Below are 144,179 nucleotides of genomic sequence, written 5' to 3' on the forward strand. Positions count from 1 at the left end.
GCCTGCAACTTAGGTTCTTGTGACAGCAGAAAAGACAAAAGCAAGAAGCTGAGGCAATTCATGTTCTCATTAACTTCTGCCTGAATAACAATAAAAAAGTTGCTGTGTTTATTCTCTCTATGCAAAGGTTATACCTACTCACTGTAAATAGAAAAAAAATATAGAAAAGCACACAAACAATCACCATAATCCCAATATACAGACATAATTAATGCAAATATTTTGGTGTGTTCCTTCCAGGTTTCCCTCAACTTACTCCCCTTTTTGGTCTGGTTTTTCGTATGCTTTCTGCCAAGTTTAAAAAAAAAATTTTTTTTTGAAAGCTTTAGATTACATAAATGTTACGTCAAAAATATGGGGGGAAAATAAATAAAAGAAAAAAATATATAAGGGATTCTTATATACCCCACCCCCTTCTCTTTAACGTCTTTCATTAGTGTGGCACATTTGTTACAATTGATGAATACATATTAAAACATTGCTACTAACCATGGAGTATAGCTTACACTTTGCACCACACAATTTTATAAGTTTTGGCAAAATGTATATAGCCAGTATCAGTTATTGCAATGTCATTCAGGAAAATTCCAATGTCCCCAAAATGCCCCATATTACACCTATTCTTCCTTCTCCATCCCCTCAGAGCCTCTGGTGACCACCATCTTTATATCAATGATACAAGTTCTTCAATTGCTAGAATAATCTTAAGCCTACTTTAGTCCATAGGTGCATTCCCCCTTATGTTTGCTCATTCCTCAATCTTGAGGATTTGGGGATGGTGATGCCCACTCTGTTTCTGATTGAGAGAGGGCTTAGATCCCGTGGGGCAGATGTATGGAACTGGTTTGCTTGCAGTTGTAGATACTCTGTTTTTAGGGATCAGCATTGTCCATCATCATCCTTTTGTTAGTTGTCGTGGGTGAGTCCAAAGAACTGGAGAGTAAGTGTTGCAAATCGACTGAGATTCGGGGCTCAACCGGTATATGAATAGACCAAAGATTTAAGTCTCTGGAACGTATATTTAATGAGTATAGTGCTAATTATAGGTTCAAATAAAAGGGACAGAAAAGTCATGTGTAGGGAAATTTTAAATGAGTCTAACTCTGTTACATTGGAAAGCAAATATTCCAAAGTAAAGCCCCCTAACAGGGTCCAAATTCCTGAGATTGTTTCCTCTGCCTACAGTGTCTATATGTCTCTAGAGCCCTCAGGAGCCCACTGTTTGAGACACTGCTTACTGTGCCAGTCAATGAGATAGGCATAAGCATAACCTCTGGAATGACCTCCCAACTCACTTTGAGGTCTCTTAGGCATAAAAACTTGTTTGTATTTAATATTTCCTTCTTTTGGTCAAGTTCTTTTTTCAAATGGTTGGCTAGTTGGTGTTTGGTAATAATCCCTTAGTACCAGGGAGGCTCATGCCCAGGAGTCATATCCCATGCTTGGGGGAGGGAGGGACAGGTAGTACATTTGTATGCTGAGTTTGCCTTAGAGAGAGGCCACATTTGAGCAAAAGGAGGCTTTCAAGAGATAACTCTTAGGCAATATATAATCCTAGGTTAAGTTTCAATTTTACAAGAAAACGTACATAAGTATAGCCATCAATATCAAGGGCTTGGCATAATTGTCTGTCCTCCTTCACCAAGCATGGCCGGTGTACTCAGGGGATTCTTGCTGTTCTATTAGAGAATGTAGCAGGACTCCCCAGTCCTGCTGGGTTATTAGGTTATTGTGTGGGTCTCCACCCACCAATACAATGCCCATGACCACTTGAATAAATTCATATGCCTTAGAAGCATGCCCCAGGTGTGCCCCTCCCCACACATCCCCCTATAACTGACACCCAATGCCAGTGATCCTCCCCTGCCACAGTTGTGACCCTTCTGTGGTCCAAAACCTCCCCAAAAACAAAGTAAAAAAATAAACAATAAAAATAATTTAAAAATAACAAATAAAATGCAAAAATAAAAAATACTAAAGTAAAATAAAATTTTTTCAATGTGTCTTTCATCAATGAATTCTGTCATTTTTTATAAACAGTGACAATTTCTCCCATCTGTTCCCTCAATGTTTTATTTTCTTCACTTTATCTTCAAAGAAACTTTAGGCTACAGAAAAGTCACATAGAAAATATAGGAGATTCCTATATACCCAACCCCTCCCTCTCTCCCGCTTTCCCCTATTAATAATATTTTACATGTAGATGGTGTTTTTGTTACAACTGATGTACAAATAATGATGCATTTCTACTAACCATGGTCAATGGTTTATATTACGGTTTACATTTTGCACTGTACACTTTTATAGGTTTTGACAAAATTTAAAATGGTTCTGTATCTGTCATTCTAAGATCATGCAGAAAATACAATGTCCTAAAAATGCCCTATGTTTCTTCTTTTCTCTTCTTCCTTCCCCCTCCCCTCGGATCCCATGGTAACCAAAGTTTCAATTTTTGAATAATAGAGTTCATAGTTACATGCAATAATATTGAGGGCTTCACATATTGGTCTGTTTTCTTTTATTAGGTACTGCTTATGTCCTCGAGAGATTCTTGCCCCTCTAATTGAGAATGTAGCAGGACTCCCCAGGATGGGAGTTTATTTTCTTGCCAAGTTTTCTTTTTTTCTCAGATTTAGAGGAAGTCCAGAGCTTCTTTTCCTGGAAGAATGGAGCTCAGTGACTGGCAAAACCAGTGAGAGAGACACTTGGCCACATTAAGCAGAAGCCAGAGACTCGTTAGTGTCTATTTTCCACCTTGTAGAATGCTCCAGAGGAAGAACCTGAAACCATCATCTCCTGGAACGGGGCTCCCCAGAGCTTCCTAGTTCAGGATGTGCATAATGAAGGCAGAGAGCCTGTAGGAGGGGAGGGAAGCCCCACGCTGGGCCTATGGTCCCAGGGGCAGCCTCATCTTTCTGTGGTTCCTTGGAGAGTGAGGCATTCTGGGTAGAGAGGGATGATTTATTTTCTCCTCTCCTTGGGCTCAGGGTGAATGCTGAGGAAGAAAGGAGGCTGCTTTGCACAAAGCAGATTGCAGAGCTCACACACAAGAAGTACAGAGAGCACCCTGCACACAGTTCACACACAGCCCTGACCTGGAGGGAATGGAGAAGACCGAGTGATCATCTTATCCGTCCCCTCAGTCTCCCAAGGCAGAAACTGAGTCACAGAGAGAAGAGAGGGCCTGATGAAGGTGCACAGTTAGTCCATGTTTGAGCAGAGGAGAAATCCACTAATTTCTAATCCAATGCTCTTTCCCCTGCATAGTGGTGCTCCATCAGTCTGTATGAAGTCCAGGCAAATATCCTCTCACAGTCACATGTTTTCCCATCTGGAAAACTGGGCTGACATTTCCTGCCTCTCCCTATCTCAAAGGGATGGTCTCAACAAAAGGATATAAGATTGGGGAGTCAGAAGACTTTGTTTTGAGTCCTAACCCTGTTAGATCTCAGACCAGGCACTTTACTTATTTACACTTCAGTTTACTCTCTGTAGCTCAAGAAAATAGTAATTATTATGACAACAGTAGTAGTAACTAGCATGATCAAACCCTCATTATGGGCCAGACAATAAACTAAGCACTTGGGTTATTTCATTTAATCCTCTCAACAGCCTCAGGAGGGAGGCACTATCATTATCTCCATTTTAAAGATGAAGAAACTGGGGCTCAGAGTTTCATTAACTTGCCCAAGTTGGCATCACAGTTAGGCGAGAGCATCTACCTGATAGGATTTATGTTAGAATTGTGTGAGCTGTTTATGTATTTTTCAACTACAACACTATACACACACATATGCCAACATATGCACTTGTCCTTAATTTTCAATGTAAAAAATAGAAATTGAGTGTTTTAGAGAAGATCTTGAATTGCAACTTACTATCACCAGGCGTTATTTGAATCTCTGCTGCTTGTTGAGGACTGTGTTAAGCACTAGAGAGGAGAGCATGATGGGATCCCTGCCCTCATGGAGGTCACAGGTTAGCAGGTAACACAGCCACCCAGGTAAACATGATGGCCAGGGTATTTCTTAAACTTGTACCAAAGTGGGAAGTGGGCCTAGAGGAGCAGGAGATGGCTTTGTCTGGAACAGTGGTACCCAGTCCTGGCCTTGCTTTAGAATCAGCATTGGACACCCCAGAGATTCTGATTTTCCAGGGGAAGTTTTACCCCTCCCCTGTACTCCCCAGGGAACTCTAATGAGGCATCAGGGTTAAGAACTGCTGATCTAGACAGCTGATGACACCAAGCTAGGGGCTGCTGGAGTTTGAGGACTGTTCCTTCTATTAATAACTGCTGCTGACAGCTTTGCCAGGTGGAATTGTCCCTCGTCAGACGCAGAGGGCTGGAGGTTGCCTCCAGGAGGGGCCCCCGGGTGAGCTGCACACCCAGGGAAACTTGACAGCCAGCCTGCCCGCCCTGGCCCTCCACATTCACTGCCTGGCATAAGGCACCTCTGGCTGGCTTGGCATCAGCCTCTGCTTGGCTACCTGCTCCTGAACAGGACCTGGGTCAAGGGGGAGAGTGAGTGCTCGTGGAGATGTGACTTTGAAGACAGTTTTCTCTCCTTGTCCATTAAACTGTGGATGGTGTGGGAGGCGTGCTCTCCAGGCAGGCTACATCATATGGGCCCCCTGCAAGTCACATAGCCAGGCCTCAAAGACTCCCAGGCAACAGGACAGAGGGACCCCCTTTGATGCCAGCATGTGGGGTCAAGGTTCACGCCCACCTTGGCAGTCTGCCCTGCCAGGCCAGCTGTCTTGTGCATTCAGGCTGAGAAATGAAGCTACGCATCGGCCAGGTGGAAGGATGTGTCACTGGGCTCGTAGCCAAGAAGACTTGCTGCTGCTGACCTCCAGAACGAGGAGGCCCTGGGAAGTACTGGGTGGAGGCAGGCCCACGCCATGCAAGGGGCTGCTCCTGGAGCAGCGGGGGAGCCCGACCGCTTGCCCCCTAAGCCAAGCAAAAAAGGGGCGATTTGAATATGCCTGCTTATCACCCCAAATTTACCAATCAGACTTGGCTCTCCACTTTCACAGCTGAGGTGTGAGTAGGACAGTGAAGTGAATCCAGAAATGTCCCACTGGGGCAGTTTGCGCTATCCAAAGACATATCATGAGTAGGGCGGAAAGCATTGCACACTCCTACAGGCACATCTTATACATGAACTGTGGAATTTTAGAACTAAAAGGAATTAAAAGAGCATCTCCAACAAGCTACGCACTTTACGGAAGAGGAACCTGGGGCACAGAAAGGAAGAAAGACTTGATGAAGAGGCAGAGCTGAGACAAGAACAAGGGCTCCTGGTTCCCAGATCCATGCCCATTTCATGGCTGGGGTGGAGCGGGCAGGTGGAATGAGCAGGGCCTCGTCTAGGTCTCTGCTCGAGGACTGTGAGCCTCCCCAGCCAGGCCCAACCCTCAGAAGCCTTGCAGGTAGGGGATCTACAGAGCTCAGGCCTCCGCACTACTTACTTCTGGTGAAATGGCTCATGAACGGATGAGTTAGCCCACTGAGATAAAGTGCATCCCTATAAAACTTTTTTTCAACTTTTTTTCAACTCTATCTAGTTTGTTCTTTCTTCCTCCCTTCCTCTCCCCCCCCCCCCCCCCCCCCCGCTGTTTCTGCTGTCTGTGTTCATTCACTGTGTGATCTTCTGTATCTATTTCTCTTTTTGTCTTCTCTTCTCATCTTTCTCCTCTAGGATTCACCAGGATTTGATCCTGGGGACCTCTGATATGGAGAGAGGTTCCCTGTCAATTACACCACCTCAGTTCCTGGTCTCTGCTGCATTTCACCTTGACTCTCCCCTTTGTCTCTCTTTTGTTGTGTCATCATCTTGCTATGTGACTCACTTGCACAGGCACTGGTTCACCGTGTGGGCACTGGCTCACCAGGCAGACAATTGCATGGGCACTTGGCTTGCCGCATGGGCACTCAGCTCACCATGCAGGCACTGGCTCACCATGCAGGCACACTTTCTCTGCTTTTTCACCAGGAGTCCCCAGGGATTGAACCTGGGTCTTCCCATATAGTATGCGGAAGCCCTATCACTTGAGCCACATCTGCTTCCCCCTATATAACTTTTAATACATGGCCTTTAAAATGCATCTAGTAAAAAAATGCCTATTCTTTTATGTACCTGTCCTTGGTTTAATGCAATAACTGAAACCAAAGAGAGGAAATGCCCTGGTACTGCCACCTTCTCTTTGGATCTGACAACTTTCCATCCCCATTCTGCCTTCTTTGCTTCTGGCAACACATCTAGGATGCTGCCACTCCCAATTTGCTCAGTTCACAGCAGTGTTGCCACCTGCCTCATGTGGGAATCTTTTTTTAAAAAAAGATTTATTTATTTTTCCCCTCCCCCTTCCCCACCACCTCTGCTACATTGTCTGTTCTCTGTGTCCATTTGCTGTGTGTTCTGTGTCTGCTTGTATTCTCATTAGGCGGCTCCAGGAACTAATCCTAGGAACTTCTGGAGTGGGAGAGAGGCGATCATTCTCTTGTGCCACCTCAGCTCCCTGATCTGCTGCATCTCTTGTTATCTCTCTTTTGTATCTCTTTTTTGTTGCATCTTCTTGCTGTGCCAGCTCTCTGCATGGGCCAGCACTCCTACGTGGGGCAGCACTCCTGCGTGGGGCAACACCCTGCTCAGGCCAGCACTACGCTTGGGCCAGCTCACCACATGGGCCATGTTGCCTTCTCCAGGAGGCCCTGGGCATTGAACCTGGAACTCCTGTATGGTAGACGGGAGCCCAATTGCTTGAACCACATCTGCTTCCCTGGGAATCTTTGTAACCATAAAATGTCAGAACTGGAAGGGATTTCAGAGATCAACTTGTCCAGTGATTTTCAAGATTCTCATTTCCTTAGTAAAACCCATTTATAAAATGAAATTTTAGGTGGAAGTCATATGCCTGGGGTGAAGCAGGGACTGCAAGGACAGAGGCCCACGTATTCTAGGCCTGCTCTCCACTCCCCATCCTGCCCTCACCTCCTGGCCCTGAGATAACTGGTCCATTTTATGGATGAGCAAAGTGAGTTACAGAAAATGAAGTCACAGAGTCAGTGTCTGGACTTTGGAGCCCAGATTCTAGGATTTGATAGCAAGTTGCTTACAAAAATTCTGGCATACTTTTTATTTTTCATTTGGTAAAATTTTGGTATTTTGGCATTAAATGAATGAATTAAATGAGATTTATGGATTTAGTCTTTTAATTATTTTGCTAACAATTTGTCAAACACATGAACTTACCAGTGCCTTAAAAAAATTCATGATCGGAATCAAGACAATGAAAATTAGCTTCTGGCACTAACAAAAATCAGAGTGCCTATAGTTATGATTAGATTCCATTGCAAGTAACAGACACCCCAAATATCTGTGGCTTGAACAATATGGAAATGTGTTTCCCTCTCAGTCTAGAGGTAGACAATCCAGGGCTAGGGTGGTGGCTCCGTTCCATAGAATTCTTTGCCATTCTAGGATATGGCTCCAAACCTCTTGCTCAAGATGATGGCTGTAACTTTAGCCATTGTATTTATCAGACAGCAGGATGGAAGAAAGGAAAAACAAGTAAAGGGGCAGAGGACCCAGACCAGCTAGATTTTAAAAAGATCTTATTTATTTATTCCCACCCCCATTGTTTGCTCTCACTGTCTGCTCTCTGTGTCCATTCATTGTGTGCTCATCTTCTTTTTAGGAGGCACCAGGAACTGAACCTGGGGTCTCCCGTGTGGGAGGGAGGCACCCAATTGCTTGAGCCACCTCTGATCCCCACTCGCTATGTCTCTATTGTGTTTGCTCATTGTGTTTCTTTGTTGTATCACCTTGTTGCATCGTCTTGTGTTAGCTTGCTGTGTCAGCTCGCTGTCTTGCTTGTCTTCTTTAGGAAGCATAAGGAACTGAACCTGGGATCTTCCATGTGGTAGGCTAGTGACCAACTGCTTGAGCCATATCCTCTTTCCACCAGTTAGATTTTAATGGAATTTCCCAGACATTGCCAAAAGAAACTTCTATTTATATCCCATTGGCTTGAATTAGTCATATGTTGTCCCTAACTATTAGGGAGGCTGGGAAACAGTTTATTTTAGGCAGTCATTCACTCAGCTAAAAATCAGCTGTTCTATTATAAAAGAAGAAGAGAAGAATGAAATTGGGGACACCCTGTCACAGAGTGAGTCTCTTTTGTCTGTTTCCCTGTTCTTTGATTTTCACAAGCAGAGTTCAAAGGAGTCTAAAGTTATTTGGTATGTAGGGGTTATGGAGGTGAGGAAAAGCAAGGTAAACCTAAGAGAGAGAGGGGCTGATAAAGACCAATGTAGGCAGACTGTAGTCAAAGTGCTAGTGGTACGATAACCTGTAAGTCAGTGTCAAAAATGACCACTAATTTTTGGTCTCAAGGGTTCAAATATCTCATCTTCTAGGGAGGGTTGTCTAGGCAAATTGTTTATTAATTGAACAATAATAAAGTTACCTAGTACAATAGCATATTATCACTGACCTTAGATCTTGTTTTTGGGGTAGAGGGATTTATGGAAGAAAATATTAAGGAAAAAAAACCAGGAAAATTTATGGGAACATCTAATACTGAATAGCCAAAGCATGCCAAAGATGAAGCATACATTATACCAAAGCATGGCAAACCTAACATGGAAAAAGAAAAAAGCTAATGTGAGTCTAGAGTATATAAAACACCATTATTTTGCTTCGGCATTAATGTGGGCAGCTGCGGACAGTTAGGGTTGCCTTAAATAACAAGTAACCATTATCAAATTATATTAATAATGACAGGATTTCTTTTTAAATTTAAGATCAGGTTATAAAGGACTTGCATCTTATCTCTATGCACAATAAAGTGTGGATAGCTTGCTAGCTGCAAGAGTACTTCCCTGCATCTGAGATATGAATGCATTTAATAGACTGAATCTGTGCAGCTTTCTTTTGGGAAATTTCAATTTCACTGCAAACAATTTACATAGAGAGTCTCAGCTTGAAGTCATAGTTCATATCTTGGTTGCTTTGGAGATAGCTTCTCTGTTGGAAAGGCAATTACGATCTGCAGGAGAACCCTGTCTACCATTAGTCTCCAGTTTTAAACGTTGACAGGTGGAGAGGGAGGGGGGGGGGTGGGGGTGATTAATACATTGCTTTGTCTTTCTAGTTCACAGAAGAAAAATGATTTAAGTGTCGCAATTTCCTGATCTCCAAAGATATCTTTTTCCCTGAACATTTCAAGCTTTTGACCAATATGGGAGCATTACTGTTTTTGTAATGAGTGAGAGTTTTGTACATGAAAGTACATGAAATGACCAAAAGTCAGTCCCTTGAAGTTTTACCAAGGCTTGGAAAGTACATCTAGTGAGACTATAAACTTCCTTATTAGCGCTTGAATGTGGGTAGCTTTTTGAAATCTCTACAGTGAGTTTTGCTCTAATCTTTGCTCTTAGAGAAAATGGAGCTGGACTCTGGTTGTTGATCCCCTGTGGCACCACAAAACAGCCCTGTGATAGTGTCCTAGAGATGGCCTTCTCCCTTAAGTGTTAATATGGGGAAATCGTTGTGGTCCACAAATTAGATCACGGCTCAGCCAAACAAATGTGTATTTTATGAGTGACTTATTCTCTGTGAGGCCCTTACATAGCCCAGAGGCTTGTGCATTCAAATCAGGACTGAGCTGAGACCTGCCAGCATTTTCATCTAATTGACTTGGGCCTGGGGACTCCTGATTCCTTCTCCTTTAATCATCACCTTCTATTCGAGGCTAAAAGGCTGTAATTATTTGAAGTAGCTGAAATTTGAGTGACCCAGATAATTATCTCAGCAAGAAGAACTTAAAGTTTTTTGACACAAATGCCAGTTTCATTAAAGGTTTGGTGCGTAAGGCAAGGCTGTGAGACAGCTGGTTGATGGAGGTGAATTGACAATGGACCGCAGCAAGGACATGGGGATCACCAGGGACTTTGAAGTAATTACCATCATTTCCATAATACAGTTAGCAGAGGATTATGGGAGGCCAAGAAAACCTTTATAATTATCATACTTTGTTTTGCCCAAATCAAAGCTAAGCTGCTTACAATCAGAAGCCTTCCTACCTCATCATTCCTCAATGTGAACCCCATAATGCCATAGCTCCAACTCCCTTCAGGATTCAGGTAGTCAAAGAACTTTTGACCAATCAAAGTAAATCAAAACCGTACTTTTTTCCCTAGATTTTGGGTAGCCGAAGGACAGCACTCTGACAATAGTAAAATGTGCACAGGTATCAATTCATATATTTCACCTTATGCATCTATTTCTTTTGCTTTGTATGTTTAATGAATGACTAAAGAGAGCACAACACCCACCCACTATAAATTAAAAATAAAATTGAGCAATCATTTTCTAACTTTTAAATACATACAATTAAACCGTCAATAGTATATCTTAGAGTTTATTACTGATCATTAAATAATAAGAATCCCACATGGAGATTTATTATAGTCTATTTTGGGAATTAAATATGGTTTTCTACCATTTGTCAAATACCACCTCAAACTATTGGTTAACATATTATAGGCATTTGACATGTTTTCTCAACTAGATTGTAAACTGCTAGAGGATTGGTCAAGTCTTATGTGATTTTGCCTCCTGTAGGCCTGGGACAGTGTATTGCACATTAAAAACCAAAGTAATGTTTTGACCTCCATATATAGAAGTACATGGATGGGTAACTAAATATGAGTGAAGCTAGGGCTTGGTCTTCTCTTTGGGGGAAGGAATGGAGACAGAGATGATAATTTTCTGAACTGGGAGGAAAGTAATCCCTGACCACCCAGTTTGTCAATATGTGTCTGTATAGCACACCTCTCTGGGTAGAAAAGTATAGATAACAATGATAATAGCTCCTGTTTATTGAGTACTTAACGTGGGACAGGAACTATGCTGAGCAGATGGGAAAGCAGAGGCCTGGAGGGTTTAAGTGTCTTGCCCAGGGTCATAGAGCTAGAAAATGGCAGTGCTGGGAAACATTATTCTATTAGTGCCAAAGTGCATGTTCCAACTACTATGTTCTGTTGCATCTGATAAATGGCACTTTGGGTAGGACACAGAGCAATTTAGCTCTGTGGGTAGCATGGTAAACTGCTGCCTTTCAAGCTTCTTTTGTCCAAGAGAGGGGTTAAGGAGGGAAAAAATGCTCACAGTAAGGTACAGCTTAAAATGCTTTCCTTTTCATGTAGGCCAATTTTAACAGCAATGAGCAATAAATCAATGTCTTTCCCTAGCGCAGTTTAGCCTCTTGGGTTGGGGAGAAGAGGTAATGATCACTCTCGGTCAGCAGCAGTGTCTGGAGACCAGCAGCAGGGTTGGTCTTTTGGGTGGGTGGCCAGAAAAGCATGATGCAATGGAGCAGAACAGTAAGCCACTTGCACATGTGCAAGCTTGGTCTGTCAGCTGTCCTCCTGGCCTCCAGCCAGGGCAGAATTTTCTTCCCCAAGTCAGGTTATGCCCTTGTGGTTTAAGGGCCACAAGGTCCCAAACCAATTCTGTAATAATTATCTTTCTTGAAGATTTCTACCCAGTGTCCTCTTTGGCTTATTGCAAGGGAAAATCAGAAACACATTTATTAGTTGAGGACATATCAGCCACCAGCCATCTTAACTAGTGAAAAATAACTTAACAATTTGATATTTCTATATATTACACCCAGACATGCACAGACATTCTGCTAAGCATGGGGTTGTAAGGAAGTGACAGTCAGTTCATGGTGATTTATCAAAGGAAAGACCAAGGCCATGGTTTTATCTCAAAATTCTCAGGATAATACAGAACCAAGGTTTATTGTATGTTTTTCTGATAGTGGTTCTTATTCTTTTACTTGTAGTACTTATACCTTTGAATATTTGATTGATTTTTCCACAGCTTTTTACTTAAATGGTAACAGAATGTCACTTATGGACCAAAAATTTTATACCTCATCCCAGATTTCCAACTCATCCTTTTCTCCTGACAGACACTGCCAACTGATACCTGCCCAACTAGGTACTGTTACCATTGAGTCAAAGAGCAGGCATCACAAAGACTTACTTACCCCTTTTCTGAGTGTCATCATCTATGGACACCCTACAAAGGCCTGGGTTTGTCAACGTTACCTGACAGGAATGAAGTATTAAAAAGTGCATGTGTAAGGAAGCAGTTGTGGCTCAATCGATTGAGCTCCCATCTACTATATGGGAGGCCCTCAGTTCACATCCCAGGGCCTCCTTGTAAAGGCAAGCTGGCTCATGCACTGTGGAGAGCTGACACAGCAAGATGATGCAACAAAGGGAGACAAGCAGACACAGAAAGAACACACAGCGAATGGACACAGAGCAGACAGCAAGCAAGCCACAAGGGGAGGGGGATTTAAAAAAAAGTACATGTGTTCCTCTGTGTATATAGAGGAAGACCAGAGTCAGTATGAAGCCAGGTAATCTACAGGAGGGAATCTGAGTCTAACAAGAAAGTGACAGCTGACAGAGAAAGGAAACATGGAAAGACTACCACTGCAGTGGTTCTCAAAGTGTCCTGCAAGTTAGAATCATCTAAGTAGCTTTCCAATGTGTAGGCCACAACTCATACCAATTAAATCAGAATCTCTGAGGGTAGAACTCAGGGAATGGTATTTTTTCATACTCCCCAGGTTTTTGACAATGATGCCTAACAAAAGAAGAGACTTGCCCTATTCCAGGTAAAAACACTATATTTTTATCTATTGCTGTGTAATACTACTACTATAAACCTAGTGGCTTAAACAGTACACAAATATTATCTCACAGTTTCTGTGGGTCAGAAATGCAGGTATGGCTTAGTCAGGTGCTCTGCTTCAAGATTTCTCATGAGGCTGTGATCAAGGTGTCATCCAGAGTTGGGGTCTCATCTAAAAGCACTAACAGGGAAGAATCTACTTCCAAGGCCCCATGTTTATAGGCAGGATTCAGTTCCTTGCAGTCTGTTGGACCAAGGACCTCATTTCTTTGTTGGCTGTTGGCTGGAGGCTGCCCTCAGTTTCTAGCTGGATGTTGGACAGAGGTTACCTTCAGTTCTTTGCCATGTGGTGCTCCTTTCCAACATGGCCACTTGTTCATCAAAATGTGCAACCTTGGAAAGCAATAGAGAAAGTCAGATATCAAGATGGAAGTCACAATATTATATAGCATAATGACAAATGTGCCAAATTCTATTGGTTAGAAGCAAGCCATAGATCCTTCCCACCCTCAAGGAGAAGGGATTATACAGAGGTATGAATTTACCAGGAAGCAGGGATAATTGTGGGCTATTATTAGAATCTGTCCACCACAAATATTATCTAACATAAAATCTCAACTGTTCTATATACAATGTCTGGTCATCAACAAAAATTTCAAGGCACACACAAAGGAAGAAAAAAATACATTGCCAATAGACAAAGTAAAAAGCATAACCAGACTCAGAGGTGACCCAGATATTGGAACTAATAGACAGGAGTCATAAAATCACTAAGCTTAATATGTTACAGGATCAAATGAAAATATTGCATAACATGCATGAACTGATGGGAAATGTCAGCAAAGAGATGGAAGCTCTAAGGAAGAGTCAAATGAAAGTACTAGGAAAAAAACCCTACAATATCTGAAATGAAGAATTCCTTTGACAGTCTCATTAGTAGAATCAACACAGTTGAGGAAAGACTCAGTGAACTTGAAAATAAGGCAATAGAAATTATTCATAATGAGACAGAAAAAAAAAGGAGTGAAAAAATAAAAAGAACACAACATTCAAGATCTGTGGAACAACATTAAACAGAAGTTCAGAGAATCTTGAGCAGAACACATATACACACCACATTATAATAAAATTGCTAAAAAACAAACATATTGAGAAAATATTTAAGGCAGCCAGGGAAGAAAGGCACTTTACATACAGAAACAATATTAAGAAATACATCCAAAACTATGCAAGTCAGAAGATAATGCAGTGATAAAGTACTTAAAAGCTGTTAGCCTAGAATTCTATACCCAAAGAAAATACTTCTAATTAGTGAAGATGAAGTAAAAACTTTTTCAGAAAAACAAAAGCTAAAATATTCCATTGCCAGGAGAATTATAATATATGGTATGGTGAGGAAATGCGGCCCAATAACTTACATGGAAATGTAGCCTGCCAACAATCATGTAAGTGAACATGGAAGTGGATACTTTGGCTCCAGTCAAATCTTGAGGTGACAGCTTCCCTGGCTGACAGCATGACTACAGCCTCAAGAGAAACCTTAAGCCTGAGCCACCTAGTAAAGCTGTTCCCAGATTACTGACTCACAGAAACTGGGAGATAATAAATGTTTGTTGTTTTAAGTGGCTAAATTTGGTGTAATTTTTAATGTAGCAATATATAACTAATAGAGATGTTCTCATTAGGGTATTCTCCCAAACACTGAAGGAACAAATAATATGTATCATAAACAAACTGTTCCAGAAAATAGGATAGGAAGGAACAGTTCCTAACTCATTACTAAGGTCAATATTACCTCGATACCAAAACTACACAAAGACATCACAGTAAAAGAAATCCCTCATGAACATAGGCATAAAACTCTTGAATAAAATATTAGCAAATTTCAAACAACAATATATAAAAAGGATAATATACTTTGATCAAATGGTGTTGATCCTGGAAATGGTAGTTTTCAAAATTTTTAAAATGAATGCAATTTGCCTTATTGACAAAAAAAATATGATTATCTTAATTCATGCAGAACTTGGGTTAGGTGAATATTTCTTGTAGGACACAAAAAGCACAAACCATAAAAGAAAAAAAATTGATAAAATGGACTTCATCACATTAAAACTTCTGATCTTCAGAAAATAGCACTAAAAAAATAAAAAGAAAAGCTAGTGATTGTGGACAAAATACAAATATAAAAAATGACTGGCATCCAAAATATAAGAGCTATCAATACTCAATAATAAAAAAAAACTCTCAGTTTTCTGAAACAATCAAAAAGTTTGAATAGACTCTTTATCAAAGAAAATATATGGATGGGAATGAAGTACATGAAAAGATGCTCAGATTTATTAGTCATTATGGAAATGCAAGTTAAAACCACAAGGAGATACTACTATATATCTACTATAATGGCTAAAATTTTTTTCAAAATCTGAAGGTACCAAGTGTTGTGAAGATGTGGAGAAACAGGAACTCTGATATTTTGCTGGTAGAAATGCAACTTTAACTGGTATATCAACTTTGGAAAACAGTTTGACAGTTTTTTATAAATTTAAACTTAAGCTTAATGTACAACTCAACAGTCCCATGTGTACCTATTTATTCAAAAATAATTGAGACAATTTTCCATTCAAAATCCTGTACATGAATATTTACAGCAGCTTTATTTGTAATTGTCTCAAGTGAAAAACAACGCAAATGTCCATAAACTGGTGGCTGGATTTTAAAAATATATATAGTACAACCTTAAAATGGAATGCCACTCAGTTATTAAAAGGAATGAAATATTAATTTAGGCAAAAATATAGGCAAAAGAGATCAGCAGGAAATGGGAAGAGGGGAAGAGGAAGGGATTGATTATAAAGGGGCATGAGAGAACTTTTGGGGGTGATGGAACTATATATTGTGATTGTGGGTGTAGTTGTACAAAGGCCTGTACATCCACAAAGGATGAATTTTAATGTATGCAAATTATACCTTAATTCAACTGACTTGAAAAAAATCAGGCACAAGACATGGAATCCCAGTCATGATACACTATTTCTACTCAACATTGTACCAGAGGTCCTGGTTAGTACAATAAGATAAAAAGAAGAAATAAAAGGTATCAAGACTATTATTGTTGGCAGATGGTATAATTTTCCACATAGAAAATAAACTAAAAATATTCAAAGAAAAATTACTATAATTAATGAGAAAGTTTAGCAGGCTTGCTAGTTATAAAATCTGTATTCAAAAGTCAATTCCATTTCTATTCACTACAATTTTCATTTTAATAAAGTTACCATTTATAATGTCCCCAAACCAGCTACCTACAAATAAATCTAATGAAAGATCTTCATGAGGAGAATTTAACACAGGGGAAAAAAAATGACAGTGCAGCTCAGTACCTGATGTATTGCCCTGTTAAACTACCTGTTAAATTATTAGCAGGAAAATGACTATACCCACTTTTAGAGGTACACTGGGACAGAATGAAAGGTTAAACTAGGGCACACAAGCTCACCTAGGATAATATGAGGAGTGTATAAATCAATGGAAAGGAAAATAATTTTGGACACATCCAGTACCTGGATAGTTGGAGAACTGCAATCTCACCTTCCACCTGGGTGTATACACGCACTGGTGAGTAGTAGATTTGAAAATAAAGGAAGGCCAACCATGAAATAGCACAACCTGCTTGGGTAGGTATATTACTTAATGCTAAAACGTTGGGCTCTTATTTCTTTTAGACATTCTTGCTCCATGATTTAGCTGCATTTCTGTCTCACTCAGTTAAAAATCTCACTTATGTCCAAAAAACCTCATATGGATGTTTAAACTTGCTTCACTGATCCAGGAAATGGTGCCTGGTAAGAACTAAATATAAACCAGAAAGGCTCATGCTGGGTTTCAATGGCAGATTCCAAGGATTTAGAGACATTTCTAAACTTGGCCAAAGACTTTCCTGCTTTTCTATTTCAAGTCCATTCTCTTGAGGATTTTCAAAATCTGAAGATCATTCCTTCCTTTCCCTAGTGTTGAAAATAGAAGAATCCTGGCTTGCCTTTGGAGCAGATTGCAACTTACATTTTGTTTTTTCCATTATGCTGTGATGATTGTATAATGAGGTGGCTAAGGGCATGGGCTAGTCAAACAGCCTGAGTTCAAATTCTAGCTCTGTCACTGACTGTCTGAGACCTTGGGTAGATGAAATAACCTCTCTCAGTGTCAGTTCCTAATCTGCAAAAATCAGAGTCAATGTGAGGATTAAATAAGATAAAAAAAGATACTTTGTGTAAAGTCCTTGACATGGGGTCTGGAACACATTAAGTGTTAGTAAGTGGTAGCTATTATTGTAACCCTAACCATCTCCTTACTTTCTGAAATGGTCCTGTTAATGAAGCATTAGCATCACAGATAAGCGGGCAATAAATAGATGCACTTCTGTATCAGAGACTGCTAGTTATTAACTGAAATCTGTTTCTTCATATTCCTGGACACACAGCTAAGCTCGCATTCCCAGCCTTCCATGTACTTGGGTGATACCAGGTGACTAAATTCTAGCCAATGGAATGTGCACAAGAATGATACATACCCACCCACAGAAATCTCCCATAAACACTCCTCCATGCTCTTTGCCCTGGGATGGCGATGAGTATGGTGACTTAAGGAATCATATGGTGAAAAGGACAGTCTCTGTCAGCCTGGGCCCTTCAATGGCAGTTGGAGTTGGGGGCAGGCCATCCTCCACTGACCAAGAACACTCACTTTGCACTGAGACAAATCAGCTTCTAATGTGTTTGAGCAATTACGTATTTTGTTTGCTACAGCAGCTACTTCCAGATGTCTAGTATCATCATGCTCACTTCAGTCCTCAACTAATACTCCTTTCTTGCTTCCCATTTGCTGTTTAAAATTCCTGACTTAAGTAAAGGAGTTAAAATAGAAACATTCTTGAGGGGCCAATTAGCCAAAATGGACATCTGGGGATTCACTGATTTTATGAAGTGCTTCTACTTTCTATTTTCTAAGACCCAGGAATCTTGGGAATTAAGTCTTGCTAAAGACAGAATTTTGAGATTGTGTGTAGGAGGGCTCATATTACCCGGATTTTACTATTCTTGACATCAGAACCCTAACTGTAGCAAGTAGAGTTCACCTAGTTGTGTATCTAATTGATCATACCCCAAAGCCTTCAATAGTTCAGGATTTCGTGAAAATGAGAAGGGCTTGGTTGAGAATGAAGTCATTGATGGGAACTAGATACAATTTGATACACACAGTTAATTACAAGTACTGTAAACAATATATGGTAGGTCCTGAGATCATTCTCCAGTTCCTGCTCACTACAGAACAGCTGATTACCCTTAACTAGTGAGGTTAAGGAAAGAGTTTCTGCTCTGGGTAATCTGTATCTTCTGTGGATTCCATGTTGCTATTGTCCTCAGGTCATTTGGGCCAGGATCTTTCTTTCTCTTTTCCTGTACTTGCTTAATATACTGAATCTTACTACTGTCTCCAGACAGCCCTGCTTTTCTCTAATATGTCTGGCAAAATATAGGCTGCTTCCTTTGCACTTGTTAATGAAAACGGCTGTCTGTTGATGAAAACGGCTCACTTACTGGGGCCCTCTGGTTGCCTTCTCTCTGTGGAAGAGATAAAATGGAAGTTTTAAACCTCCACTTTGAAAGAAAATATAAGTTCTTGCTCGGAATCTGAAAAGTAGTCCTACCCTTGGACAGCACCTGACACTTCTAATACACGTCACCTCATTTACCATCCCTCCTGCAGCAGAGACTGAAAACCTTCCACTCCACATCTTGGTTTTCCACAGAAAGGGCTTGGACTGTATGCTACCTTCTGGGGTATTATTCTAAAGGTTTACCATTTAAGGAGTCATTACCTAAGTATAGCCGTAACCACAAACCAACCCCCCTTACTGAGTTTCTTAAGGGCATATAAGCCTCACCATGAGAGGTCTGAGAAAAGTTCTGGCAATATGAAAACAAGTGTCAGGAAGTGTGCAAAGGAGTCAACAGAGCTTGGGGGCAGTGAATTCAAACTAGATTCTATGTAGCTCTATACACAGACTTATAAAGCCCTTGATTGTCAATTGATTGTCAATGGGTTAGCACTGTTAGTTAAAAAAGAGTAGGAGGACCATAATCAAGGATACAGTCTCCCAAGATTCACCATTACCATCCACAATGTAGGTAGATGAAATAAATATATTGAAAAAGAAGGAACTCTTAGGAAAAAGAATTCTAAAGTCCCAAAACCTTCATATTCCAAGAGTTTTTCTCATTTAGAGAATTCCAGGATACATTGCAAGCAGGAGAGGTTTCTCATTTCTAGGTCCATATTAAGAAAATTCACCCTGAAACTATGGGATAGCAACAATCAGTCTGAACAAGTAATAAATAATTCAAATCAAGCTTTATATTAGACCTCCACTTAAGATGGAATCAGTCCTCATCATGGAGTTTTGGGGTGTTTTCACTATTGTATTGTATTGTATTGCACTAAATTCAATATGAAGTTTTCCTTAGGAACTCTCAGTGGAATGAAAAAAATGATTAGTATCTGGACATATACTTTCCTTAGGGAAGAAGAGAAGGGAATGCGGTTTGAATAACTGATGTGCAATAGGTGCTTTACAGATATGTTATTTATTAATTTGATTTTCTCAAAAAACAAGGTTAGTATTATTAGCCCCATTTTGCATGTGTAGTTAAGCAACTTGAACAAGGTCACAGGTAGTAAGTGGAAGACCCAGGCCTAATGCAAGTTTTCCAGGCTCCAAAGCTCATGTGCTTTCCTCTATTAAATGCCCTGATATCTATTACAAGGTGCTGACTGATTCCTTTGAAATTAGGAGTGATTTAAATTCATGATGATGCAGTAGTATGAGAAATGGGTAAGATTTGATTTTCCAATCCATCTCCGCTGCCAAAGCTTACTATGCTCTCCTTTCTCTAATAAAGTGATTGTCAAACTTTGCTATGCATAAGATATACCTGGTGAATGTTCTTGGCTTCTACTCTAGAGAGTCAGGAGAATCTGGGGTGCAGCCAAGAACCTGCCTTTTTCACAAACATTCCAGATGATCAGGGAAATTGTGTTTGTAAGTGCCTTATTTTTCTTATTACTCTCTTTTTCATTTTTTGTTTTTGTTTTATACCACACATCCTCTTGGGGTTGGGATTTCTTTTATAAGCCATGGCCTTAGTTGGCCAGTGCTGCTATAACAGTGGACTGCAGACTAGCTGGCTTAAGCAAAATGAATTGATTGTCTGAAGGTTGTGAAGGCTAGAAGGCTGAAATCAAGGTGTTGGCAGAGCCATGCCATTGTTCCATGCCTCTCCCCTGGCTTCTGGTGGGTGGCTGGCAATCCTTGACATCACTCGCTCATGGCAGTGTAACAGTCTCTCCCTCTGTCCTGTGACTACCTCCTCTCTCTGGTCCTGTCTCTCTCTGTCCAAATTTCCTCTCCTTATAAGGATACCAGTCATATTGGATTAGGGCCCACCCTGATCCAATTTGGCCTCATCTTAGCTAATCACATCTTCAAAGATCCTATTTACAAATAAGTTCATGTTCACGGGACCAGGGCTTAGGACTTGAACACATCTTTCAGAGAAGACACAATTCAATCCTTACCACCAAGCCTTTTGGTTCTCTGCACCTTTGGAATGGCACTGCTAGTATATGGTCTGGGCTTATGAAGGTTCAGGACTAAAGCCAGAAAAACAGAGGTAAGACCTTGTAGCCAGAGATTTTGAGAAGTAAGATCCCTCAATTAGTAGGGATAGAAGGGGCTCCTGTATAAATACTGATGGTACATTATTCTGTTGAAAAAAATGGGCCTATAGTCAAAGACAAATACAAAAGGGTGACACCCACCTGAGGGAAGCATGCCAGAAAGGCTGAGGCTGGTGGAAAATGCTAAGAGCGAAAACAACAGCTTTTAAGAAGTTACATGGGATCAGAAACTATGAAGAAATAAAGGCCAGGAGCAGATGATGTAATGTTAGCAGATGACAGGGCAAGCAGCACTGCTCATTTCCTGTTTTTCTTCCCTACTCCATCAAGGAGAAGGATATCCAAACTGAAAATTTGCAGAATAGACATGGCTTAAAGAGACATGTCATCCAGAGAGGGGAGAGGGGATGGGAAGGAAGACATAATTGCACAAGGTGACTGTAACTTTCAAGACCAGATGAATTACACCACAGAGCTCCAAAAACTTGTAATGGGCTTATAACTCTGTTATTGGTTATCTGTAAAGCCTTAGAGAAAGAGGTGCCAAATGACTGGAAGCAAACAAATCTCCTGGCTTTACCTAAAGTTTGTTTCTAGAAACCACAGATATTAATCCCCTACAAATTTGTAGAAGAGATGATAAATCAATTGGGCAGAACTTAGAAAAGAGAGGAATTATCAGCAGGAGCCAGCATAGGCCCTGCAGAAACATGTCATGCCAAAGTCTCTGTTTTTCTTTTTTTAATATAGTTGCCCAGTAGATAGATTGGGGGGTATGCAGTAGACATAGAGTTCAGACATGTCAGTTCCTGTGTCCTGATCATCTTCCTAGAAAGCTATTTTAAGAAAGAGGACCTTGTTCTTTGAAAGAGACCTATTCAGAAACCCAACTGCCTAATTAGCCTTTGAACTCAACCAGGTAGTTTCTCTAGCTTCCAGTCCTTTTTTTCTATCCACTCAGACTCACATCATCTCTTGTGTATACCATAGAGCTAGTTGCCATGGCAAGAAGACTCCATTTGGCTTCAGGTCCTTGAACTGAGGCTTTTGCTCTGACTCCTTGATTTGCACAGGGATTTCAGCTCCATCTCTGCCTAACTTCAAGTTCCACATTCTGACCCCACCTTTTCTAACAGCACTCCCATTGGCCTTCCAGTCTGCATTCCGATGGTTAGCCCCCTTTCTCTGCTCAGTTCTCACTTCAGTAACTCTGCTGAAGATCACTCCATGCTCCACCAAATAATTATCTCAGCAAAATTCCTCCGGTTAACTTTGTGGTAAATACTTAAAGCATGGGTATACCATGCTTTAAATATGCTTAGATACATTCATAACTGCTTAGGCACCCATACCCAAGACTATGGTTTTATTAATATGATCAGACCACTCAAGTAGCCAGTTAAAAAACTGGCCCCGTCTTAGTCAATATTTTTATTAACAACCTGGTTGGAGACATAAGAAGTCCTTCTACATATGTAGATCATGCAGAGCTTGGAGAGAACAAATATGTTGGAAGGCAAAAGACAAACTGAAAGTCCAGATTATAGCTAAGAATGTAACACTGAGTAGAAACAAGTATGAAGTCCAACCTTTGGATTAAAAAAAAATCTGAGCTTCACATACTTGGTCCTGGTGACCATTGACCACATTTAGAGCAGTTTATGTGAAAATGACCTTAAATTTTTGTTAGCTACAAGTGCAACGTGGATCCTAAATGTGTCATGGCCACAAGAAATCTAATGTCATTGTCAGCTGTGTTGATAAAAGTATAGACCCAATATTCAGAGAATTAATGATCCCGTTGAATAAGGGCATGGGAAGAAATCCCAAATGATGACACTAACTATAAATGAAGTAATTGTGAAAAGACAGTTATACCACAGAATGAGCTGAGGCTTTCAAAAATATACTGGGTCTGGGGTTTTTATTATAGAGGCTTGTCAAATGCAATAGAGGAATGGTAAAAAAAAAAAAAGAAAAAGAAAAAGAAAAAAAAGAATAGTCTGTGCATTTAATTCTGAATATATGTCCTTTGAGAGGGACACTGGCAAAAGGAAACATATCAGAGGGGGATGACCAGGCTATGCTGGGTCTGCAAATTGTCATGGAATTGATGTGCAAAGGAAGTAGGGCATTTAACTGTGGGAGGGAAGTATTGAGAGACATGATAACTTGCATCAAACGTTTTGATGGACTCTTATACAGAGAGAATTAATTGTATTACCACAGGGGTAGACCTGGGTCATAAGGGTAGAAGCAGCCACAGATCGTGGTTCTAACCACAACAACATCTGGCCTCTGATCACGTCCCAGTGCTGTGTGTGGTCATGCATGCTCTTGCTTTTTCCTGGTAGTGAGAGGACAGACCTTGGACTGCTAGTGAGGGGGCTTCTCTCCTGTATTCCCCTGCCAATAGTCCTCTGTGATTTGGAGGGAGAATTCCTGAAGGCACAACTCTGATGTCCTGTGCTTTGCTCAGGAATGTCCCCTGAGTTGCTCAGTGTCCACAGTAGCTTCTTGTGACCACAGGCTGAGAGGGCAGGAGAGGAGTCTGCAAAGAGGTGGTCCCTACCCCTTGAAGGCAATGCCTGGAACCCTCCTTTGTTGGCTTCCAACCCTTGGCCCCAGGCAGCCTTGGTGCTAGGGCAGGGTGTTGGCTCTGCCTTAGGCTCCACACCAGGAAGCGCCTGCTGGGAGGCAGTGTGCCCAGGAATGCAAACAATTTCCTGGCAGCAACCATCTCCTCTGCTCTGCCAACATCTGATGAGAAAGGAAGGTGAAGAGGGAGAGAGAGAATAGGAGAAACAGAGTAAAAGGAGGGAGAGAGAAAGGGAAAGAGGGAAGGAAGAATTGCATGCCTCTCATACTTTGGTTTGACATTTGGCAGTTTGCTGGCATCTGAGAACTACCAATTTAATATGGAATTTTTCTGAGCAGATGATGAGAGTCTAAGGTGGAGGTTCTTAACCACGGGTACATGAGCTTGAATTGAAATTCAAAAAGTACATTATTCTTGTGGGGATGTGTTGGTGCAGGTGTGATATTTTATTAAGTAATACACAGTATAGTGTGGACTTAGTAAGGGGTCTGTGGTTTTCACCTGACTGGCAAAGGGGTCCATGGAACAAAAAAGGTTAAGAACTAAGGCAAAGGAATAGCTCAACAAGGGAAAGGTCTAAGGCAAAGGAATAGCTCAACAAGGGGAAAAAATAGGTGAGCTGTACTGCCACGATCCCTCCTTATTCCTCCCAGCTGGTGATGTTACCAGTGACAGGGCAGAAACCTCTGAAGAAGGACATACTAACCACCAGAACCTCTGTAAAGATTGGGTCACCATAATTACCTTAAGGCAGAGGTTCTTAATGGAAGGGAGGGCGGGGTTGCCCCTCCAGAGGAGGACTTTTGACAATGTCTGGAGATGCTTTTGGCTGCCACAACTGGAAGATTTTGTTACTGGCATCTAGTGGGTATATGGTAGATGCCAAGGATCCTGCTAAAATTCTTACAATGCTCAGGGCAGCCCCCAGAATAAAAAATTATCCAGCCCAAAATATCAATAGTGCTGAGATTGCAAAATCCTGCCTTAAGGGGATAAAATATGGGAAGCTTCAGTGCCCAGAGCCACCCGGTGGAGTTATCAGAACCAAAAGGACCTTAGGAATCACAGTCCTTCCCCTTTCACAGGTGAGGGGGATGAGGCTCAGAGGGTGAAGGGGCTTTTCCGGGGGCTCAGTTCATAGACTGCAGGAATAAAGTCTAGGAGTGAGACAGACCAATTTTAAAACCCCAGTTCAATTACTTAGCATTTTGCAATTTAGGCAAATTACTTCACCTCTCGGAGCCTCAATTCCCTCACCTGCTAAAGAGGTATCATACAGAAACTTCCCTGCAGCATAATTTTAAGGAATAAATGAGAATACACCGGGAATGCTTAGCATAGCACACAGCATATAATAAATGGCACCTCTAATGATGAGAGGCAGAGCTAGAGCTAGTCTTGGCTTCTATCCCCAAGCTCTGTTCTCTTTCCATTGTATTGCTTAATGAGTCCTGACCTGTTCTGAGAGGCATGTAGGTATAGTAGCTTCGAGCTCTGGCACTTGGCTCAAGTGACTCTGAATTCAGAGTGCAGCTCTGACACTTTCAAGATGACAGATTACTTAACACCCTCTAAGTCTCAGTTTCTTCATCTTTAAATTGAGGATAACGCTGATACCAATCTTATGGAGTTGTGGGATTTAAAAAGAGAACCTATATTTAAAAACTCAGCCCAGAGTCTAGATTACAGTAAGGAGTCAGTATATATCAGTGATAGCTATTATTTGTGGAATTTCCCCGAAATAGCTACAACAATGCCTCCCATACAACAGGTTCTTCTTACAATAGGGCTTTGACACTCCTGCCATCAAGAGGAGGGGTCTATGTTCTCTTTCCTTAAATCTGGATGGACATGTGACTATGGAGGAATATGTGACTATACCTTGTGACTTCTGAGGCCAGGTCATAAAAAAATGATACAGCTTCTACCTTCTTCTCTTGAGATGCTCATCGTGAAACTGTCTCCCTGCTTTGGAGACGTCCAAGCCACCTGATGGAGAGGACCTTTGAAGAGGAACTGACAGCATTAACTTTCCAGACAAATGAGCCAGCCATCTTGGAAGTGGAACGTCCAGCCCCAGTCAAAGCGCCCCAGCTGATGCTGCCTGGGATGGAGAAAAGCTGACTCCACTGAACTCTGTCCAGATTGCAGATTTATGAGCAAAATAAAATCGTAGTCATATTAAGCCACTAAGTTTTGGAACAGTTTGCTATACAGTGATAGTAATTGGAACAATATTATTATCATTAATCTCCAAAAGAACAATTTTCCTTGTGCTCATATCACCTCCTAAGTCTCATCATTAACTTCGTGCAGAAAACCAGATGTAGTAGAAAAGGTTGCCGCTTCTCGCTAAATCTCCTGTGATTCTTTCTGGGTATCTGGAGAAGATAACCAAATGATACCACTAGAGAATATGATAGATAGAGATTCAGGAAACTGAGTGTTCTTCTGTGGACCTTAATCATACCATTCTCTTTTGGGGACAGATTAATTCTAGGAACTGATTAACTTCTTGGAACTTGTGAAAAAGGCTCCCCAAGAGCACATACTCTTGTTTTATCCATTCCTTTTCCTTCTTCCTTGGTTTCTGCCATGGTGTGAAAGACATGAATGGCCTTTTTTTCCTGCTTGAGTTCGTTTACTCCTTCATGCCTCATTTATGATTACAAAGGGTATAGTTCCAGAGACAGATAAAGTGATCTGATCATGAATTGAGGAATATGTTTGCTTTTCTTAGAAAAGCAAACCAATTTATTTGAACAATTATCATGTATGTGTGTGTGAGTGTCTGAGATGGAAGAGTGTGAAGATGGGGAGGAAGTACCATTTGGATTAGAAGTGAAAGAACTTTCCTACTCTTCTTCCTGAACACAGGTTTGTTCAGAATTTCCTTTCTTTGGTCCCAGTGGAAATGACCCAGTATGCTCACTCATCCTTTAGACTACTAGACCAAAAACAAGCTTTGAGGTTGAGGTAGGTAGTAAGGGTTGGGGGCCAAGGTCCATGCTTTGTTTACCAAGACAAATTAGCCCTTTTTGTGCTTTACCAGGATTAAATAATAATGAGATACCTGGAAACTCCATCAGATGGACTGGTGGAAAATGACATCCTCTTCCTTGGTGTAGGTATCCAAACCTGGAATCCCAGATTAGGGAAGAGAGGAGAGTTACTTGCTGGATTTTGGAAAGGAGACAATGTTAGAAGCACAATTTTTTCCTGCATCAAGGAGGAGACTTTTATAGTTCTGAGGGTCCCTTGTGCTTTGCCCTCTGCTTTCTCAATCTGTGTGTCTTTCTCCTTCCTTGAAAGTCTTGCAGGATAACTCTGGGTTCCCCTCTAGTGTATGTTCAAGAGAAATGTGTGGGAAGTGGACTTGATACCTCTTCAGTATTTCTCAACGACCTTGGAATTGGAGCTCCATGCTTGGAAATGCCCTTGGAGGAAAAGCTAGGGTGTAGCTGAAGGAGACTTTTAGTCTTTCCCACAGGTGGCAGCCCTGGAAAGCAGCTATGGGTGTTCAGTGCTTTTCCAGGTATGGCTGATATGAAGACTTAATCTCTGCAAAGTGATGTTTGAGCAATTTATCATCAAGATGCGCCTCAGATCAGAACCATTTCCAGGGCTCCCCTCCTAGTTTTTCCTGAGTAAAAGAAATAGCATGCTTCCTAAAGATATTAACTTAATAGGGAATGATTTCTAGTATGTTGCTGGCTGTCACATACATAAGTTTAAAAAAACCAAGAACCTGGCCCTTAAAAGGCATCCAGCAAGGCTGTTTAATGAAAGTGGTATGATTCAGTGTTTTAAAAGGGGCTAAATTGTTTGTGAATTGAATGGGGTAGTGGGGGGGAGGATGGTGCCAAGGGAGATCACAGTCAGGGGAGGGACTATTGGTCATGCCAACGTGCGTGGGTTTGTTGGCAGAGAAGGCAGATTCCCCTGTACTCTAAATAAGTGATGACTTTTCTGGGGGAGGGGGTAGTTATGATCTCCTTTGCTGGGTTACAATGATCTCATATTTCAACTATTTATAGTGTACTGTGAAAATAGCCATTAACCTCCAATGAATCACAAGAAGTACAGAGAGTAGTGTCATTAATTGCCTCCTCTTACACTTCCTGGTGAGTCCAAGGGGCAAATTTGTGAGCCTCCAGCATCAGTAACACTGTGTTGATTCCTGGGCAGAACAGGTTGCAAAGCAAATACCTTTGAGGAAGACAACAAGACAACAAGACAAGCACAACCCTCTTCATCCCACCAACAAACCACTTGCCCCTGCAGCCCAGTCAGACTGAGCTTGAACTGTAAGAAGGTTTGCCCATGTTTGGCTAAGCCCCCTTCATGGCTGCAGAGGAGGCTAGACTTTCCCAAGGAATGAGACTAGACTCAGAGCACGACTGGAAGCTCCTTATCTGACCCTACCAGGGACCTTGGGGAAAAGCCTACCTGTTTACTCCTTGTGACTGGGTATATAACAATGGCTCAAGGGAGCAGAAAACTGGAAGGGAAGAAGAAACTGGTGCTCTCAGCTGTTGTTAAGAAAGAACAGAGAGCCCATCCTAGTGAAGACAGTGGAATGAAATGCTCCAGAGCTCATTCCCACACAGAAGATTTGAACAACAAGCAGAACTGGCTGAAACATCTTTCTCAAAGTTCCAAAAAAACAGTTAAAGGTTTATAGTAACAGGGCAAGTGCTGGATAAGAGAACGGCAACCTAGAAATGGTAGGATCTTCAGTGCTTGCTGGTCCCTTCCTCATCTCTTCACCAGCTTGGTATACAGAGCCGATATACATTCCAAGTGCAGGCCCCTAGTCCCAGTACTTCAGGAAGCAGAGTAAACTTTGTGCACATACTAGGGTGTATGTATGCCTGTGCCAAGCTGTCTGAGGGATAACCTGAAGGACTGAAGCAGGACATTTGTTACTGTCTTACCATCCCAGGGTATGCCCTGTGCTGACAGGTGGCTCACAGAGATCTCCTGTAGGAGACAGGACACTTTAGGATAATGGTAAAAATCAAAGTTGCCTGGGACAAAGGAGTGTTAGTTGTGGGATATGTAATGTAGCACCTGCAACTGTGAGGAAACGCTATTTCCTAGGGGATTGAGGACATTGATATCAGTATAAGCAAGTGAATTCCTAGGGCCACATGCACATGCCCAGGAGAAAACTCATGCACAGAAACAGACAGGATGTTCCTACCTTTTTGCCTTGGGCTGCTCTCTGAACTCATTTTATGGCTAAGCTCTAGGGAAGAGCACTTCCACAGGCCAATATACAAAAACTGGTAAAGGTGTTTTCCCTTCTTTCCTTCCTTTCCCTTCCTCCCCCCTCCCTCCCTCCCTCTCTCTCCCCTTCCTTCCTTCCTTCCTTCCTTCCTTCCTTCCTTCCTTCCTTCCTTCCTTCCTTCCTTCCTTCCTTCCTTCCTTCCTTCCTTCTTCCTTCCTTCCTTCCTTCCTTCCTTCCTTCCTTCCTTCTTCCCTTCCTTCCTTCTTTCCTTCCTCTCTTTTTCTCTTTCTTTTGTTAGATCCTGGCATTCAAGGAAATCTTTGTCATAACACTAGCTGGATACAAGCTTAGGAAACAGACACTATGGTGTTTTCAGAGGCAATACATTAAAATATTTAGGTTGCAGCACATACAAAAAACAAGTATGAGGATGAAGCATTAGAAACTATCAATGAGGAGGGCCAGACCTAAGAAATACCAGAATAAGACTTTTTAAAAATGGCTCCAAATATGCTCAAAGAGCTAAAGGAAAACACAGACGAAGAACTAAAAGAAATCAGGAAAATGAGAGATGAAGACAGAGAAATTCATAAAGAGATAAGAATCATGAAAAAGAACCAAACAGAGCTGAAGACCACAGTAATAGAAATTAAAAATTCCCTAGAGGGCTTCAACAGCAGATTGGAGCTGGCAGAAGAAGAGTCAGTTAACTTGAAGATAAGACCATTTAAATCCTTCAGCTTGAGAAGCAGAAACAAAAAAGAAGAAAGCCTGAGAGACCTGTGGGACACCATCAAACAGATCAAAATCTGCATTGTGAGAGTTCCAGAAGGAAAAGAAAGAAAGGGACAGAAGGAATAGTTGAAGAAATAATGGCTAAAACTTCCCCGTTTTAATGAAATATATGAATATACACTTGAGACGCTCAATGTTTTATTTTAAAATAAAAAATTTAAAGGATAAGAAAGAAAGGAAAGAACAGAGGAAGCTATGAGGTCCTGAGAGGACTGGAGGAGCCTGAGGTAGGTTGCTTAGCCACAGTCCCCCTGGCCCCTCTTCATCTGCCACTCATGCTGGTGAGGGCCTTTGGTCAGCTCCTACCCCCTAATTTTTCCCTTTGAAGTTGTCCTCTACATGCCTCTTAATCAGATTCCACCTGGTTAGTAATGTTCCTTGGCATATGGGACATGGGTCAGGGGTGACCCACGGCAAATTTTGCTCTGAGCCATGAAATATCTTAGAGAGTCTGCTCTGGATTATTCTTCCTGGGAGGAGTTCCCTGGTGGTTAGGAACTCAGACTAGAGCCATACCTGGGTTCAACTTTCAGGTCCAACCCTGACTAGATGTGTGCTTGTGGGCAAGTTTCTTAACTTCTCAATGCTTTTGTTTCTTCAACTCTAAACAGGAATAATAATAGTGCCTACCTCATTTGGGGCAGTGTGAGGATTTAGTAAGTATGTATATATATGTAAGTAATTACATATATACATACACACATATGCACATATATGAATATAAAACACATGTACATAAAATCACTAAGAACAGTGTCTGCACATAGAAAGTCAATGTGCATCTCAGTTATTAATAGTCCTGGAGGACCTTTGGATACAAATACTCCCAGGTAGGACAGAGGAATGGGAAGGAGCCCAGAGCTCCAGTTTCACAATGAGGCTTGGCATCAGGAGACCTGGCTTCAGGCCTGATTCTGACAGTAGCTTGCTATGAGGTCTTGAGTAAGTAGTAATCTTCCTTCTCTGCCCTCAGACTCCTCATCTGCAAATCAGAGGATGGGACTGAAAGGACCTGAGTTTATTCACACTCTTCCTTACCTTCCAGCATCCAGAATCTGGATTGAATTATGAGGCACCTCTGTCTCCCACAATTTGGGGGTGGAATTAGAAAATATAGCAGTGGGAGGAGTGAGAGGGGTCTTTGCTTGAACCCCAGAGGGACGTTTTGAGTGAGCCATTGATGACAATCACCCCCCACCCCAACCCTCCATAGCTGAGATAAGGTTTTTCTAGTACAGACCTGGGAAGAAGTCAGCAACCCTTCTCATACCACTTGGCAACTACTGATCTGTTCTCTGTTCCATAGCTTTGTGTTTTCCATAGTATTAAATACATGGAATCATGTGTTATGTAGCATTTTGCGTTTTGCTCCTTTCATGTTAACAAAATGCATTTGAAGTTTGTTCAGTATTGTTGTGTGTATCAATAATCATTCTTTTGCTGAGTAGTATTCCGTGGTATACCACAGTTTGTTTATCCATTCTCCACCTGAGAAACATTTGGGTTGTTTCCAGTGTTTGGTGATTCTGAACAAAGCCATTATAAATACTCACATATGGATTTTTGTGTGACCATACATTTTCATTTCACTTGGATAAATACCTAGGAGTGGAATTGCTGGGTCATATAGGATGTATGTTTAACTTGAAACTTCTGAACTGTTTCCAAGGTAGTGCACCATTTTGCATTCCTGTGATCAGTGTATGAGTGTTTCAATTGCTTGACATCCTTGCTAACACTTGGTATTGTCAGTTTATTTGTTTTAAATTTTAGCCATTTTCTTAGGTGTGTTCACATTGGTTTTAACTTGCATTTCCCTGATGATTGTTCAAATATTTGTCCATTTTAATTGTTTTCTCGTTTTTGATGTTTGAGAGTTCTTTTTATGTTTCAGATATAAGTTTTTTTTTTGGTCAGATACATGTTTTGCAAATATTTTCTCCCCATCTGTTGCTTTTCTTTCCATTCTCCTAACAGTCTGAGTCTATAGCAAGTGTTAAATTTCACAAAGTTCCATTTTTTCCTTTATGAACTGTGATTTTGTTATTGTTTCTAAAAATTCTGCATAATCCAAGGTCATAAACACTTTCTTTTGTTTTCTTCTAAAATTTTTAGAATTTTATATTTAAGATTTAGGCCTATGATTCATTTTGAGTTAGTTTTTAAATTAAATGTGAGGTATAGGTCAGGAATCTTTTTTCTTTTTCACCATTTGTATGTGGATGTCCAGTTCTCCTGTACCTTTTGTTGAAAAGTCTATCCTTTTCCACTGAAATGCTTGTGCACCATTGTCATAAGTCAATTGGTTTTATTTGCAGGGGTCTGATTTTGTACTCTATTCTGTTCCATTGATAAATCTGTCTATTCTTCATCAAACCACAGTCTTGATTACTGTGATTTTATAGTAAGTTGGGAAATAAGATAATGTTCTTCCTTCAATTTTGTTCTTTTTCTAAATTGCTTTGGCTTTTTTTAGTACCTTTTCCTTCCCATAAATGTTTTAGAATCAATCAACTTGCTGATTTCTACAAAATACCCTGCTAGGATTTGATTAAGGTTGCTTTGACTCTAGAGATCAATTTGGGGAGAATTGACACGTCTTAACCAATATCAAGTCTTCCAATCCATGAATATGGCATGTCTTTTTTTTTTTTTAAGTTTTATTTTTTCTTTATTTCTGTCATTCCCCGCCCCCCCCAGTTGTCTGCTCTCTGTGTGTTCTTCTGTGGCGGCTTCTATCCTTATCAGGGGCACTGGGAATCTGTGTTTCTTTTTGTTGCATCATCTTGTTGTGTCAGCTCTCCGTGTGTGCAGCGCCATTCTTGGGCAGGCTGCACTTTCTTTCGCGCTGGGCAGCTTTCCTTATGGGGCGCACTCCTTGCATGTGGGGCTCCCCTACGCGGGGGACACCTCTGCATGGCACGGCACTCCTTGCGCGCATCAGCACTGCGCATGGGCCAGCTCCACACCAGTCAAGAAGGCCCGGGGTTTGAACCACAGACCTCCCATGTGGTAGGTGGATGCCCTATCCTTTGGGCCAAGTCCGCTTCCCCATATCTCTTAATTTATTTAGATCTTCTTAGATTTCTTTCATCCATGTTTTCTAGTTTTCAGCATATATATACTGACCTATGTTGTTATATTTATGTCTAAGCATTTCATTTTCTTGGTGCTATTATAAATAGTACTATTTTTAAATTTTTGAATGACAATTACAATTTTTAAAATATTGACCTTGTATTTTGTGACACTGGTAAGCTTGTTTATTAATTCTAGCAACTTTTTGGTTGATTCTCTGTGATTTTCTACATTGACAATAGTGTCATCTGAAAACAGAGACAGTTTTATCTCTTCCCATATTACACTGGCTAAAACTTTTAGTGTGATGTTGAATAGGAGTGATGAGAGCAGGTATCCTGACCCTTCTGCCTAATCTTAGGGGGCAGGAAAGGATGTTGGATTTTGTCAAATGCCTTTTCTGCATCTATTGAGATGAAATGTCATCTTTCTTCTTTAGCCTGTTGAAGGGTGAGTTACACTGATTGATTTTTAAGTATTGAACCAATTTTGCATTCCTGGGGTCATGATATATTATCCTTTTTATATATTGAAGGGTTCTATTTGTTAATATTTTGTTGAGGATTTTTGCTTCTATATTTATAAGGAATATTGGTCTGCAGTTTTCTTAAAATGTCTTTGTTTATTTTGGTATCATGATAATGCTGGCTTTATCAAATGAATTGAGAAGTGCTCCCTCTTATTCTAAATTCTGGAAGAAATTGTATAGCATATTATTTCTTCCTTAAATGTTTAGTAAAAACTGGTTCTTTGAGATGATCAATAAAATTGATAAACATTTTGATAGATAGAGTTTTACTGAAATCATCAGTGAAAAAATGTATATTACTATATACCCTGCAGGCATTAAAAATATGAGTTCACTATGAACAATTATATTCCCATAATTTGACTAATAAGATGAAATGGACAAATTTCTTCAAAGACACAAGCTACCAAAGCTAACTCGAAACAAAATAGATAATGTGAATAGTCTTATACTTATTAAATGAATTGAATTTGTAAAGATCTTCCAACACAGAAAAGTCCAGGTGCAGCAGGTTTCACTGATGAGCTCTACTAAATTTTGATATATTGCATTTTCATTTTTATTCAGTTCAAAATATTTTCTAATTTTTCTTTTGATTTCCTCTTTACCCAATGGATGCATCTTGTTTAATTTACCACTATTTGAGAATTTTCCAGCAATCTTTCTGTTTTGATTTCTAGCTAAATTCAGTCAAGATAAGAATATATTTTGCATGATTTTTATTCTCTTTTGGAGGTTAGGGTAACAAAGCATTCATGACCATATGTTAAAACAATTACAATAATCAGTCAATTTGGGGAGAAATACTTTCAGACTGTTTCTCCTTAAACTTTCATCTAGTAATTTCAGCATTCTTCAATGAATCCTGCTTAGCAATTTACTCTGGAGTTCCATTGGTGATTTCTATTTTGCTCAGTCCTTCTACGTTTATTAATCAGAATTCTTCTGTATGACCATTTGTCCCTTTTCTTCCATTTATTTATTTATTTAATAATTTATTTATATCAGAATGGACTCACGGATATTGTATTCTTTTGGTTATAATTCAATACTATCATTATTTATTCTGTTGCTCAAATTATTCTAGCGTTGGCTCTTGGGACTTTTTTACAGTGGCTCCTGTATCCTTTTGATAGGACTTTCTTTGTCCCCCCTCAGGACTTCCTTACTTTCTGGCACCATAAGATGCTATAGGTTCATCTTGTATTTTTTTCTGCCCAGCCTTAGAGTCAGTCATTTTAAGTAGCCTTGTCTCTTTTAATTGGACAAAGATACTTGGAAACCAAGATCTGGATACCAGATATGCTTGCATCTACTGGGGGGTTACTGCATCTAGGCCCTCTCAAAAGGCAGAGCTGGAAAATATATGTCTGCATATTAAACCATGTCTGCGCATAGCATTTGGTGCAGATCTCTCCTATGAGAGATTCCCTACATGGTGCCACCACCCACCTGGTTGTTTGTGTACACAGCTTATATTCTTTACCACACCACAAGCTCTTGGTGAGCAGAATTCCTGCCTGAGGTATTTTTTTAAAAAGATTTATTTCTTTCTTTCTCCACACCCACCCACCCCCGCCCCCACCGTTGCCTGCTCTCTGTGTCCATTCGCTGTGTGTTCTTTCTGTGTCTGCTTGTGTTCTCATTAGGCAGCCCTGGGAACCAATCCTGGAGCCTTCGGGAGTGGGAAAGAGGCAATCATTGTCTTGCGCCACCTCAGCTCCCTCCTGAGGCATTTTTATATCCACTCTGTTCCCAGCATGGAATAGGAACTCAATACACGTTCATTAGTCATATAAATGAGGTTCCGGGCATCACATCCATCTTTTAATTTTTGTTTGACAAGAGCCACAGGTGTTGAGCCGAGGGACCATGTTTAGAGTGATTTCAAAATACGCAGTTTGAGGGGCGAACCCACTCGTGTGGAACAACTTGGTCCTTCACAATGCTGGCGGCACGATGGTTCCCACAGTGTTATCAGAACAGATGCTGTTTGGAGAAGTCTGATTGGCTGCTTGGCGGGAGACAAGCTGTGCCTCTGTTTGAGGTTCCCATATTTAGCTCTCCCACAGATGCCCCAGGCTGGAGCTTCATCTGCCCTGCCCCTCCCGCAGCAGGCCTGGTCCCACAGTCTCAGGTCCTTGATGAATCAGTCACTCCCGAACATCAGAGAACAAATACTTTGTGCTCATCCCATGCTCCTAAAATCCGGGGCTGTGGTCACAGTTTCACAGCTCAGGAAGCCTGTGTGCCTGTCGCCTTGATTTCTTATTTGCAGTCCTAACTGTGCTTAGCTCCTGTTTTCTCTACGGCCGCCCAGGTGGGGATCTGGAGCATCTCCGTTTCTGGTTGTGCTGTTCTCGCTTCCTCGGCAGGGAGCAGGAGCCCCCTCCTGCTCTCTTCTGGCTTGCAGTTCAGGAGCGCAGGCTGCGAATAAGCAAATGCTCGGCCAGCGCCCTGGCATGAGGGCACAGGAGGGCTCGACCTGCTGCGGGAGGGGGTGGCTGGGGCTGCCAGGGCCGGGCTGACAGCTGCGGGGAGGGCGCCCGACCTCCACAGCGCCCCCCTCCCGCTGCTGGACTCCTCTCCTGCCTGCTCAGAGGCAAAGCAGCATGCAGTTCCCAAGCCCCTGCGCGGTCATCTGGGTTGTGTGATCTGCCTGAGCATCCGATGGGGAGCCAGGGAGGCAGAGGACTCCTTGCGGGGAGGCAGCTCAGAATCTCACCGGCCGCTGTGAACCGTGACGCGCAGTGGGCTCCCGCTGAGAGACGTCTGCGAGAAACCCACTCTCCGCCCCTTACCCAGCTTCTCCTCACTTGTAACAAGGATCTCAGAGGTGGAAGATGACTGGAGCACGGGGAGTTTTCCACAGAGGCACGGGGGCAGATTGGGACTAAGAATGGGCCTGGGGAGAAAGGAGCCAGACTTGACCGGACGGGAGGAGGCATGAGCTTCTTCCCAGGACCTGCGGATCGCAGGAGCTGAGAGCCATGCCCAGAGGGCCAGCGAAGGCCTGGTGTCTTTGTTGCTGGTATTTTCACTTTCTCATTTCCCTCTCCCTCAGAGTGCAGCACCCCACTCACACCCGGAATTTCACCGATGGAAACGAGGGAGTCCTTCTAGGCCCTCATGTGCTACCACCTGCCCCTCTAAGGCACACGGCAGAGGGGTCCCAGGGACTGTGGGACAGCTGGCCCGCCTCTCCATCCAACCCAGGGGTTGTTTCCCAGGCAGTCGCCTAGGAGCTTTGCAAAGACTGGCCTCCCCTTGCTTCCTGCACACCCCGGAGCCTCCTTGTCCCTCAGGCCCTGCCTGCCTGTTCCCCGGGAGCTGATAGGAGGATAGCCGGCGGAGTGCGCTTTAGGACCGGCTGCCGATGGGTCTGTGTTTGGCCGTCTGGTCTGCCCCAGGGGCCCGGGCAATGCTGTATACTTGAGCACTTAACTCCCTTTAAATAGCTTCAACCCGGGCTTCCTCAGTCCTAGCTTAGGAGGCGATTCCACAGTATTAATTTTCTTTGCACAATTTTCTCCTTCGGCCTGGCTCACAGGCTATTAGCCTGAGAATGCAGACGGGCAGCCTGCACCACCACCCAGACTTAACAAGCTTCTCAACGCAGGTAAGAGATGGTTTTCTAAGACAAATTAACCTACAGTTCCAAGATACGGGACACTCAAGGAACCACTGGGAAAATGTCTGATTGGCTCAGTGGCTGTCAGAGTGACCCTGGATTCAGAGGAAAGAGAAGGAAGCAATACCTCAGAGAATATCTTTCTGAGTTAATCTTCTAAAAAAGAAAAATGTATTATTTCGAATGTCAAACTTTAATGTCAAATGTTTTAAAATATTACTATTTTAAGTGGACAGACAGAAATGCTTTCAACGATGCAGGAGAGTTACAAAAATAATACAAGCCCCATACAGAGAATTCCAGCATTCTCCATGGGCATTCAAGTTGCCAATTTTAACATTTTGCCATATTTTCCTCCCTCCCTCCCTCCCTCCCTCCCTTCCTTCCTCCCTCCCTCCCTCCCTTCCTCCCTCCCTCCCTCCCTCCCTCCCTCCCTCCCTCCCTCCCTTCCTTCCTTCCTTCCTTCCTTCCTTCCTTCCTTCCTTCCTTCCTTCCTCTCTCTCTCTTCTTTCTTTCTCCCATTTTCTGAGCACTTGAGTGTAGGTTGTATACATCATGTTCCTTGAACAGTTAATATTGCCATGTACGTTTCCTAAGAACATGGATATTCATTTATGTAACCACCTTAGGAGCAGATATCAAGTTAAAGAAATTTATCATTGATATAAATCTTACAGTCTATATTCCAATTTTTTATTATGCCCTGATAAAGTCCCTTGGAGCATTTGCTCCTTCCTTACTAGATCCCATCCAAGATCATGTATTGCATTTAATTGTTAGTCTCTTCAGTTTCTCTTTCTTTTTAAAATTTTTAATTGTGGGGACTCATACGTACAATATGAACTTTCCCATCTCAATTACTCCGAAGCATACCAATCAACGGGATTCATCATATTCCTAATATTGTGCTACCCTCGCCACCTTCCATTACTAGAACTTTCCCTCCTCTCCAAACAGAAACCCTACAACCATTATGCATTAGCTCCCCATTCCCACTACCATACCCCTGACAACACTAGTTTCTGTCTTTATGAACTTGCATTTTCTCTGATATTTTCTTTGTGGTTACCATGGGGCTTAAATTTAACATCCCAAATCTATAAGAATCTCATTTGCTTTGACAGCAACAACTTCAATAGCGTATAAAATATATGTTCCTATACCTTCCAACCCCACCACACTTATGGTTCTTGTTACAAATTACATATTTCTACATTATGAGTCAAATGCGACTGATTTATCATTACATTTTAGATCCTGTAGAAGTAAAAAGTGGAGCTACAAACCAAAAATACAATAGTCTTGGCATTTATTATCTATTTGCCCGTGTTGTTACCCTTACCAGGGATCTTTATTTCTTCATGTGACTTTGATCAATTGTCTATTATCCTTTCCTATCAACCTGCAGACTCTCTTCAGCATCTCTCCTAGAGCCAGTCTAGTGGTGAGGAGGTCCCTCAGCTTTTGTTTATCCAGGAATGTCTTAACATCTCCCTCATTTTTGAAGGACAGTTTTGCCAGATATAGAATTCTTCATTGGCAATTTTTTGCTTTCAGCACTTTTAATAGATCATCCCACTGCCTTCTTGCCTCCGTGATTTCCAGTGAGAAGTTGGTACTTAATCTTATTGAGGCTGTCTTGTTTGTGATGCATTGTTTCTCTCTTGTGACTTTCAGAATTCTCTTTTTATATTTGGCATTTGACAGTTTGATTATAGTATTTCCTGGTGTGGGTCTAGTTGGGTGTATTAGTCAGCCAAAGGGGTGCTCATACAAAATACCCGAAGCCTGCTGGCTTTTATATAGGGTATTTATTTAGGGCAGGAGCTTACAGTTACCAGGCCATAAAACACTTCTCTCAACAAAGTCTATTTCCACATGTTGGAGCAAGATGGCTGCCAATGTCTGTGAGAGTTCAGACTTCCTGGGTTCCTCTGAGCTCGGCTTCTCTCTTTTCTCCACAAGGTCAGCTATAGACTATGAGCCTCTCTAGACTTTGCCTCTCTCCACAAGGTCAGCTGTAGACTATCAGGTGAACAGCTCTGTCTCTCTCCTGGGGGTTTCTGCTGTGTCTAAGGGCCATCTGTATTCCTCTGTGTTCTTCTCCTGGCTCAGGTGTTCTCTTCCTGGGGCTTGCTTCTCTTTCTTCTGTCTGCTTACTTCCTGGGGCTCCAGCTTATGACTTCAGCATCAAACTCCACCATCAAAACTCAACATCAGAAACCCTCAACTTTGTCCTTTGCCATGCCTTTTATCTGGGAGTCCCCACCCATCAAGTGGTGGGGCCTCAAGACCCTAATGTCAGTGGTCCAATCAAAGCCCTAATTATAACTTAATCATGCCCAGGTATAGACCACATTAAAAACATAATCCAATATCTATTTTTGGAATTAATAACTATATCAAACTGCTACATTGGGTTTATCCTATTTGGAGTTTGTTGAGCTTCTTGGATGTATATATTCATGCCTTTCATTAAATTTGGGAAGTTAGGTATTCTTTCTTTGAATATTCTCTCTGTCCCTTTCTCTATTTCCTTTCCTTCTGGTACTTCTACAATGTATGTTTTGATATTCTTGATGATGTCTCACAGTCTCCTCGGACTCTGTTTGCTTTTCTTCATTCTTTCTTTTTTCTGGTCCTCAGACTGAATGATTTCAATGGTCTCATCTTCAAGTTCACTGGTTGTTTCTTCTGCTAGCTCCAATCTGCTATTGAATCCCTCAAGGGAACTTTTTATTTCTGTTACTGTGCTCTTCAACTCTGTTGGTTCCTTTTCATAATTTCCTTCTCTCTATTGTTATTCTTTTGTAGTTTATCACTTTTCTGATTTCTTTTAGTTCTTTTTTTTTTGGTCTTTATTTATTTTTTTAATATTACATTAAAAAAAATTAGGTCCCCATATACCTCCCACCCCCTTCACCCCACTCCTCCCCCCATAGCAACAATCTCCTCCATCATCATGAGACATTCATTGGATTTGGTGAATACATCTCTGAGCACCACTGCACCTCATGGTCAATGGTCCACATCATAGCCCACACTGTCCCACGTTCCATCCAGTGAGCCATGGGAGGACATACAATGTCTGATAACTGTCCCTGCAGCATCACCCAGGACAACTCCAAGTCCCGAAAATGCCTCCACATCTCATCTCTTCCTCCCATTCCCCACACCCAGCAGCCACTTTCTCCACACCAATGCCACATTTTCTTCAATTACTAATCACAATAGTTCATGAATAGAACATCAATAAGCCCACTCTAATCCATACTCTATTCCTCCATCCTGTGGACCTTGGAATGGTTGTGTCCACCCCACATCTATATCAAGAGGGGGCTTAGATTCCACATGGATGCTGGATGCAATCCTCCTGCTTTCAGTTGTAGGCACTCTTGGCTCCCTGGTGTGGTGGTTGACCTTCTTCACCTCTATGTTAGCTGAGTGGGGTAAGCCTAACAAACCAGAGTGTAGGAGCTGAAGTCTATTGAGATTCAGGGCCTGGCTATCATATGGTCAGTCCAGAGATTCAGATACCCTGGGTATATATTAAACCCCAGCACCAACTACAGTTCTGGTAAAAGTAACAGGAGAGGCTTGTAAAAAAAGATCACATCTGAGTCCAGCTCCATCACACAGAAACACAAACTCCAAAGAAGGGCCAACTGACATGGCACTGAAGTCCATCTGCCATGACCATAGAACCTGTGGGTCTCTGTAGCCCTCAGAAGAACCAACACCCAGGGTTGTATTTACTTTATCTGTCTCTGGGACTCTGCTGAGGTGTGCATAAGGGCAACCCCTCTGATAACCACCTGGCTCTTTTTGGAGACTCATAGCCATATAAACTCATTTGTCCTTTCCGTTTCCCCCTTGATTCAGGTCAAAAAGCATTTTTAACTCCTGGTATTATACGTAGACTGAGATATTCTGCTGGTCTGAGTTGACCCTTTTATTCAAGGTCATTTTCTAGCTACATCATCAGCTGGTACTTGGTAGTAATCCCTCGGTGCCAGGGAGGCTCATCCCCGGGAGTCATGTCCCACGCTGGGGGGAAGGCAATGACTTTACATGCTGAGTTTGGCTTCAAGATGGGCCACATTTGAGCAACACGGAGGCTCTCAGGAGATAACTCTTAGGCACCCTGCAGCTCTAGGCCTTGTTCTTATTTCAGATATACAGGCTCACAAGCATAGTCATTAGTGTCAAGGGCTCATTGCTCAACCTTCATTCTTTTTTAGTCATTGCCGTTGAACTCGGGAGATTGTTGCTGTTCCTTTAGGGACTGTGATAGAGCTCCCCTGGCTAGGAATTCAGCACTCCCTCAGTTGTTGTTTTTAATTGTATCCATTAGGTATGTTTTTAATATGCTTTTGTTGAAACCTGAACATTTTGATATTTTAATTTGTTATCTCTAGAATTTAGATTCTGAGGCATCTGTTCTTAATCTTGTATCCAACTGGTAATATGACAGAGATTTCCTTGAATGCCAGGACCAAAAAATAAAGAAAAATAAATAAAACACCATTCCCAGTCTTTGCAGATTGACCTGTGTAAGTGCTCTTCTTCAGGGCTTATCCATACAATGAATTTAGAGAATAGCTCTAAGTCAAAATATAGGTGCCTCCTTGACCTTTTCTTCATATGCATCCTGTCTGGGACATGCAAATGTGGCCCTAGTAATTTCCCCATTTACACTGTTATGAATGTTCCCTCTTCCCTAGAAGAGTTTCTCCATGGTCCTGGGCACTGTACTAAATGTCTTACACTCAGCAATCCCTTGCCCCAGGCAGCACAATTTGACTGTTCTCCCACAACATTCTGTAGCAGTGCTCAGTGAGCTGCCTTCTACATGCAGGGCAAGTTCTGGCATAGTGAGTATCTCAGGCCACAACCAGATAGATTGGGCCAGACATACATGCTCCCTCTATTTATACAAGGGTTATCCTGCACCTTTCAAGAACCAAGACCAGGGATCTGCACTGGGAACATTGGCTGACATTTAAGTACCCTTTTTCTTGATTCAGCCCTTATCTTCTTACTGCAGTCCTTTGACTGATTTCTGAAGCTTTGAGAAAGATGTTTCTGCCAGTTCTTGCTGGTTGTTCAAAGTTTCTATGGATGGCAGAGCTCTGAGCATCTCAGTCTACCATTTCTATCAAGTCCAGACACACTTTTTATTTCTTGAATAGTAGTCATTGAACCTAACTTGATTTTTCCTTTTTTATGGTGAAGGTATAATTGTCATGGATTGCTAATACCATGGCTTTTGAGATATGTAACACTGCTCACCTTTACTCTGAAACATCCCAGACTATTATGCTTTTGGAATTTTGTGTGTCTTTTTTCTACTTTTTCCTCTTCTTCCTTTTTTACTTTTATGTTATATGTCAACTCTTAGGGACACTAGTGGAGCTATTGCTTTTGCCACTCATTCTCCTAATTTGTAGCTTCTAGTTTGCTATGGACTGGTGAAAGACTTAAAAACTCATAATGATTTTGTCTAAGGTAAAAATGATTAGATAAAAATCCTAAGGAATCAACCCACAGAAAAGTAGTCCATCAAAGTCACAGGATACGTGAATCAATTGTACTTCTATATATGAGCAATGAATAATCTGAAAATAAAGTTCCATTCACAGTAGCATCACAAAAATAAAATACTTAGGAATGAATTTAACAAAAGAAGTGCAAGACTTGCACACCAAAAATTACAAAATATTGCAGAGGAGAATTAGAGAAGATAAAAATAAATGCAGAGACAGTCCATGTTTATGGATTTTTCAATGTATTCTTAAGATGGCAAACTGATATATACATTTGATACAATTTCTTTAAAAATTTCAGCAGATTATTCTTTTGTAGGAGTTGACAGGCCAATGTTAAGATTTACATGAAAAAAAATTCAACAAGAATAGTCAAAACAATTTTGAAAAAAAATGAGAACAACACTGAAGGACTTTCACATCCCAATTTCAAAACTTACTATAAAGCTATTGTTTGTCTTACTTTGCCAAAGGGCTCCTGGTTGCAAAGCACCAGAAATGGTTTGGTTTTTATAATGGGACTTTTATTAGGTGAAAATCTTTCAGTTCTGAGGTCATGAAGTGTCCAAATCATAGCACCGTCAGAGGTACTTTCTCACCCAATTCAGCTACTGGTAATTCTGGCACCCTACCATGTGGTGAGGCAAGATGGCGACTAAACTCTGCCAAGGTCCCTACCCTCCCTTCCAGAATCTACCATCTCCCAGAGCTCAGCTGTAGATTATCAGGCATATAACTGTCTCTTTCTCATTGTCCTCTCTCAGCCTTAACTGCTCCACTTTCTCCCTGAGCCCAGGTATAGGTGATCAGTCATATGACTTCTCTTTAGCCTTGAGCTGCACTATGGGCCCAGCCTATTGAGGTCTTTGTTCTTCATCTTTAGTTTTTAATGACTCTTGAGCTCCCTCTCTCACATTGCTGGGTCAAAATGGGAGAGCTTCCTTTTCTGTGTGTCTCTTCTTTGTGTCTCTATTATATAAGGCTCAGCAAGAGGACAAAGACCCACCTGTTTCATGCTTTACTGACATAGTCCAATCAAAAGCTATCTACTTAAGTGATCTAATCAAGATTCCTTCATTGAATCAAATGCAATCAAAGGATCTCACATCCACAATCTCTTTTTTGAGATTCTCCAAATTCAAATTGTCATAGTTATCAGTGTGGTATGATACTGGCATACAGATAGGGATATAAATCAATGGAACAGAACTGGAAGTACAGAAATAAACCCTTATATTTATGGTCAACTGATTTCAACAAAGGTGCCAGGGCAATTCAATGAGGAAAAGGAGAGTTTTTTTTTTAAAGATTCATTTTTTATTTATTTCTCTCCCTTTCCTCTCCCAACCCCCTCATTGTTTGCTCTCTGTGTCCATTTGTTGTGTGTTCTTCTTTGTCTGCTTCTGTTGTTGTCAGCGGCACAGGAATACTGTGTTTCTTTTTGTTGCGTCTTCTTGTTGTGCCAGCTCTCCGTGTGTGCAGCATCATTCCTGGGCAGGTCGAACTTTCTTTTGCACTGGGCGACTCTCCTTATGGGGTGCACTCCTTGCACATGGGGCTCCCCTACACGGGGACACCCCTGCATGGCAGGGCACTCCTTGCATGCATCAGCACTGCATGTGGGCCATTTCCACATGGGTCAAGCAGGCCTGGGTTTGAACCGTGGACCTCCCATGTGGTAGATGGATGCCCTATCCACTGGACCAAGTCCGCTTCCCAGAGAGTCTTTTTAACATATGGTGGTGGGAGTATTGGATATCCACATGCAAAAATATTAACTTAGACCCTTACTTCACACCACATACAAAAATTAACTCAAAATGATCATAAACCTAAATGTAAGCACCAAAACTATAAAATTTTAGAAGAAATTACAGGAGAAAATCTTCAAGACCTTAAGGGTTAGGCACAGATTTCTTAGCTATGACACCAAAGCATGATCCACAAAAGAAGAAATTGACTAAATGGACTTCATTGAAACTTTGAAATTTTGTGCTTCAAAAGATACCTATTAAGAAAATGAAAAGACAAGCCACCAATTGGGAAAATTACCTCCAAATCTCTGCTGATAAAGGACTCGTATCCAGAATATATAGAGAATTCTTGCAACTCTATAATTAGAAGATAAAAACCAGGTAAAAAATGGGCAAAACACTTGAATGGACATTTCACCAAAGAAGATATATGAATGACCATTAAGGACATGAAAAGACGTTCAACATCATTAGTCATTAGGGAAATGCAAGTTCGTACCACAATGAGATAGCTATTTCACACTCACTGTGATGACTATATGCAATTTAAAAAAAGACAGATAAATGGTGGTGAGGACATAGACAAACAGGAACAATCATATATTTCTGTGGGCATGTAAAATGGTACAGGAACTTTGGAAAACAGTTTGGCAGTTTCTTTAAAAGTTAAACATGAATGTTATTAATAGGGGAAAATATGGGAGGGGGAGGGGAGTGGTTAATTGGGAATTCCCTGTACTCTCGATATAACTTTTCTGTAATATAAAACTTATTTGAAAATTAAGTTTGTTATAAATATAAAAAGTAAATTCTTGTGTTGAAGCTCAAAACAAAAATTAAATATGAATTTACCATACAGTCCATCAATTCTACTCTTAGGTATATACCCAAGAGAAATGAAACCATATATCCATATGAAGACTTGTGTGAATGTTCATAGCAGCATTAATTGTTCATAATAGCCAAAAAGTGGAAATAACCCATAAGACCATTAACTAATGGATTAATAAAATGTGCTGTATCATACAATAGAATATTATTCAGCAATAAAAAGGAATAAAGAACTGAACATCCTGCAACATGGATGGACTCTCAAATTCATTATGCTAAATGAAAGAAGCCAGACACAATCACAACATATTGTCTAATACCATTTTTATGAAATTTCCAGAAAAAGCAAATGTGGAGAAAGAAAGTAGATAAATGGAGCTTGGGATAGAAACAGGGATTAACAGGCACTAACATGTAAATGGGCATGAGGCATTTTGCTGGGATGATGAAAATGTCCTAAAACTGCATAATGGTGATGTCTACATTTACTAAAGATCATTTAATTGTACACTTAAAATGGGTGTGTTTTTGATATGTAAATTATACCTCAATAAAGTTAATTTTAAAAAGTCATTCTGTACTCTCCCTCAGGTTAAGTGTACCTGAGCTTTGGCCATATACTAAATTGTAAGCTTTTTTGAGTAAGTAATGTCTTAGAGGGCAAAGTCTTGCTTCATTCTTCTCAATATTCTCCTTTCTGGGGCATAGAAGGTGCTCATTTAATCTTAATGGGGAAAGGAATAAATGGACTCTGGCAGCTAGTTTGTTTGTTCTGAGGTCACCTAGTCTTTCTTTCTAGGCCCTTGGCAGCACCGTGGGTAGCAGATTTGCTGTGGAAGTGTTCCCCAGGCCATACCTATACCAGTCTTCCTGACCACTCTCCTTGAAACTCCTGGAAGACTGGTGAGTGTGCCACAAAGTTAGTCCCCTTTTCTTGCTCATCAGGAAAGCAGAAATCTTGTCCTGTAATCCTTGTAGCCCTCACAAGACCCAGCAAGACTGTCTCATGTTCTCTGTGACTCAGCTCTTTTGCTCCTATCCATGAAGTGTCAAGTTACCTGGGAGGCAGATCCTGAGAGATGGGGTTTCAGATGGTGCCTGGAGCAGAGGCTAATGGGCTGAGGACTCCACTGCCAGGCGTAAGTGAGAGCACAGAGCCAGAGTATCTGCTAAGCTGCACCTTTGAAGCTAAAGCCTGGATATTTCAACTCCTGCAAACTGAACAATTTTGCTCCTTGTGCTCTTTCTTTCTTTAATTGATTTTTCTCCATCGTGTGCTCCCTCCATTGGGTGAAGATGATAAAATTCCAGAATGTGGTGAATGCTTTCAGATGTACAGAAACAAAGTGTTGCCCTTTTCATAATGGGGAGGAGAAAAGTCTAATCAGATTGTATTAAAGTAGACATATCTCTATGTATGCTTCTTCTGTCACTTTTACTGAACCTGTGGTTGGTGCTGGGGGTTGGTGTATGCCCAGGAAACTTGAATGTCTGGACTGTTCATGTGCCACTGGGGCCCTGAGCCTCAGCAGAGCTGCAACAACTACACTCCAGTTCGTTAGATTTACCCAGGTCAGCTTACAAGGAGGTAAGGATGGTCAACCACCAAGGAATTGAGAGAATCTACAACTGCAAGCAGGAGAATCCCTTCCATAGACCATGTGGGATCTAAGCCCCCTCTCAATTTAAAGGTCGAGTGAGCATCACCATCCCAGGACCAGCAAGATGGAGGAATAAAATATGGATTAGGTCAACTTACTGGTATTCTACTATAGAATTATTGTGACTTTAGCAATGGAAGAAATTTTATCATTGATGTGGAGACAGTGGCCATGGGAGTTTTCTGAAGGCAGGGAGAGGGAAAAGATGTGATATGGGGGTATTTTGGGGACTTAGAGTTGTCCTGAATGATATTGCAGGGACAGACGCAGGACATTCTTTATCCTGCCATAACCCACTGAATGGACTGGGAGAGAGTGTAAACTACAATGTAAATTATAATCCATGCTGCGTAGCAGTGCTACAAAATGTATTCATCAAGTGCAATGAATGTACCACACTAATGAAAGAAGTTGTTGATGTGGGAGGGGTATGGGGGGTGTGGGGAGTGGGGTATATGGGAACCTTTTCTATTTTTTAATGTAACATTGTGTGATCTAGGTATCTTAAAAAAAAGAAAGATAATTTTTTTAAAAAGTAGATATAGTTTTTTAAACCTTTGTCTTTTTATTCTTTCACACCATGGAGATCATGTAGTCCAATCCCATGGATTTTTCAGATGAGGAGATTAAATCCAGAGAGGGTAAACAAATAAACAAACAAACAAAAATCACCTACCCAGACTAATATATCTTGAAAGTGGCACAGGCAAGATTCCAGCTGTTTCGTCTCTAAAATGGTCAGCTGGGCCCCAATTATGAAAGCCAATACCAGGTGGGAAGCGCAGGCAGGAAGCCACAATGGAATAACTTTATTTTTCCATCTGGGTAAAAATAATTTCCCAATTTGCAGACACCTAGAAGATCACAGGGTCGACAGTAAAAAAACAACTTGCGAGACAACCAGCAAGATAGCAGCAGAGTAAGGAGCTCCTAGAGTCAGCTCCTGCTACAGGGCAGTTAGCAAACACCCGGAGCTCTCTGGAGCTAGCTGAAGCACCTGTTGGGGGCTCCAGGAGGCCAGAAGAGCATCCTGCAACGTCCTTGGGGGAGTGAAGGAGGAGACTGCCTGTCTGCAGAGAAGACTTGTAAGTAGAGCGCTCCACGCCCCGGAGGCCAGTGCCCATCCTCCACTAGAGGCACAAGCCACCTCGGGTTGTTCTGCGACTGGAATTGAAAGCTCTGCTTCCCCAAAACGGGGAGGAAGAGACGGTTGGGCACAAATTTCAGCTACTGATGAGGAAATTCAGTGGGCTACAGTATGATCCTGAGAACAGTTAAAATTTGAGCCGGTCCAAGCCAGAAAGAGGCTGGGAGCCGCCTTCTCAACTCCACGCCTGGCACAAGGGGAAGCAGGGCAGACTGAAAATCCCAGTGCTGGTGGGGACTGGCTTCTTTCCGTCCAGGTCAGATTGCAGGTCTAGCCTAGGCCCCAGTGCCACCTTCAGCAGGGAGGAAACTGCAGGGACCTGCACCAGCCTCTCTGGGAAATTACCCGCCAAGCTGTGGAGGCCGGTGATCATCCTACTTAGGTGCAGGAATTGCCCTAGGAGCTGTTCTGTGATGGAATTGAAAGGTTCATTTCCCAGAAACGGGGGGAGAAGGAGATGGTTGGCTGCTGATTTGGGCTACTGAATGGGAGACTTGGGTTGCTAAGAGATAATCCTGGGAACAGGGGGGTGAGAACCAGCCCATTCAGAAAGAGGCCAGTGGCCGTCATTCTGACTCTGCCCCAAGCCTGAGAGGAAGCCAGGCTGACAGAAACTCTCAGTATTGGCAGGAACCAGTTTCTTTCACGCAGGTCAGCCTGCAGGCTGCCTAGGCTTCAGCCCCACCTCTGGTGGGAAGAAGGTTGAGGAGCCCTGCACCAGCCTATAATAGGTAACTGCAGGTAACTTTGGCTGGCATAGACTGAAAATCAAAAGTCTACCGGGGCATTTGCGGTCGTCTTAGACCTGCACTGCATAGATTGCTGCCCGCACCTGCAGCTCCATCCCTGCCCCAGGAGGGGAGAAAGGGATGTGAAGCTTCATCAGTCTCTCTGGGCAACTGCAGTCTAGGCCTGCACATGGATTATTCCACATAGCTGTGACACTGTCCCTACCCCTGGCAAAGGAGAAAGTTGGAAGAAGCTTCATTGGTCCCTGGTGCAATGAGGGCAGCTTGAGCCTCCACAGCTTACAGCACCAACAAAATGCTTGGCTCTTATTGCACAACCAGCAAGGGAAAAATGATAGGAAGCCCTGTACTAAAGAGAAAAATTGCACCCAGAATAAATACTCTAGTAAGCCAGAAGTGAAGACCACCAACAAAAAATTACAATCCACACCAAGAAACAGGAAGCTATGGCCCAGTTAAAGGAACAAGATAAGCCTCCAGATGACATAATGGAGTTGAGACAACTAATTATAGATGTTCAAACAAATCTCCTTAATAAATTCAATGAGATGGCTAAAGAGATTAAAGATATTAAGAAGACGCTGGATGAGCACAAAGAAGAATTTGAAAGCATACAGAGAAAAATAGTAGATGTTATGGGAATGAAAGGTGCAATCAATGAAATTAAAAAAAAAACATTGGAATCATATAATAGCAGATTTGAGGAGACAGAAGAAAGGATTGGTGAGCTTGAAGAAATGGCCACTGAAAGTGAACATACAAGGAAGTGGACTTGTCCCAGTGGTTAGGGCATCCATCTACCACATGGGAGGTCCACGGTTCAAACCCCGGGCCTCCTTGATTGGTGTGGAGCTGGCCCATGCACAGTGCCGATGCGTGCAAGGAGTGCCGTGCCGTACTGGGGTGTCCTCCGCATAGGGGAGCCCCACGTGCAAGAAGAGCACTCCATAAGGAGAGCTGTCCAGCGCAAAAGAAAGTGCAGCCTGCCCAGGAATGGCGCCGCACACACAGAGAGCTGACACAACAAAATGATGCAACAAAAAGAAACATAGATTCCCGTGCCACTGACAACAACAGGAGCGAACAAAGAAGAACACATAGCAAATATATACAGAGAACAGACAATGGGGTGGGAGGGAGGGGAGATAAATAAATAAATAAAATTATTTTTAAAAAAAGTGAACATACGAAAGAACAGATGAAGAAAAGAATGGAAAAAATTGAACAAGGTCTCAGGGAACTGAATGACAGCAAAAGGCATGCAAACATGTGTGTCATGGGTGTCCCAGAAGGAGAAGAGAAGGGAAAAGGAGCAGAAGGAATATTTAAAGAAATAATGGTAGAAAATTTCCCAACCCTATTGAAGGACATAGATATCCCTGTCCAGGAAGCACAACTTACTCCCATCCAAAAAAATCCAAATAGACCAACTCCGAGACACATACTAATGTCAAATACCAAAGACAAAGAGAGAATTCTGAGAACAGTAAGAGAAAAGCAATGCATAACATATAAGGGATATCCAATAAGATTAAATGCTGATTTCTCACCAGAAACCATGGAGGCCAGAAGACAGTGGTACGATATATTTAAGATACTACAAGAGAAAAACTTCCAGCCAAGAGTCTTATATCCAGTACGACTGTCTTTCAAAAATGAGGTAAAATTAGAATATTCACAGATAAACAGAAACTGAGAGAATTTCTAACCAAGAGACCAGATTTTTAGGAAATGCTAACAGGTGTGCTAGAGCCTGAAAAGAAAAGGCAGGAGAGAGGGGCCTGGAAGAGAGTCTAGAAATGAAGATTATATCAATAAAAGTAACTAAAATTGTCAAAAGAGTGGTGATAATAAAATATGACAGATAAACTCAAATAGTCAGGAATAAACTTAACCAATGATATAAAGCACTTGTATTCAGAAAACTGCAACTCAATGTTAAAACAAATCAAAAAAGGCCTAAATAACTGGAAGAACATTCCATGCTCATGGATTGGAAGACTAAATACCATTAAGATGTCAATTCTACTCAAATTGATATACAGATTTAATGCAATCCCGATAAAAATTCCACCATCATTAAAGAAAAAATTGAAAACACGATCATTAAATTTATTTGGAAGGGTAAGGAGTCCTGAATAGCCAGAAACATCATAAAAAGGAAAAGTGAACCCTCATCTCCAGACTTTAAATCATAATACCTACCTATAGTGGTAAAAACAACATGGTACTGGCCTAAAGACAGACACAATAGACCAATGGAACCAAACTTATGGTTCAGAAACAGACCTTCACAGTATGGTCAAGTGAGTTTTGTCTAGCCTGTCAAACTCACACAGCTCAGGCAGAACAATCCATTCAACAAATGGTGCTGAAAAAATTGGACATCCATAGCTGAAAGAAGGAAAGAGGACCCCTATCTCACACCTTATCCAAAAACTAACTCAAAATGGATCAAAAACCTAAAAATAAAAGCAAGAACCATAAATGTCTAGAAGAAATTATTAGAAAATATCTTCAAGACCTGGTGGTAGGTGGTGGATTCTTAAAGAAGATAAGAGAAGGACTGAGTGGACTACTGATGTTTAATGTATATAGAAGTTTTAATTAGCTTTACTGTAAAAGTGTGGAAATGTATAGAGTGGATGGTAACACACAGTGAGTAACAGCTAGTTTATATATGGGGATGTGACTGAAAATGGTAGTCTAGTTATTTAAATGCCAATTGACAGAATGCTTGAGAATAATTTAGGAACTGGATAGCACAGTAAGCCAAGAGGTGGGTGAGAATTGTGGCTGATGGTACAGATGCAAGAGTGTCCTTTGTTACCTAGAACAAATGTATATCACTACTGCAGGGTGATGGGAATGTGGAGAAGCATGGGAAAAATACAGCTGGAGTGACCTATGGTCTGTGGTTAGTAGCAATAATATAATATTCTTGCATGTATGCAGAAGATGTACTGTGTTGATACTGAGGCAATATAGAAAATGTGAGCCAAATGTACACTATGGACATGGTAACAACCAGATGATATTATTTTATCTGTAGCAAATGACACACCATATAGTGGTGTGTTGATGGAGGGGTGTTGTTCAGGAATTCTGCACATGTTCATGATTGTTTCATAAGTTTACAACTTCTCTCATAAAAAAATATATTTAAAAAATTATGATAGGGTGGGTTGGGGGAAAAACATATCAAATGTAAGATAAGGACTATGATTAGTAGTAAGATTTTGACAGTGTTCTTTCATAGTTTGTAACAAATGTCTCATGACAATGCAAGGTGTTGGTAGAGGTTTGATGTATGGGATCCCTGTATGATGTTATGCATGTTTGCTTTGTAAGTTCACAACTTTTACTATACACTTAATTGTTTATGTATGTTTATATATAAATGATATAAAGATAATCAGACTGGTTAGGGGGAAACTACTTTGTTTAGTAGTGATATTTTGACATTGCTCTTTAATTATTAGTTAAAATGGTTATTGGTGGTAGGGTGAGATGTTATATATGTTTGTTTGATGTTATATATGTTTGTTTTGTAAGTTCGCAACTATTAAACAGTTATTGTTTATGTATGTTTATGTATGAGTGATATATTTCAATAAATTAAAAAGAAAAAGAAAAAAAAAAAAGAAAGCCCAAACAAAGAACAAACAACCTTGGCTGTTGAGAAGGAAACAGATCACTCTGTGTGGGTTTCTGTGGAATGAGGCAGGAGCTCGTGGCTGGTGGAGACACCCTTGTCATCTGTAACCTGGGTGCCTCTGGAACAAGCTGCCAGGTTGTAGGGAACTTTCCTAGCCTCTGCCATCCCCAGGAGGAGCCCTGCCCTCAGGGGATGTGGCCAGAGGGAAATGCCAAGATACCAAGCGGCTCAGTCCAGTCAAAGGGTCGCACTTGCTCTTTATTCTCTTTTACTTAATATCAGAGATTTCCCTCATTGCTTCAACCCTCTGTCTAAAGGTAGGAACATTCATAGTCTCAGAACCCCAAGCTAGCGTCTCCCTTGGTGATAGGCATACATTGCAGAAGTGTTTGTGCAAGCGAGTACTGAGTTCGCAACCATTGACCCTGCCATTGAATTTTGAGGGTTGAGAATGGTCTGATCCCTTTCTTGTTTCACCAAGGGCAGAAATTAAGAGCCATGGTGACAACTACTCTTAATCATCTTTTACCTTATTTGGATATGAATGGACAAGATTTCCCTTAATTTTTCCATTAAAAAAACCTGTGGGTGTGGGTGTTGAATTAAAAGAGCAAGCAATCACGATTTCTAAACAAAACTCTCATTAACAAAAGATTTTCAGATAGTTTGTGTTTCCTCTGTCATAGCAGATACATCTCTTGGAAGGACTTCAGAGGGTCCACTTTGCTTTCCATGAGAAAGGAAATATCTTCCAGCAGAGTTAGGAGACTCAGACCCATGGAGTGCCCATTTCTGAGCATTGCCCATCACTTGCAGGGCTGGCATACCCAGGAAATGCTGGTACTGTGCCGAGCCAAACCAAGCACACCTGAGGAGGTGAAAGTTGAAGAATGATGGAATCATTTCTCTTAAAACTGGTAAACTTGGTTTCCTTTCTCAATCACTTTCCTTCATTCCTCTTTCTTTCACCAAGTTTGCATCAAAATGTCTCCAAAATGACAATTACTAACAACAGCGACCTTGCTGGCCCTTGCCAAAGCTTATCTCGGCAGTTTACCTAATTTTTCACAATACTACTTTTATTTTCACATGTCTCATGGCCTGGCTTCAGTGCTGGACTGGCTCCCCATGCCTGTCATTGAGTCCAGAATCATCTGCATGGCTTTCTGGAGCTTCCATGACCTGGACGCCCCCTACCTAACCAGGTCATGGTACTGCTCCCAACCCCATGTCATGCTCCAATCAAGCAAGTCCGCTCTGCCCCTCACAGGGCCAGGGCCACTCTTGCTCCTGCTGTACCTTCACTTGGGATGTCCTTCCACTAAACTGAGGCAACTTCATCGGTTCTTTAGGCTCAGATACTACTCTTGATGGAAACTCCACCAGATTGTCCAGCCCATGCTAGTGACGGTGGTAGTGGTGGCAGTGGTGGCAGCACTGGTAGTAGAGATAGAAGCAAGACAAATTACTAATCACTTACCGTAGCAGCCAGTATGGTATAGTGGTTAAATGACTGCTTCTTGCCAGTCTGCCTGGGTTCAAATTCTGGTTCTTCACTTGCTAGCTCCTGATCTTAGACAAGTTACTTAACATCTCAGTAATTTGGTTTCCCCTTTTATAATTTGGTAATGCTAGGAGTACCTACCTCATAGAGTTAATCTATCTCACAGAATCTGACATATAATAAACACTACAGAATTATTACTATATACTCTTTTTTTTTTTAAGATTTATTTATTTCTCTTCCCTTCCCACCCCCCCCCCACCCCAGTTGTCTGTTCTCTGTGTCTATTTGCTGTGTCTTCTTTGTCCACTTCTGTTGTTGTCAGCTGCACGGGAATCTTTGCCTCTTTTTGTTGCATCATCTTGTTGCGTCAGCTCTCCGTGTGGGCGGCACCATTCCTGGGCAGGATGCACTTTCTTTCACGCTGGGTGGCTCTCCTTACAGGGCGCACTCCTTGCTCGTGGGGCTCCCCTACGCGGGGGACTCTCCTGCGTAGCACGGCACTCCTTGCGCACATCAGCACTGCGCGTGGGCCAGCTCCACATGGGTCAAGGAGGCCCGGGCTTTGAACCGCGGACCTCCCATGTGGTAGACGGACGCCCTAACCACTGGGCCAAGTCTGCTGCCTATATACTCATTTATATGTTTATATTATCTATAATCTTTAAAAGTCTCAAAAAGTGAGCATTCTTATTCCTATTATACAGGTAAGGACATATGAAATAACCATCTAAGTTCACACAACTAATAAGCAACAGGGCTAGAATTTTAATTCTTGTCTGCCTGCTCCTTCTGACCAACCTGCCTTTAATTTCTTTAGCACTAAGGCTATCTCCACAAAGTTTAATGTTCAAATGTCCTCTACTTCTTTCCTGCGGGCATGCTTGTTTGTCTCCAGAGATTTTAAACCACTTGAGGGCAGGATTATTTCTAACACACTGTGTAGTTGAACAATTATGGAAGAACAGTATCAAGGGCATAATTGTGAGTGAAGGGCACAAATGATTACCTGTAGGAAAGGAGTCAACTGTGAAAAGCTAGAGACACAGCAGGCTTCTCCCCATAGGAAAGGCTGGGTCCTGGAGCTCTCCAGTCCCCAGGCAGTTGCTATAGGAAGTTCCCCTGACCAGGGAGAGGATCCTGTCAGGTTACCTGGGACTTCTTTACAGTCAGGGAAACAGAAAACCTCTTTAGCAGCCGTAGAGCTTATATATGGGTCAGGCAGAACGGGCCTCCAGATGTTGGTCTTGCTCCCTGACCTCTACTATCTAGATGATGATTATGTCTTTGCCTGCCTACCAGGGCCAAGTAATTGGTTACAACATCAGCACTTTTTTCTTTTTTTTTTTTAAAGAACTTTTTTTTTCCTCTCACCTTCCCTGTCCCCCTGTTGTCTGCTCTGTGTCCATTTGCTGGGTTCTTCTATGACCGTTTCTATTCTTATCAGTGGCACTGGGAATCTGTATTTCTTTTTGTTGCGTCATTTGTTGTGTCAGCTCTCCATGTGTGCAGCGCCATTCCTGGGCAGGCTACATTTTCTTTTGCACTGGGCAGCTCTCCTTATGGGGCACACTCCTTGCACGTGGGGCTCCGCTACGTGGGGGACACCCCTGCATGGCAGGGCACTCCTTGCGCACATCAGCACTGCGCATGGGCCAGCTCCACACGGGTCAAGGAGGCCCAGGGTTTGAACTGCGGACCTCCCATGTGGTAGATGGACGTCCTATCCATTGGGCCAAGTCTGCTTCCCAGCACTTTTCTTAATATTCCAGCAAGATTGGGTGGAAGGAAAGCCAATTTCCCAGGGTCAGATACCCAGGTGAGCCATTCTCTTACTAGACCCTCTCAGGCTTTTCACCTCATGTTGGCAAGATGGCTACTGTTCTCCCAGGCATCGTGTCCTAGGAAAAATTAGTTCCTTTTCATGAGAGCTTCCATTTGTTCTCTAGGTCTCTCTTCACCCTTCTTTACTCTACTCTTTATCCAAGAGAGTAGTTGGGCTAAGCCAATAAGAAGTCTCAGCAGGAGACTAGAGGGAGGGAGCAGAGTGAGGTGAACCAAGGTGTTTCCCTCTTCCCTCCCTGTGGAGCTGCCCTGGGTGGCCTGTGCCTCCCAACCAAAAGCCACAGCTCCTCTCAAGGCAGCCTTCACAATACAACCATCTCCAAGGTTGGGTAACTGCTCCTTCTCCTCGTCCCTTTTGGTTTAGATGTGGGAACAGCTCTGCTATTGCACCACACTATCCCTTGTAGTTTCCCTGAACCTTGTTGTGACAGTTTGAATTTTGCAAATCCCAGAAAAAGATTAAGTTCTTAAACTAATCTGTTCCTGTGGGTGTGGTACCCTTTGATTTCATTAGATCCACTTTAGATCACTTGAATAGATTGCTTTGGATTGGACTACATCAGTGAGGCATGATTCAGGTTGAGTCTCCATCCTCTTGCTAGGTCTGATATAAACAGAGACAGAAAGACACAGGAAAACAAAGCTGCCATTTTTGACCCTGAAATGTGAGAGAGAACTCAAAGATCACAAACAGCCAAAACTTTTTTTTTTTTTTTTAAGGTACATAGATCACAAAAAATAGCAGCCAAAGCTTAAGCACAAAGACCCCAAGAGGCTGGGCCCAAGGAGCAGCTCAAGGCTGAATCGATGAGCCAGATGCCTGATAGTCCACAGCTGAACTTGGGAAGAAAGCAGAGCAGCTGAGACGGAGAAGAGACATGGTCAGAGATGAGCCCTCTGCCTGGTTGCCCACGGCTGAGCTCCAGAAGATGGCAGCTTCTCGAGGGGAAGGCAGGGACCTCAGCAGAGATCTATGACCATCTTCGCCATGTCCCAGAAACACTAGTAGCTGACTTTGGGGAGAAAGCATCTCTGCTGATGCCTTGATTTGGACATTTCACAGCCTTCTAACTGTAGGCTTTTACCCCTAATACATTTTCTGTCATAAAAGCCAACCAGTTTCTGGTACTTTGCATCAGCAGCCCCGAGACAAACCAAGACAAAACTGTCCACCTCTTTGTAAACAGTTCTTATGTTAAACCCATCCTGAATTATCTTTATTTGAGTGTGCCATGGGTTTCCTGATGGGACCTGATTATTACAAGCCTCACAAGCCTCCTCCCTACCCCAGAGAATTCCATTTATGCTCATGGGCCAGCTCTGGATTGCATGGCTGCCCCTAGCTCCAGTGGAGGCTGGGAAAGCAAGGATTTAACTCTTCCAACCTCTATAGAGGAAAACAGCAAGGGAGAAGGTGATGGGCACGCTGTTGAACCAGCCAACTAAAACAGCTGCCACAAACAGGACGATATTGGGAGAGAAAAGAAAAAGGACGTCCAGGCCCAAAATAGACTCCCGTGTCCCGGCCCATTGTCAGATCAGCACTGACTCCTCACAATTTTGAGGCAGAGATCTCTGGCCAGAAGTCAGGGCCAGAGGGAACTTTAGAGCTCACCTGATCCTGACCCATCCACATGATTGAAACCCTACCATGCAGCCATCCAGACTCAACTTGAACACTTACAGGGACAGGAAGCTCACTACTTGAGTGCTCCAAATCACAGAGAGTGCTCCCTCAAGTGGAGCAGCGATCTTCCACCTCCTGTTCTGCTTCTGCCCTCTGACGAGGCACAGAACAGGCTCCTTCTCATGTCATCCCCTCACATTCATGAAGACTAGCCACCTCCTCCCTGCCTAGGCTGATTCTTCTTCGGGTTATGCATCCTGAGTTCCTATGGTTTCCTCTTATATCTGTAATACAAAGCCCTTTGCAAAAAAGCCTCACTGCATTTTTTTTCATTTCAAAGACCAGTTTTAATCATTTCCTCTCAAATATGTCAGGTTCAGAAACCAGAATTTCTCTGTTGTTGCCGACTCACTCAATTGCTATGTCTCTGATCACCTTGCTGCAAAACTCTTCTGCCTAAGGGAGATTCATATGCAGTGCGAAGAAACACTCAAAACATTCAGAATCTGCTCTTCCAGCTGCTGCCTGAGTGTACTGGGCAACAATGGGAAGCCTCTGCCATCTAATTCACACAATACTTGCCATACTCTTATTAAGGCACATGATGCAAGGTGTGAATTCAAGGAGAATAGGTAGCACCCAATTAATAGTGTGCATGTTGGAATTGGCACTAATTAGTAATAAGTGTGTTCTCCTTTCTGTTTGCTCAATACACTAATAAGACCTCAATGGCTTTAAGATGGAGACTGACATTCTAATTAGAGGTGTCATAACGCCACAAGGGCAGGACAGATGGGAGGGGTATAACCCTCAGGGCCAGGTCCATGTAAGAGATAAGTGTATAGTTAGGGAGGAAGTTGCATTAGAAAGAGCCTGGAGTGAGGATCAAGCCTAAGGGATGTGGCAGATGAGTAGGTACATGGGCATAGCAGTAGCCAAGAGGGCCAAGGGTGGAGGGGAATGTGGGGTATATGTGCAGAGCTGCGGGGCTGGCCAGTCCGGGAGACAAGACCTTGAACTCTGGGTCTGAGGGAGTGCATTCCTTCATGCTGAGCATGGAACATCTTACCTGGGTGGGTCTCCTCGTGAAGGAACTGCACTGACCCTGGGCTCAGCCTGGATGCACAGAATGTCAGCATTGGCTATGACCTTGAGGAGCTCAAGTACAACTGCCTTGATCTGTAGGCAAGTTAACATAGGCCTGCATAGGCTAAATGACTTGTCCAAAAGCACACAGCTATAAGTAAGGAAGCTGGACTTGGGGGCTGACATTCAGAGTCCACATCCGATACTCTCTGCATTGCATTAATTGATTCTGTCATTATTTCTCAGTCCATTTTGTTCAGGAAATGTTCAGGTAATTCACACATTCTATAAACATTTATTTTCTATCAGACATATGTGCTAGGTGCTGGGCATAAATACAAAGCTGAAAAAGATGAGCAGGGCATGCCACCCCCCTCCCCCCCCACACAAACACACCCCAAAGGAGCTCACAGTCAGCAGAAAGGATAGATGTGAATAAATAATTACAAGCAGTGTGATAGAAACAATAATAGAGGTCAGTCATGGGTATACTGTGAGCCCAGAGAAGGGACCCGGGGTTCTGGGCAGCTTCATGAAGGAAGGTGAATTTTTAAAATCCATTGCCATAATGATCAAGACTAAATTCAATTCCAACTATTCCTGGCACTGGAAATAGAACCATGACAAAAGAATGGTAAGATATGAGAAGGCAGTGTAGCAAGCACACTGGCTAAGAGCACGATGGACTTCGGGTCTGACAAATTTGTCTTTGAACTTGGTCTCCTTTGCTTCCCCACTACTTAACCATGGGAAGTTACATCTCATTGGTGAGGTGGGGCTTAAACCCCATAGTGGTGTTGGGAGGATTAAACAAGAAAATGCAGGTAATGAATTTAGCCCAGGGCCTGGTACATAATAAACATTCACTCCTTAGAGGCTTTGTGCTACTCCTGCCCACATGAATTCCGGGTTTGTGGTTCGCAGCTGCCTATTTGATTGGCTTTGGGAATGATTCCTTTGCTGCAGACCTCAGCCTGCCCTTCGTGTGACGTGGCCAGAGGCCTCTCTCTGAAACCACACAGTCAGAGAACACTAGCCTGCGGCTTCACTGGAAAGAGACTGCTGCTGGGAGAACAGCTGCTTCACAAAAACCCGATGTGCTTTCTCCCTCACGAGGGGCCCGCCGTGTGAATCCAGGAGACTGCGTGCATGAACACTTGGCTTTTCTTTTTTAATCTCTCAAAAAAGCTCTTTTGATCAGCACCATGAGAAAATGTGCAAGGTCTCAAGTCTTGCAAAGATGTGACAGAAATGTGAGGAGGTGCCGCCTCCCTGGACACCTGCCTCTGCTCGCCCTGAGATGGAGTTACAGAGCATTTGTCCTCCGCTTCCGGCTCCCAGATGGCCTGGACACCTGCTGCTCGCACTTGCTGCAGCTCTCCTACTTCCTGCTCCCACCTGAGCCTGAGCCCGAGTTTGTGCAGAATCGGAAAAGACAGGCCTACCTAGCTCTCTCCCAACGTGGGAGAGCGACCGATGAGCAGTAGCTGCGAGGAGACTTCAGTCAGGCCCTACCTACCCTTCTGTGGGTCTGAAGAGGAGCAGTTGGGTCTGCTTCCCTGGGGACAGGGGAGGTGGGGAGGTGGGTGGATGGCTCTGAAGACTGTGAGGACAGAGATCAGGGCTGCTGCGACGGCGTAAAGAAATGTGGGGCCAGGGTTCCAGCCTCCATCTTCTTTCCACTCCCCATTGAGTACACCAACCATCGTTCCTCACTATAGTAACCAAGCGTATGTAGCCCACATGGGATTGCTCCTGCATTTTTCCTCATGCCACCTCCAAAATGGGATTTAGCATTGCTTTGCATCCCTTCCAAAGAAATCCCCCTCTGCAAGGCATTAGTAAGAAACGTAGACTTTGCTGATTACTTACAGTGGGCCAGACATGACAGGAAGAAAGGAAGGGAGGGAGGGAGGGAAGAAGAAAACAAAGAAAGAAGAGGGGCGGGGGAAACTTCCATGAGAATCTTTCTTTCCCAGCTCTTACTTCTCAGTGTTCAGCCACAGAGTTCTTGCCCACAAAGCCTCTAATTCTCCCCTAACTCCTGCCTACCATTCCCAGGACTTTCCAGAGGACCTGGCTGTTTTTTTCCCTGTCTGATCCTGAGCGTTTAATTCCTTCAGCTTGCATCTTCTCTTTCATCACCAGCTCAGCCAGCGGAGCACCCCCTGAGGTGCTTGAAAGCAGTATGGATTATAAATAACCAATATTTGTCCTTGCCACCGAAAAAATGAAACTTGTAGGAGTTCCAAACTCTACAGAAGCAGAACATGAAAGTGCTCAGCCAGCTCTCTCCCAACCCTCAGTTCTGCACCTCGCTTCGCTCCCCCACCCTGTGCCTCCATTTCAGAGCTGCTTGCCAACTGGTTTGGCCCCTTTCCTCTTGTCATGACACATAAGCATTTCTATTTCCGAGGCCCAAGAGGTTTTACTAATAGTTGCATTCTGTCCCTTTGACTCTTAACAGAAGAATCACCAAAAGGGATTCTAACTTGCCTTCCAAATACAGGTAGAGTAACAACTGCGCAAATGTAATGGGACCAATCATAGCAAATTGGCTTTTCTGGTACAAAATATTCTTTCAAAATATGCTACAGGCCTTGTGCTGCACAGATTCTTCTGTGCAGCAAAGCAAAGGACTCAGGTTAATGATTCTGTTCCCTCCATCCCTGTTTTGGCTGCCGGTGGAGCTGTATCTACTAAGCGGATCAGGTAGTCACCTTGCTGGGGGAGGTGTTATTGAGAACACGGCATTGAGGGAAAACACCATATCTTCTTCCCACTCAGCACAGCATTGGCAAAAATTGTCCTTGGTGCCAGTTCCACGTCTCCATAGCTCTCGAATGTCTTGAGTTGATGCTGTAATCCATTACCAAACACTCCCAGAGCTGTGTGGGTATTTGGACAGGGATATGAGAAAGGGAGTAAAGTCCATCAATGGCAGTCATCCAGCACATTCACTCATCGGGATCTTTCAGCGTACAGAATGCAATGGCCTTCAACCAAGAGAATGAAATGTTGGAATTAGTCCATTGGAATTTAAGTCTCAACACAGAAAGGGGTGCTGCCTGAAAGGGGTTTACTTGCTGATTTCGTGTCATTGTTCAACTCATTACAACCAAGGATTATCTGAACTTACGGAAAAACAGACAAAGAAGATATAAAAATGTCAGTTACACTTTGCATTAGGAATATCCACCCTCTCTCCAGCTTTCTATAGGTGTCCAAGTGCGTATTTGTATCATGAAACAATGATTAGAAAGACTAAGGACCAATCCCAAATTGCAACTGCTTTGGAAAGAGAGGACAGAAGTACTGACTTCGTGGAAGTTTGAGCTGATTCCACCTCAGCAGCGTACTTCCAACTTTCCCCAGGTGGCTCTCTGAATTCCTTTCCCCTTGTCACAGCTCTGCAGGTGTCGCCTGTCCACAGCCAGGGAAAAATGAAGCATTGATGGCCTGATGCCAGGGCCTTGATTCCCCCCAGCTATCTGCAAGAACAGGTCAACACTCCCTCTGCTAGGAAGCTAGGAAGGGGGCCTTCGGCCGAGATGGGGGTTCTGGCAGGGGCTTTCCATGAAGAGGGCACAGGGCAAGGACTGAGGCAGGCCTTCCTTTCGTCTTTGCAACTGCAAAGCTGGGTGGCTCCCCCACGTGACTCGCCTTCTCCGGGGCCCTTCTCCTCCCGGGGTTAATTACACCAAGCTGAATCTCAGAGAGCTGAGTTAATTGCTAAACACTTTACAATTATCAGGAGCCCATGAGGTGCTTTACCACCATAAAGCAGTGCCTATAATTATTGTTCATAATCATCAAAGTTCAGAAGTACCAAGGGCTCCCCTGGCAACCTTAACTCTTCTCCTTTCTCTCTCTCTCTCTCACACAGTGATAGATTTTTTCAACGCTATATTAAAGGCAGCTCATAAACCTGTTGTATTCTTGGGCAAATATTTATTTTTTTAAGTGGTAATAGGTAGGCAGCACTGGGGTAATGACTCCTCTTCTAAATGCTCCACACAGTCCCTGTTCTCTGTCTGATGGCACACACAGGGCACCCAGAACACAGCTAGTGCCTCTTGCTTCCCCTGCTGCGGCAAATTCTTTAATCGGTGTTGTGGAGGAAGTGCATGGAGCAGGACTTAATTTCTATGGTATGTCAGGATGAATAGACCAGGATGATTGAGTATATTATATAAATACAGCAAACACATATTCCTAAACAAGCAAAATAGGAGAAAATCAGGCATCAGTCAGTTGAAAGTCTGGTTTGCAGGGAAAAGATGGCATATACCCTAGAATGAAAGCACAGATCCATGAGACCCGGCAAGTTTATTCACTGAGCTAAATGAAAGCTTGAGATAAATGTCCCATCTAGAAGCAGTTTGACTCTTACATATATAAGGCTTTAAGCCTAGCAATGGTGGCAATTAGTGGGAGGAAAATTACCTTATTCACATAGAAATACTTGAAATTCAGCCGAACATCTAGCCTGGGGCATCCACAAGATGAAGGGGATGGTTTTAGATGGTCTGAAAAGCCTGCTGCTAGAGGAGCCTGTGTGTGCACCCCTCCCGTCATTTGGTTGGAGGGTGTACTGACTGGCGCAGCACTCACTGTGGAGGCCACTGGAGTACTGGGCCTTCTTCTGTTCTGTGTACCTGGAGCCTCGATCCAATTTCCTCTAGGAATTTCCTCCTTGGAGAAGAGCGGCGTTAACTGCTGTGCTTGACCTAAGCTTGGAGAGAAGAACACTAGGTGCTTTCTGTGAAGTCTTCCAGTCTGGGGTGATGGCCAGAATCCTTGGATAGACCTGTCTCTGATCCACTGGGTAGGGCTTCCTGGGCAGGCAAATATTTATTGAGGCATCTGCATCGGGCAGTAAAGCCAGACCTCCAGCCAAAGGAGAGAAAAGCCAATGAACAAAAGGAAAGGCCCACAGTCCACTAGTGAAGGTGTGCTCCCCAAGAACTAATCCGCTTGGACCATATCAGAATAAAGAAATGAAGGGCCAAGGGGACATGCCAGTTAATAATAGGAGGTGGCATCATCTGTCTACTTAATCCAGGCAGGGCCTGCAAAAGAAATAAAAGAGTGGGCGTACCTTTGAGGAACTCGCAGATTGGATGTGGGTAGTGGGATGGGAACAAGATCCAAATGGATAAAAGGACTTTGGGTTAGTTACTTCACCTTGTCAAACCTCAGTTTCCTCTTCTGAGAAAGGAGGGACAAGACTAGTATGTGTTTCATGAGGTGGTTATGGGAATCAAATGAGATTTTTGGTGTAATGTATTTGCTATAACAAAGTGAGTGATCCAAAAATACCAGTGATTATTAATGTTAATTAAAATCCCTGGTTATGGACAGGTGACACCTGCAGAAGTAGGAGGGGCCTAAATGGGTAATGAGAGACTATGTAGATTAGAGGCATGAAAATTTAAGAGTGGGGTGCCATAATAATGTTTACTGTTTTAGGTAAGTGTTGAAGGGGTAGGACTTTGCACTTGGACTGAGAGTAAGTTAGTCTAAGTTTATATTCTGACTCTGCCACTTACTCGACAAGTTATTTACCTCTTGGTGCCTTGGTTTGCTCGTTTGTAAATTGGGAAGATCACAGTTATACCTATCACAAGGGATTATTATGAGGAGTAAATGAATTAATACCTGTAAAACACTTACAACGATGTCTGGCACATAGCAAGTGCTATATATACTGGCTATTATTATTAAAGACAATATTATTAAGTTGTAGTTGTATATAACTAATGAAAGTGTTTCTTACTTCGTGCTAAATAAAAGCCATTACTGGTTATTACTTATAAACACAAAGTATCCAGCCCAAGAGTATTTGGCTGACAAAGGAGTCTGGGAGCTGCCAAAGTCATGACCAAGCAATTGACGACCACGCACAGGAATAAAGGAAGTTGACATTAGCAGTTCATGTATACCACTGTGCTTATGTGGTGCGCTACATTTAAATCCCGTTCGAAGTGAAATCACGGTGGCAAAATGAACCCCAGAGAGACGTAAATGTCCGGGATGCAATAAAAATTCAAAACACGTATCCCAGAAGAGCCTTGCAGATTGGGACAAATCACAGAGCAGAAATTGAAGCTTCTCGGGAACCTCCACTTCCCCCCAGTCAAGAGAATTCCACCACCCTCGTGCAACCACCTGGGTAGCTACAAGAAACAACCAGGAGAGCGTAGATGGCCATGCCAGCGTCACATGTCTGAATTATAATACACTGCAAAGATCCAAGGCCTGGGCAGGGGCTGCAGGATCAGAGCTCTTTACAAATGCAGACACCAAGCCCAGGGTGCTGAGGAGCCAATGTGGGCAGGTTGGCAGGCTGCCGTGTGTGAGCAACTTTCCTGAAGGGAAGGCTGGAGATAGCGTTTCACTGGGACTTGTATAGGCGAGGTGACAGCATTCACCCATTAATTCACCCATCCACTTATTCAACATGTATTTATCGAGCATTTTTATTGCTGAACTCTGTACTGGGCTCTAGGTTACAACAGTGAACAAGACAGACATGGTCCCTGGGCTCTGGACAAGTTGACAGGCCGTTACCAGATAGTTGGTGGGTGCTACAGAAGGGGAGATGCAGAGGATGGTGGGAGCACAGGGTGCTGCTGAAGAAAAAAGACATATGTTTTGAGCTACCTAAGGTGGGTGAGAAGTTATCTGCAGAATGGAGAGAAACATCCAAATTTGGTATTTGTCTTAAACAGTAAAATTAACTCCCAGGTGATCCTGGTGAAGTCTGATGGACTTCTTTAAACCTAAAGTTAGCCCATTCCATCCCTAAGCACGGGACAGTTAAGCCATGCTCTTCATCAAGGGCTTCTCCTTTTTCACATCAGAGGCATCCAGCCTTGGGTGGGTAAGACACAGGACAGGGCCAGGAGCTGAAGCAAGCTGTGAGGTCTGGTTCACTCTACAGATCTCTGCAAAGAAAAGCAAACTACAGAGTAGTACAAAGATCACTGACATCTAAAAGCACATGTCGGGAAGTGGACTTGGCCCAGTGGTTAGGGCGTCCATCTACCACATGGGAGGTCCGCGGTTCAAACCCCGGGCCTCCTTGACCCGTGTGGAGCTGGCCCATGCACAGTGCTGATGCACGCAAGGAGTGCCCTGCCACGCAGGGGTGTCCCCCGCGTAGGGGAGCTCCACATGCAAGGAGTGCGCCCCGTAAGGAAAGCCACCCAGGGTGAAAGAAAATGCAGCCTGCCCAGGAGTGGCACTGTACACACAGAGAGCTGACACAACAAGATGAAGCAACAAAAAGAGACACAGATTCCCATGCCACTGACAACAACAGAAGCGGACAAAAGAACACACAGCAAATTGACACAGAGAACAGACAACTGGGGTGGGGGGGGAAGGGGAGAGAAACAGATAAAATAAAATAAATCTTTAAAAATAAATAAATAAATAAAAATTTAAAAAATAAAAATAAAAGCACAAGTCAATTTTATAATTTGGAAGGGCCACAAAGACCTACACAAAAGGTTTGACACACATAGTAAAATCCATCATAAATGGATCTCTCCACCCCATATCTTGCCTCGTACCACAATTCTTTGTCCAATTACCTTCCAGGGAACATATAAAGTTCCCTGGCAGTGCTATTAGCAATGCTATAGGGCTTGGCACACCAGACCAGTTTTCTTCCAAAGAAAATATGAGTCATCTTTTTTCTGCATGCTCTTCACACCTACCTACCAAATCTTGAAGAGAATCCTTAATCATGTTATTCTGAGATTCATCATTTAGTATACCTAAAAATTTTTTGTTGTTGTTTATATTAAGTTCAAGTAGGCCAATAGAGTTTTCTCTGATGCTGTAAAACCAGAATGCAAATCTCTGTAGGAACTGAGAAAACAAGAGGGTAAATCATAGTTCAGAAGGAAAATAGCATTGAAAGAACCAAGAATCATAATTCACACAAATTAAATTTCTCATTAACTGCTTGGTCTGAAGAACCTTATTGCTCCATATTTTAAACATCTCTTAAATAAGATTCATTTTGGAATGACAGGCAATACCATTCACAAGGGGAAAATAACTATTCATTTACTATCCTAGGTTACCTATCAAAAAGCATTTCATTGCAAGTTAATTTGGTGAGTCAGAATCTTCACTTAGAGATCAGTTTTCACCATCCTGGTGTGAGGCTCATTAACTCGGAAAAACATAAAGAGGACAAGGAGGATGAGACCCAGAGGGCACAGCGGGCTTCCTATGGCCCCAGCTGCGGAGCCACTCTCTTGGCTACATGTGGAGCCTGCACTGGAAACGATGTGTTGAGGCAAGAACGCTGAAATGTGCAACACAGTTCTTTTATGATCTGGGTTTTAATTCATCGTATTTATTTTTTCTGATTACAAAATTAAATGCATGGGATTCATTGAGAAGAATTAGAAAAGTTTTAAGAAAGTAGTAACTTTCAAAACCCTATTTCTGCAGTATGCACTGCTAACACCTCCCTTTTCTGATGAGTTGGCCCCTACAAATCTTTGCAAGAGGGCCAATGATGGATGACAAATGCACAGGGCCTGAGATGGGAGCAGGTTAGTGTGTTCAAGGAATAATGAGGAGGAAGGATCACAGTAAGCTCAGTGTAAAGGGAGAATTGTCGAAAAGGTCAGAGAGGTCAACGGGAGCCAGAACTGTAGATGCCTGTAGGCCAGAGTAAGGATTTGGGGTGTTATTCTGAGATGAGAGGGAACTGAAGCACATTCCTCAAAAGAGGGCCATCATATGACTAATCTTTAAAATTATCCTTCTGGCTTCTTAAAGGAGGGAGGGGTTGGCCCAGGGTAGAAAAGGAAAGTATTTCAATAATTCAGGCAAAAGATGATGATGGCTTGGATGATAATGGGTGTGGCATAAATGATAAATAGGGGATGGGGTTAGATTTTGGATGTAAATTGAAGATGGAGCTGAAAAGATTACTGGAAAATTGCACATGGAGTGTGAGAAAAAGGAGGGGTGGAGATGATTCCTGTTGTCCTGAGCAACAAGAAGAATGGACTTGTCACTGACTGAGATGTATAAGACTGGAGAAAAGCAGATTAAAGTCAGGACGCCAGGAGCCCAGCTTTGCACATGTCTCGTTTGAGATGTCTCTTACAGATCCAAGTGGAGGTGTCAGGCAGGCGGTTGGATTTATGACGCTGGAGTTCAGGGGTGATGTCTAGAGAAAGAATTAAATTTTGCGTTGTCAGCATATAGCTGGTATTTAAAGCTCCTGGGCTGAATGAGAACGCCCAGGGAGTGAGTGTAGATAGGGATGAGAAGAGATCTGGGACTAAACATGGAGCATTTAGAGGCTGGCATGATGAGGAGGAGCTTGCAAAGGAGCTGCTGGAGAAGCAGCAGCCATGGTTGGAGGAGACCCGAGATGGCGCTGTCCCAGAGGTCAGCTGAAGAAAATGATTCAAGGAGGCAGGAAGCATTTAGGAAATCAAAACTGCATGATAGAAGTTGAGTAAGATATATGCTGGGAATTGACCACTGGATTATTTGGTGATGTTGAAGTTATCAGTGACCTCGACAAGAGAGCTTCAGTGGAATATTGAAAGCATGGTAGATTCATGAGAGGATGGAATGGGAACTAGAGACAACAGATCAAGGCACGACAGTAGTACAAAGTATATTCTGTGAATATCAGGCATTCCCTCGTTAATGTTTGTAGAATTATGGAAAGTCCAGGTACTTACTGAGAATAGAGGAGTACATTTCTGTCTATGGACATTTGTAAGGATTAACTTACTGTGTTTCTGCTAGATTAGGAAGAGTATTGGTTTACCTGACCATGAGCTTCAAAGAAATGACATATGTCATTGCATGTCTCTAAAGATATAATTAGGAAGGTCCAACAGAGAATACCTTCACCATCCATTAATTGTTATCAGAGAAGCATTGCAGAGAAGAAAATATTTGATAAAAGCCGCTCAGGTTTATCTGGTGAGTTTCACTTTGCAAAAGTGCTTTCACATATCTCATCTGATTCTTATACCAGCAGTGGAGGAAGCCATTATTTCACAGGTGAGGAAACTGGAACTGGATCAAGGTCACAGGTTTCTATCAGTAGAAGAGAGCTGGGACTCAACACAAGATTTTTAGATACCATATCCAAGGTTTTTCCACTTCATCATCCTGCCTCTCTCAAAAAGGCAGACATTGCTTTTTATTTTTTTAAGCTTACAGGGTTGAGTAGTTACTGATAGGGACCTTGCTTAAAGGGCTTTCCATGAGTATACCCTCTAATCCTCAGAACAACCCTATCAGACAATTACTCTTATTACCCTTACTTCATAGATGAGGAAACTGAGACTGAGAGGACAGCACCTTGCCCAAAGCCACAAAGCTAGAAAGTAGTGGAATTAATTTAGAACCCATGCTTTTCTCACCTACTTTATTTTTCTTCATACACAGCCCTTCAAGAAGAGTAAATATTAATTGACTTGACCATTAGTTGCATGTTGATTGGTGCTGATCCTGGACCAGAACTCTGATCATTTAGGTCAATTCAAGGGCATTTTCTGTGATTCAGGGTAGCAGGAGGAAACACATGGCTTAGCAGATTGTGTTATTGCTCAGCAAATATTCTCTCTACCCTTCACCTTTCCCCTATGGGAGGAATGTACTTCCCTGCTTATGTTGGGTTTGACTGTGTGACCTGCTTTTTGGCCACTGGAATATTGGCAGTTCAAATATGAGCAAAGTCTTTAAATGTGCCTGCAGAGTTTGGTTTGGTCCCTTGTAATTCTTCCACTCACAATGAGGACTAATCCTTGCTCCCCTCAAAAAAGCCATTGCTCGTTTAGCCTGGGTCCCAGTATAGTAGACATGGGAAGCAGACCTGAATCTGATCAGCGGCCTAGAGTCATGCCTAGATGACTCCAGTCGAGTTCATCTGAGCCCAACAGGACCAAAGTTCAGACCAATGAGCAAGAAATAAATAGGTTGTTTAAGCCACTGAGATTTTTGGGGTTGTAACACAGCATTCTTACATCTTGTATATTACGTATGTCAACCATGATGATGACGATGGCAACACCTATAGCCTTATCTAAGAGAAAATGCACCACAGCTGCTGGTGAAGGGGCAGACTCAGGCAGCCACATTCTAAGACACATACACATAACTTAACCTCCCCCAGCACATCTAATTGGACCAGAGGCAGCTCATCCATAGTCTGGCCTAAAAAAAAAAAAAAAGGATTAGCTCAGCCAATCAAATCTCTCCAAAATTTGAGTTAGGACACACAGAAATGTAGAGTTCTGTAAATAGAAACAGAAAAGAAACAGAGAAGAAACGGAGAGAAGAAGCAGTGTCATTAAGGCGGAGGCATGGATCCCTCCTGCAGCCTCAGAGCTGCCTTGGATCCAGAACCATCTTCCAGCTCCATTGTCCATGAAGCTTGGTCCCAAGGCACTTCTTGTTCTAAGAATTCCCTGAGGTGCTACCTTCATAACTGCTCAATGTTCAACCTCCCACTGGAGTCCCACACTTATTTAAATTTGCCAACAATTTTCTTTCTTGCACACTCACCGCCTACCCTAGAAAACCCCTCCATTCTTCTTCCCCTTCACCTCCACTGCTCTGATAGAGAGAAAAGACCTTCTGTGATATTGTAACATACAGCTGGACTACATAGGGAATCAACTGCAGTTAAAAAACACCAAGTGTGTCCCTTTCAAAGTGAAGGGCAGAGATGTATTGCAGGCTGTTGATTAGCATGCACAGCCACAGAGGCAAATTCAAGAATCAGGGCTTCTGCCAGACACCTTAGAGGAGGTGTGAGGACATGGCGCCCTGAAAAAGGAAGCTGCAAAGCCATGGGGGGAAGAAAGGGACCCAGGGCTTCAGAGCAATGTCTCCCGCGGTAAGGGAGTATCACCAACACTTTTGCATTCAGAGAGGATGTTCTAATTTCTTCTGAAAGGTGACGATAACAAATGAGGTTCTTAATCTGACCCATTTTGAAGACTGTGTTTCATCATTCTTAAAAGCAAAATGAGTAATTTGTTTTTCTCACCATCCCTGAGCAATAAAAAGAGAAGGTCTAAGCAGTTCCACTGTCCATTTTTATTCTTCTCACGTAACGTGAAGTCAGGGAAGCCAGGACCACGGGCCAAAGTGGAGGCCTGATCCTGGCTTCTGGGACCTCCGCGCGTGCAGCTCCTCTCTGCTCCGCCAGGTGTGGGCCCCGTGTGGCCTCCAGGAGGGGCTGTGTGCCTGGCATCTAGGCTTGGACGTTGAAAAACTGGGGAATTATCACTCGAGTGTGTTCATATGAAAGAAGAGAATTTATAATAATAAAACTTAAACTGGCTAATTCCATTATCATTCATAAACCAATGACTCAGTGCAAAGTACAATAAGCAAAATAATTTTCTAAATGTAAAAATGGTTTGGATGGACCTCAAAGGCAGTAAGTACCCTGAGTGAAAAAAAGCCCATCTTAAAATGTCACCTATTGCCTGATTCCACATATATAACATTCTTGAATTGATTAGTGATTGCCAGGGGTTAGGGATGGTGATGAAGGAAAGGGGGGATGTGTATAACTCTAGAGGGGTAACAAGGGTGATCTTTGTAGTGATGGAATGGTTCAGTATCCCGACTGTGGCGGTGGTTACAAAAATCTAAACATGGGAAAATGGCATGGAACTATATATGCGTAACACCAATGTCAACTTCCTCGGTTTGCTTTTGCATTATAATTGCATATAAACTAACCATTGGAAGAAACTTGGTAACCCCCATGTATTATCTTTTCAATGTTTTGTGGGTCTGTCGTTATTACAAAATAACAGTTTTTAAAAAGCATACTATGATTAAGAGAGTGAAAGCACAAGCCACAGGCTGGGAAATTTTTTTGCAAAACATTTTTCTGGCAAAAAGATTTATATCCAAAATATGTAAAGAATTCCTATGAAACAATAAGAAAAAGATAAACTCAATGAAAATGGGCAAGAGGATATACAAATGTCCAATGAGCACATGAAAAGATGCTCGGTATAATTGGTCATTAGGAAAATGCAAATTAAACTTAAGGAGTGGAAGAAGGAAGGAATTTGGGAGGGTAGAAATGTTTTGCATTTGATCTGGATGGTGGGTATATTGATACCAAGATAGGGTGGAAATCACCCAAGCTATTCACATAAGATTTGTGTACTTTATGTATTTATTTCTTTGTATTTTATATCTCCATCAAAAAATAAACCCAATTAAATAACATGTAACTGACACAGAAAATAAAAGTAAACAATAAAAATTTTTTAAAAAGGCATCCTGTGTGCTTCCTTAATTTGTGCTAATTCTGTTTTGGCCCTCCCAGCCATTTTAAAGAGGCAAAGCCTTAGGGCACAAACAGCATGGAAGTAACAGTTTGTTATTTAAAAGTTAATTAGAGTCACAGTGTCTCGAATTTCCCTGATCTGATTCTGTTTTGGGTCTTGGGGTTTGTGCTCAACTCCATCCTTTCCATCTTACACCAGCCTCTTCTCTCTGACCTTCCTGGAATAATTTACATGTCTAGAGCAAACTGCATTCTACAAAACATAAACATGCTCCAGGCCTCTTTCTGCCACCTAAAAATCTCCTCCTGCGGCTGGTGTCCCTCTGTCTTTTATATCGGAGGAATTTGCTGTCGCTCTTTCTCAGATATTTTCAATGACCCTGCCATTTCCCTTTCCTCTTCTTCCAAGGCTTTGTGTGAGTGAATGATTTAGCAGGACTCAACAACCAGATATTTAAAGGGGCTAGCTTCTTTTAAAACAAGACAAAGTGTCTACACAACATTAACCCGTTTTACACCACAATCTGTGTTGTATACAGCCTTATTCCCATGGCAAATATGCCAGGCAATGATCTATCAGTGTTTGGAATACACAGGCATGATGGGAGCTTTCTATTCAAGTTCTGTAACCGTTCCTTTTATCTGTAAATGGGAAATAATAGAAGGCAATAGGATTGTTATAGGAATCATGCCAATATATATAAAACACTGAACAGTTCCTGACAACGGTAAGCACCTGCAGGAGAATTCTGATCACATCCACGATGTTCACCGAGCATGTGCAGAATACATCCATGGAAACCAGTAACAGCAGGAAAATGTCTCATGTGCAAATAAATGCATCTCACTTGGGAAGGACCAGCCCCAAACAGGAAACGATCTCCTGTTGTTAACAGGCGAAAGAGAGAGAATGATTTGTTACAGAGAGAGAATTTTTTAAAAGATTGAACGGAATAAATTATTAAAGGCATACGTTATGAGTAGGCAGGATAATATCAAAGAGTTCTAAATTATTTACATTCTATTGCTCTTGGTCTGTGAGCATCTGACAAGTCTCATCTTCTATTGGGGAATTCTGCACACTGTTCTTAGCCCAGAACATCCTCTGATAATGTACTTCCCTGAGAAGAGCTGGAAGTACCTCACTCATTTAAAATAATCAGAATTTCTTGAATTCTTTATCATAAAGAATCTGTTTTTAGGAATATCTTCGTTCCTGTTGCTGAATATACCTACAACCTTAAGATATGCAAGATGGAAGAGATATTTCCGAAGAACACATTAACTCTGAATGTATAATCAACTCTCCCCCATTTCTGAAAATCTTGAGGTAATGGGAAAAAACTATCCTAGGAAGATTTCGCCTTCTAGATGTGCCTCCCTGCTTATTCTACTTGTGTCAGTTACTGATGCTTGGAGTTCCAAGGAGTCCAAATATGCCCATGGGCAGGGTTGTGTTAACCAAACTTAAGCAACCATTGTACTCTACTTAGGCATATTCTGAGCCAGATGCATGTGTATGGGAAGGGGACTGAGATCATCCCATGGTACCAAACTGCACAAACATAAGAAAGAGGAGAGTGTTTGTAAACAAATATAAAGAGAATTTTGATAAGGGGTGAGGGTTCACTGACTAACACGGAACTCCTTCTCATCTTTAACTGTAAGTAGAGATACAGAGGCATAGAAGTCCTCTGTGTGTGTTGAGCGTCCCTGGAGCATCCTAGACCCACTATTAGAGACCCATCTTGCTCTGCCACGCCTCCTCCAGGTTGAATCACAACGGGCTCCCAGCAAAGGTTGCATGTCTAGGATAGGTTCTGGTAGGTTCTAGAAGAGTCCAACACAGCTGTTTTTTTCTATATTAAGTATTCAGAGCACTGGCTATAACAAACAGCCTGTATGTTATTCACGATTGTTTTGTAAAAGGAAGAAAGAAAAAAAGAAATAGCCTAAACCCAGGACCTGTGGTGGGTGGGGGTTGGGAGTTGGGGTGGGAACCAGAAAGATTTTACCAGGTTTCTATTTGCCCATTGCATCCTGATAAAGAGACCTTTTTAAAAATCTCTTTGTCAAGATGCTTAACTTGATTGACATGGTCTGAATTAAGGAAGGAAGCTAAGAACCCCAATCCGGGGCCATCCATTACACTTGTTTATTTATTTTCTTTTGGTAACCCTGCCATCATCTCTGGGCATCTGTCTTCTTTCCAGTCACCTTAGTTCTTATGGCGGTCTTCAGATTACTAGACAATATGAGAAGAAGAGTGAAAAATTCTCTTTTTGAATTCCCAGGCAAGCCTGGTAAGCCCTCATGAATCAAAACACCATCTCCCTTTCCTTCAGGGGGTTTGAAGCATCCCGGCAGTATCTTAGGGTCTCTGCTTGGGCAGGCCCTGGCCTCTGGGAGGCGGTACCTTTTATTCCCTGGAACAGGGTGGGCACTGGGAGCCCCTGGACAGGTCAGCAGGCTGAGATGCTCCCCTGTCTGCGTTAGTACTTACATCTCGACTCCAAAACTTGGTCCAACATTAATTTCCACTCCCTGGCAGGAATCCTTATTCAAATGAATTAATTCAAAAGAACATCTCCAAACTAATTAGTGTGGATTGTTTTCACTCTTTCTCTAAATCAGCAGATTGTCTTTCACTGCCCTTGTCCTTCCCCCACCCGTGTCCCCTGCAGAGAGATGATTGGGCCCTGCCGTTTGCCACTCTTTCTCCCTGCCCTCTCCTCACTTCTGGCCTGCGTCTCTGAACACTTTCCAGGCTCTCTGCATTTCTTTTCACAATAACTCTGACCATTCTTAATTCTACACTTGCTGGCTTGTTGCTGTTCTTTTTGTGGGAACTCTGGAGGTGGACTTGCAGGATCCAGGTGGTCAGCTCCAGTCTGCCAAGCAGCTCGCGGCTGGTGCCTTAACTCCACGCAATGCTCGTTCATTCTTAAGCCCCCGGCCCGCCCCAGGCTATCTGTATCTTCACCCTGATTCTACCTGCTGTGGTAGAGCTTTCGAGGTGTTTTCCTGCCAAGTCCTAGCCCCTCCCCCCACCCCACTAGGAAGAGCCCTCTCTCCTTCAGCATGTGGCCTCCCAGCTGCTTTCCCTTCCCTCCTTGGCAACCCTGGTTGCTATCCACAGCAGTTCAAGGCTGCAAGTGTGTAACTGCCGAGTGGGCAGGCAGGGGCGGGGCTAAATGAGCATCATTCCTTGCTGGACTGTGTGGCTCCGGGAGAAGGTGCGGGGCAGGTGGGGGGCTACAGAGGAGGGGATGTGGGACCCCTTCCTGGCCAGGCTGCCTCATCTGAAACCGTGAGCCTCTGCCTCCCGTTGACAGAGGGCAGCTCTTTCTCCCCAGTTGCCCAATAGTGGTAGCAGTTGCTCTCCTTCATTTTTGGTACCATTAATTGCTAATGCGTTGACTTTTTTGAAGTGCTGAGCTTGGTGCAGGGATTATTTTATTTAATTCTCCGGGTGAAGCAATTCTGAGAGGTGGGTCCTATTATTCTTCCCATTTTACAGAGGAGAGGAGGGAGGCTCAGGGAGTGGCAGAGCTCTGCTAAAAGCTCCATCTGAGCCCGGAGCTGGAACCCTCGCCACTCTGGTTCTGACCGTCCAGCCAGCCTCGTCCTAGCTGTCAGATTATTTGCAAAGTGTCATCAACTCTGTCAGGTGGAGCGGACGCTTTGAGTTAAATAAACGTTGATGGGCGCTGTCAAAAGAGCAGTGCATTCTGCCCTGGCCAAGCCAATTTCTGTTCTCCACGTGAAAGCCCCAGGGCCCGTCGCTGGGGGCCCTCGCTGGCCTGCCTCCCTGTCCCCCGAAGCTGTTCTCCTTTCTCCCCACAGTGTGTGAACTGCAAGACGGTGTCTGCGTCGTGTTATTCAGGCGGGGCTTGTTCGGGTTTGGTTTTGGTTCTGAGTGTTTCTGTTTTTTCTCAGGGCTGGAGGCAGCCCCGTCGCCTCCTTCCTTCCTGGAGGGACTTCCCTTCCCCACTCCACAGCAGAGCGACCGGCCGAACCGCCCAGGCCCTCTCGTCCCACTCCTCTGCCGAGCCCTGCCTCTGCCCTTCCAGAGCGCTCAGGCACACCCCCTCTTCCCACGAGGCTGCAGCCCTGCGCCTTCCATCCCCTCTCCTAGGCCGGAGTGCCTGGGGCAGCGTGCGCAGCCAACGGATGCTTGTCGAGGGAGTGAATGAGAAAATGAGTGGATGAAGGGATGGACGCAGCTCTCAACAGGAAGCAGCATGGCACTCAGCCAGAGTCACTCTACTCATCCCTTTGGAAAGGGCCACATGCTCAATTTTAGGGTACAAGGATTGTGGCAACTGCAGTGTGCTGACTCCTGCCCTTTTCTAACAGCTTCCCGTTCACCCCATCCACACGGCCCCACAGCAGGCCCCACACTTAGGCCCACTCTCTGGCGAGGTGAGGATTAGCCGTGTGAGGAGAGCCAGTCCCAGCGCGCCATGTCCATCCAGGGCCTTGGAAGTAAGCTGATCCTTGTCCTTTAGTTTTGACTGCTGGTGTTTTAGACTGAGTGTGACAGTCTCAAGTCATTCCACAAGTACCGGTAGATGGACTATTGCGTCACACCCTATATTCTTGTTGAGATAAAAAAAAAAACTTCAATTTCCAATTCTGGGGGGGAGATTAGAGCCTTATCAAGATTGCCTGGCAGAATGGGTTATTTATAAACCCACTGTGGCTTATCGCTGAGAATATTATCTTCACTGAGAGAGGCTTTTAAAGATTTCTCTGTTAATATTTGCTTCATCATTTTAGAAAGTCTTTAGCTCGGCCTGACCAGACAGTTATTTCTGTCTGGGTACAAATTCTGTTTTCAGAATATTGCTTGGCTCTTTTTTCCTTTCCCCTCCACGCTGCTCATCCCTTGCCTGACTCATCTCTTCTAGAACCTTCGCTGTCCTTCCTCAAACCACTGGGAGTGATTTACTAAGTGCATTTCCCAGCCAGCTCCCAGAGCTGGCTAGAAAGACCATTTTACAGGAACAAAATGTCCCCACGTTATAAATGGATCATGGTCCAAATTTCGTTTGGGAATCAGCCACTGCGATTAACAATGTGCAGGAGGGTCTCAGGACATCCCCCAGAAGCCATTTTATCCATAATGAAGCTGAGTCTTAACGCAGATGAGAGGTCTGGGAACAATAGATCCATGTGGTGCCAAAGAGGGGATGAGGTATGAAATGGGAGGAGGAGGAGGAAGTTTTTTCCCCCATCTCTTTGTGAATGCAGTTCTAGTCCTAGACCACAATTCAAAAACAATCAAGGCTTGTACCCACAGCCTTTTATGTGGCCAGCACATCTCAGTACCTAACTTTGGAGCCAGAAATGATTAGAGTTCAGGGTCTGACCACTGTTAAACAAACTCACATCAGCTTGATGTACCAACCAAAATGACAGATTGCTCACAAACATTACTAACTATCAAGTCCTATGTTGCTACTACTGCATTTCATCTGTGGAAGCAAATCTGCAAGGAAAACTGGAGAGCAATCAGAAAACTGTGTGGTGTGCCTGGACTCGTATCAGGCCATCCACTATATGAAAAGGCCAGTGCATCAACAGTCACAGGACTGGACAGACCCCATCTTCAGGTTTTGCCATCCTCTCCTGTGGGCACAGAGTGCACGACCAAGGTCCAGGACTTGCTTCTTTCATTCCCCTGTCCTAGGCTTTCCTGGCCCCTTTCCAGGTACAATTTTTTTTTTTAAGATTTATTTTTTATTTATTTCTCACCACTTCCCCCGACCCCCACCCCCTGTTGTCTGTTCTCTGTGTCCATTTGCTGTGTGTTCTTCTGTTTCCGCTTATATTCTTGTCTGTGGCACCGGGATCTGTGTGTCTCTTTTTTTGTTGCGTCATCCTGCTGCGTCAGCTGTCTGTGTGTGGCTCCATTCCTGGGCAGGCTGCACTTTCTTTCGTGCTGGGCGGCTCTCCTTACAGGGCGCACTCCTTGCGCGTAGGGCTCCCCTATGCGGGGACACCCCTGTGTGGCAGGGCACTCCTTGCACGCATCAGCACTGCACATGGGCCGGCTCCACACGGGTCAGGAGGCCCAGGGTTTGAACCTTGGACTTCCCATGTGGTAGGCGGATGCCCTATCCGTTGAGCCAAATCCCCTTCGCCTCCAGATACAGTCTTCTTTTAACTGTGGTGATATCTTCTGGAAAATCAAAGCCCAGATTGGTAGGCCTAGGAACCATTCTTATTCTTAAAGATGATGTAGTATTTCTCTGTTCTGATCCAATATGTGTGGATTTTGACGTTTAGCAGGTGATAATTTAATTTCCACATTTTTAGGGATCACTTCAAGTCAATGTTTCCACCACCATCATCCCTCTCACTGTGTTCTAACTATACCTTTAACTGTAGTATAACTATTTTATGTCTCTGTATGGGAGACAAATGGGAGAGCAGAATCAGTCTATATTATTCCACAAAATCCTCAAAATTCAAAAATATTTGCTGTCTTAAATCCTTTTCAGAATAAGTAGGACTATAAAATAGAACAAAATTCATGAAGAAATATAAAAAGTGATTTACTAACTTTCATCCTTGATTGAAATGCCTATTCCCTTATAGCAAATATTCTTGCTCGATGTTAGTAAGAAAAGTAAACATATTTATACCAGTATGTGGATGACTAGCCAAGACAGTCAAATGCCCTGAAAGGATTTTTGTCTTTTTTTTTTTTGACAGGGAAGTCTTAATATTTTTATTTTGCTAAAATTAAAGCTGAATAAAATATCTGACTCAGAAACTATAACAAAAGAACAAATATTTAGCCAGAGATATCAGTTCCTCCTGAGATTTTTGTCTTTTTAAAAGAGGTTATATAATGACACACGTACCTTTTCAACTGGTAAAATTTCAGGCATTATAAGCAACTATGTCACAGTAGAACAGTTCAGCAAGAATCATGGGAAAGATTTCAGGTTGACGCTCAGCTTTTGCTCTGAGGTTCAGCCTCCCTCAGTTAGCTCTAGCATTTTCTTTTCTTTCTGAACACTAATATCAGAGATTCACAAGGCTCCAAGGTTTATCCATGGAGGTACTATCAGGACCTGCTGCTGTGGGTGTGAGAGAGGGGCCAGGCTGCTTAGGAGAGAGTAAGGGAGATTGTTGGCATATTTGTACAGTGGAAGACCCCTGCACTTGCTTAAGTTGACCTTTCATTCATTTCTCTTGTTAAAGTTTCTCATCTTTTTCTAAATGCCCTCTTTCATTTCCTTCCTCTCTCCTTCTTTCCTTCTTCTCCCTTCCTCCTCCCGTCCTTTTTTTCCCTCTTTCCCTCCCTTCCTTCCTCTCTTTCTTTTGGTATTACTTTTTAAAATGAGATTGGCACACTGACAACTCCAGCATTTCCCCTTACATTTTCCTAGAATCATTTATGCTTTGTTCCCTCTCCTGCTTTCTCCTATTTCATCTAGACTGGATTCCCAGGACCCCGTTGCATCAAGATTTCCTTGTTTCCTAGCAACTGGACTTGATGCTGACTGTGCTAGTTTAGTCTCCTCCTTCACTAGCTTCTGGATTTCTCTTCCAGCTTGCAAAGAACTCTTCTCTTGTTTTTCAGATGCCCAAGACAGGCCACAATTCCACAACTTCTCTGGACTTCTGACCCTTATTGCTGGATACACGATGAGACCCCCAGTGGCTACTCCTGGCCAATAGAAAGATAAACTGAACGTTACTTCTATTGGATGATTCAGTGACATCACCTGCCCTATAGCTGCCTCAGCTCTGCCTCTGGACTCAGAATAAGGGGCCATCACCAAGGAAGCTGCTGGGAAGTTACATAGGGCAAGGTTTGCTTTGTTTTCTAAATCTGCACATTGATTACTTTCACAATACATACATATTGCTTGTGGGATTTGCTGGAATGACCTCTGAGAGCCTTCACTGTCTTATTGTTCTATGAATCTTGGCCCTAACAAAACAAACCAGCTGGGGTCATCACCTCCAGGGACCAATTGTAGGGTGTAATTGTGGCTGCATTTCACAAGGAACCTGGCCATTCTCTTTCAGAGGTCAACGGAGATATCTTCTATATCCGCTCCAACTGCATTAAAGGGATCCGCTGTCATCATTTTCCAAGAATCTCAGTGGCTAAGTTAAAATTTCAATGAACTGGCCCATGAAGATGTAAAAAAATCTGTGTCTGAAACTTTAAGAAACCAATATTGTCAGTACCAAGAAGTTGGAAATATCTCCACATGTACGATTCCTCTCATCTAATCGGTTTGCAGAACCATCCAACCAGTATTGACTGGGAACCTACTATGTGCTAGGCCACGAACATTGCAATGAATGAGAGGCCCAAATCTGCCCTCACAGATCTTACAATGAGATCAAGGAGAAAAATCATGATACTTTTTTTTCTAAAATGCAGAAACTGAGCTTCCCAATGGCCAATGCCTATTTGATTTATCACAGTTATGTATCTAGGTTCTCTCTCATCTTACCTCTCCTATTAGATTGTAAACCTCTTGAGAGCAGAAATTGTTTCATTTTTGTGTCTTTCCTGAGAGCCCTCTTCTGTGTTTCTAGTGCTTGGCTCCTAGCTCTCTTTTTGCCCTTATGCCATGGGTGTAATGGCTGATGCATACTGGTGCTTATTGAACCTGACTTACCCCAACAGTAACCATAAAGGAAGCTACTATTATATGGCCTGGTATGATCCAGCTCTTGCTACCACCCCAGCCTCAACTCTTGCCTCTCCCCTCTCCCCTTGCTCCCCATGCTTTAGCTGCACTGACCCCTTGCTATTTGTTGACCACCAAGCAAGGTACCATCTCAGGGCCTTGCTCTTCTCTCTGCCTGGAATGCTCTTCTCCCAGATGGTCACATGCACTCTCCATCAACTCACCCAAATTTCTGCCCATGCCACCTTTTCAGAGACACATTTCCTCTCCTATTCAAAACAGCAACCTCCGCCATGCACTACGCTCTCACCCTGCTCTATTTTTCTTCATAGCACTCTTCACTACCTGATATATTACGTACCTATTGTTTAATTTTTAATATCAGTATCACAGACTAGAATATTACATTGACTTAAGAGGGACTTTGTGTTTCTGGTCCAAAGATAAATTCCTAGCACCAAGTCTATACCTGGAACAAAGAGAGTCCTCAGTAAATACTTGTTAGGTAAATAAATACCCATCTTACAGATGAGGAAACTGAAGTTAGAAAGGTTAAACAATTTATTCAGAGTCAATTTATTCAAGTAAGAAGTGTCAGCAATGGGATTTGAACCCAGTTCACCTGATGCCAAAGCCTATATTCTTAACCATTATGTGGATCACATTAATTTTCCATCTGCTAAAATAAATATCGTACAATGGCTTGGCTTAAACAGCTGAGATTTATGGGCTCACAATCGAAAACTGTGGCATCAGCAAGGTGCTGCTTTCTCCCCAAAGACTGTGGTGTTCTGGGGATGGCTGCCAGCTATCCTTGGGGTTCCTTGACTTTTCCGTCACATGGCGGTGTTCTTCCTTTCTTTTCTCTTCTGGGCTCTGTTGCCTTGCAGCTTCTAACTTTTCTCTGTGGCTTCATTTTGTGCCAAGTTTCTTTTGCTTATATGGCCTTCAGCCATATTGGATTAATTGCCCCCCCCCCCATTCAGTCTGGGTGCACATTAACTAATACAATTTTCAAACGTCCTATTTACAAACGGGTTCATACAATTGGAACATGCTTTTTTTAGGGGGACACGGATCAATCCCCAACATGTGTATGTATATGTGCATCTTTTCTTCTCTCCACTTGGCTCTGAGATTCTCCATGGAGAGGACTATTTGTTTTCTATCTTGCAGCTTAAATGCTTAAAGAGCCCGGCACATGGAGAGGATTCTCTGAGTGTTAAATAAACATATATGTGGTCAGCTGGTGTATGACTGAAGAGGCAGAGAGAGGCATGTTTCCATTTAGGGAGCAATATAAACAAAGGCACAAAGGCCTAAGGCACATATTGGGAATAGCAAAGTACTATTCAGCAGAATTAAAATGCCTTCTTAAGTGGCTAGCTTATCACCAGCGGCCGCTTAGGTGGTGCAGAGTATAAAGTCTACTGAGTAAGAATAATCATTGCACATTCCTTTTAACAGCTGGAGTCATTGCCTGATGCCTTGCCTCACAGTGCACGTGCAAGTTTAAGTGCCTGAAGTGCTTTGTTAATCTTCCAAAGCCTTCATTACGATGCGATGGAACCATGGCAAAAGTGTGCTTTTCTTTAAAAACAACCAGGACAGATGGCAAATTGATAGCACTATAAAATGGCTACAGGATTTAACACTGGTTCTGAATGTCCACCAGACAACTGAGAGAACATTTCAGTTTACTGAGAGAGTTTGATGCAAATGGTCCTAATAAATTTGGAGGTGTCTGAGCAACAACAACAACCAAAAATTATTTTATTACTTAAATGCCGAACTCTGGGCCCTAAGGGCTAATAATGGCTTGGTAGAAAGTGATAGAATAATCAATTGGTCCATTTTTAAGAGCCCGTCCTCTTTTTCCTTGTAAGGTTTGGCTGGACGGCCCACGTTGTCCTCTTTTCCCCAGCACAGGGAAGCAGGAAGGAGATGTAGCCTGAGCCCTCCGCTTGGAAGTGGCCCATTTAATTACCCCAAGGACATCTCTCAACTTGGATATTCAACCCTCAACAGTGCCTCAAGTCTGCTGTGGCTTTGCAGCACAGCAGCAGGAAATGTTCACAATGTAATAGATAAAAATTTCATCCAAATATAATAAAGATTCTTGCACCCCCTTCCCCCAAACACCAATTCCTGTTCTAAAGTTAACCCATTGTTCGCACTGTTAATACCTGAACATATATTTAACAGGAAACCTAGATCCAAGAGACTACCACGGATCTCCATCCCAAAACAAAAACAAAAATGAACTGAGGTTTATGGCATATCCTTTAAGTCAACACATAGGTGAGGAGAAAAGGGAAGAGGAATTGGGAGATGTCGGAAGCAAAGCTGAGTGACAGAACGCTTGAGTCTGGGCAGATGTTTATAAAAAAGTGTAGTGGGGTATCAGGAAAAGCTCCATATGGGTTCACGTGCGTGTGTCTGGAGGCGCCAGATCCCCCCACGGCGGAGCCAAGCACAGGAGTGGAGGCAGGAAGCCTTCTTGTCCTTACAGTTTCAGAAGCTCCACGTCAAAAACTATCTCCCCAACTATTGTAATTAGTAATCGAAGAAAATGTGGCATTGATGTGGAGAAAGTGGCCATGGTGGCTGCTGGGGGTAGGGAGTGGAAGGAAGAGATGTGATGTGGGGGCGTTTTCGGGACTTGGAGTTGTCCTGGGTGGTGCTGCAGGGACAGTTACCGGACATTGTATGTCCTCCCATGCCCCACTGGGCGTACTGTGGGAGAGTGTGGGCTATGGTGTGGACCATTGACCATGGGGTGCAGCAGTGCTCAGAGATGTATTCACCAAATGCAATGAATGTCTCATGATGATGGAGGAGGTTGTTGTTATGGGTGGAGGAGCGGGGTGAAGGGGGTGGGGGGTATATGGGGACCTCATATTTTTTTACTGTAACACTAAAAAATAAAGACAAAAAAAAAAAAAAACTATCTCCCCAGGGCACGTAGGCGTAGTCTGGGGAGATAGTTTGGCTCTCTGACCCACGCTCATCTGGGCAACCCCTTCTTCCCAGCCTCGGATCACCTCCTGCTTGCCTAGTGTAAGCTTCAAGGGCTTGTTTCTGTCCCGAGAGGAATCAAAGTGCTTTCCACCTTCAAGTACCCCCGCAGGGCCCCCCCCCCCCCCCCCAACACAGGCCTGGGGCCTGGCATCTGGGGCAGATGGTCTCCACCTGCGCCCCCTGGCGGCGGGGAGGAGGGCGGACGGCGGCCCCCCGGGGCGGGCTAGGCAAGGGTCCGGTTGTCTCCTAGAAGCAGGGGGCTGTGTGCCATGAGACGCACCTCTCCTTTTTCCACCGTGGAAATGTGGTCACTTACAATGCATCAGCTTTACGGGTTAGAATGACTGGCATTCTTCTCTCCCGCCCACTTCACATCCCCTTCACCCTTATCCTCCTTTATTGCCATCTTATTCTTCTCCCAAATGCATTGTTGTTGATATGCTTTAGCTCTGAATCAAAGAAAGTGTGCCGCCAGCTTGGCGGTTATTACACTAGGGAAGCAACATTTGAAAGCTTAATTACTTTTCTCCATGAAGGTGCCTTCTAAATTAAACCTGTGTGTTTCCAAGCCTGTTTAACCCCTTTTCTTTCTTTGGAAAGATGGAGCGTATCTGCTGCCCCAGAATAAAGAGATGGAAGCAGCCATCTTTCCCTCCCCTGTTCAGAAGCTCTTCTGAGTCCGGACTGCCCAGTTCAAAGGTCCGTCGACATCCGAGGATGAGGAGAGCGCTGATATGCCCATGCTTAGGATGAGGTAGGGAAATGAGCATCCTGTAGACTCCATCTGAGCACGGCAAGGGTGCAGGGCTTGGCCAGGCAGCCCCTGAGAATATTTGAGCATTTAGATTTGGAAGAATGCCTCTCTGTGTTAATAGATTACCACCTTGGACAGATGTAGAGACCTGTGTTAATAGAACGTGTTGAGAAAGGTTTCTCATCAGATGAGCGAAACAACATATACTTGCTACTGGCAAGGAAATGGGGTAAAAGGTAACCTCATCCATACTAGTGAAAAAAAATGTGAATTTTTATGGCTTTTTTGGAAGGAGACCTGGTCACAGTTATTAAACTGAAAAAGTCACTTGCTCAGAGAGGACTTCCCAGACCACCCTGTCTAAAGTAGCACATCCTGAGAGTCTCTCTATCATGTACCCTCTTTTATTTCTTCATAATATTTCCCACTATCCAAAATTATGTATATATAATTTGTATACATCACCTTACTGAGGTATAATTAACATACAATAAACTGCACAAATTTAAGTGTACAATTTGATATGTTTGTATATATGTATACAACTAGGAAACCACCACCACGATCAAGATAATAAACATGTTCTTCAGTCTCAAAAGTTTCCTCAGGTCCTTTCTAAATCTCGATTTCCACCACAGACAACCATGAATCTGCTTTCTGTCACGACAGATGAGTGTGCATTTTCTAGAATTTTATACAAATGGAATTGTACAATATGTACTCTTTTTTGCCTGGCTTCCTTTACTCCTATTTTGAGATCCATCTAAAATATGCTGCCGGAATCAATAGTTCTTTGTGTTTTATTGCTGAGTAGTATTCCAGTGTATGGATGTGCCACAATTTGTTTATCCATTCACCTCTCAAGGGACATTTGGGTCTTTTCCAGCTTTTATCTATTACAAATAAAACTGCTGTAAATGCTTGTTATGCTAAGGGTTCTTATGGACACATGCTTTCATTTCTCTTGGGTAAATAGCTAAGCGTAGAATGGCTGGATCATGTAGAAGGCTTAATAGTATTTTAAGCAATTGCCACTTTTTTTCCAAGTGGACATATGGTTTCATGTTCCTACCAGCCATGTATGAGAGTTCCAGTTCCTCCACATCAAAAGAATGTATAAAACAAATATGTAGGGAAGCGGATTTGGCTCAACTGATAGGGTGTACGCCTACCACATAGAAGGTCCAGGGTTCAAACCCAGGGCCTCCTGACCCATGGTGAGCTGGCCCACGCGCAGTGCTGATGTGTGCAAGGACAGCTGTGCCACGCATGGGTGTCCCTGTGTAGGGGAGCCCACGCACAAGGAGTGCACCCCTCAAGGAGGGCCACACTGCATGAAAAAAGCACAGCCTGCCTAGGAGTGGTGCCACACACCCAGAGAGCTGTCACAGCAAGATGATGCAACAAAAAGAGACACATATTCCCGATGCCACTGACAAGAATGCAAGTGGACAAAGAAGAACACACAGCAAATGGACACAGAGAACAGACAATGGGGCAGGGGGAGAAGGGCAGAGAAATAAATAAAAATAAATCTTTAAAAAACAAAAACAAAAAAACCAAACATGTACAGTTTAATAAAAAGTAATTTAAAAATTAAAATGAGCTGTACCCACCACTCAGCGTAAGAGAGCATTACCAGAACCTTAGGGACCCTATCAGACTTCTCTCTTCCCACTGGAGATAACCAGGGTCCTGAATTTTACATTAGACATTCCCGTGCTTTACTTTGTCATCTTACCATCAATCATATATCCCTTAAACATTAAATTTGGTTTTGCTTATTTTTGAATTTTAAAAATGGAATCATAGTCTATGTGGCTTGCTTCTATCATACTGTATTATGTTTCTGAGACACAACCAAGAGAATGTGAGTAGATATTGCTTATTAAATTTAATAGCTGTATAGTGTCCCATTGTACTAAATCACAATTTAATACAATGTACCTGTTCTACTGCTGATGGCATTTGAACTGCGTACATTTGAACGTATACATGGTGTAATCTAGAGAAATTGCTGGATCATAGGGTATGCACAGATTCAGTGCTATAAGGTAATGCCAATAATGTACTTTGTACACCATGTTTAAGAAATAATACTTATCCTGAGCTCATAAAATTTTTTTCTCCTAGAAAAATTGTCTTTTGGAAGATAATAATCTTCCAAAATTATTTTAGTTTTACCATGCACACTTAAGTCTTTCATCCATTTGGGATTGATTTTTGTGTAATGGTGTAAGGTAGAATCAGATTTCATTTTTCCGTGTGAAGAGCTAACTGTCCCAACCCCATTTATTACATAGCCCAGTTTTTTTTCCTGCTGATGTGCTATGCTTGTTCTATTATAAATCCAGTTTCCATACATTCATGAATTTGTTTGGGAACTCTCTGGTCTGTCCCTGTGATCTCTTTGTGTATTCCTGCACTTACACCATACCGTCTTAATTTCTAAACCTTTATAGTCAATCTTGCAAGGGTGTAAAAACAGCCACAGCTCCCCTCTTCTTCCTCTTTTTAGTAGTGCTAGTCTTTGCCATTGAATATGAATACTCACATTTTAAATCACCTTGCTGAGTTCAATGAAAACCCTTGTTGATTGGATATGCACTGATTCTGTAGTTACTTTTTTTATTTTTAGCAAATGGACATCTTTGTAATATTAGGTCTTCCTATCCTATGACATGGAATATTGCTCCCTTCATTTCAATCTTCTCTGATGTATTTCAATACATTTTTATCATTATCTCCAAAGAAGGTTTGTATGTATGTTTTTAAATTTGCTTACAAATAAATAAACAGATACTCCATTTATTTGTTATTATAAACAACATGGTTAAATAAATTACATTTTCTAATTGAGCTAATGTATAGAAATGCAATTGACTTTTAAATATTGATTTGGTATCTAGAAACCTTGTTACTAATTCTCATAATTTAACTATAGATTCTTATAGAATTCTCACACCTACAAATAATAATGAAAGCTATATCTCTTTTTCAAATCCTTATAATTTAAATTTCTTTTTCTTTTCAGTTTGTACTGGTAGGAACTCTAGTCCAATGATGAAAAGAAGTGGTGAAAGCAGATCTCCTTTTATATTTCCTGATCTGAAGCCTTCCACCATTAAGTATGTTGTTTACTGCTTGATTTTGTTATCTGTAACTTATCATGCTAAGGAAGTTTGCTTTTATTCCAACTTTGATAAGAGTTATATTTTTTGTTAAATCTGAATAGATGGCTCTATTTTATCAAATGCTTTCTACATCAACTGTGGTGATCACATGTGTTTACTTCTATAATTTGTTAATATGATGAATTTCATTAACCAACTTTCTAAGGTCAAATGAACCTTTCATTTTTGGGGCAAACCCAAGTTGGTCATGATGTCTTACCTTTCTTTATACATTGCTGATTTTAGTTAGTTAATATTTATTTTGTTTAGGATTTTGCATCTATTTTTATCAATGATATTGCCCCATTTTCTCCTTTTACTTTCCTTGTTTGGATATGTTATAATGGATATTTTAGTCTCATAGAATGAGTTGGGACATGTCCTCATATTTTAGGTTTTCATTTACAGCTTTATCAAATTATAATTTATATACAACATTCACCCCTTTTAAATATACAGTTTGAAGAGTCCTGATAAAAGCTACACAGTATGCAACCACCATGACAATAAAGTTTTAGAATACTTCTATCATCCTAAAAAGTTGTAGAGAACATCCAGATGGATCTCCATTTTTATCTAGTCTGTTTTTTTATTAAAACTTTGATTAAAATGTTTAGTGCACTCTAATTTAATGTAATTATTGATAGGTTTGGGTTTAGATTGCCTTTTTGCTATTTATTTTCTTTTTGTCTCATCTCCTTTGTATTCCTCTGTAACACCTTTACTTCCTCCTTTTCTGTTACGTAGGTATCCTTTATCATACAACTTTAATTTCTCTATTGACTTTTTTAAAACTCTTTTTATTATCTTTTTTTTTTTTAAGATACATCAATCACACAAAATGCTGATTTTTCCTTTATTATTTTTGGTGCATAATCTGAGAATTAAGATATACATCTTTATCATATCACACATACTTTAGGTAAATATTGACTTACTTTTAATAAAATATAGGACCTTTGTCCCAGTATAGCTCCTTTTCACTTCCCCCTTTGTGTCATTGTTGTTATATATGTTACACGTAGCTATATTTTATTAATCTAACTATTCTGTATTATGATTTTTAGTTTAGATAGTCATATGTCTTTTAAAGTCATACGTTTTTGAATAATCATATCAAAATAACAAAGAAGGGAAGCAGATTTGGCCCAATGGATGGGGCGTCCGTCTACCACATGGGAGGTCCAAGGTTCAAACCCAGGGCCACCTGACCTGTGTGATGAGCTGGCCCACGCGTACCACTAATGCATGCAAGGAGTGCTGTGCCACGCAGGGGTGTCCCCTGCGTAGGGGAGCCCCATGTACAAGGAGTGTGCCCTGCAAGGAGAACTGCCCTGTGCAAAAGAAGTGCAGACTGCCCAGGAGTGGCACTGCACACGGAGAGCTGATGCAGCAAGATGACGCAACAAAACGAGACACAGATTCCGGGTGCTGCTGACAAGAAAACAAGTGGATGCAGAAGAACACACATCGAATGGACACAGAGAGCAGACAACTGACAGGGGGGAAGGGAGAGAAATAAATAAAAAATAAATCTTAAAAAAAAAAGTCTTAGTAATTAAAAAAATAACAAAGGAATATATGATATATTCAAAGAATAAAAAAATATGTTCATAACAGCAGATGTCGAAAAAGCATTTGATAAAAATGTGACATCCATTAAAGATAAAAAATAGAACTCATTAAATTTGGAATAAAATGAAACTGCTTTAATATAATAAGGCTTAGTTACAAAAACAAAACAAAGCACTGGATAACATACCTTTTCTAATGCTTTTCATTCCCTTTTCTGGATGATTTAACATCTTCTGTCATTTCCTTTCAGCCTGAAAGACTTCCTTCAATATTTCTATAGCACAGATCCATTAGCACTGATTTCTCTCATTTTTTGTTTATATTGATACATCTTTATTTTGCATTCATTCTATCTGCTCTTTGAAAATGTCTTCCCAATGTTTTCTGATCTGCAACGTTTTTGCTAAATAGCCACCTGTTAACCGTATCATTATTATGCTATATGTAATGGTCATTTTTTTTCAGCTGCTTTCAAATTTTGTCATTATCTTTGGCTTTCAGCAGTTGGAACATGATGTATCTAGCTGTACATGATGTATCTTTGTGCTTCTACTTCTGAGATTCATTGAGCATCTTGGATCTGCAAGTTAGTGTTTATTACCAAATTAAGGAAGTTTTGTTATTATTTTTTCAAATATTTTTCTGCCCTTTTCTTTCTCTCCTTCTGGGACTCCAAGTACACATATGTTGACAGATTTGATGTTGTCCCACAGATCTCTAAGTCTCTGCTCATTTTTCTTCCATCTTTTTTCTCTGTATTCTTTGGATTGGATAATTTCTATTGCTCTATAATCAAATTCACTGATGCTTTCTTCTGCCATCTCAAATTTCCTGTTAAGTCCATCCAGAATATTTTTCACTTTTAGAGTAATTTTCAACTCTAGAATTTCCACTTGATTCTTTTTTTATAGTTTCCATTTCTCTATTAGATCCCATATCTGTTCACTCATTATCGGTATATTTTCTTTAATTATTTAAATATATTTTCTTTTAATTCTTTGAATATACTTATAGTAGCTGTTTTGATGTCTTTGTCTGGTAAATCCAATATCTATGCCCATTTGTAGTCTATTTGTATTGACTTATAATTTCCCTGAGTATGGATAACACTTTCCTATTTCTTTGCATGTCTAGTAATTTTGATTTGGAATCTGGATGACGTAGATAATACATAATAGCAACTCTGGATTTTGTTTAGTTTTTCTGATAATTATTTGTTTTTGTTTTGTTTTGTTTTTTGCTTGTTTGTTTTAGTAGGGAATTTAGTTGCTTAGACTAAAGCAGCAAAATTTTTCTTCCCCGTGGTATGAAACTGCTATCTCTGCTCAGATTTTTCTTTTTCAATCTACAGAGATCTCTTATATCTGCATAGTTTAGTGGTAAGCCAATAATTTGTGCACATTAAGCCATAAGACTTCCACCTTCTGCCCCGCTGTGTGTGGATTGAAGAATATACAGAAAATCACAGCAAACTGGCAAGTCTTCCCAGGCTTTCAATTTTCAGTGGGCTCTATGGTGTCTCTTGTGCACAGAGGTAAAGTTTAGTGGTCACTCAGGGATGTTCGGAGAGTTGGTTTCATTTCTTCTTTGATGCTTCTTTTGCTTCCAAAGTCTCCCCTACCCCTTAAATTTCAAGCAGTTTCTCCATCAGCCCTGAATCAAGTCTGCCACCTCTGGCCAATAAAGCTGCAGATTTTTGTTGAAAGCTGTGGGTGATAGGAACATCTCCAGACAAAAAATTCACTGTTCTTACCTGAAGCAGTAACTGTTTTTCATGTGCAAATGTTTCTCAAGTTGTTGACTGTTTTAGGTCATTTCCTAGTACCCTGAAATTAATGCTTTTAATAATTTTGCCCAATTTTACACTTGTTTTCTGTAGAAGGAAATTATCCAACTTTTTACACTGGCATTCCTAGAAGTAGAACCTTAGACATGTTTATCCTGACATAACTTCATGTACTGTCCCATGCTTTTCTATGGATCTATAACCAAGGAACATGTTTTCTACTAGGGAGTTACTGGACAGGCTCTTGAAACATTTCCTCAGGCTTCATACGTGAGTGTATACCTATTGGATTCTCACAAAATGTAGACAGTCTGTTAGTCCTTGAGACTCAAGCTGCAGTTCCTCCCAGCACTCTGTTTAAGCCACAGATTTTTCTGGTAATTCCTGTACTTCAGAGTGAATTTTGGCAAGGGTCACATGACATGGCCAATAAGAAGCTCCCAAGGAAGTACATGTGCAAAGAAGATTGAGAAGGCAACCAATAAGATGCACTTGGGAGGGGGGCATGGGGAGTACATGGAAATCTCAAGACCAGAATATCCCCTGGGCCTCCAGTCCTGAGGACAGAATCGGTCTTAGTCTGGAGCCACCACTGCCTCCTACGGCTTATGCTTTGTATCCTGTATTCTGCTCATGGACTGAGCAGCACAGCTCTTTTCCTCTCAGCAGTCCCTGACATTGTCCTCCTCTTTTATAATTTTGAAGAAGTGTTTGTGTAAGTTTAGAATCACAGAGTCCATGAACTTTTAGACTTCGTTTTTAAACCCACCTGGGCTTGTTTACTTATGTGAAAATTTTTACCTATGATGCAACATGACATTTATTTTATGGTAGAAAACATTTTGGATTTTATATTTTATTGTGTCCATTTGGATACATTGTATTTTTCTATGATTTTAAAAATTTCATATGTTTTTTAATGTATTAGTTTAAAATTGTTTATAATATTCTGTTTGTTCAATTTCAACATCTGCCATCATATCCCATTTTTATTTCTGAAATAATTTATTTGTGCTTTCATTTTTCTAGGTTGATCTTTCAGAGTTGTGTCCAGTAGTCTTTTCTCTTTTTTTAAAGACTTATTTATTTATTTATTCATTTATTTATTTCCTCCTCCCCACCCCCCACCGCCCTGGCCCGGCCTATCTCTCTTTTGTGGCATCATCATCTTGCTGTGGGACTCACTTGCACAGGCACTGGCTAACTATGCAGGCACTCGGCTCACCACGCAGTTACACTTTCTCTTCTTCTTTTTCACCCGTAGGCCCCAGGGATCGAACCCGGGTCCTCTCATATGGTAGGGGGAAGCCCTATCAATTGAGCCACATCTGCTTCCCTCAACTAGTCTTTTGAAAGTTATCTTTGAGCTCCTCTTTTGAATGTTAGTTTTCTAATTTATTATTTTTTCCTGTCATACTTATTACTTACTTCATTCTATTTTCTCTACTTTTGTTCTGCTGTTGTTGGTTTGTTCTACCAAATTCTTATGTTGGATCCTTAGTTCATAGACTTTTGAGCACCATTGAGGGTGGTTAACAAACAGTTTAAGGCTAAATGTGAGGTTTAACCCTCTTTAGAAACTTACAAAGAGGTGGTTTCCTCCTGCAGGAGAAGAGATCATATCTGAGGAGCAGACTCAGGGCTTGATAGTTTAGAGAAGCAAGACCTCAGAGACATTTATCTGCTCAGCTACGGCAGATCTGTTATGCTAAGGTCAGGGACATTGTTGGGGAAACCTGGAGCCCTAAAACTTGGTGCAGAGACATCTAGGCAATGATGACTATGGCTCTGCACACCTCTTTGAACATTTAGAGGTCGCAGAGGTGGCCCGCCCCTTCCCAGTGAGTTCCAGAACTTCCCTCATGTGGGAAAATGCTGCAGGGGCTTCTCCTTCATAAGGCAAACGTGCCCTCTTCAGTACAATAATTAGGGCTAAATTAATTATTTAGGAGGGAGGAATCCAGTTACACCCCGAGAAGGTGCAAGAGTAGCTAGCAAGTATGAGGAGTCAAAGGAGTCCCACTGACTGAAGAGATGCCCGAATTCCCAGACGGAAAGACGCTGCAACACCATGGCAAGTAAGTACTATAATAACTACACTGCTCCTTGGATAAACAGACCTATGGCTATTTATTCAGGTGAATGTACACTGGAGAAAGGGAAATACCCAGACATTTCAAGGACTATTGAATACAGGATCTGAGTAGCTATTGATATCCAGAAACCAAATTCCACATCATGGCCCACCTGTTAGAGTGAGACCATAAATGAACTCCTGACACAGTCCTGCTTACAGTGGGCCCACTGAATTCTTGAACCCACTCAGTGCTTGTTTCCCCATCATGCATGTAACTGGGGTTGGCTTTCTCGGCATTGTGGCCTGCTATCATGGTGGGGAAGGCCAAATGGAAGCAGCTAAAACTTCTCTACCACCACTCCAGCCAAGGTAGTAAATTTAAAAGGATTGTAGTTAATAATACAAATACTTGAATGTTCCTCCATTACAAGGTGTTAAGAATATGATGATCCACGGGGAAAATACAACTAATAAAACTTATAGACCATAGTTAGCAGTAGTATGTTATATTTTTGTATATTACTTCTGTATCAATGCTGGAGGTAAAAAAAATGTATGGGATTTAGTTTAAGAGATGTCAATATGAGCAAGCTTTTTTTTTTTTCATTTTCTTCATTAACAAGGAGATCTTGGTCATGTTATTTAACCAATGTGCTCATTTATTCATCCTTCCAAACACTTCAGAAACAATTGAGTTTGTTTATAGGATTAAATAATATAAATGTGCCTGGACAGGATTCTTTAAGTAATGATTCCATAATTTGTTAAGCTGCCTTTTGTCTGTTGTTTTATTTTTTTGAAGTTGAAATAAAGTTTACTAATTTTGACAAAAAAAGCATGTATCACATTTCACTAGGAGATACCAGAGAATAGTGCCACCAATGAAAGGATGCAGGACTGATGGTCCTTATTGTTTCTCCTTTTAATTAACCAGTCTGGTGAGAAACCAGATCTGTCCTGGAGAATGAAGATGACAGTAGACTACTGCAAGCTCAAATATGTAGGAACCCAAATTGCAGTTGCCGTGCTATATGTGGGATCCTTGTAAGAGCTGATTAATAAGGGCTCATATCCATGAGATAAGGTCAATGCTTTAGTGAATGCATTCTTCACAGTTTTGTCCTAGTTGTATGTTAACTTTTCCCATTTTGCCATAACATATTCAAAGATCTGGACTCTGTGGTACCCTGTAGAATGTCATATGAATCCATTACATCATGATGACTGGGAAAAATGAGCAAGAGGGGCCAGTACAGTGAAGTCCGTTATAAGACCATTGGGCCTAGGACAGAGGGAGATAAACCCTATGGCAATTCAGGAACATGCCACTTAAGTAAAATTTTTAGGGTTTCAGTGGTCAAGGATGTGCCAGGATATCTCCACCAAAGTAAAATAAAAATTCCTGCATCTTGTTTCCCCTACCACAAAGAAGGAAGTACACTTAGGGTTCTAGAGATAACATGTTCCACACCTAGGAACATGTTACACTTGTAACACCTGGCCCTTACACCTGATGACACAGAAGGCTGTCAGCATTGAGTGAGGCCCAGAGAAAGAAGAAGCTCTGTAGCAGATCCAGGCTGTGGTGCAAGCAACCCTAGGTCTTACAGTCTAACAGGTCCTATGGTATTGTTGGTGATATCAAAGGTGGGAAAAGATGCAGTGTGGAATTAATGAGTTTGTGGGAGAATCACAACTCAAGTCTCTGGAGATGTAGGGAAAGATCATGCCATGCAAAGTGAAGAATTATACACCTTTTGAAAAAAAGCTCTTGGCTTGTTATTTGGCCCTTGTAAAGTTAGACCACTAGATCATCTGTAGCACCAAATGACCAGGTGTCTGGAGCAATGCATTATGACTATGGTGCTTTCAACCTATTAGGTCATAAAGTTGGACAGGCCCAGTAGTGAGCTATCTTGAGAAAGAAATACTGCATCCAGGTTCAAGCCTAAGGAGAACCAGGGGCAGAAATTACCTGAATGTGCAGGTTCGTATACTTCCACTTTAGCCATTATGTTTGCACCAGCACTCATGTCCTACCTCACACCTGTAAGTGTAGGAGGGTCTCATATTATGAGGGAGAATGAAAAAACCTGAACTTTGTGTACAGATGGGTTGACTAGCTACTGGGAGCAAGCTGAAAATAGACAGTGCTACATTGTAGTCATATTCAGGTGTAACCTTGAACTAGTGTAAAGAGAAAATCTTCCCAATAGGTAAAGCTGTGAGTGATTCACCTGGTCTTTCACATTGAGTGGAAGGAGAAGTAGTCCAAGGTGAGACTATATATACAGATTCTTGAATAGTAGCCAGTGGTCTGGCTGACTGGCAAGGGCCTGGAAGGGAAACAACCGGAAGATCAGAGAAAAGCCTCTTTGAGTTGGAGGCTTGTGAATGGACATATGGGAGTAGGAACAAAGTGGGAAGGTTTTTGTAGCATCCACCAGAAAGCATCCAGCAGAAGAGCCACTGAAAAATAAAGTTAAAAAATGACTCATTTTGGTGACATTCGCCCGCCTTCATCACTGGCCACCCCAGAACTGAACTGATGGAAATATTTACAGATATGAAGATAGATGCTACATACAGACTCCCACTTGTCAAGTCCAATATCACTTCTGCTGCCTCTGAATATATAAATTGCTAGAAGTCACCAATGTTAGCCCTCAATATTGCACTATTCTGTGAGGAAACCAACTGACCACTTAGTGCCCGGTTGAGTACTTTGGGATTCTTAGAACCTGGAAGGGCTGGGAGTTTCTTCTCTGGGATAGATACCTATTCTGGCTATGGTTTTGTCTTTCTTGCCTGTGGAGCCTCAACCTGTTCCCCTTTCCAGGAGCTTGCATGCTACAAGACAGATAAAGAACTCCATACAACATAGCATCTGTTCAGAGGACCCGCTTCACAGCAAAGGACTTGTGGGAATGTGCCCTTGGCCATGAAATTGACTGGTTATATCATATATTGCACTATACAGTGGGAGGCAGACTCATAGAGCACAACAATGGCCTCCGAAAGCATAGCTGGAGCACCAGCTGAGAGGCAATATTCTGTAAGGATAGGTGCCATCCCTTAGGATCAGTGTATATACGGAGTCAGAGACCTCCATATGATGCTATATTCCCAACAGGAAGAATACATGGGTCTGGAAACCAAGGGGTGGAAGCAGGAGTGTCCCACTTGCCATTATCCCCATTGGCCTACTTTGTGTTTCCCATCTCCACAACTCTGGGAACTGCAAGTCGGAGGTACTAATCTCTAAAGGGGGTGCCCTCTTGCCAGGGCACAGAACAAATGCTCCATTGATTACAAGCTATGGATGCAATGGATGTTGCCCAGAGCACACTGGTCACCTGGCATCTAAAACCCAGCAGGAGAAAAAGAGGTGTCACCATCTTGGCAGTAGTAATTGGCCCTGATCAGCAGAAAAAGGTCAGGCTCTTTTTATACAGCAGGATCTGGGAAGAATATGTGTGGAAGCCAGATGATCCGCTTGGGCACCTCTGGGTACTCTGTTGCCCAGTTTTCACTGTGAATGGACATAAGCAGGGGCCTTGGCCTAAGAAAGCCCAAGCCCCCCAAGTAATAAAGGTTTGGTTCAACCAACAAGTAAACTATCAAGACCCACAAAACAGGAGAGGATGAGAGAAATTTAGAGTGGATAGTGAAGGAGGGAAAGGATGTCAATTGCAGCTTCATGACCATCTGCAGCAATGGGAGCTGCTACTATCCCACAAATCTGTTTTCTAAGTTTCTCTACAGAGAGAGAAGCAGATAGGAACCACAGAGGATGTGCTCCCTTAACATTCATGGAGAAGTAGAACTGTTCAGTAGAAGGGGTGATGGGTAGTGGCCCTGGGGATGTACTGCTCAGAAGTCCTTCAAAAGAGACTGCTGCTGGAAGGATAGTTGACTGACACCTTCTAGCTACTGCCTCTTTGCATCTATCACGGTGTTCACATCTAGGTCACATGTCCCCTGGCTTCTGCCAGCCAGTGACTAAGCTGATGGGTGGGGGGAGCCAGCCGATGTGGCCTTATGTCAGATACATCCAGTGGGCAACCTTTGGTCAAAGACTACCATCGGCCTAATTGAGACTTTCTCAGAACTGTGTTGCAATCTGAGACTTTACCAAAAAACTCATTTTTCCCTCACTCTTTGCATAGGTATCAAACCACATCACAGCCTGAAGGTTATCTCTGTCTCCTCCTGATCCCTCTTCCTTTATCCTTCATGTATATTCCCCATAATAAATTTCTTGTCTATTTAATCCCATCTTAGTGCCTACTTCTCAGAAAACCTGCACTAGTACTGGAAGTATACTGTGTACGTTCTTTCATTATATTTGAAGGGATATGATATTGAGTCAAGGTAGACTGGGTTAAGAATGCATATTGTATTTCTTAGAGCAAATAAAATACAAAACATATGGGTAAAAAGCTGTATTAGTCAGCCAAAGGGGTGCTGATGCAAAATACCAGAAATTGGTTGGTTTTTGTTAAGGTATGTATTTGGGGTAGGAGCTTACAGATACCAGGCCATAAAGCATAATTAATTTTCCTGAACAAAGTCTATTTTCATGTGTTGGAGCAAGATGGCTGCCAATGTCTGTAAGGGTTCAGACTTCCTGAGTTCCTCTGGGCTCAGCTCCTCTCTTTTCTCCACAAGGTCAGCTATAGACTATGAGCCTCTCTAGACTTTGCCTATCTCCACAAGGTCAGCTGTAGACTATCAGGTGAATGGCTCTGTCTCTCTCCCTGGGGTTTCTGTCATGTCTAAGGAACCATCTCTAATCCTCTGTGTTCTTCTCCTGGCTCAGGTCCTATCTTCCCAGGGCTTGCTTCTCTTTCCTCTGCATGCTGACTTCTGGGGCTCCAGCTTAAGTCTTCAACATCAAACTCCAACATCAAAACGCCAACATCAGAAACCCTCAACTCTGTCCTTTGCCATGCCTTTTATCTGTGAGCCCCCATCCACAAAGGGGTGGGGACTCAGTGGCCTAACAAAGTGGCCCAGTCAAAGCCCTAATCATAACTCAATCACGCCCAGGTACAGACCAGATTACAAACATAATCCAGTATCTATTTTTGGAATTCATAACCATATCAAACTGTTACAAAAGCCTATAGGTGAGATAATCTGAAATCTAAAAAATTCTCAGTCATTCCAAGGCATGGTGTGGCGGTGTAGAGAATGTACCAGAAAAATATGTTCTTAATCTTAATCCTTTCCTGTGGTTTGGAGAATGTACCAGAAAAATATGTTCTTAATCTTAATCCATTCCTGTGGGTGTGAACCCATAGTAAAAACGACCTTTTTATAAGGTTACTTCCGTTAAGTTTTGACCCAGCTGAATTAGAATGGATCTTATTTACTCATATTACTGAGGCTTTATAGAAAAGGCCAAAGAGAGAGATAGCCCAAAGATGCTGGTCCCAAGAGGAAGCAAACCTTTTAGCTTCTGAAACCATGAGCCAAAAAGTTCCTGTTATTAACCTAACCCACTATAGGATATTTATTTTAGCAGCTGGGAAACTAAAACAGTTTTTAGTACCAGAAGGTGAGATGCTGCTATGACAAATACCTTAAAGTATGGAAATGGAATTGGATGGGTAGAGGCTACAGGAATTGTGAGTCACTTTATAGAAAAAGCCTATTTATTTTGAAGAGACTGTAGGTAGAAATATGAACATTAAAGCTACTTTTGGGAAGTGGCTGTGGCTCAAGCAATTGAGCTCCCATTTACCATATGGAGCACCTGGGTTTGAACCCTGGGACCTCCTGATAAAAAAAGAAAAAAGGCATCCAGGGAAAGTGGCTGTGGCTCAATCAGTTGGGCTCCTGTCTACCATATGGGAGGCCCTGGGTTCGTGTCCTGGGGCCTCCTTGTGAAGGCAGGCTCACTGCACACCACGGAGACCCGCCGGCCTGTGAGCACTGCAGAGTGCTGCCCGGTCCCCGAGTGCTGTGGAGTGCTGACTTAGCAAGGTGATGCAACAAAAAGGGAGACAAGTGAAAACACAGAAGAGTGTGCAGTGAATGGACACAGAGAGCAGACAGCAAACAAGCTGCAAGGAGGTGGGGGATAATAATTTTTTAAAAAAAAAAAAGGTATCCCAGACCTGCCCCGTGAGGCACAGACCCCCACCCAGTTAGAGGATGCACCAAAAATATGATGACACAACCAGATTAAATTTTTTTAAAAAAGCTACTTTCAATGAGGCCTTAGATGAAAATGAAGAATGTGTATTGGAAATTGGAAGAAAAGTGATCCTTGTTAAGAAGTGGAAGAGAACTTGGTAAATTTGAGTTCTGATGTTGGATGGAGAACACGAAAGCAATGAATTTGGATATTTAGCTGAGGTGATTTCCAAGCTAAATGTGGAAGGTGAATCCTGGTTTCTCCTGGAAGCTTATAGAGAAATAAGGTAGGAAAAAAATGAACTGAGGACTCAATTGGTAAGCATAAGGAAACCAGCAATTAATAATTTGGAAAATTCTTGAGCTATCCAGAACTAGGGCCAGAAGCAGCTCTCCCAATGACCTCCCTGAACTTCTGAGTGAGTCTCCAGAGACAGGGTTCTATGTGAAAGTTTAAATTTAACTGGACAAACTTTTTAAAAACAAGTTGTGGTTGAACATAGATCCAGTCAGCCATTTCAGTGGACATTAGAATTGGAAATGCAGTTATCAAGGAAGGATCTATGGAAAATTCTATTCTGATTGTTTGGACCTGCTTGAATTGCAGGCAATTTCAATAAGATTTTTGCAAAATTTGTATGAATAGAACAACTACCAGCCTGGACTGAAAGGGAAAAAGAAAGGATGAATTGAAGGAAGAATGACTTCGAAAGCAAAACCAGGAAGCAAAGGTCTAGACTGGGCCAAGAGAGCAAGCCCACCCAAATTTGTGGAAAGGGCAAGTCTGTCCTTGTGCTTGGAAGGGGTTAGGCCTTGTACCCCATTGTCCAGGGAGAGTGTCACACCCTAATGCTCAGAGATGGCAGGACCTATGCCCTGATGTTTGCAGAGAGCCTGGCTACCATCCTAATGCTTGGAGAGGGTAGGGCCTTCACCCCAGTCTTCTGGGAGAGTATGGCTGCTGTGAAAGTTCTTGGAAATGATGAAACTGCTACTCCATCAGGCCCAGAGGACAAAGCATCAACCCAGAGTTGACTCTCAGAACTTAAAATCTAGTGGTGCTTGTCCTGCTGGGTCCCGTCTTGTCTGGGACCTATGGCCCCTGATTTCTTCCAGTTTTTCCCTTCCAGGATAGGGCAATGCTATGCCTATTCCACCATTCTATATTGGGAGCAGATAACTTGTTTTCTAAAGTTCACAGGTCCATAGTCAGAAGGAAATTTTGTCTTAGGAGAGATCACACCCATAACTGATTTTGATGAAACTTTGGCCTTAGCATTGTTCTAAAATGGCTTAAGGCTTTGAGACGTTGTGATGGAATGAATGTATTTTGCATATGGGTAGAACAGAGGGTGGACTGTGGTGGCTTGGAGTTAGGTACCCCAAAAGAACATGTTCTTAATCTCAATCCATCCCTGTGGGAGTGCACCCACTGTAAAAAGGATATTTTAATAAGGTTACTTCCATTAGCTGTGGCCCAAGTGAATCAAAACAGGACTTAATCCTATTACTCAAGGCCTTATAGAGAACGCCACAGAAAAAGAAAGCCACAGGGATCAGCCAGAAATATTGACCTCAGGAAGAAGCAAGACCTCTAGCCTCTGAAACCATGTGCTCACCCATTGTGTGGTATTCATTTCAACAGCTGGGAGACTAAAACAGAAGGAAAATAAGAAAGACAAAAAACCAATAACTGATGGGATATGTAGAAAAGAAGAAACAGGATAATAAAATCAAACCCAAACATAGCAAATAAATATAAATGCACTAAATGCTCCATTTAAAAGGCAAAGATTGTCAGACTGAATAAAATGGAAAGACCCATTTTTATGTTATTTGAGACATACACATTAAATATAAAGGCACAAAAAGATTGAAATAAAAAGATGGAAAAATTTATATTGTGCAAACACTGATTATTAGAAAACTAGTACAGATTTATTAATATCAAACAAAATAAACTCCAAGCCAAGTGATCATTCAAGGATAAATAGGGACATTTCATAATTAAGAAAATGTGGTGATGAATGCACAGCTCTGTGATTATACCTAAGCCAATGATTGTACACCTTGGATGGATTGTATGTATGTTAATATATCTCATTAAAAATGCTTAACAAAATAAAAACAAGTAATTCAAGAATAAATAGGAGTATTTGATAATGACAAACATGTAATTCATTAAGAATGCACTAGCTTCAAAATACATGAAGCAAAATTTGACAGAATTTTGTTAACTGTGGCAGGTTGTGGATTCTAGCAGAGACCTATATAAGCATAACCTCTGGAATTGCCTCTCAACTCACTCTGAAATCTCTTAGCCATAAAAACTCTATTTTATTTAATATTTCCCCCTTTTGATCAGGTCTTTCTCCAAATGCATTGCTGATTCATGCTTGTTAATAATCTCTCAGTGCCAGGGAGAGTCATCCCTTAGAGTCATGCCCCATGTTGTAGGAGATGGTAGTGACTTTATTTGCAGAGTTTGAACTAGAGAGAGGCCACATTTGAGGAACAAGATTTTCAGTAGGTAACGCTTACGCATTAATTAAAGTTAGGCTAAATTTCATTACAGGAATAAGGATTGTTAAGTGTGAGACTTAAGATGAAGGCCTTGGCTTATTGGCCTGTTTTCTTTCATTAGGCAAGGCTTATATATTCCAGAGCTTTTGGCAATCTTATTTGAGATAGTAGCAGGACTTCCCCAGGAGGAAATTTTAATATTTTGTTAGATACTACGTGGGTCTTTATCCAGAAAACATACATATGCAAAGGGATACATTTATATCCCATAACTTTCAAGATGTTCAAAAGGCCTGTCTGTTGGGACACATGACCATATCCCATCTTTACCTTCTTTTATGAGTAGAATTTTAACACTTCCATCTCAGTAACTGATAGAAGAAATAGATTGAAAATCAGTAACAATACAGAACATTATAGAATAGGCAAACTACAGCCTTTGGCCAGATTCAATTGTCCTATTTGTTTATGTATTGTTTATGGCTGGTTTTGCATTACAGGAACAGAGTTAAGTAGTTGCAATAGAGAGTATATGACCAAAAAGGCTGAAAATCTTTATTATCTGGCCCTTTACAGAAAAAGTTTGCTGCCTGACTCTTGCTATAAAACATCTGAATAACCCAGTAACCAACTAATCTAATTGACATTTACAAAACTCTCACGGAATTCACATTCTTTGAGATAGCTATGGACCAATATAAACCATGAGCCTAGCCATAAAACAATTCTCAATACATTTCAAATGAATGTATTCAAATGAATGTATTATGTACTCTCACCAACAAAATTAAACTATAAATCAATAACAAAAACAATATCTAGAAAACCCCCCATACTTCTAAATAACCTATGGATCAAAGAGAAAATCAAGAATGAATTTATAATATATCTTTAACTGAATGGTAATGTGAGCACAATATAGCAGAATTTATGGGATATACCTATAGCAACCCTTGAAGAGAAATTTAAGGCATTAAATGCTTATATCATAAAACAAGAAAGATATAAAAACAATGATCTAAACTTTCACCTTAGGAGATAGGAAAAGAAGAGCAAATTAAACTCAAGAGAAGTGGACAAAGGAAAATAAAACATAAAAATAAGAGTGGAAATTAATGAAACAGTAACCATGCAAACAATTGAGTAAATCAACAAAGCTAAAAGTTGTTTCATTGAAAAAATTAATGAAATTATGAATCCAGAGCAAACTGGATCAAGAAGAAAAGAGAGATACAAATGAACAAATCAGAAATAAGAGAGGTCATCACTACAACTTCTATAGACACTGAAAATATAATAAGGAAAACTTATGAACATCTATCTTTTTAATGCCAAAAAATTTGGTAATTTTTATGAATTAGACAGATTCATTGGAAGATACAATTTTAGCAAAACTAACACAAAAAGAAATACAAAATCTGAATATCTATTAAAATGAATTCATAATAGGAGGTCCGCAGTTCAAATCCCGGGCCTCCTTGACCCGTGTGGAGCTGGCCCATGCACAGTGCTGATGCACGCAAGGAGTGCTGTGCCATGCAGGGGTGTTCCCCACATAGGGGAGCCCCACACACAAGGAGTGCACCCCGTAAGAAGAGCCTCCCAGCGCGAAAGAAAGTGCAGCCTGCCCAGGAATGGTGCCATACACGGAGAACTGACAACAAGATGACGCAACAAAAAGAAACACAGATTCCCATGCCGCTGACAACAATAGATGCGGACAAAGAAGATGCAGCAAATAGACACAAATAGACACAGAGAACAGACAATCGGGGTGGGAGGGAAGGGGAGAGAAATAAATAAATAAATAAATAAATAAATAAATAAATAAATAAATAAATTTTAAAAATGAATTCATAATCAAAAACCTTCACACAGGGAAGTGGACTAGGCCCAGTGGTTAGGGCATCCGTCTACCACATGGGAGGTCTGCGGTTCAAACCCCGGGCCTCCTTGACCCGTGTGGAGCTGGCCCATGTGCAGTGCTGATGCACTCAAAGAGTGCCGTGCCACGCAGGGGTGTCCCCCACGTAGGGGAGCCCCACACACAAGGAGTGCGCCCCATAAGGAGAGCCGCCCAGGGCCAAAGAAATTGCAGCCTGCCTAAGAATGGCGCCCCCCACACGGAGAGATGACATAACAAGATGACACAGCAAAAAGAAACACAGATTCCCGTGCCGCTGACAGCAACAGAAGTGAACAAAGAAGATGCAGCAAATGGACACAGAGAACAGACTACTGGGGTGTGGGGGAAGGGGAGAGAAATAAATAAATAAATAAATCTTTAAAGACAAAAACAAAAGCCTTCGCAAAAAGAAAGCTTCAAGCTGCATGGATTCATTAATCATTTTATCCAATAATTGAGCAAGAGATGATATCAGTCTTACACAAACTTTCAGAATAGAGAGGAGGAGGGTATACTTCCCAACTAATTTTATGAGGTCAGCATAATCCAGATCCCAAAAGCTGACAAGGATGTTAAAGAAAAGAAATTACAGATCAATATCCGTCATAAACCTAAATACAAAAAATTCCTTAATAATATTAGCAAATTGAATCCAGCAATATGTAAAGGGGATAATGCATCAAGATCAGGTGGTTATTGTTTCAGAATGCAAGGTTGGTTTGAATTAGGAAATCAATAAAAGTAATTCATCTCATTAATAGAATCAAGGAGGAAAAGTATTAGTTCAATAGATGCAGAAAGAAGCCTTTGATCCAAATCCAATGTCCATTTCTGATAAAATTAAAACCTCTCAACAAACTAGGAATAAAAAAGTAAGTCTTCAACCTGATAAAGACTATCTATGAACAACAAAAACTACAGCTAATGTATAATAACAGTAAAATATTAAACACTTTCCTCCCTAAGATCAATAACAAGATAAGAATACCTGCTCTTACCACTTCTATTCAACATTATACTGAAGATTCTATCAATAGAAAAAAGGAAAGATAAAGAAATAAAAGACATAAAGACTGGGAAGGTAGAGGTAAAACTGCCTTTATTCGCAGATGAGATAATCGTACACATAGATAATCTGATTACAAAAGAATCTACCCAAAACTATGAAAATTATAAATAGATTTAGCAAGGTCACCAAATATAAAGTCAATGTTTTAAAATAAAGCTATTTTTATACATGCAATACAACTAAGAAAATGAAATTTAAAGTTTATGTTTACATTTATGACAACATTAAAAATAAAGTACAGAGGAATAAATTTAACAGATGTATAAGACTACTATATTGAAAACTATAAACTATAAACATTAATAAAACAAGTGAAGAAGACATAAAAAAATGAGTTGCACCATGTGCATGGATCAGAAGACCCACTATTATTGTCAAGATTCTCTGCAATTTAATCTAGAGATTAATGTAATTCCAATGAAAATACCACACAAGGTTTTTTTGGTAGAAATTGTTAAGCTGATACTAAAATTTAGATAAAAATAAAAAGGAACTAGAATAGTAGAAACAATTTGATAAACTAAAGTTGGAGAATTTACATTCCTTGATTTCAAGAGTTAATATAAAGCTAGAGAAATTAAGGTAATTGTTAGTGACATAAAGATAGACAAATAGATCAACAGTACAGAAGGGAGTCCAGGAAAAAAAAATATATGTTCGTATGTATATGTATATGTAAATGTGTATATAAATATGCATATACATATGTATAGTTGGTTGATTTTCTATAAAGGCACCATAGCAATTTAATGAGGAAATGAAATTTTTTCTGTAAATGATGCTGGAACAACTGGGAAAAAAGGGAACCTCAGCTCCTACCTCACACCAAACAAGAATTAATTTGAGAAGGATTATAAACTTTAATGTACAGTCTAAACTTGTAATGCCTCTAGAAGTAAACATGAGAGAATGTCTTTGTGATCTTGGGGTATACAAAATTACTTTTAGACAGGATACAAAAACACCAACCATAAAAATATTTTTTATAAATTGGACACTCTTAAAATAAACAACTGCTCAGAATTTTTCCAAGTTTGAGGCATATGCATTAATTTTCTGATGAAGAATTTGTAACCAGAATGTTTAAAGAACTCCTTAGTATCAAAAATAAAAATCACTACAACTCAGTGCAAAAGTCTTGGTCAAAGAGTTGAACAGAAACTTCATAAAAAAGATATGCAAATGATCTGCATGCAATGAAACGTGCTCAGTATTACTGGTCATCAGGGAAATGCAAAGTAAAACCAGAATGAGAATCCATTTCACACCACTAGAATGCCTAAAATTAAAAAGATTGATAACATCAAATAATGATAATGATATACATTGCTGGTGAGAGTGTAAAACGGCATGATCCATTTAGAAAATTGTTTGACTCTTTCTTATAAAGTTAAACATACATTTATCCTATGACCCAGTAATTCCATTCCTAGGTTTTTATCCAGAATAAATGAAAACATACGTTCACAAAAGCACTTGTACAAGAATATTCATAGCTGCTTTACTCATGGTCTCCAAAATCTGGAAACAACTCCAAATGTCTGTCAACAAAATAGACAAATAGTGGTACCTTCATAAATGTAAGCTTGCTCAACAAAAAAAAGAAGTGTTAACTGAAACTTGCAACAAAAATGGATGAAACCTTAAAACATTAAGTTGAGCAAAAGAAGTAACACTGATAAAAATACATATTGTATGATTCCATTTATATAAAGTTCAAACTAATCTATGGAAGTAGAAATCTAATCTATGGTGACAGAACAGTAGTTGTCTCTGGGAAAGAATGGGGGAATTGACTGGGAATGGACTCACGGGAATATTTAGGGGGTGACGGAAATATTCTCTACCTTGATTAGCCTGTGGGTTAAATGGATATAGGCTCCTGTCAAAATTCATAGAAACTTAAGAACTGTTCATTTCACAACATGTAAGTTTTATTTTAATTTAAAAAAAAAAATAAAAACACTGAGTATTTGCTATGTATTAGGCATTATTTCAGGTGCTAGGAATACAACCGTATACAAACTGACAAAATTCCTGTTCTTGTAAAGGTTAATTTTAGATTTTATATTAAAAGCAAAAATAAAATTCTGGTATGATAAATTGGATCTCTACAAGGTGTTTCCCCCTGACTGGTACGTGACGGTTAGACATGCTGGAGAAAGTGGCCCAGGGTGTCATACCTCCCTCCCCCATTAGCCATCTTGCTGCTGTGGTGGCAGATGCTCTCAGGATGTGGAGACAGGCCAGCCCACCAGGTTGGGAAGTGGTGTGTTGGCATTTGGGATTCCCCATAGGCCAAGATGTGCTAAGTGAACTGAAAATGAGCCCTGGAAGAAAACCCCTGTGGGCCATATTTCATTTCTAAATAAGGTAGGATTCATTCAATTACACAACTAGAATGGGATCCAGGGGCAGAGGCTGGTGGGCATATGGTATGCAGGAAGCAGCAGTGAGTTTGCTTTGGAACCTGTGATCTTGTCAATCTGCATAGGCTGGTCCCTGGGCTAACCTATTAAGGATGGACTTTTGAAAGCAGCTTTGGCTGACTTGATGAGGTACGTAGAGGAACAGATCTTCTGCAAGTGTGGAAATTTAAACCCAAGCAGTGTAGCAGCATTCTGGGCCACTCTAGCCATGCTAGCAGCTTTCCAGGCTTTTGAGGGGGTAGCTAGATCCTTTGGCTGATGGGCCATTTGACCTGAGAAGGTAAGAAGGTGTGTGGAGACATCCCTTTCTCTGCCCCAGTCAGCCTCAGAAAGCTACTCAATCTATACTATTATAAGGGCAGGACACTAAAGTATGAATATGGATATTTTGGGCTGCGGGTACTGAGAAGGGCAAGACTGTGATGTTTCTGGCTAGAAATTAACAAGATGACTGTCAAGGTTCTTTCTAAACCTCTAAGTGTGATTTTGCTGGTGCCTTCTTTTTTCTATTGAGAATTTGACTACTAATGTTTGCATGATGGTTTATATTTAAAAGCACATTCCTTATAATAATGACAGCCAGCTTTTACATCTTATTTTTGTATGTCTGCCTATCTTACGCAAATTCCCTCGTAAACAGACCCTGAGACAAGAATTCAAGTGCAAGGATTGATTTGAGAGATGGCTAATAGGGGACTAGGGAAGTGAGACAGAGAGGAAAAAATAGCTAATAAAAGGTGCATTAAGCAGTCAGTTTCCATTTGGGAAATGAGACAATTGCCTGAGTTATCCTAAACAAGGGGCAATGTTACTGGAGTATTTATACACCAACCACCTTCAGACATTGGTTGAGGGCTGTTTCTTGGGAGGACATTCATTCCCTGGCGCATTTGGCCACTTCTTAGGCAGTAAATCCAGTCCAGCAGCAAGAAAAAGTCTTCAGGCAAATAAATGCAGGGGACTGCAGTTGGAAGTCAGGCTGGTGTTCACCAAAACATGAGGCAGGTAGGACCCGGCAGCATCTGCTATACAGCACTGAACTACATATTTCTATATGCACTTTTTTACTTAAGAGTCACAGCAACCCTCTGAATTTGGTAAGAGGACCACCTCCATTTGAAAGAGAGGCAAGTGAGACTCAGAGAGGTTCAGTAGTTTCATCACAGAGGTGAATTCTGTGGAGGGGTCCATTTGCTGAGAAAGAGTGGGGACTTGTGGCCAGGCAGCCTGACTCCAGGGTTCATGCTCTTACCACTTCTACTGTGCTGTTTTGTGTATCTTACTTTCTTTAACTATATAATAAACCAGTACATATCTTCCCTCATTTTATAAATAAGGAACTGGAGGCTCATGGGCATCAAACAACTTGTCCAAAGTCTTCCTGCTCTCTAGAAGGAGAGCTGAGTATGCTCTCTGAACGCAAGTGCATCCTGTTATGCACTGTCTGGCTATAACTTGACATTTCTTGTTTCTCTGCCTCATCACCAAGGCTGTGTTTTTTCTTTTACTCTAGTCTTCAGGGGGTTATTTATAAGTCCTTTGAACTAGTCTTCACGAAAAATTCATTGTCCCATACGCAGTGTTCATAACCAATTGCCCAGGCCGTCCCTTCATCAGCCTCTTTCTGGGGAAACTATAGTTGATTTCCTTGCTTTCAATTTCTAAGCCTCCATTTGTTTTCTTCTTTCATTAAACAAATTAGACCTCTGCTTATTGAAGACAGATCTACCAAAGAGGATACGCAATGTGTTCTGTATAAAAATTAAAGTGAAGTCCAAGATCAGGTGTTCAGAAAGAGATGTTTTGGTTAGATATGATTGTCATAAGCCAACCATTTTATGGGCTTGAGTCCAGTAGTTCCCCTTGTGCTCGGAGGAAAAGCACCATCTCAGGTTTCCAAGGCTACCTGGTTTGGCCCCAGCATCCCTGAAGCAGTTCTGACCTGCAGGTGCTTAGACAGCAAACGGGAAGAGCTTGTTCTATGTATGAAAGTTCAGCCTCCAGGGGTAAAAATATTGCAAGGGCCAAAGGAAATCAGGAAACACCATTGGAGAACATATTTCCCAAAAATGGTCCAAGGAGGACTTCATCCACAGCTTGAGCTCTTCTGCCTAATGAATGGAAAACTGATTCAATTTTTCAAGTTTCCATTCCCCTGGAGGTGGCCCCTGACTGTATATCCAGAGGTCTGCTTCCCACCTCCATGGGGAGAGTTGTCAAACATGGGTGTGCCCTGCTCAGATATCCTTTCAAGACAGCATGCTGCAGGGCGGGTAGCTGGCAGGCAGCTTCCAACTGCTGCAAATAGGACCCCAGCAGAGTTCTCACTAAGTCCGATACTAGTCAGATCTGAGCAGAGCAGGGATACTAAAGGCATGCTATTCCTATTTGACACAGGACTCCTAAGTCAGTCTTTGCTCTGGCACTTCCATTGGCCTAGCTGAGTCCTTCTTAGATCTACCCTGTAATCTGGGCTTCTCCTACCCAGCCTCCTTCCTTAGAGCTCTCCCTTCACACCTGTCACACCTGCATCATATTCTGTAGGCAACTCCTGCCTGTTCTGTTCCTTCTCCTCACAAACATTTCTCCAATAAGTCTCTAGCATTTCTAATTTCATGTTGGTGTCTACCTCTTAGAGGGTTCAATCTGATCCAGTCGATCTGTAGCAAAGGGTTTGGGGACTAACTCACCACACAGCTGGCAAAGGGAATGCCATTGCAGTGGAATAGAGGACATGGATTGTTCTTAGAATAAGGTGATATGGCTCAATTGTTGAAGACCTGGGAAAATGTCCTTTGCCAATGCAATGGTTCAGGCATTTGAAATACATTGGGGGGTGGGAGATAATTACTATATTGTATTTACACACTGTAGAGGGATAGTTAGAAACTAAGGACACTGGAACAGTTCAGAGCTAAGTAGGAGAGCCAGAGAGCCTCTTTTTGGTGCTGGAGGGCATCCAGCTGCTGCACCTTTGGATCTAACAGTTCGTGCATGCCTGCTGAGACCATGCCTCTCCATAGATTGCGCCTGGTCAGTGACCAAGCATGTGAGGGGTACCCCATACCTGCCCAGCACAAGACTCCTCTAATGGGCAATCCTTGCTCTGGGGCTCCCTAACAGCCTGGCTGAGACTTTTTCAGAGTTTCACTGCAGTCTAAACCTTTTCCTACCCAATTCTCTTTTTTTCCTCTCTCCTTACACAGCTATCAGACCTGCATAGTGGTCTAAGACTCTCCCTGCCTGCTCCTACTCCCTTTCCCTTGTACCCTTCACAGATGTTTCCCTTCCGCACATTTAATTCTGATTGGCATCTGCTTCTCAGAAGGCCCAAGATGGCAGAGGTGGACTCAGAAAAAGGCAAATAATGTTCCTCCACTAAAAAAAAAAAAAAAGCAAAAATATAAAACCCTCCGCTGCAGGAAGGAGAAATGAATAGGAAAGGCTGTCAACTGCTTTCTGAACATTTTCAGAAATGCAAGGAAACAAGAGTAAGTGTCACAGAAAGAGTCTTTAGTCCAAAGCTATTTTCAAGTGTCTCCATAATTCGAAGTTCTATTAAATTGTGTGAAAGCTTTTACACTTGTCAGATGAAATTCTTGTTCTCTGCCATGATTTGAAAGCTTCCCTGAGGAGTGGCAGAGGACAATAATTGAACTTGTGGTCCTGAATCTTGATTGGATGAGAAGTGGCCCAAATCACATCCCTCTCCTGTCTCCCTGGGATCTCCAAGGGCAGCACTTCCTTTGACTTCCAGAGAAGTCATGGAAAAACATTTTAAAAAGTTGCACTTAACAGTTTGCCTTGATAGACTGTAGAGCACCTTCATATCCAGCTTCTTCTCTCCAACTGTGCATCTACCAGGTAAAGGAATCAGCGTCTCTGCTAGGAGGTATGTTCCTTCTCCTCCACCAAGGGAAACAGATAAAACAAGAAAGGAGTAATTAACTGCTTGCTGTATGCTTGACATGGGCCTTTCTGTCACCTGTCAACACTAGCTAGTTCTTCAGTGGACCCAGAAAAGCATAGCACTTTTGGGGAAAAACATTTATTCATCCATTCAGAGGAGTCATCTGGAGTCCCAGATCTTTCATGACATTGCATCTAAGCCCAAGAAAAACCGAGTTCCCTTTACTGTCTCTCCTTTTGCCTAAAGTTGCAGGGAGGCAGCGTGGGACATGACACCCGGGGATGAGCCTCCCTGGCAACGAGGGACCACTATCAACTACCAACTGATGATGCAACTGGAAAATGACCTTATACGGAAGGTTCAATGCGGATCAGCAGAATATCCATGTCTACATAAAATACCATGACTTTAAAATGCTGTTTGACCTAAAGTAAGGGGGAAATGGAAAGGAGAAATGAGTTTATATGGCTACGAGTTTCTAAAAAAGAGTCTGGAGGCTGGCAGAAGAATTGCCCTCATGCACAACTGAGCAGAGTCAGAGAGACAGATAAAGCAGATACAACCCCCAGATATTGGTTCCTTTGAGGGCTAAAGAGACCCATGGGAGTTATGGTCATGGCCGATGGGGTTAACTACCAAGGCAGATGGCCCCTCTTTGGAAATGGTGTTTATGTGTGATGAAACTGGACTCAGATGGGATCTCCCTTCATAAGACTTTCATGCTAATGTGCTGGAGGTGCAGTTAATGTTGGGGTTTAAGATATATTTAGGGGATTTGAATCTCTGGACTGACAATGTGATAGCCAGGTCCTGAGCCTCAACAGACTCCAGCACCTACAATCTGATCTATTGGACTTACCACACTCAGCTAAGATGGAGTTGAAGAAGGACAACCACCACACCATGGAGCCTAGAGTGATTACAACTGAAAATGGGAGGATTGCATCCAGCATCCATGTGGAATCTGAGCCTCCTCTTGACATAGAGGTGCAATGGACACAACCAATCCAATGTCCACATAGAAGAGGTGGTATTGGATTGGGAAAAGTGGACATGGTGGACGATGGGTATGGGGAAAGGCAGGAAGAGATGAGAGGTGGAGGCGTCTTTGGGACATGGAGCTGCCCTGGATGGTGCTTCAGAGGTAATCACCGGACATTGTAAATCCTCACAGGGCCCACTGGATGGAATGGAGGAGAGTATGGGCCATGATGTGAACCATTGTCTATGAGGTGCAGAGGTGCCCAAAGATGTACTTACCAAATCCAATGGATGTGTCATGATGATGGGAACGAGTGTTGTAGGGGGGGGGGAGAGGGGGGGTGGAGGGGTGGGGTTGAATGGGACCTCACATATATATTTTTAATGTAATATTATTACAAAGTCAATTAAAAAAAAAAAAGCCAAAAAAAAATACAGTTGCAGGGAGGCTGGTCAACTCATGTCCATCGTAATAATAGAAAATATTTTTACTTTTTCATATAGTCTTCATCTTGCTTGAATTTCCCCCAATTATGTTCAGCATTTGTGTTAAGACATCTTATTGAAATATCCCCTGGAATGGCTAAGTATTTCATGAATGTTTGTTGCATGGAATTGAATTGATTGCAATTTTGTTACTTAAGGGTCTTTCTTCCACATTGGTCTCTGAGAAAACAGAAGATGTGTCTAGCATCCAGTACAGGGCTGCACACAGTAGGCAAGTAATCACTTTGTTGAATGATTGAGTGAATAAATGAGTGAGGCCTCCAGACTTCTAACACTAGCAGGGGTTCATCTATTGGGTTATTTAGAAAGCAACATGGGAAAGCGAGAGCTGAGACCTTGGGGAATGAGGCACAAGACCATTTTATTTAGTAAGAGGGAATAAAGGTTGGACATGTAGGAGAGTTAACGTTCATGGAAATCAAAGTCCACACAGAGGGGTTTGGAAGAATATTCCAAGGACCCTGGGCCATGACGGCTGACATGGGAGATGGCAGGGGAAATAAAGACTTGTGCAGGCCTGACTCTCACTTCTGCTCTCCCCCTGCTTCCACCACTGGGTCTGGTGAGCCAGGCATCAGCATCAGCATTGCTGAAAGGAGCAGGATGCCCTCTCCGAGTCTCACTCCTGCCCTGACTCTGGCCAAGTTTAGTTGCACACAGCCGTGGTTGCTGTTCCCCTTGTATTATGGTTTCTTTGTGATCAGCGGGGATGCAAAATCCTACTGATGTGGCCCAATCAAAACCTTAATCATTATTTAATCAGGTAAAAGTGAAACCTCTGAATCCAATATAATCTAATATGCCTAGAGGGACAGACCAGTATACAAACATAATCCAGTATCTATTTTTGGAATTCATAAACAATATCAAACTGCCACAAGCTCCCACACATGCCACATTCTTCAAGGGCAAACTATAATAATTTTGATTACCTGTGTGAGCATTTTGTTACTTGTAGAAGTAGTTGGTGTCAGTCCAGGTGGTCTCAATATGGAAATAACAAGAAAAATAATGTTACACATATGCCCAGTGATCTCAACTATGTGAAATGAACAAACAAAAAATTCATTAATAAGCTGCAGTACCATTATGGGGAAAAACATGGCTTCATTGAAAGATATGGAAGAAGATGTTTAAATATTAAAAAAGATTTATACTTTCTTTAGTTTCTAAATAAATGAGGAGATATCCCAAGTACATAGCTCGGAAGACTCAGTCATATAAACAAATAAATCTCCTCAAATTAATCTATAAATTCAATAAAATTCTAATAAAAATTCTGATTTGAGAATTTATATATAAAAGTAATGCACCAAGAAAGGGTAATCTTGGGAATGAACAAAACTGTGCTGAGGAGGAAGATAGTTCTCAGTCTATGTTATGCAGTAATAAAGTTATTTGCTAAGCCACAGCTCTTGTCTCCTGGAATTCAGAGAATGGGTCCACTAAGTATGAGTCTTTATGGGATTTTGTAGTCAAGTGTAAGGCTATTTGAGTGTATTGGTTATGACTTGTGATCTTTGGTAAGTATAACCAAAGAGACCAATTCCGGTCAAGGGTTCCTATGTGTAGGCAGAAAGAGAAAAGCAAGATCAGAAAACTGAGATTTACAAGGTCCAGAATAACACACTAATCATGTGTCATTCTGATCTGCATAGACAAAATTCTCTACTTTGCAGCTTTCCTGTGAATAAGGTAGGTGTTCTGATTAAGAAAGTTCAGTAACTTCAAAATTGACACAAGACTGTCAGATATTGGAGAACCCTGGACTCTCATACACCTTCAAACCACTTTTTGTTAGGCTTTGCAGTCAGATAAAGAAGGATGGGGGGCAGGTTTCATGCAGCAACTTTGACTCATCAGAAACAAAGTGGACATGGTCATTATAACAGGTAGTCAGGCCAGCGTGGTATTCAGGAAGTAACAACATGCAGAGACCTGAGTGGTTTAGCAAATGGACTCCCCCAAATAAAAGTGACAGTCAGCTAAGGTTTTGTGGAAGTCAAAAGCCAAAGAGCCCAAACCTGGTGAACAGGTATGAGTCAGTCTTGGGTAGCTCAAGAAATCATTGGACCCAAGTACAAAAACGCTGACAAAACTCAGAAGTGAATTACCAAGGAGGTATAGCCTTACAAAGGGATCCCTCCTGATGCCCTCTCAGGAATAGCCCTCAAGGACACTGGGTAGATATTTCTTCTCAAAGGAAATAAACTAAAGCAGCCACATTGGCAGCTTAAGACACTTATCCCATTGCCAAGAAAGTGAGTCAGCAAACTGAGGCTCTTAGCATTTGTTGGTCCTGTCATTTTTCTTACTGCACTCTAGACTGGTGGCTGATATGTTGTATCCTGGGAGTTTCTTTCCCAATCTCAAGTTGTCAAATGGGAGTTTTCATTGTGGTTGTCTATTTTTTCATCCACTGACAAAAACGGAATTCTACTCAGGATGCACACAGGCACAGGCAAAGCAGATGAGTTCTGCTTTTACTGTAATATAAAGGGCATAAGACCTCAAAGGACAACTGTACAAAGTGTTCTCCCTGCTGAGGGGAAAATCTCCTGACATTCAGGTTCCAATGAAGGCACCCAGCTGTCCATAATATAGCTTGCCCAGGACCTTCAAATATTTTTTTTTTTTTGCTATTTACAGGAGGAGAGAGGTGGCTGGCTATCTTGACCTCCTTCCCAGCTCTGAGGCTCTGGCATGTGTCCCCAGGAGATGCAAGAAACTGGTAATAACCTCAGCATGTCCCTGGGTCCTTTTTGGGATGGCAAGTCAAAGGTTAATTTCAAGGGTGAGTTTTACAGGTCCAGGCTGTAGACCTGCCTCTGCTATTCCCGCTCCTCCTCAATCTAAAACTCATTATTTTTGCAGCATCAATTCAGGAGAGTTGAGTTTGACTTTTTAAAATATATATATTTTAGGCAGGAAACAAAACAAATGCCTATTTCTATTATTACAATAACTGGAACAAGCATTTGAACTACCCAGTGAAGATATGTTCTCATGCTATAAAGCATTTTGCCTTCTTTTAGCAATTGGTTGATTTGCTACCCCCACCCCATTATGTGTGGGAAATCGGGCACTGGTCAATTGATTCACATTGGGAAGGTGATTTTTAACTAGGCCTTTGTGTATTATTTTCTCCCTTTGAGCGTCATGGCTTTTTACATACTCAACTGATTTCAATTAACTATAATTATTGTTTTTTTTCATGTTTGATTTTCCTTTTCTGGCTGCTGGAAGTCCTCTTTTCAGTCAGATCTCCTCTTCTTTTGTAACACCACTCCCAGGTCCCTTGGAGGCCTGCTTTCTGATAAGAAGATATATTAGGACCATCTTGGGCTCTCCTCCCTGACCTTATCAGCCACTCTCCAAGAAGCCTTGGACCCCTTTAGTGGTGAATAGGATTGAAATCAATACCTGGGCAGGCACTAAGGATACCCATTGTTTTTTTCACAGGACTATTCTGGAAAATAGCAGTTGGCACACAGGTCACTTGCTGACAAAGCAAAACATGGCCTCCATCTAGAAGGTCACATGTTCTTGTAAGATTTCCAACATAATGAAGTTTGTTTTTATCTTGCTGTACTATGAGAGCTTATTAAACCAATTTTCCTTCTTTCTACTAATTCTGAAGTATAATGGTTTATATTGTTCAAATTAAGCATGTGTTCAAGTTTAGAAGTCTTTTCTTTTTATAATTATTATTTTTTGTTTTCTTTTTATTGACTGTTGACTCAAGTACTCTGGAAATGACTCATAAGCATACAATCCAGATGACAGCCTCCAGTCAACATCACTCCAGTATCAACAATCTGAAAGAAAAAACAAAATCCTTACATAACTTTGAAGGGACATTAAAGAATACAAAAGTATAGGAGAGCCAGCCCTTTTAATAGAATCTCATACAATTAGACAAGAAGGGAATAAGACAACATGGACTGTATAAACCTTTGAGGTTTTATATAACATAATTTTTACATTTTTCAAATTTTTGTAGGCAGTAATGAATCTATCATGGTCAACTTTAGTGATACCCTCTAGTTTTTGAAGGTTCTTGGATAAATACAGAATTTCAAATCTCAATCCTGTACCAGCCTAACTTTTAGAAAATTACTTAAGAGTATATTAAAATACAATTACATTACTATCTGGAATCACCATGGGCTATTGAAATTTTAGCCAGAAAAGTCCAAGTGGAATTATTTCTGTAGGACACATGGCTTGAGTTCCTCAGGACCAAATGTATAAAAGATTCTGCTCAAATAGATTAGAATTCTTTCAGCTGTAAAGATTAAAGTGGAAAACTGTTCATCTTACATTTAGACACCCTTCAATACCTTAACAGATAATTCCCAAACACTTTGGATCATCCCCATTGACTTTGGTTTGGTTTCATATAAACAAAATCATGTGTTCTGGTTATAGAAAGTTTTAAGAAAACAACCAAATTTTTGTATGGGTTAAAATATATACCCCTCATCCCCAATTTTGCATGATATGACCACAAAGAGGAACAAAGGTCACTTTATCCTGGATGGATATGGGTGACTTGGGCGATCCAAAGGCTATGATCTAATAAGACTCCCAAGAATGGAAAACGATTTGGCCAAAACCCAAACGGACCCACCAAGTCGATGCCAGAGTCAGTAATTTATTCTTTACAGCGTGTATTTTTTTCTGAGTGATCCCTATTTCCGTTTCCCCTACACACACACCCAAAAGCAGTCTCTGGAAACTTAACTACCTTGGACCGACCATCTGCCTGGAGGCTGGTAATACTAGCCGTCATCATTTTACGTGTCCAGAGAGTCTGCTTTCAGGGGAATGTGGGGCTCCCTGCAGCTCAAGCTGGTGCCGTCACAGGCTTTTCAGTTTACATGCTTTCCTACAGTTGTCTTGAGGCAGGCACAGCCTTAATAAAGGGTGCAGGCTGAGGCAGCACTGTGTGTGACAGCAAGTGACCGGTTGCAGCCTCAGCGGCATCAAGGGCAGCCTAGGTAAAACAATTACCATAAGTTTCTGCTCTGGGGCACCGTGAGTCTATGGGAACAAAACGGGGTAGATAATGCACACCTTTGTGCAAGATACATTTTTAAGTGCAGAAATAATTTCCAGAAGTAATATACCTTCATATACAGAAAGAGTGAGTGACAGAATGATACAATGCAGGTTTATAACAGTCCTCGTAAATCTGTATTTATACATTTGTAAATTTACAGGAAAATATCCAGAATAGTATTCACAGAAGTATCAGGAGACTTTATTTCAGAGGAGAAGGAGATTAGGGAGGCAGTAAAAAGAAATTTCTCTTTGTACTTTACATACTTCTGAATGCCATATTAACCAAAACTGGTGTCCATCACTATAGCAGCAATAATATTGAAAATTGAGCTCAACATACGGAAAATACTAGAGTATGCACACTGGCTGTCATTGATCCAGGTGATTCTGATCATTAGAAGCATGCCAGAACAGACTGCCAAAAAGTAAATCATGTAAAAATTTTCATTAATAAAACTGACCTGAACTTATTTTTAAAAATTGTTTAAAACTTTTAATCAGTTTACACTGCTTTTGTAATTAAAAGAAAAAAATTCAGTTAATACAGCAGTATTATGGCTTAAAAGTAAGAGATGATTGTAAATTGAATTCCTGAAAGTAGGGAAGCAAATGTGGTCAAGTGATAGAGCTTCCACCTACCATATGGGAGGAGCCAGGTTCGATCCCTGGGGCCTCCTGGTGAAAAAGAAGAAGAGAAAGCATGCCCGCACAGCGAGCCAGGGCCTGCACAAGTGCCTGTGCCAGTGCCCGCATGGTGAGCCAAGGCCCCGCACAAGTGAGTCACTCAGCAAGATGATGATGCATCAAAAAAGAGAGACAAGGGAAAAGTCAAGGTGTTGCACAGTAGAAACCAGGAACTGAGGTGGCGCAATTGACAGGGAACCTCTCTCCTCTTCAGAGGTCTCTAGGATTGAATCCCAGTGCATCCTAGAGGAGAGAAAATGAGAAAAGAAGACAACGCAGACAGCGAAAACAGCAGGGTGGGAGGAGGGGAAGAGGAGGAAATAAATAAGGAAATTTTTTTAAAAAAATTATTGAAAGTAGAGTGGCCAAGCCAAGAGGTGACCCCCTCTTTTGGTGGAGGTATATAAACCATGCCCTATGAGAAATGGCTGAGAAAAACTGGGGTTGGTCAGAAAAAGAAGAGATGCCTCTGCCCTGTGATGTTCAGGACATAAGAGAAGCAGGAAGTGCTTCACCTACAGCAGGCTGTTTTCCCATATCTATTTCTTCTGAATAACTGGCTTGAAATCTCTTGAAAAATTTTAACTAGGTTCGTTTTTCTTCTCCCAAATCAATAAATGAAAAAAGAAAATATCTGTGACATGGTTGAATCAAATCCTCTTATCAAAAATTTGAGTCATTCTATGAATGGAGGAAATGAGGAGAATGGATTAAAATGACCTTGTTGCAATAATAATGCCTGCAATTGCTGAACTTGTTCAATATGCCAGAAATGGTACATAATCTGCTGTAAGCTCCACTAGGACATAAAGAGCAGGTATAATTTCCCCCACAGAAGAGAAAAGTGAGATTCAGAGGTGTCAGGGAACTTTCCCAAGTCACCCAGCTTGGACATAGCAGAGTCCAGGCAGATCTGTGTGTTGCCAAAGTTAGTCCATCCTCTTTGTGCTGCATCAGGTGGGAGAAAGAAGAAGAAAATCAAACCATGTGCAGCAAGTTTGATAATAATTGGAAAGAAAGTGCTGCACTGGTAATTACAGGGATACTATAAGAGCTTGGGAATCATTTTGGTTGGGAGCATTTAAAGAACAAGCAGATAATTCTTTCTCTTCTGAATTCCTTTGCTCTTCATTTGAGTGTGACATCTGGACCATATTACAATTCAATAGATAGTTTGAGCAAATAAATAAATTTGTGCCTGCATTGGCTTTTTGGCTTGTGTTATAGAAATTTCTTTTTACTTAAAATCTTTCCTCCTTTACAGTATCTATATTACTATCAATAGCCTCCTGCATTGTTGCAGCATTTTATGGCCAGATACTATGTGCATTATTTCATTCACAGCAATTCTATGAGGTTTGAAAGGCAGACATTATTATCCCTATTTTGAGAAATTTGAGATTTAGAGAGTTTCAGTGATTTGTCCAAAGTCACATAGCTAGCAAGTGGGAAAGCTTATATTTGAATTAAAGATTTCTAACTTCACATGTTTTCTTTCAAACTTGCAACCATCTCTTACAGGAAACTTCCTTTTCTGATTCATCACTGCAGTTTAACCCAGCCAAGCCCTACAACTTGCTCCTAAAAATGTTCTGTAAACCTTTATTGGATAATGTTTATGAATGAATGACTGAGGAAAAGAAGGAATGAAATGAAACTTCCCAAAACATGGCCTGATGTGGTTTGCATTTGAGCAAATTGACTTTCAGATCTGGATGGAGTGTTTTCTAGAAAAGTCTCTGTCTACTTACATTTCATTTAAATAAATACTCTCTCAGATGTCTCCAAAGGAGGTAGTTTTACCACACTTTCTAGCTGGAGAATGTTTGTTTCTGGTCCTTTCAGAGGCATAACTCTCCCTAATCAGTGCCTAATGCTCTTTGGGATGATTCTGAGCCAGTATCCCGTTGATTGAAAGAAGAATATTATCAACTGCACCAGAGATTTCTTTTTTGTTTGTTTGTTTATTTTTCTTTTTTTTTTTTTTAAGATACACAGATCACAAAAAATGTTGCATTAAAAAATATAAGAGGGGGGGCTCTGTCATGGTCCCCAGGGGAGCAGCAGCAGTCCCCCAGGTGCAACGATAAGGACCAGGAAGGAATGAGGATCCAGTAGTGAGCCCCTGATACTAATGACTATGCTTGTGAGCCTATACACCTGAAATAAGAACAAGGCCTAGAGCAGCACTGTGCTTAAGAGTTCCCTCCTGACAGCCTCCGTGTTACTCAAATGTGGCCAGTCTCAAAGCCAAACTCAGCATGTAAATGCAATGCATTCCCCCCAGCATGGGACATGACACACGGGATGAACCTCCCTGGCACCGAGGGATCACTACCAAGTACCAGCTGATGATGTAACTAAAAAATGACCTTGAATTAAAGGTTCAACGCAGACCAGCAGAATGTCCCTGTCTACATATAATAACAAAAGTTAAAAATGCTGTTTGACCTAAAGTAAGGGGGAAATGGAAAGGACAAATGAGTTCATATGGCTATGAGTCTCTAAAAAAGAGTCTGGAGGTTGTCAGAAGGATTACCTTTATGCACACCTGAGCAGAGTCTCAGAGACAGATAAAGTAGATACAACCCCAGGTATTGGTCCTTTTGAGGGCTAAAGAGACCCACAGGTTCTATGGTCATGGCAGATGGGGTTCACTGCCATGTCAGTTGGCCCTTCTTTGGAGCTGGTGTTTCTGCGTGATGGAGCTGGACTCAGATGGGATCTCTTTTCACAAGCCTTTCATGCTACTTTACTGGAATTGTAGTTAGTGCTGGGGTTTAAGATATATCTAGGGGATTTGAATCTCTGGACTGACAATATGATAGCCAGGCCCTGAGCCTCAACAAACTTCAGCTCCTACACTCTGATTTATTGGACTTACCCCACTCAGCTAACATAGAGTTTAAGAATGTCAACCACCACACCATGGAGCCTAGTGTGCCTACAACTGAAAGCAGGAGGATTGCATCCAGTATCCATGTGGAATCTAAGCCCCCTCTTGACATAGATGTGGAATGGACACAACCAAGCCAAGGTCCACAGGAAGGAGGAATACAGTAAGGGTTAGAGTGGACTTAATGATATCCTATTCATGAACTATTGTGGTTAATAATCGAGAAAATGTGGCATTGGTGGGGAAAAGTGGCCATGGTGGCTGCTGGGTGCGGGGAATGGGAGGAAGAGATGAGATGTGGAGGCATTTTCAGGACTTGGAGTTGTCCTGGGTGGTGCTCCAGGGACAATTGCCAGACATTGCCATCCATGGCCCACTGGATGGAACGTGGGAGAGTGTGGGCTATGGTGTGGATCACAGGCCATGGGGTGCAGCGATGCCCAGAGATGTACTCACCAGATGCAATGGATGTGTCATGATGATGGGGGAGAGTGTTACTGTGGGGGGAGTAGTGGGGTGGGGGTGGTGGGGGTGAATGGGGACCTCATATTTTTTTAATGTAATATTTTTTAAAAAATGAATAAATTGAGTAGAATTTGGAAAGAAAAAAATTAAGAGGTTCCCATACACCCCACACCCCACCCCAGAGATTTCTAATTATGCCCATCAAATTCAAAACACATCCCTGTTTGGGAATTCTTTTATGCACAGTGTGATTATACCACACCCTATGGCGATTGGAAGCAGTGCTCGCAGGTAGCATCTACATCATGAGTAGGAAGTGATCCATTATCACAGGAGCTGGGCAAATGGGTCTTGCTAAGATCCTTACCGTAAGCCCTCTGGCTCCTTGAAAGTAAGTTGTGTGTATGTGTGTGCAAAAGACATAAATCAATCTTCTATTTGTATAAGAGAAATGAATCTGCTTCCACTAATTAAAAGTCAAGTGCTTCTGTTTACACCGCTCAGGGTAAAATAGACATTTAATCCAAAGGATTTCAGGCAACATCCTGGTGAGATGTCGCAGGCCTTGGACAGACTGGGCAGCAAGTCAAACTCAGACACCTTGTCCTTAGGTGTCTAGGAAGCAAAAGACAGCAACCCAAGAAACCCAGTCTGCAATTTCTCACTGCAAAGTGGCACCATACAGTGCGACCCTCAGTCAGTTCTCTCCACGGGTAACTAGAGCACAAGGCTCTGCCCTGATGAGCAGGAATCACTGGTTGACAGACACTTATAGCAGTGTACGCTTGATCTTGGGGTCTCCGGTTTCCTTCTTTTAACTGTGATAGGTGTTTTTTATTTCCCTTTCACTTCACCTCTTACCCATCCCCATATCAGACATATACAATCTTTCAGACACTCAGTATTTTCTTGCTCCTATTCTTTCCTTCTCCATCTTCAGTTGTTCTGGGGTCAAATATTCATTATTTAGCTCTTAGTAAGAAGTTCATCCAATATGATTCCTTCATATATGTTTTTTGGGTTTTTTAAAAAGCTTATTTCCTCATTATGGGACAAAAGATTCTATGCCCAATTAGAGAATTTTTCAGATTTCTTTTATATATCAATATCATTTTCTGTGATAAACTAAATGTCATAACAGACAGTTTGGGGGAAATGTTAAAAGAAAAGCAGAGGGTTTCACCTACAATCCTTTCCTTCAAAATTGATCTCTATAAATATTTTGTTATTTATTTTCTTTTTTTCTACTTTTAAAATTATGAACTATTTTAGACTTAAACAAGTATAGAAAATAATAATATAAGCACTAATATGCATACAATTCAGTTCAAGAAATAAAGCATTGGACAAACTACCTGTGTGGTAGTTTGAGGCTTTTGTGGACCCCAGAAAATCATGTCTTTAGGCCTAATCCATTCCTGTGGATGTGAACCTGTTGTAGGTGGGACCATCTTTTTTTTTTAAACATTATTTTATTTATTTCTCTCTGCTTCCTCCCCATTGTCTGCTCTCTTGTGTCCATTTGCTGTGTGTTCTTCTGTGTCCTCTTGCATTCTCGGTGGCACCAGAAATCTGTCTCTTTTTGTTGTGTCGTCTTGCTGCAACCCCATTCCTGGGCAGGCTGCACCTTGTTTTTCTCATGTGGGGTGGCTCTCCTTGTGGGGTGCACTCCTTGTGCATGGGGCTCACCTCCTCAGGGGACACCCCTGCGTGGCATGGCACTCCTTGCACACAGTAGCACTGGGCAGGGGCCAGTTCACCACACGAGCCAGGAGGCCCGGGGTTCAAACTCTGGACCTCCTATATGGTAGGCAGACACTCTATCAGTTGAGCCACATCCACTTCCAGGTAGGACCATTTTATGATTAGGTTACTTCTGTAGGGCATGACCCAGGGTGGGTCTTAAACCTCTTATGGGAATTCCTTTATAAATGGGATAAATATAGAGAGAAACCCCAAGAAGCTGAGTGAGAAAGCCCTGGAAATCAGAAGCTGAAATCAATGGACTATGGAAGCAGAGAGAAAGCTCTGAAGCAAGAAGCTGAAGGCAAGGAAGCCTGGAGGAAGAGGGAGAGCCCAGCAGAAGCTGCCATGTGCCTTGCCATGTACGAGGAGTCCAGGATCACTGACAGCTGCTCTTTGGGGAGAAAAGCATCACCTGATGAAGCTTTGATTTGGACATTTTCACAGCTGCAGCACTGTAAGCTTATAAATTAATAAATCCCACAATAAAAGCCCACCCAGTTCTGGTATATTTATTTTTGGCAGCTTTTAGCAAACTAGAACACCTGTGTATCCCTTCCCAGGCCCATTTATCTTCTTATTCACCAGAGCTATCCAGTATCATAAATTTGGTGTTTATTTTGTTTGGTGTTCCTATGCATTTTTTTCTTTTTACTACAAATGCATGTCTATAAACAAAACATTATATTGTTTACAAATTTTTAAATTTCAAATAAATGGTATTATATCACAATTGATTTTTTCATTCAAATTGTGTTTTTGACATTTAACCATCTCGATACATGTAGATTTAGTTCATTCACTTTAACTGCTCTGTAATATTCTGATGTATGACTAAATATAATACATTTATTACCCATTCTCCTTGTGGTGGACATTTAGGTTGTTTCTAAGTATTTTGCTATAATGAATAGTGCTCCAAAAAACATGCATGTCCTACCTCCCAGCACACATATGCAAGAGTTTTCAAGGGATAAAGTCTGGTCCTATCAACTGTGGCCAGATGGGCAGGTGTCAGAGAGGACAAACATGGTTGCTATGACCGACCTGGGTAGGAGGGAGTATGTAGTGCTCAGAGAAAGGGAAATGGTTGTGCAGTGATAAATCAAAATTGTCTTTTGATATTCAGAATTCACAGCCTGAGCAGTAGATAAATCAGGAGTTGATAATAAGGCTTTTAAAAACAATCTTGCTGGAACTGACTGGCATAAGGAAAAACATAGAGACCAGTGAAATAAAACTGAGAATTCAGAAATAAACCTATGTACCTATGGCTAAATAATTTTTTGTTAAGACTGCCAAGGACATTCAGTGGGGAAAGAACAGTCTCTTTAACAACTGATGCTGGGAAAACTAAATGTTCACATGCAAAAAATAAAGATGGACTACTACATTGTACTATATATATATAAATTAACTCAAAATGGACCAAGGAACTGAATGTAAGAGCTAAAATCATAAAAATCAGATGAAAACAGGAAATATTCATGACCTTGGATTTGGCCATGGATTCTTAGATATGACACCAAAAAAAAAAAAAGAGCAACAAAAAATAAATAAATTGGACTTATCAAAAAAAATTTTTAAGTTGTGTATCAAAGGACATTGTCAAGAAAATGGAAAGACTACCTACAGGATGGGAGAAAATATTTGGAAACCATATATCTGATAAGGGTTTAATATGCAGAATATATAAAGACGCTCCACAACTTAACAACAAAAGGACAAATAATCCATTTAAAACGTGGACAAAGGACTTGCATAGATATTTCTCTAAAGAAAATATACAAGTGGCCAAAAAAACACATGAAACAATGTTCAACATCATTAGACATTAGGTAAATGCCAATTGAAACCACAACAAGATATCACTTCACATCCACTAAGATGGCTTTATTAAAAACAACAACAAAAAGGAATATAAGTGTTAGGGATGATATGGAGAAATTGGAATCTTCATAGAGTACTGGTGGGAACTTAAAATGGTGCAGCCACTGTGAAAAATAGTTTATCTGTTCTTCAAAAAGTTAAGCATAGAATTACCATATGACCCAGCAATTCCACTCCTAGGTATATTTTTTAAAAAATTGAGAACAGGGTCTCAGATACTTGTACACCAATATTCGTAGCAGAATTATTCACAATAGCCAAAATGTGGAAACACCCCAAGTGTCCATCAAGAGAGAAATGGTTTAACAAAATGTGGCACATACACACAATGAAATATTATTCAGCTGTAAAAAGAAATGAAGTGCTGATATAGACTACAGCATAGATGAACCATAAAACATTATGCTGAGTGACATAAGCCAGGCACAAAAAGAACACATTTTTTTTTTATTCCACTGATATGAAATATCTAGAATAAGCAAACTCATAGAGACAGAAAGGAGATTCAAGGTTACCAGGACCTAGAGGACAAATAGGGAGTGTGGTGGTTTGAAACTGTATATACCCCAGAAAAGCATGTTCTTAAGGTTAATCCATTCTTGTGGGTGTGAACCCATGTAAGTAGGATCTTTTGATGAGGCTACTTCAGTTAAGGTGTGGCCCAGCTCATGCAGAATGGATCTTTTTTAAAAAATTTAATTTAATTTTTTAATTATCTTTTTTAAAAAGTTAATAGATCACAAAAAACTTTACATTAAAAAACGTAAGAGGGTCCTGAATACCCCACTCCCCACCCCCTTACCCTCATCATTTTTTAATTGTATTTTTTTTAAGATACAGATCACAAAAAAATGTTACATTAAAAAATATAAGAGGTTCCCATATACCCCACCCTCCACCCCCCCACCCCCTCCCCGCTACCACATCAAGAACCTCTTTCATCATTGTGGCACATTCATTGCATTTGGTGAACACATTTTGGAGTACTGCTGTACCACATGGATTGTAGTTTACATTGCAGTTTACACTCTCCCCCAGTACATACAGTGGGTTATAGCTGGATATATAATGTCCTGCATCTGTCCTGGAAATATCATTTAGGACAACTCCAAGCCCCCAAAATGCCCCCACATCTCATCTCTTCTTCCCTCTCCCTGCCCTCAGCAACTACCATGGCCATTTTCTTCACATCAATGATACAGTTTCTTCCGTTACTAGTAGAATATCAGTAAGTCCACTCTAATCCATATTTTATTCCTCCATTCTGTGGACCCTGGGATAATCCTCTTACTGGAGTGCTTTATAAGAGAATGAAATTCAGGCAGAGAGCGAGAAAGCCACAGAAGTAATAAGCTGAATAACAAAACCTGCAGGAGACACCACCATGTGTCTTGCCATGTGGCAGAGGACCCAAGGATCGCGGGCAGCCAGTCTTCAGGAAGGGAGGATCATGCTGATCTAAGTCAGTGATGTGATTTAGATCACTCTAAATCAAGAATGTCTTTATTTAGACATTCTCCTGGCCTCAAAACTGTAACTCTGTAAGCTAAAAAATTCGCATTTTAAGGTATCTGCTTTCAGCAGTCTAGCAAACTAAAACAGGGAGTTATTGCTTACTAGGTACAGAGTTTCTGTTTGAGGAGATGAAAATGTTGTGCTAATGGATGCTGGTAATGGTGGCACAGCATTGTAAATGTAATTAATGCCATTGAATTGTACACTTAAAATGGCTAAAATGGAAACTTTTATATATCTGTAACCAAAATAAATTTTTTTAAAAACTTGCAAAAATCCATGAACTGAGTGTAATTTTGACCAGGCATGCGCTCATATCACTTACCTGGGATCCCTCACATCAACTTTTGGTACACAACAGTTCACCAGGGAAAAGCTTCACGACAATCAAAGTAGTATTAAGGTCTAAATACCAACACTCATAAGCTCACCCAGAACCTATTAAATCTTTAATTTTAGTATAAACATTGTTATTTCTGACAAACTTGGTTTTATATTTCCCTGACCACAGTAGATTAGAGGCAGGATTTGTAAAACATGGAGGTTGGCAAGGGAAGACCCAGGTGGGAAAGAGTGACTCCTCAGCTCTGCCCTCCTGTGTTAATCCTCTCCTAGGCTGTTGGATCAGAAAACGAAGAGTTGGGCATAAGATTGGGAGCCTTTACTGTCGGAGCAAATAGCCTTTTAATATAACTTGAATCTGAGCCATGAAGAGAAAGCTTTAATCTGTTTAGAGATGGCTGCAAAGTTTGTAATATGGCTTAACAATATTTCCATTGAAATTCAGGTATTTGGAAAGTTTATCTTTGAGAAAAAAATAATATCTTATATACACAGAGTTTATAAACTAGTAAACACTTCCACAAAATCTGTTTTCACAACAAGACTGTGAGCTGGGCAAGCATTTTGTTTAAGAGGAAACTGAGACCCAACAGGCTAAAATGTCTTCGCCGGTTGAATCAAGCCATGGTTCTTCTGGCTTCTCACCTTGCATGTTTCCTGACTGGTGGTGCCACCCATCTTTCCTAGAATTCTTATCTGGAGACCTGGGCCCGGGTAGTAGGAGATTGAAGCTAAGAATGTTGATTTGACATTGTTAGTTGATATTGTCAATTGCCTCCAGTAGCAGCTATACCCGTGTTGGTCAGAGCACACACTTGAGGGCCAACCAGCTGAGTTTGACTCCTGACTCAACTACTTACCAGTAGTATGACGCTGTACCTTGATTTATATGCCTATAACATGAGACTAATCCTACCTACATCTTAGGGTGATTGGAATAATTAAATGAGTTAACTCACAGAAAATACTTCGACTAATACCTGGTATACAGTAACTCTATGTATTTTTCAGTTATTATTATTTTATTAGAGTAAGACAATTTGCCTATCCCATTCCCTATCTTATAATGAATAAATATGAATTCACAGACTATTTGGAAAAAAATTATGAAATGACAGTAGGAACTTGAAAGCATCCCTGATGTTCATAAAATACTTTAATGTATCTGTAGTATTTGATTTTTATGTAGGTTTTGTTCCTACTTACTTGTCTTAAAACTTTTGTTTATGGCTCAACAAGTAAATTATTTATGCTTGTGCTCCATCAAATTGGTACAATCTGTCCTGCTTTTGACCCATGGTGTGGTTTGAATCCCTGTGTTTGAGAAAATTTGGGAAGAGTGTTAACAAGTGAAAAACACATAAACAGTAGTTGTGGTGCACGCCCACCTCACTCCCAAGCCTGTTGAGAGGTTCTGCTTTAGAGAAATCAAACTGCCACTTTTAAAAGTTGCAGAAAGAACCTGATTTAATACCACCTGCACCATGTTTATAGGAAGCCACAGAACAATCCAGTTCTAGTGTCAGCTAGGGTGGTTAAAGTGGCAATTTGGGAAGCTGTCAAAATTTTACATTTAGTCCTTGGCAAATAAATTTTTAATGTTATTTGATGCAAACTCTTCCATTTCTATTACAATATTTTGAAATAGGTGGAAAGCAGGAAGGGTGAGCTGCTTAGCAGGAGTCAACAAGAGCATCTTTCTTTTTCATGCATATTACTAAAGCAGCCCCACAGGAATTGTGCCCCTTCTTCTAGGCACTTCTCTGATATCTATGACTTCTTCTGATCCTATCCATGTATTAACAAAATCTTTGTGTAATTGTAATATATAATAATATGTAAACTACTTTGTAGTCTTCATTTTTCACTGTTCATAAGCAATTTTAAAATATTTCTACTAAGTCTTCACTTTTCTCCTTTAAAGTTGCGTGATATTTTATCTTATAAATTCAGCATTAGTTTATTTGGCCCTACCATTGGACATTTTCCAATATTTTCCTATAAATACCTTTGTACATGTAAACTTTTTTCCTTCTCTTTCTTCTTTTGAGTTGTTGTCTTAGGATCATTTCCCAAGGTTAGTATGACCAAATCAAAGGATGTGAACATATTTGTGGTTTTTGTAACACAGTGCTATTATGACTTCTAAAAAATGTCAACTAATTTATAGTTGTAGAGGTGCTTTTTAAAATAGAAAATAAAACAGATTTTATGTTTTTAAGAAGAGACAGGCAGGGCAGTAGAGTATTGAAAGAAGAAAGGAGGGGTAGGGCAAAGCTTTAAGGACCTTTGCAAATAGAATAAAATGGTTCTGAAACCCACAGAATAAGACCATAAGGGAAAAAAAGAATTCCCCTTCACTTTTCAAAAGGAAATTTTTCATGTTTGAGGCTAATCTATAAAAGGACTCATTGCCTCTCCCTTTTACTTCAGGGTATCCAATGGAATCAATCCAGAAATGAGCCTATTGTCCACAAAGTACAAACTACGAGTACTTTTTAGTACTTGAATTCTCATACACTTCACTTAGAGACCCATTTATTTTGAATCACTTGGATGTGTTGTTGGGAGAACAGGCAGATAACCAATATTATTTATCCAATCAGAAGAGGTGTAAAATGAAACTTGCCCAACAATTGGCAGAACAAAGAATTTTGGAATGCCAACCCTAGGATTTATTTATTGAGCTATTCTGTTTCCTGTCGTTCTGGGAAGGAAAGAATGAAGGAGGGGTTGTCATTTTTGTAAGACTCTGAGCTTTACTCTCCCAGTAATGAGTTTCATTTAAATAATAAACCACCTGGCATATGTATGGCCTATTGACATAGCCTGCCTGAGCTGATGAGTCTCATACTCTGAGTTTCCTAGTATGTGTCAAACTAAATACTGTTAACCATGCTGCCCAGGTGGTCACCTTCTCTTTGATGATCCTTAAAAATAACCTCGCTGTAGCCATTTGATATTATTGATGAATTCCAAAAAGAAATATTGGATTATGTTTATAAACTGATTTTTTCCTCTGGGCATATTAGATTATATTGGATTGATAGGTTGACTTGATTAAGTAATTATGTAAACCTCTTGTGCCAGTAGGGCCTTGAGTCCCCACCCTTTGGTGGGTGGGGACTCAAAGATAAAAGACATGACAAAGGACAGAGTTGACAGTTCTTAATGTTGGAGTTTTGATGTTGGAGTTTGATGCTGAAGTCTTAAGCTGGAGCCCTAGGAAGTAAACACACAGAGGAAAGAGAAGCAAGCCTCAGGAAGAAAGGAACCTTAAACCTAGAGAGAAGCAAGACCCGGGAAGGGAGAAACCCAGGAAGCCTGAACCCTCGCAGACTTTGTGGTGAAGGAAGTAAATTATGCTTTATGGCCTGCTATCTGTAACCCCCTACCCCAAATAAATACCCTTTATAAAAACCAACCGATTTCTGGTATTTTGCATCAGCACCCCTTTGGCTGACTAATACACTCACGATGATCAGTTTTCTTTTCTTAAAAATAATACAAGGCTTAGGGAAGTGGATGTGGCTTAAGTGATCCGGCTTCCACCTATCATATGGGAGGACCCAGGTTCAATCCCCAGGACCTCTTGGTAAAGGCGAGCCTGTGCGGCAAGCCAGACCCACGTGGCAAGCCATGCAGCAAGATGATGATGCAACAAAAAGAGAGACAAAGGGGAGAATCAAGACAAGACACAACAGAAACCAGGAACTGAGGTGCCATAAGTGACAGGAAACCTCTCTACCCATTAGAGGTCCCCAGGATCAAATCCCAGTGAGTCCTAGAAGGGAAAACGAGAAGAGAAGACAAAAAGAAAAAGACACAGAAGATCACTCAGCAAACGGACACAGACAGTAAAAACAGCAGGGCGGGGGAGGGGGCAGCTGGAGGGAGCAGGGGGGAGTGGAGAAAAAAATACATGACTTAAAGAACATAGGGGAAAGCGGATGTGGCTCAACTGATAGAGCTTCCACCTACCATATGGGAGGACCTGGGTTTGATCCTTGGGGCCTACTGGTGAAAAAGAAGAGAAAGTGTGCCGCGTGGCAAGCCAGTATCTGCACAAGTGCCTGTGTGGTGAGCCAGTCCCCACACGAGTGCCAGTGCCAGTGCCCACTGGTGAGCCAGTGCCCCGCACAAGTGAGTCATACAGCAAGATGATGACACATAAAAAGAGAGACAAGGGGAGAGTCAAGGTTGAAGTGCAGCAGAAACCAGGAAGTGAGATGGCATAATTGACAGGGAACTTCTCTCCCCATCAGAGTTCTCCAGGATTGAATCTGGTGAATCCTAGAGAAGAGAAAATGAGAAGAGAAGACAACACAAGACAGCAAAAACAGCAGAGTGGGAGGAGGAGAAGGGGGGAAATAAATAAATAAATCTTAAAAAAATAAAATAAAAGAACATAGGCACCAATTCTTGCAGTCTGTAAGAATCCCAATGCTACAGGTCCGATGTTTGTAACCTAAAATATTATTTCCCTTTAGAAAAAAATTATAATAATGACATCTCGTTTTTATTATGTCTTTCAGCTTGCAAAAATTGTATAGGTGTTCAAATCTAAATGAATATGTGGATTCATTTGTTTCTTATAACAATCTTGGGTGGAAAGTATGATTTAATCCCATATTACAGGTTGCAAGGGGAAGAAAAAGAAGCAAAATAAAGTTTTTCAAGTTCATGTGTCTGGTGAGAGGTGGAGCCAGATCTGTGACCCATGTCCTGGGGCTCTAACCGCATCTCTTTCCACTTCAGCACACTTGGCTAGATTCCTGATTCAACACATGAAAGGCTGTTTTACCATGATACTATGCTTTAGGGAAAACATTTGCCTTCCAATTCCAGGATTTGAGGCAGACTCTAGGCAATGATATAAAATAAACTAAACATTTCTGAGCCTTTGGGCCTCTTTTCCTGGTCTCCTGATATTCTTTTCACCAGCCTATAGGTTCTCAGTCCTCTAAGGCTATTGTTCCCAAACCTGGGCCCATCCCAAGTTTATTGAATAAGGGTGTCCAGAGCTATAGTCCAAGAATTTGTATTAAAAAAAGAAAAAAATTCTAGCACAAAAGAAGACTTAAACAAGGGAAAAATAAACCAATTTCTTGCATAAGAAAACAGGAAGACTTAATCTAAAGATGTCATTTTCCCCTATGTTAACCTTTATGTTAATACCTCAAAATAATACTTCAAGAAAAAAACACTTTGGAAGAGATTAGTTGATGCTAAAGTTTGCTTGGAAAAATTAACAAGCAAGAACAGTCCAGAATTCCAGAAAAAGAAGAGCAGTGAGAGGGATTTGCCTTACTCGATTTAATAACACGTTATAAAGACGCTGTCCCCTTCTATCTCATGTCTCTGCCATCTTCCGCACGAGGAAGTCACTGTGTTTGTCATCACCAAGGCAGAACTGAATTTTGGAGGAAAAAACGTCTGTCTAAGAAAAGAGCAGGAGCCACAAAAAAGGGATAACTTAGTTCTGTAAGAAAATTGAAGAGATAATGGTTTAAGAAAGTTAAGAAAACCTATGCTGGTCGGGGTATGGGAAATAGGCATTTATATATTGCTGGTGAGTATTTATCCTTCAGATACACGTATGTGAAATATTGTAAATACAAGCATCTTTCTTCTTGAAACTCTATCTTTTAATGCTTCATCACCATTCCTGTATGCATTTCTGAACACACATGCTTTTCAAAAGCTTCCAATTCTCCAATTTTCTGTTTTCAGGAGCACTAAGCCTTCAGGGGAGAACGGAGTCATTTTCTTGTGTGTATTATTTGTAAGGCACAGATGTACACACTGTAAGTGAAATGGCCACACAGCCTAGCTTGCCCAAATGGTCCATGATTATGCTTGCTATCTCAGTAGGATTGCTAAGAGCCCCTGTCATGTGTCATGATTTGGAAAATAAATTATAAGGTCACTCTATTTATAAGGTAAGGGCCATCTGTATTTTAATGTAGGAGGTTAATAACTTTGCCTGCAGGAGGGACATGTGACCTTGACCCCCAACCCCCAATGCCCCACCCCCGAACACACACCAGCTTCTTCAAGGAGAGCTTTCCTTAGATTGACTGCAAAGCTTTTTGGGAAGTCTGACCTTGAATTCTCATAAGCAAGATGGAATCCCTGAGTGTTCAATCAAATGAGTCTCTTCCAAAGTGCAATTTATTTAACCAGAAGAGAGTGTGCACGTGTATGTCTGTCTGTGGATGTGGGTGGATCCTAATTTTTCCATGGGTAAGAGGAAAAATGGAAATCAGAATAGAAAAGATCTTTATTACTGGAATTGCCTCCTATTCTGTTTGCAATTGGGGGGGGGGGGGCGGGGCGGGGAGGAAAGAGAGCAAAAGGGAGAGGCAGAGAGATTGGAGATTGATTGATTGATTCAAAGCCACTAACAACTCCAGCGTTGTCTCCCTGTCTCCTCCCCAGGACACTTCCAGGAGAGGTGTTCTGCTGAAAAACCAGTTCTGAAAAAGGCAGCCTGAGTCTCAGGCGCAGCTGTACAGAACCCCTGTGACGTGGCAGTTTCTATAGAGACGAGTTTCTTTCATAGGAAAGCATGGTGAGCAGGATACACAAAACCCTAGCAACCGGTTGAGGGTTTTGTTTTGTTTTTTTTTAACTGAATATGAGGATTTTCTGCACTTGAATTCATAAGGCCCCTCCCTGTGAAAGCAGCTCTGTGGCAGGCAGGAAAGGGTGGACTAGTTTGCTCAGGGGCTGGGAATTTGGAAATAGGAGTTGAAAGCTGTTCCTAGATCAGGGTAGAGACAGGGAGGATGGAAGGTTGCTGCTTGCTAATTCAGGCGACTGCCCGAATTGCCCGCAGTCTGAGTGCCCATCTCCACCAGACTGCTGATAAATCAATGAAATTATACCATCAGGGACAAAACAAAACATAGCCCTGTGGGGACTCAGCGAGGACATGGTGTTGTGACTGCCTGAGCAACCTCTTCCTGGTCTTCTTTTTTACCCGGAAAGTTCTAGGCCTTTACAAAGAGTGCAAATCTGAGATTCATGCAACACAGTGAACTTGCTTACTTCATCAGCTCAGGTTAGCTGGTGTTAAATTCCTGCTTCTCCAGCAAATCAGTTCACACGTCACTTCTTTAGGAAAACTTTCTGGATTGGTAGCAACTTCATTTGGCTGCATGTAAAGAGACCCAATAAAATAGTTTAACCAAATAAGGGTTTACTTTTCACATAGTAAGAGGTCTGGAAGTGAGCAGTTCAGCAGGGCGGACAGCTCCACAGTGCCATCCAGGTTCTGACATGTGGCTTTCATCCTCCCGGTCCCTTGTGATCACACGATGGTTGCTCCGCCTCCAGCCATCATGCCAGGCGGTTAGAAGAAGGAACAAACAATGAGAAGAGGTGGTGCCTGCAGTAAGAAGCAAGATTCAGAAATCTGCAGCAGATTTGTACTTCTGTCTCACTGGCCACGGATGGATCACATGGCTCCAACTCCTAGTGCAGAGGGAGCCTGGGATTTGTAGATTTTTAGCTGACTATATCACCAGTATGAACAAAATACAGTGACTGTGTTTTAAGGGCAAAGCTAAGAGTGAATATTGGCAGGACAGACAGTGGCATCTGCTGCTCCTTCCCTGATCATTTCTCCCTATCCACCTTCCAGATTAGATATGCTCTCCCTGCTAAATGGCCTCATGCAGTGGTGTGCTGGTGAGTACTTACTAACCATGGTATAAATACTCTCACAGTGGCCAATTCCAAGGTACCTGACATCACAGAGTGCAGAATTGGAAAGGGATGTGGAGTCACACACTGTATATTTATTATTTCTGTCACACCTATCCAACAGATGTAAATAACTTCAAAAACATAGATAATAGTAAAATGTGAACTAATTAGGAAGTAATGAGTTTTAACTATTTTTCACCTTTGTTTTTAACATGGTTTATTTAAGTTTATATAATTTAATTTTTAATAGGGCCTGTGTTGAACAACGGGATCATAATATTCCTGTAAAATTTAACCCTCAGTACAAGTTGACTCTCACATACCATTAATTTATAGCTCTCTGCATTGTATTAATACTTATCAGTTTATAATCATATAGCTGATCACGTAATTTGGTATTTAAGGTTTGTTTCCTCCTAATAAACCATAAACTTCTTGCAGGCAATGTAGGTATATGGTTAGGCTAAGAACACAGCAGATGCTCAATAAATATTGCATGAATAAGTGAATCGATTTAATTTGGAACAAGGAGGTATATAAGTTCATGTCCATTTGTATGCATAAACAAACAAATAAATAAATTCTGCCACTTTTCTCCCCTCAAAACCCAAAAGTTCTTGCATCCTGCCTCTTGTTATGTTTTTCCTATTTCCTCCAGCACTGGAATGCCATTCTTTTAAATAGCTTAGTTCCAAGCTTTCCTAAGATACAAATATTTGATGGGGTTTTGGCCCCTCTCTTTAGACGCTTGTTGTTGGTGCTGGTTCCCCAGGCAGAAAGACAGATCTTGGAGCAACTGGCTTTATTTTGTGGCTACTCTCTTGGTAACAGGTGGCCTTCTCCTTTTACAACCCAATGTCCACTCTGAATCTGATTCTTCAATAGGTCTCCTTCAAAGACATAGAGAGAGTCTTCTACCTTCAAGTAGAGCCAACGAGTTTGGGGCGCTCCTCTGACTTGGCAAGGATTAGAGACAAAGTATAACTCAGCTTCCCTCTCTGGAGAAAGGTCTCCATGCCAGTTCTCCAGCCACGCATTGGAAATCTAGGACCATCGGTAGAGCTTTCCTAAATTAGTACTCAGTTCAACCCCAAAGACCCCAAACCATTTAGCTTGTTTTAAAAGAGTAACATCAGTTACCATTCTGACATGAGCTAGCCTTTGCACAGATTTCAGGATCCCAGCACTCAAGAGGAATGAGACTACAGGAAAAAGAGCATCACCTGCCTCTAGAGATGGTAGAGCATGCAAATGTCAAGAAGGCAAATGGAGGATAGAGTAAAAGGTGACTAAAGTGTCTTAGTATCCATGGCTAGTCCTGAAGCCAGAGAAAAGAGGAGCTTCATCTGGAATGTCTCCTGTGTGTAGCTCTGGGTTGGGATCTGACCTTGTGACTCTGGCCACGCACGAGGTCTTCTGAGTCCTACATTTAGTCAATTGGCTTGAGAGTTGTTCCTCATTTTCTGCTGTTAGCACCAAACCTCATGAAGGATGAACTTCAGGGCTCACTGCCTGTACCACATTAATAAGTTTTTTCTTCTAAAATGAGAAGTAAATACTGCCAAGTAGGATAGAGGATGGGTGACAAGTGATGCTGCATTTTGGGGACCAACCACTATAGAATGGATCATTTTGGATGCACTCAGAAAAAGCTTAAAGAAAGTCTAGTATGTTACATGATTACCTAAGATGGGAAGGTCTTTGTACAAGAGAAGGATGGCATCAGCAGCCTGATTTTCAAGGTGTAAAGTAGCTCAATTTATCAAAATGACATTGGACAGAGTCCATGATTTGATTTATTAGAAATATTTACTCTTGGGCTTCTTCTTTACCTTCAGGGACTAGAACATTCTAAAAAGAAGTAAGGACTTAGTCCCAGCTGCTTAATATAAAGGAAGTGAGATTCACGTTATTGTGAGGAGGCTGTTATCCAAGGTTGGGGGTCCCAGCATGTATGAAAACCTCTAAGTAACTGATTTAGACATCAGTTAAAGTCCCTGGAGAAGCCTAGAATCTTTAGTTTTTGCAGGCTAATAGACAATGCTGTCTCTTTGATGGAAGGCACCTGAATTGTAAGCCCAGTGCCATGGAGGAACCAAACAGCTTAAGGAAAGAGCTGTGCCTCACAAATTCAAATATTACAATAACTTACCTTCTTAATAGGACTTACAATTTTTAAAGTTCTTTCACACACATGCTCTATGTTGATTCTTACAGCCATCTTGTGAGAAACAGCTTATATTTCATTTTCAAGATAAGGATATAAAGGATAAGTTATTTACCTACGGTCATATAGCCACTTAATGGGCTCAGATCTCCTGATTCAAATTTAAGTCCCTTTTCATCACATCATGCTTCTTTCTTCTTCTTGGTATCAAAATGAACTTGACCTGTGTCCTATCCAGGTCAGAGATGTCTACTAATGTGAAAATGGCTATGATTATCTCTTGTCCAGTCACCATTTTACCGCTCTTCTAGGTTACCAAGGACCTGGAAACTGGCATTGGAGGGAACTGCTTTAACACTAGGACACAAATGGTGAAAATTTCAGGCACTGTTGATGGCAAGTAAAGGAGAGGTTTCTAACTTGAGGCACTAAACTTTGGAAGCAGCCTCCTCTTCCTTTCCTGAGCCAAACTATAGTTGGAAGAAAATTAAATTCCCAAAGTCCAAAAGATACTTGTGTCCCTAAAATTTCTCTCCTCTCTGTGAGCTGATGTGTGATTTTCCTTTATAAGGTGAACTGGCCTTTATTTCACAATTAAAGATAAGGCTTACAATGCAAATGACCCTGGGAGAGGGAATGCATTGGCTTGAATTTGTACTAGGTTGGAAATGACTGATTTCCTGGCAGCCGTTTTGCTGGACTCTGGCTAGAGAGGGGGAGGATTCAGAATGCCATGGAGATGCCAAGAGTGGAGAGCGGCCAATGCAGAAGACCGTTTCTGAAAATGCCACCATTTTGCCCTGCATGCAGGACTTTCTCCTGGAAAATGAACCAGCCGCAGCTGTCTCCACTCCAGCCACCTCTCGCCTTGGTCTAGGCTGCCAAAGCAGCATCCCTTTCCAGTCAGAGATTGAGCTACTTACAGGCCTTGCCTCGAATGCAGCTTCCAGGTCGCAGCTCACCAGACTGCTTCGGCATCTTCTCTGTGATGGCTCCGTGAAGGACCACTGAAGGAAACGAGGCAGGAGAAGAGGAAGCTGCTGTGAGAGCCTCTGCTTTCTCTGCTGCTCCAGAGGGTATGTCTGAGCTTTTACCCTGGGTCTTCAGGAAAAGAAAATATTGAATTTGAGATATTGGAAGGCCCCATTTAATTGAAACACCGCAGACATAAGAACAGCTTTCTTTGCAGGGAATGTGTATGAGTTAGCACACATGTGTGTCATGTGTGAGCGGGAAGAGAGCAGAGAGAAGGCTTTTGTTACATTCAGTCTCCCCCACCCTCACACATGCTCCCCCACACACACACCTAAAGCCAATGGGCTCTTTCCTGAATGGACTTTAGTCTCCTGGACTTTTTGCTACAGGCCTTTTCTTCCCCACAACGGATAAGAAAACGACGAGGAAGCCCGGGGCCCTCTTCTCTGTGGGGTCATCCAGTGTCCAGGCTGTGCCACAAGGCCTGCTCCTCTCAGCGGGGCCCAGGGCACTGGGGCGGAGGCCTTGACTAAGGCCTGGCTCGTGTCTGGAAGGGAAGTCCTTCCTTCCTGCTCAACTGCTCTTCTTATTTTTTTTTTTTTTAAGGATTTATTTATTTATTTAACTCCCCCCCTCCCCTGGTTGTCTGTTCTTGGTGTCTATTTGCTGCGTCTTGTTTCTTTGTCTGCTTCTGTTGTCGTCAGCGGCACGGGAAGTGTGGGTGCCGCCATTCCTAGGCAGGCTGCTCTTTCTTTTCACGCTGGGCGGCTTTCCTCACGGGCACACTCCTTGCGCGTGGGGCTCCCCCACGCGGGGGACACCCCTGCGTGGCACGGCACTCCTTGCGCGCATCAGCACTGCGCATGGCCAGCTCCACACGGGTCAAGGAGGCCCGGGGCTTGAACCGCGGGCCTCCCATGTGGTAGACGGACGCCCTAACCACTGGGCCAAAGTCCGTTTCCCTCTTCTTATTTTTATGTACCTCGCAAACCGCTCCCCAAAACTTTGGTTGCAATTTCTCTTTTCCTCGTAACTACATCTTTTTCACCATCAAGCCATTAAGTTATAATCCCCTGGGGATGACCCTGGGAAAACTATGTAGGTTGTCTTCAGCCAGGCTCCCCGCGGGAAGCTCTCCCAGAGAGGCTGAGAAGGACACCTGGGCAGCCTTTCCCGTGAAGCCCCATTCCCTGGCCCAGTGCCCACCCACCCAGTGCCCCTGCCCGGGGCTGACCCAGGGGTTTGGAAGCAGGGTGGGGGGAGTCCATGTCATAGTTTCTCTAACTTGATCTCCTTCACTCTTTATCCTGCATGGACCCAGGACTAGCCCATTAGGTAGGGTCCTTTGGGCTGATGCAGTGGGCAGAGCATAAAGAGTGAGGGTTGGTGGGGGAAAAGGTAAGAAGTATGTGGAAGGACAGGAAGAATGCAGGCAGTGGGGTGAATGGAAAGGAGCACAGGGAAACGAGTTGCTCCTTCAGTCACGGGGGCTCTAAATCGCAGGGCGTGTCCCTGGCAGCAGGGCAGTCCAATGCAGCCAAGGCTGCCTGCAGACCTGAGTGCAGGGGCTGCGGGCTTGGTGTTTTGCTAGATAAGCACGAGGGAAACCTTGAAGACTTGCTTGTTTCCATCAAATGGTTTTGCTGATTAAAGACTCAGCAGCTGCCAGAGCTCTTCACCTCCTGCCTCCCTCAAGCAGGCATGGTACATGAGCCCAGCTAAAAGCTTATCTGGGAGCTGAGGCTTTGAGAGGGGGCAAGATGGCGGCTGAGTGAACATCCCTGTTAGAGTCTTCTGCAGGGAATCGGCTGGGCGGCGTTGGAGACTCTTTGGGACCGGATTGTTTCGGGATTTTTGCTGGTCCGGAGGTGTCTGGACATCGATTTGGAGGGAAGGTAACAGAGAGGATTCGTCTGTGAAATATACACGGAGATCCCAGCTACCTGTAGAGGATTCCCTTCTTGGGTAGGCGGAGACGAGGCATCTAGCCCCGCTCGGTGGGGCTGAGCCAGGCCGGGCCGGGCCGCGGTAGCGTTTGGAGCCGGGCGGGGCCGGTGCAGGCCCCGGCTGCGGGCCGCGGTAGCGCTTGGAGCCGGGCGGGGCCGGTGCAGGCCCCGGCTGCGGGCCGCGGTAGCGCTTGGAGCCGGGCGGGGCCGGTGCAGGCCCCGGCTGCGGGCCGCGGTAGCGCTTGGAGCCGGGCGGGGCCGGTGCAGGCCCCGGCTGCGGGCCGCGGTAGCGCTTGGAGCCGGGCGGGGCCGGTGCAGGCCCCGGCTGCCGGCCGCGGTAGCGCTTGGAGCCGGGCGGGACCGGTGCAGGCCCCGGCTGCGGGCCGCGGTAGCGCTTGGAGCCGGGCGGGGCCGGTGCAGGCCCCGGCTGCGGGCCGCGGTAGCGCTTGGAGCCGGGCGGGGCCGGTGCAGGCCCCGGCTGCGGGCCGCGGTAGCGCTTGGAGCCGGGCGGGGCCGGTGCAGGCCCCGGCTGCGGGCCGCGGTAGCGCTTGGAGCCGGGCGGGGCCGGTTCAGGCCCCGGCTGCGGGCCGCGGTAGCGTTTGGAGCCGGGCGGGCCCGGGTCAGGCCGCGGCGGGTACGGAGCCGGGCAGGGCCGGTCCAGGCCGCGGTGGCGGGAGGTGGATGCCGGAGCCGGCTGGGCCGCTGTAGCGAGCGGAGCTGGGCGGAGCCAGGCCAGGCCAAGGCGGCGTGAGGAGCCGGCCAGAGCCGGTCCAAGCCTCCGCGGCGGGCGGAGCCGGGCCTGCGGAGGGGTTTCTGTTTTTTTTTGTTTTTTTTTTTTTTGTTTGTTTGTTTGTGTTTTTTTTTTTTAATTTTACTTAAATTTTTTTTTTTTTTTTTTTTTTTTTGAGCATCTGCAGTACTGGGGAGTTCGTGGGCCCTGGGCGGCCTATTGGGGGTTTGTGGGAAGGGAGGTGCTTGCAGACCCATTTGGGCAGACAGACGGGGGGGTTTTAGGGCAAAGCGGGGGGAAGTTGTTGTTTTAGATAGTGTTGCAATTGTGACACGTGTGTACCTGTATCTCTCTTCTCCCTATCCGTTCCCCACCGTTTGCCCATCCTCTTTTTTTTTTCTTCCTTTCTTCTTGCCTTTCTTTTTTCTCTATTATAATTAGTTTGTTTTTTGTTTTTGTTTTTGTTTTTTTTTCGGTTTTCTCTTTCCCTCTTGTCCCTCATCTTCCACTTATTTTTACTTTAATTCAAGTATACAATAGGTGCTACAGGGAACACCTCACATTTGCTGGGTTTTCCCATCCTCCACTGCCTCATTTCTGTGTGAACTGATTTAGGCTACCTACACTATCCCCCTTCCCCTGCATCTTGATATCCACTATCATCTACTGTCTCTCCTATATTCCACCCCCCACCTCCCGTTCTTTGATCCACAAAGTGTCTAACTCTTAATTTCTAATACCTTTGTTCTGTTTTCTGTCTATTATCCACTCTTGAAACTATTACCTTTCTTTTCTTTTTCCCTCTCTCATGAAAACAATAGCTGTGTAGTTCATACCATATTCCTCCCAAATTCAGTCATCAACTTCATAAAAGGTACTCTACCTACAGCTATAACTCTATACAATCTACATGAATCTAACCTCCATCCTTCCAGATCTCATATTCCTGCTTTATTAACATACATCACCAATACAACTTTACACTTTTCCCTTGCTTACACAATTGCCTTTCCCCAACACTAATACTTTCCTCTAAAGTGAACTTAACCAACAACAAGTAACTAGAATAAGAAGAAAAAAGTGACAAAGAGAAGATATAACACCTGTGCAAAAATAACAACTAATTAACCTCCAAGAGCAGACAAAGAAGCTAAGGAACTGATTAAATTCGTCAAAATAAAGAGATGACCAGAAAGCAACAAAAATCTACGAACCAAACCAATAATCAGGAAAACATGGCTGAATCCAATCAACAAACCAATAATCACGAAGGGGAGCAAAACTTGGCACAAGCAATGAAAGATCTCAGAACATTTATCACTGACAAATTTGATGCAGTAATGAAAGAGGTTAACAACATGAAGACATCACTTGGAGGGGAAATTGCAGACATACGCAAAAACATAACAGATATGATGGGAATGAACACCACAGTTCAAGAAATCAAAAATACACTTGCAGCAAATATCAGCAGACTAGAAGAGACAGAGCAGAGAATTAGTGATGTGGAAGACAGTACATCAGAAATCAAACAGATAGTAGAAGGGGTCAATAAGAAGATAGAAAAAATCCAATTAGGATTTAGGGACCTGAATGACAATGCAAAACACTCAAACATACGTATTATAGGCATTCCAGAAGGTGAAGAGAAGGGAAAGGGGTCAGAAAGAGTGTTGCAGGAAATAATGACTGAAAACTTCCCAAATCTACTGAAAGAGACAGATGTACATATCCAAGAAGCACAGCGCACTCCACAAGTCATAAACCCCAACAGGCCCACCCCAAGACATATACTTGTCAAATTATCCAATGCTCAAGACAAAGAGAAGATCCTAAAAGCAGCAAGAGAAAAGAAAACCATCACATACAAGGGAAGCTCAATTAGATTAAGTGCTGATTTCTCTTCTGAAACCATGGAGGCAAGAAGACAGTGGTATGATATAGTCAAGGTACTAAAGGAAAAAAATTTCCAACCAAGAATACTCTACCCAGCTAAACTAGCATTCAAACATGATGGAGAGTTCAAAATATTCGCAGACAAACAGAAACTGAAAGAGTATACCAACAAGAAACCTCCCCTTCAAGAAATTCTAAAGGGAGTTCTGCAGGAAGAAAGGAAAAAACAGGAAAGGCAAAGTTGGAGGAGAGTATAAGACCAACAACAACAAAAAAAAAGACAAAAAAAAATATACAAACAAAATATGACAAACACAAATCAATTCAAAATATGGCTAACACAAATAATTCCTTGATAGTAATAACACTGAATGTCAATGGATTAAACTCACCTATCAAAAGATTCAGACTGGGACACTGGATAAGGAAATATGACCCATCCATATGCTGTCTACAAGAGACACATCTTAGACCCAGAGACGCATGGAGATTGAAAGTGAAAGGCTGGAAAACAATCATACAAGCTAACAATAACCAAAAAAAGGCAGGAGTAGCTATATTAATATCAGACAAAATAGACTTTAAATGTGAAACAATTGTGAGAGACAAAGAAGGATACTACATTTTAGTCAAAGGGAAAATCTGTCAAGAAGATCGAACAATCATAAATATCTATGCCCCTAACAAGGGTGCCTCTAAATACGTCAGGCAAACGCTGGAAAAACTAAGTGAAAGAATAGATACATCTACAATTATAGTGGGGGATTTTAATACACCACTATCAATTCTGGACAGAACATCTCAAAAGAGAATCACCAAAGACACAAAACATCTGAATAGTATATTAGAGGAGCTCGATCTAATAGACATATATAGATCGCTACACCCAAACACAGCAGGATATACATTTTTCTCAAGTGCACATGGATCATTCTCCAAGATAGATCATATGCTAGGCCACAAAGAAAGGCTGAACGAATTCAGAAAGATTGAAATCATACAAAACATTATCTCTGACCACAGTGGAGTCAAGCTGGAGATTTGCAAGGGAAAGAAGCCCAGATTTCACACCACGATTTGGAAATTAAACAACACACTCTTAGAAAAACAGTGGGTCAAAGAGGAAATCTCAAAAGAAATCAATGACTACCTTGAAACAAATGATAATGATAACACAACATACCAAAATTTATGGGATGCAGCAAAAGCAGTACTGAGAGGGAAGTTTATAGCCATAAATTCATATATCAAAAAAGAAGAAAGAGCAAAAATTGAAGAACTAACTGCACATTTGAAGGAATTAGAAAAACAACAACAAAGTAACCCAACAGGAAGAAGAAGGAAGGAAATAACAAAGATAAGAGCAGAACTAAATGAAATAGAAAATAAGAAAGCACTTGAACAGATAAACAAGACCAAGAGCTGGTTTTTTGAGAAGATTAACAAAATTGACAAACCTTTAGCAACACTAACAAAGAAAAAAAGAGAGAAGATGCAAATACACAAAATAAGAAATGAGAAAGGCGATATCACCACTGACCCCACAGAAATAAAGACTATCATAAGAGGATATTTTGAAAAACTATATTCCAACAAAAATGACAATCTAGAGGAAATGGACAAATTCCTAGAAACACATAAACAGCCCATATTGACAAAAGAAGAAATTGATGATCTTAACAAACCAATCACAAGCAGAGAGATAGAATCAGTTATTAAAAATCTCCCAACTAAGAAGAGCCCAGGGCCAGATGGCTTCACAGGTGAATTCTATAAAACATTCCGGAAAGAACTGACACCAATCCTGCTGAAACTATTCCAAACCATCGAAACAGAAAGAACATTACCCAACTCCTTCTATGATGCCAACATTACCCTAGTACCAAAGCCAAACAAAGACATCACAAGAAAGGAAAATTACAGACCAATTTCTCTAATGAACCTAGACGCAAAAATACTTAACAAAATACTTGCTAATCGTATTCAACAACACATTAAACGAATTATACACCACGACCAAGTGGGATTCATCCCAGGTATGCAAGGATGGTTCAACATAAGAAAATCAATCAACGTAATACACCATATAAACAGATTGAAGGAAAAAAATCACATGATTATATCTATTGATGCAGAAAAAGCATTTGACAAAATACAGCACCCTTTCTTGATAAAAACACTCCAAATGATTGGAATACAAGGAAATTTTTTGAACATGATAAAGAGTATATATGAAAAACCTAAAGCCAATATTGTTTACAATGGAGAAATCCTAGACTCCTTCCCTCTAAACTCAGGAACAAGACAAGGATGCCCACTGTCGCCGCTCCTATTTAACATTGTCTTAGAAGTACTTGCTCGAGCACTGAGGCAAGAACCAGAAATAAAAGGCATTCAAATTGGAAAGGAAGAAGTCAAAATTTCATTATTTGCAGATGACATGATCCTATACATAGAAAACCCTGAGAGATCTACAACGAAGATTCTAGAACTCATAAATGAGTTTAGTAAAGTCGCAGGTTATAAGATCAATGCGCAAAAATCAGTAGCATTTCTGTACACCAATAATG

At 41.8% G+C, this 144,179-nt stretch overlaps 1 long non-coding RNA gene across 2 annotated transcripts; it reads left to right on the forward strand.

The window, feature by feature from the left end:
• The first annotated feature begins 8,104 nt into the window (after positions 1-8,104).
• Positions 8,105-115,212, forward strand: LOC105746797 (uncharacterized). Of its 2 annotated transcripts, none has more exons than XR_001119054.3 (3): positions 8,105-8,175; positions 114,230-114,374; positions 115,043-115,212. It is a non-coding gene; the product is annotated as an uncharacterized lncRNA (long non-coding RNA). The 2 variants fall into 2 exon arrangements; XR_001119053.3 differs by having other exon boundaries at positions 114,230-114,311.
• The last annotated feature ends 28,967 nt before the right edge of the window (positions 115,213-144,179 follow it).

Source organism: Dasypus novemcinctus, chromosome 2 (assembly GCF_030445035.2).
Source record: "Dasypus novemcinctus isolate mDasNov1 chromosome 2, mDasNov1.1.hap2, whole genome shotgun sequence".
Classification (NCBI taxonomy): domain Eukaryota; kingdom Metazoa; phylum Chordata; class Mammalia; order Cingulata; family Dasypodidae; genus Dasypus; species Dasypus novemcinctus.